The sequence below is a fragment of the Bicyclus anynana genome, chromosome Z (genome assembly GCF_947172395.1).
Source record: "Bicyclus anynana chromosome Z, ilBicAnyn1.1, whole genome shotgun sequence".
In the NCBI taxonomy this organism is placed as follows: Eukaryota; Metazoa; Arthropoda; class Insecta; order Lepidoptera; family Nymphalidae; genus Bicyclus; species Bicyclus anynana.
The window spans coordinates 12896495-13006860 of NC_069110.1; the positions used below are offsets into that span (position 1 = coordinate 12896495).

The 110366-nt window shown below is 36.2% G+C and overlaps 4 protein-coding genes across 4 annotated transcripts; all 4 read left to right on the forward strand.

Annotated features, from left to right (window-relative positions):
- The first annotated feature begins 14124 nt into the window (after positions 1-14124).
- LOC128198026 (uncharacterized) lies at positions 14125-23654 on the forward strand. The gene is made up of 3 exons (XM_052890792.1): positions 14125-14251; positions 23159-23555; positions 23612-23654. Exons 1-3 carry the CDS (start codon positions 14125-14127, stop codon positions 23652-23654), a joined length of 567 nt encoding a protein of 188 aa, XP_052746752.1.
- Positions 23185-25027, forward strand: LOC112046294 (transcriptional repressor scratch 2-like). Its single transcript, XM_024082894.2, has one exon. It carries the CDS (start codon positions 23659-23661, stop codon positions 24394-24396), a length of 738 nt encoding a protein of 245 aa, XP_023938662.2. The 5' UTR covers positions 23185-23658; the 3' UTR covers positions 24397-25027.
- A 20142-nt stretch (positions 25028-45169) lies between these two features.
- LOC112046283 (mortality factor 4-like protein 1) lies at positions 45170-54350 on the forward strand. The gene is made up of 3 exons (XM_024082883.2): positions 45170-45446; positions 47328-47560; positions 54089-54350. Exons 1-3 carry the CDS (start codon positions 45285-45287, stop codon positions 54348-54350), a joined length of 657 nt encoding a protein of 218 aa, XP_023938651.2. The 5' UTR covers positions 45170-45284.
- Positions 54061-94711, forward strand: LOC112046299 (transcriptional repressor scratch 2-like). Its single transcript, XM_024082906.2, has 2 exons — positions 54061-54688; positions 87913-94711. Exons 1-2 carry the CDS (start codon positions 54514-54516, stop codon positions 88983-88985), a joined length of 1248 nt encoding a protein of 415 aa, XP_023938674.1. The 5' UTR covers positions 54061-54513; the 3' UTR covers positions 88986-94711.
- The last annotated feature ends 15655 nt before the right edge of the window (positions 94712-110366 follow it).

Below are 110366 nucleotides of genomic sequence, written 5' to 3' on the forward strand. Positions count from 1 at the left end.
TGAGATTAGCGCGTTTAAACAAACAAACTCTTTAGCTTTATAATATATAGAATAATTTATATTAGTATCATCATTAACGACCCATATTCGGCTCACTGTTGAGCACGAGTCTCCTCTCAGAAACAGAGGGACACCGTTTGAGACGCGTGATATATAATTTATACTTACGAGTATTAAATATATACTCTTGTCTATAGTTCAATAAATTCTGTTGTACTAAGGCGGACGAAGTTTCTGTAAATATCTATAAACTTGTTAGGTACATTACATTATACATACAAGGAGATACTTGCATACATATTACATATGCTGACGTTGCGTCCCACGCGCTTCAGCATATGTATATTTGCCTCGCCCCCGCCTTTCACTGCCTTCGGCTTTATTTTGTTGCGTCATCTTTATATTAATAAGTGAAGCGAAAACTTAGTACACCTTTTTAATAAAATTGTGCCAACGGATGAACGTGAATCAAAGTTTGGAAAAAGTTTGGAAAAAGAGTGCATAAAACATTAATTTATAGTAAATGCATTAGGAATATAAACATTAATTAATATACACGTAAAATATACTTTACTTTATATACGTACTCGTACCTACAAACACGTAACCCTTATATGATCACTCGCGTATCTGTCTGTCTGTCTCGATAAATTTTCTCCGAATCTACTGAAACAATTAAGTTACTGAACGGATTTCGAAGAAACTATACAATTATATACATATCACAAGATTATACAACAGGTTTTATAGTGACACGCTGGTCTATTCACACTATTTTGGTCTTTATTATTAACCTATTTAAATAAACATCAAATCAATCGACAAAATGTTATTTATCTAATGTGTGATATTTACCAGTAAGCACCGGATGACATTATTACATAGAATCTTGCATACGTCAAGTATAGTGAATAAGCACGCGAAGTAGTAGTCGATGAGTAAAAAAGAGTAACAAATATACTTACACACACAGTTCTGTGTGATATAAAAATTGTTTAAAGAAAAATTAAATTATTAAAATCATCGGGTATTTATTGTTTTCACTCCGTTATTCGGAAATCTAGTTGTTATTAGAATGTCGCTTAGGGATTCTAGGAAGCTAATAGGGATGATGACAGTTTTTTAATTTGTATATAAGAGTAGGAATGTTAATAGTAAATCAATTTTCTAAAAGTAGCAAGATATATGCGATCATTACTTTCGGAGTTACAGGGATTTAAAGGGTCGTATTTGCGGCACTGCCACGGATCCTCGAAAAACGCTCCATACAAAATGGCACGAATTAGTGACGTCGTTGGCTCGCTAATCTTTAGATTTGTATGGGCGCTCAAACAAAGTTACAAATATTTTTGTTATTTGTGCGTTTATGTTTATAGTTCATGTATTGAAAAATGTCACGTTTAAGCTAAAAATTTATGAATTTTCATCTAATTACCTACGATAAAAGAATTTTAGTAGATTTTGAAATTTTATAATCTTATTTATTTTGCAAACATCCAGTCAAATTGTTTTTTACATATTAATTAGTTAATATTGGATCTTCTTTACCCGAATGTATCATAAAAATCAACATATTCAAAACGTAGTCAGCATCCCCATTATGAATTATGACTATGTTCTGAATGTATTAATGTGTAATACATTCGGTATAACAAAATAATCATGTAATTAGGAGTACTCGTAAGCTGGCGTCTGGCTATAAGCTTAGCCCAGGGCGACCGACGGACAGCCACCCTAACGCCGGCGTCGCATTTAAATTTCAGCTAAGAACAGTCTGTTATTTATTAATCAATTATTACTTTAATTTATTAGTACATCAATGTTATAAAGAGGAAAGATTTCTATTTTTGTAAGTAACGAATAAACACAAAACATACTGGACTGATGCGAAAAATTATTTTACCAATAGTATCCAATTTTTTGGATACTACACGTTGGGTCCCAAGGTGCTGGAAAGCGCAGTGTTGGTCGCCTCCCACTAGGTGGACGAGGACATCAATCGCGTTGTAGGGAGCCGCTGGCGCTCGAGACCGATTTGTTTGGAAGTCCATGCAAGAGGCCTATGTCCAGCTGTGGACATCCATCGATGATGATGTTGCTAAGCCCGCCAAATTCATAAGTTTCAAATTCCCTACACTATGAGCAGTGACGTAGCGTGCCTTGGAGGTGCCTGTATCAAAATTAGTAGGGCGGCCCTAATGAAGGGTAAAGATTTCTCACAAAAATACTCGCGAAAAAAATAAATATGACAGTGACTTAAATTACCAATGAAAAAAAGCCATGGACGTTTTTCCATATTGTGGATTACCTACATTTTACTAATTTTTACTTTCACACGTAAGGGGCCCCTGTAGACCGGGGGCCCCGTATCTTTTATACGGCTGAGAGGCCTGTCCCTGTACCCTGGTCCAGTTATCTATACTAATATTATAAAGCTGAAGAGTTTGTTTGTTTGATTGAACGCGCTAATCTCAGGAAAAATTACTTTCAGTGATAGATAGCCCATTCATCGAGGAAGGCTATAGGCTATATTATATTTTCAAAAAAATTAGTCTTCCTGAAACTCCAATAATTACTGTTGATGTTAGACTAAAATAATGTACTACAACTTTACAGAAATCATCATTTTCTACAAAAAGTGTCGCGACACTATTTGTAGAATCTATAATATAATCTATAATCTATAATATCCACTAAAATATAGAAGATACAATATATCTATCTTCTATATTTTAGTGGATATAGTTCCTTTCTTACTTTAATAAATTATTTAAATCCCATACTAAGGTTTACGTCATTATTTACTCAACTAAACTTAAATCCTTATCAAAATGAATTATTTAATAATAAAGAGGATATTATAGAAATAAAATTTAAATTTTACAGTATGTTAATTAGTCGTATAGTTTCGGATATAAAACAAAATTTCTAAAAGACGCAAAAATGCCGCTAAAAGATGCCCTGCGGTTTCACCCACATAGTTACTGTTCCCGAAAGAACACGGAGTAAAAAATTGCATATGACACTCGCAAATAACTTAGCTTTCTATCAGTAAAAGATTTTTCAAAATCGGTTCTGAAGGGTGTGAAATAGGGGTTGAAAGTTTACATCGATTTTCACGCGGACGAAGTCGCGGGCGTCCGCTAGCTGAAAATAGAAGGGAACTTCTTGGTGGACAATTACGCGGTCGTCTGCTAGTCAGTTTAAAGATGTTGAATTGCTCTTCGTAAATATATCTGAGGCTGATGTTTCATGTTGATATCAGACATCACATCGTGGAGTTGGAGTATTAAATTTCCGATTGATTTTCTCAGATATGGTTTCTTTTTATCATTGTAAGGTTTCTTTTAAGACATCACTGTTTTCACTTCTAGTTGGAAAACTAATATTATATAATACATTGTCTAAGGTCATTTCAAGATTTTTTAAGTCGTAACTGAACTTTTCATGCTACAATATTTCGTAGAATTTGTGTGGGCAAACCTCCGGCTTCCACGCGAATGGACCAGGGGCCCAACTGACCAGAGTGAGCCGGGCATTCGTAATACGGCGCTACATCGCGAAACGAAAGCCTTCAAAGAATTGGTTAGATAGGCAATGGATACTTACGGTCGAAGTGTCGCGAGTTGACCTGGGTTGGTTGACCTGAGCTGACGGGCGATATGGGTGTGTAATGTGTCTTGTGTATTTCAAAGTTCCAAATTAAGGTACATAAGTGACAAGGTCTTGTATTATATTATTTTGAGCTATCAAACTGCTCATTTGTACATAAAGAACACGTATAATCTTCAAATAAGAGAGCAAAGTAATAAAAAGAAAATAAGGCGTACAAAAAAAGGATGTCACAGAAACCTGAAATTACTGTGTAATGAACGTTGCACATAAAAAACTATTTTGTCCAAACAGTCTGAGATGTAGAAAATATATAGTATTGTTTATTTTTCTCCATATTTTTGAGATTTGATTTTATGGGAAAAATAAAAAAGTCATTTAAAATGTCACGTTGTCCAAATCTTTGATAAAGAGAGTTAAATAAATATACTAGTTTATCATTTCTTATTTATATTTAACCTAAATCATAAGAAAATAAACTAATAATATTTCTGTATTCCTACATAAATGGTAATGAAAAGTAGTGGAAAAATGCCACTGACGTTAGCAGAAAAGACGCGCCCACTCAAGGGTTAATAAAAGCTTATGCAAAAATAGTATTTTCTCGGAATAGTGTGTTTTAACCATGTACATTAACGCGTTTGGACATGTCAATACACGTGTACATACTGCTTGCTTACCACTATACTCGTGTATTTATATACTATTTTACTGAAGATAAACCTGGATAAACCTTTAAGAAGACGAACCTGGCTGAATTTGTTTCGGGCTCATCTCGGACCAAGGCGCCTTTGGAACCCTCTTAAATTTAATTTTAAGTTTCTCGACTAATTATTATAACCATTATTTTATAATATTAACTAACGGACGCCTGCGACTTCGTCCGCGTGAAACTCGATGTAAACTTTCAACTACCCCTACCCTACCTTACCCCATACCCTGCCCTACCATACCCTAACCTAAAAAAATGCTCATCGTGCTCGATGAGCATTTTTTTTAAGTTACTTTAATTTTTCGTTGCTTAAACGTAACGATAGCTTAAAGGTGTCCATTTCGAAAATCTAACGACTTGACCGTAACGTAATGGTACGGGAGGGTTGCAAAGTTACAAAATAAAACCCTTATATCAGAGCCACAAGCGCGGTTAATTTTTTACTTATTTCGAAGGAAATAATCTCAAAAATATTCGCTAACATTTTCTGAAAATTTCAGTAAGCCGAAGTAATCAAAATTGAGTTTTTTTTAACTTAAAAAAACTCTCGAGTGAATGAGGACGTTAAAAAAACTCTGGTGCGAATGAGGGCTTAATCTAATCGGTCCCCATGACGCTTTAGTAACTGCAAATTTAGCATCTCGGGCTCTCTACTATAATGTATACGCTTTCTAACGATGTCGCCTAAACATCGTTTTGTATTTTAATTCCCGTCAACTGGATGCAAGGTGAAGTGCTTCGCTCGACTTGTTTACTTTCCTCTACGCAAAAGCGAAATGTATTGTTTTAATTAATGTTTGTATGTCTATTTATTTAGGAGATTTATTTATTTAACGACTCCAACGACTTCGTCCACGTCAGTGGCGTAGCGTGCCTTTGAGGGGCCCTGTATCAAAATTAGGGATCCCAATATAAAGATTTCTTAAAAAAAAATGTTGAAGAACCTATGAATTTGAGGGAATGGGGATGATGATGATGTTTTAAATCGGCTCTGTCGTTCCAGAGATTAGCCCGGACAAACAGAGAGAGAGAGAGATAATTTTTTTAAAAAGGCTTGGTTGTGTTTTAGTGGTATTGTGTAACTTGATTTTTTTTAATTATTTACAAGTTACCCCTTGACTACAATTTTACCTGATGGTAAGCGATGATGCAATCTAAGATGGAAGTGGGCTAACTTGTTAGAAGATGAAAATCCATACCCCTTTCGATGGGAAGCCTCCCACTAGCCAGACCTGGACCAATTAAGAAAATCTCGGCCCAGCCGGAGATCGAACCCAAGACCCTTGTAAATCCACCGCGCATACTCCACCGTGGGGGCCGATAAAAAATGTATTGGCACTTAATAAAACATTTGATAACAAACATTGTTAGTATGAAATCAGAGACAGACACTTCAATTTTATTTATATGTAGCAGTGGCGAAGGATGGAATTTAGGTGAAGGTAAAGAAATGGAAATTCATATAACGAGCTACAAACTCCGATTTCTCATATTTATATCTATCTAGATGCAGTAAAACAATGAATATGCATGGAACTTTAAAGGTAACCCGACGGGAATCGGCTTACATGAACTCTTCGCCGCTGATATGTAGGTGTTGTTTATCTATTTTGCTCTATTATGCAGGGCGTGCATTTCAAAAACACGAGTACAAAAATGCAATTCCTAACTTGAGGACACATTACGAACTTAGGCCTACTGTAGAAGGAATTTCCCGTTAACAGTTTGAACGTATAACGCCTACCCAAATTGAAAATGTTATGCACACCACTGCTATTAGCTATAGATACGGATGATAGATTTCCTATTGGTACGGATCCTGAGATCAGTGGATCGGATTAATAAATATTTTTCTTTCACGCAAGGCAGTGACGTGAATTTCATTAACTTTATTACTGTAGAAGGAATTTTCTGGGATCTTGGATCCGAGTCGTGAATTATGAAATATTTTTCTTTTATGCAAGTCTAGGAAATAGTAATCTAGGGACGGATATGATGTAGCTCGATATCGTTTTGGCTCGTGCCGACGGTAGTTGGCGCGACTTGTTTCGTAAAAAGTAGGGATTTAGAGAGAGGTAGCAAGCAGTTGGCGGGAACGACTTGCGATATAAGGCGCTAGTCGTCCGGTCGGTTTTAGTATGCTCTGACGTTCGAGCTGTCCACATTTCATTTTGTGTAATTCTTTATGGGTTACTTGTGATAGGCGGGGAGACTTAAGTGGAAAAGGGGAGTGTTTGTTAACTGTCAAAGATGTCTTTAACCCTACACACAACGTTCACAAGTGCGTGACTCTTCCATTTTAGGGTCTTATTTTGGTTACAGTTTGATTTGTTAAATAAGTGGTCCTGACAAATATTGTGAAACCTTTATTCGAAATTGGTTTTCTTATTTTTGTAATCGACTTCCGAGTCTGCTAAAACAAGGTATTCTCAGTAACTGCCCGAAGTTGGGAAATTAATGGTACTACATCCCTATTGACTATTGATTGATATATTGATATTGATACTGATTTTTTTTCTAGAAAAGATATTTCTATTTTCTGTAAGTTCTATATTCCCGTTCTTTTCCAACTAGTTGGTAAAGACTGTGTTAGTTGTTGTTATGAGTTCGGTCTATTTACCATTGAGCTATTGGGGCTTCGATTGATGCTTCTTACAAAATCAAACATTATAACCCTAAAGCTCACCCAGAAAGGTTAGGGTAGGGGTAGGTATAGGGTAAGGTAGGGTAGTGATAAGAATGAAGTGCAAGTGAAGCTTGACGCGGCTAGCGTGTAATATATTCTTAGCTACCTTAGTACTTTACATTACCATTACCTAACGATTTCATCCGTTAAAGTCTACGCGTAAAATAACTTCATTCCATAATGATTCCCAATATTCTCTCAGTGGCTTCTCTCGCGTTATGGTAAACGCGAGAGAAGCCACTGGCAAAAGCATCAATCCGTAGTAAATTGCTTTAATACCTTTTTAATTGCTAAATTAAGCAGCTTAAAGTAACGATTGAATATTGAATTCAATAGTTACATTGCTCCCCATCATAGAACAAATTGTATATTACTTTTGCTAAAATAACACCCCAGTTTTGACGGCCTCCGTGGCGCAGTGATATGCGCAGTGGATTTACAAGACGGAGGTCCTGGGTCCGTTCCCCGGCTGGACCGATTGACATTCTTAATTGGTTCAGGTCTGGCTGGTGGGAGGCTTCGAGCGTGGCTAGTTACCACCTTACCGGCAAAGCGATTTAGCGTTCCGGTATGATGTCGTGTAGAAACCGAAAGGGGTGTGGATTTTCATCCTCCTCCTAACAAGTTAGCCCGCTTCCATCCTAGATTCCATCATCAATTACCATCAGATGAGATTGTAGTCAAGGGCTACAATCTCATCTGATGGTAATAAAAAAACCCCCGTTGCATCAGTAAGTAGGGGCAGATATTTAAATTAATTAATTTTAGCTTTAATATTAGTATTAGTATTTTTTTTTTTAATAATAAATAAATATACTTAAACAATACATCACTATCTAGCCCCAAAGTAAGCATACAGAGTAGCTTGTGTTATGGGTGCTAAGATAGTTGATATTATAATAATATTAATATACAATTATATACTACATATAAATACTTATATAATGTATAAATACACACAGACACTGGAAAACATCCATGCTCATCACACATATATTTTCCAGTTGTGGGAATCGAACCCACGGCCGTGGATGCAGAAAGCAGGGTCACTACCCACTGCGCCACGCGGCCGTCATTTTATATCTCGCACTAACATAGATAATAAGCTAATAATTAATAACACTATAAGGATCAATGGCCAGAAGTAAACAGATTTAATTTTATTTATTTTAAATGTAATTCAGTCAAATTGAAATGAAATCAATATGTCAACAGCGAACATTATACATCATATTACGAGTATCACAAAAGCCCCATTGAATTGTCCGCACGTATTCATTAATCGTCATCACATTAGAGGTTTACTTCCGAAATTGCCGTATTCATTGATATTTCCACTTCGAAACGAAATAGCTGTGGTTTTACTTGGATTTGTAAATTGAATTTCAATTCACTTTTGTTAAATTAAAAGTATCTGTTAGTTATAATCGTATTAAACATTTTTTCATTTTTCAGATGTTAATTAAATAGTTTGCTTTTACAATTATTTACACTAACTAAATATTTAAATTACTCGTAACTAACCTAACCTAAAATATAGCTGTATTTCTTTTGTTATTTCTTTTCCGTCTTCTCTCGATTATTGGTATGTTTTCTTAAAACCTAATCACACTTGGCAACGGTGACTCCTGATGGTAAGTGTGAGTGAGATGAATGCGCTTGTCTAGAAGACGACTATTCACTCTTGTCTTAAAGGTGACACTAAGTATAAGAAATATAAAAATAACACAAATACAACACAGACTATGTGAGGTTACATAGGTATATTTCCCACTTAAGCTGTTCGAATTATAATCGTGGAAGCAGGACATTATGTGTATAGAAGTTTTAATAACAGTGCAATACGTCTAGATGCTTATTATAGATGCTACACGACTTCTCGCAGTTCTGTGGTAGATATTGCTTGCAAGACTAACTGTGCTAATAGAGCAAAGGCAGACACTTGTTGCTAAAACTTGAAGTTATAGCATTGTTTCGAACTCCACTTAGCCTCCTTCTCGAACCGACTTAGGGGATTCGGGGTAGGAATAAAGTTTACTTTCAATCAAACAATCTTTTAGGTTTAGCTTATGATTTTGTACTATAAAATATAATGTCTTTCGAGATTTAATTGTAATGATTATTTGCGATAATTCTGAAAAAAAAAAACAGGTTAAATTGGGATGATCACTGTTTTTTAAATTGTATATAAATTATTAGTATGCTAATAGTAAAGCAGTGTTGTAAAAGTAACAGGGTATCTGCGATCATTACTTTTGGAGCTCAAGGATTTAAATGGCCAGATTTGCGGCGCTGCCGCAGATCCCTGAAAAACGCCCAATACAAAATAGTACGAATCAATGATGTCGTAGATACATAATGATCATTAGATTTGTATGGGCGTTCAAACAAACTTACTAATACCTTTTTTTTTCGTGCGTAATGTTTATAGTTCTGATTTTAAGAAAATGTCACGTTTAATGCAAGGTCAATGTTAGCTAAAACTGTATGAATTTTCATCTAATAACGATAAAATATTTTTAATAGATTTTGAAAATTTATAATCTTATTTATTTTGCAAATATCCAGATAAACTTTGCTTTTTATGCATAAATTAGTTAACATTGATCTTATTTATCCGAATGTGTCATTAAAATCAATATATTCAAACCTGGTCATCGTCCCCATTACCTACACAAATAAACCATGCAGAGGCTACTGTAATAAATCGAAAACTAGCTTTCTAGCTACGAGTAAGAGCCAGTTAATAAGACTGAGAATCGGTCTGGATCGGTAGTCAGCTGTAGGTCAAGATTTATATATATATATATATATTATATTGTGCTCACGGAAAATTAACTTGATATTAATCAATTGTCATAATGCTCCACGGATCCTCCGTGTAATAAGTTTTGTCTAAATGGGGTTGATGATTAGGTTTGAATATATTGATTTTTATGATACATTCGTGTAAATAAGGTCAATGTTAGCTAATTTATACATAAAAATCAAAGATTTTCTGGATATTTGCAATATATATAAGAATATAAAATTTCAAAATCTATTAAAAATCTTTTATCGTAATTAGATGAAAGTTCATACAGTTTTAGCTTCCTTACATAAACATTTTTTAACATATGAACTATAAACATAAACGCACAAATAACAAAGATATTAGTAATTTTGTTTGACCGCCCATACAAATCGAACGATCATTATGTACCTACGATGTTATTAAATCGTACCATTTTGTATGGTGCGTTTTTCAGGTATCCGCGGCATTGCCGCAAATCCCTGTAGCTTCGAAAGTAATGATCGCAGATACCCTGTTACTTTTGCAAAATTATTTTAGTATTAGCTTACTCTTAATTTATAAACAATTTAAAAAAACTGACATCATCCCTATTTTAAAGTCACATTTTCGTGTTATAGAAATGTCGTTACAGAAAAGCACCACTGGTTATATTATACAGTCTTGGCTTCGTCTTATCTCGGTCTCAGCGTTTTCAGAACGGAATTAATTACGATATTCACAGAGCCGCCATAGTGTAAACTTGCAGTAGGTAAGCACTTTCTCTGCATATCACCTCAGCATCTCCTATTCTTTGTCACAAAGTATCAAGAAGTACTGGAATATAAATGTGTTTAGTTCTTAGACGAATTACACAAAAAACTCCCTAGACGTTAACCCCCTGTCGATAAATAGGCTATCTAAGACTGAAAGATTTTTCAAATCAGACCAGACACAGATTAGCGTGTTTAAGCAAACGAACAAACTCTTCAGCTTTATATATTAGTATAGATAACTGCACCACAAAACATTGTCGCACTAAATCACTGCCGCAAATAACAGCTGTTTATCACAGACTCTCGCACTAATATTATAAAGGCGAAAGTTTGTGTGTCTATGTTTGTTACTCCACAGCTGCTAAATCGAGTTGGCTGAAATTTGGATTCTCTCTCTCTAGTCCCTCCCTCATGACTGAGGATCGTGACCACCATGGCGCGCTGGCCATTTGGACGGCACTGTAAAAGGTGCGGGTTTCCTTGAAAAGATCCGACCATCGGTTTGGAGATCTACCTCGTGGTCGTTTGCCTTCCACATTTCCCACGACAATAATTTTTGCCAAGTTTTCGTTACCACGGCGTGTGTGAAATTTGGAATATAAATAAAATGTACCCTGGATTAACACAAAGGCTTATTTACATCCCAAATGGTTACCGCAAGATTTGTAAAAAACAACACTTCACGCAGAACGAAGTCGCGGGCGTCCGCGACTTCGACTACGTCCGCGTGGAATTCAGTTTTTCACAAATCCCGCGGGAATCATAGATTTTTCCGGGATGAAAAGTAGCCTATGTTTTATGGATTAACACATACAACAGTAAAATCTATTTCCATTAAAAATTTCAGTTAAATCGCTTTAGTAGCCACAGCGTAAAAGAGGAACAAACATACTTACACACTTTCACACTTACACACAAACTTTCACCTTTATAATATTAGTGCCATTCCAAATTTCAGCCAAATCGCTTTAGTAGCCGCAGAGTAAAAGAGGAACAAACATACTTACACTCTTAGATATTTTCACACTTACACACAAACTTTCGCCTTTATAATATTAGTGTGATGGATTTGTTTGTACTTTGCGAGTTTTGCGATTGTTGACTTGCGATCTACATACAGGTACTCGATTGTCACTCGAGTTCTTATATTAACGGTAGCTCCCATTCGTGAGATCGTGTCTCTGAAATCTGATAAGTACGCTGCGTAGTTTCGCATTATTGCAGGAACTGTTAGAACAAGCATCCTTTTATTCTATACAAAGGGGAATGCCCAACCCCGGCCCAAGCCTATCCTAACCACTCGACAATTTACTTATATTAAAAAAAAAACATAGTATTTGAACTATTAACGAAAAACTTAAAACTCGTTTCTTTTTCACTATACCTTACTGAAGACAAAAGTCTTCGAACAGTGCGTGTTGCCAGTGATAACCTATGGTTCCGAGACTTGGTCGCTAACTATGGGCCTCATAATAAGACTCAGAGTCACACAGTGGGCGATGGAACGAGCTATGTTAGGAGTATCTCTGCGTGATCGAATCGAAATGAGGAGATCCGTAGAAGAACCAAAGTCACCGACATGGCTCAACGAGCTGCGAAGCTGAAGTGGCAATGGACGGGGCACATAGTTCGAAGAGCCGATGGACGTTGGGGTCCCAAAGTGCTGGAATGGCACTAGTAAGCGCAATGTTGGTCGACCCCTCACCAGGTGGACTGACAACATCAAGCGAGTCGCAGGGATTCGCTGGATGCAGGTGGCTCAGTATCGTGATGTTTGGAAGTCCCTACAAAAGGCCTATGTCCTGCAGTGGACGTCCATCGGCTGATATGATGATACCTTATTTGTGGCTTATATTACCATATTTTTGGCTGGTGGGCTTTATTTTTGGTTTGGCTTCGGTCGTGGCTAGTTACCACCCTACTGGCAAAATCGTAAAGCAATTTATCGTTCCGAAACGATGTTCTGTAGAAACCGAAAGGGGTGTGGATTTTCATTCTAATCCTAACGAGTTAGCCCGCTTCCATCTTATATAGCATCAACATTCTCCACTTACCATCAGGCGAGATTATAGTCATGGGCTAACTTGTAAAGAATAAAAAAATGAAACATTTGTAATTAATAAATAATAATTTAAAATATAAACAAAACTAATTTCCCCCACACTGTTGGTTTAACTTAATAATTTTCAATGAATAGTCGCTAGCGACTCCATTCACGTAAAATTCTGTTCTTTTACAAATCCCTGCGGGAATCGTAGATATTTCCGAGATTAAAAATAGCCTTTGTGGTAATCCAGGTTATATTTTATTTTCATTTCAAAATTCATGTTCTGTTCCATGACCCCATTTAGTAATAAATACTTATCCAAACCAGTTTAGTGGTTAGCCGTGAAAGGATAACAGACAGACAAACTTACTTTCGCATTTATAGTAAGTATTCATACAGTGGATTCAGATATTACAATACTAGAAACTTGGCCCAAAAATGGGCATGCCAGTGATTCCAATAATAATAAATTAATTGACATTAAACACTGCTGTAAACCTATAGGACAAATTTTCTTTGACTGTTAGTCAAAATGACGAAGAATTTTTCTGACATAAAACATATTATAAAAATTTTATTTTGTAATTAACATGTTAGTTTAAAATTAATATTAGGTTTATAATGAATAACGTTTTGTAATTACTTATACAGAGTGCTGGGGAGTATTTCCCATAGATCTAGGGTTATATTCTTTACCGAAAAATTTATTAAAAATATTCAAGTAACATGTGTTCTAAAATTAATATTTTCGGGGTAAATCATATTTTTTTTGAAAACCGATCTTAAAATGTGTCCCACTCATCCTTATAATTATGACGTAGCAAAGTTTTACGTATTTTAAAATGCAAGGATAGATAAAGCCGTCTGTTACATGGATAGTCGGAATTATTCGAATTGCTTTGTATGAAAGGTTTTTATTTATTGGTTATAACAATATTAGTTATTCATTCGTCTCCCATAAGTGGACTCATCAACACCTTGAAGTTATAGGAAATACTCCGAAGCACCCTGTATATTATCCATACTTATAATAAATCTGTAGAGAGGTAAATTCTGTACATGAAATATATTTTCAAAATAACTATCAGGGGGTGATTAGTGATCGATACTGATGCCAACAATGCAATCAGTAAAATTTTTGTCTGTCTGTCTGTCTGTCTGTATGTTCGTTATAGAAACAAAAACTACTCGACGGATTTTAACGAAACTTGGTACAATTAATCTTCATACTCCTGGACAGGTTATAGTATACTTTCATCACGCTACGATCAATAGGACCAGAGCAGTGAAGGGAAATGTTGGGAAAACGGGAGAAATTACTCCATTTTTAAGCTTCCGTCGCGTGTGCAGCCTTAACGGGTAGGGTAAGGCTAGGGTACCGGTAGGGTATGGTAGGGGTAGGGTTGGCTAGGTAGGTAGACTTTTAGGCAGACGAAGTCGCGGGCGTCCGCTTGTTGGAAATAAAGGCTTTATTATTGATAAAGAGTCTGAAAGCATTTTTTAATTCCAGCGTGGGCCGCGATGCCGCGCTGTTACATGGTCAAGAAAAGCAAACAGTGGCACGATGGTCCGCCCCTGTACAGCCCCACCGAGGCCAGCGTGGCTCCTCCATGCTACAATCCGGTGGAGACGACAGCAGTGACAGAAGGTATCATCATTATCAACCCATATTCGGCTCACTGCTGTGCTCGAGTCTCCTCTCAGAATGAAAGTGGTTAGGTCAATAGTCCACCACGCTGGCCCAATGGAAGACTTCACACACGCAGAGAATCAAGAAAATTCTCTGGTATACAGGTTTCCTCACGATGTTTTTCCTTCACCGTTTGAGACACGTGATATTTAATTTCTTAAAATGCACACAACTGAAAAGTTTGGCAGAATATATACAGCTATGTTATAGCTATTATAATGCACTAGTTTCTGTAGCACGGTTTAGAACACAGAAGAGAACTCGGAACGGAATATTATTTTAATACGCTACTGGTAAACATTCAAAAAATTCAAAATTCACTTATTTCGAGTAGACTCAGTTTACAAGCACATCACAATATTACATACATACCAATTAGTGCGCTGTACCTAGTGTTTTTAAATACGCGGACACCGGCTCGGCGGCTGGCAGGGGTCTAGGCGAGCTCGTATTCACTGGCCACCAGATAATTGCGCGCGTGTGTCATATTGTCAAGGGTTAAAAACAATTGACGTCGCCCTTTTATTTTTAATCGAAAATTCATACCGAGGGAGACATATGACAAAAAAGATTTGGTGTACACGAAATTAATAAACAAAGAGAACGATTGACTTCCATTGCATGTGCAATTTGTGCGTGAGCATACACGTAATCGTATTATGCTGTGATATTTTTAAGTTCATTTATTTTAAGTAGTCTCAGTTTACAAACACTTTTTGAAACGTCAGTTGACTATTTGTAAAGATTCTGCCGCCGTTTCGCAAGGCAGGTTCTACTGAGAAGAACCGGCAAGAAACTCAACAGTTGCTCTTTTAAAAAAAAAATCATACAATTTACAATTGATAACAACATAACAATTTCTTATAGTTTTACTTCCTGTGTGAAGGTGGAAGCTGATCCAATGGCCTCCAAGTACCTTTATCATTAAGGAAATCATCAATGGTGTAGTAACCTCGACTAAGTAAATATGTTTTTCAACACATTGCCTAAAGTTATGCATTGGCAGGTCCATCACAATCTTGGCGATCTCGTTATAGAAGAGTACACCCAAACCTACTTAAGATTTTTTTACTCTTTGGAGACTTATGCAGTAATAACTAAGTTATGCCCATGTCTTTACTAGACATGGGCATAAGTTAGTTATAAGACGTGGGTTTAAATCTCCTTTTTTGACTATTAATGCCTTACCTAGTGCAAACCCTGCGTCCAAATTCGGAGAAGAAAAAGTACATAATAACCTAATAGTATAATAAATAATAATAATATACTAGCAGACGCCCGCGACTTCGTCCGCGTGAAACTCGATGTAAACATTCAACTAACCCCTACCCAACTCTAGCCCTACCCTACCCCTACCTTTTCCTGAATTTTCTTTGCTATAAACCTCACGGAGCCCGAGACCTTTCCAACGAATGCAAAACCGTGAAAATCGGTTCGTGCGTTCTGGAGTTATAGCGTCAGGAAGGAAAACCCGACTTATTTTTATATAGTAAAAAAAAAAAAGATGTATACGTGTAATATCTGTGCACCCATTTACATAATACATTTAAACGAAAACCTTGAACCCTCATAAATGAAGCCCAAATCAGAGTCACGCAGAACCAATTTTGTTAAGAGATAAATTATATCAATAGCTATACCTACATAATAAACTACATGCTACCTTTATCGGTCAAGTTTTACATTATTTTATTCATGAACCCTTGTATTAAAGCAACCGTAACATCAAGTGAAAATATTCAAACCGAACTAAAAAAACGGAATAAAATATAACCCATTCACTAGTTCCACCATTCAGTTCAAGGCACTAAAATATCTAACTCAGTGTGGAGGATTTTGGAGAGTCCAAACCACAGGGAATAAAACACGTAATTTCTTGTAATGTAGAGGTGCGATCGCTTCAGGCTTCGGGAGTGAAGTGTGTGATTGATATATGGGGTGCTTTATTATATAGCCTTTGAAGCGTCCGCATTCCCTTGTCTTTATTGCAGTAATAGTGTACAATATAAAGGAGACAGAGTTACATGTATAAAGGAGATAGTTATACAGTGAGAGCGAGATAACAATAGTGTGTGAATAGTACAATAAACATACCTCAGAATGAGACAGTTATTATTAGAGTAGTAAAGCAATATAGAATATGATGGTCAAACAAATTATAATATATAATTTAAGTACACTATCATATAATCTACATCTGCATGCATATTTATATACATTAATCATTGCTCTTATAACTAATTAGCTAAATGGAAATCATTCTTAATCACACAGATATTATACTTAATAAACTATGAACATATAAGGAAATACGATTAACAAACTTAGTAATCTAATACCTACCATTATTATCTATATTCTAAGCGCATAGCTGAACATTTACTAATGTATCGACAACTAGAATTGGTTGCCTAACAATTCTTAACACTCAGGATATGCGCTGATATACAATACACGATAGCATTTCATTTTGAAAGCTCTTTTGAACGTCAAAGGTTTCGAAAAGGCTTGTCACATACAGATAAATGTGTGGATAAAATTGAACTAGTAACCCAGGCAAGATCCGTGAAGCATTTTTACAATTGATTAATATCAAGTTAATTTTGCGTGATACGATTTTTATTTACGAAAATTTTTGATTCTGTTAACTGGGTTAACAGGTAATGAAATTTTCTAAGCGTCGAAACGAGATAATGTACCACGCAATTTGTAGGATACTGTGGCTGTTAATTTGTATTAACTATTAATTAAGAAACAGTAAAAAAAATCTGTCTTGTTTAGTGACAAGTTTTGGTAAGCTCCTAACTTGTATCAATAACGAGGATGTTACTAACCAGCTGTTTTTTTTTTTTACTGTTGCTTAATTTATAGTTATACAACTCAACTGCCACAATGTCCTACAAATTTCGTGGTACATTATCTCGATTCGACGCTCAGAAATTTTTAATACCTGGTTAGCTACCAGAAACCCAGTTAGCTACCAGAAACTAGAATTTTTGTAAATAAAAAAGTTGAGCGTCTCGTAATCGATTATAGAAATGCTCCACGGATCCTGAGCATTAGCGATATTAAATGATTGAAACGTATTCCAATAAATAGAAAAAGTTTTACCGACCTATTTCTTGGTTTATTCAACATAACTACTATTACTATATACAATATACCTACTAATACTATACTATTACATAAAATTACAAATAGATATTTACTGACCAACTGCTCGAAATACAGGTAAAGGAGATGGTCCAAAATTGTATGGAGCCCAGGTCCAGTCATTGTACCCTAGCGGAAATAAAAAAAAAAAAAAATATATTTTTGTTAACTATTTTGGATTATACAAATCTACGAATTTACTTTAATTCTTTCGAAATAATGTTCATTATATCCCAAGAAATGCAACACTATTAAGTGTAATAATGGCGAATTGATGACGTTTTCAATGCAGTAATCGACTTGACGGTTTCTGTCAATTGTCATGTTGCTTTAAGGACGCCATCTTGATATAACTCAAAAACTTGGGTTTTAATTTTATTGATCTCTTTCTGTTTAGTTACATTTATTCACTTTAATAAATTTTAATAAGATCCTTGTATTTTTAAAATTTTAATGGTACAAGAGTGGACCTGAAATGGACCATCTCCTTTTATACATCTGTTTTTGAATAATTAAACTAACGATCATATTTAAAAAAATGTTATGACGATTTATAGTTATTCTTTTAGAAATGAAAACGAAAGAGAATGTCAAACTTCTATATTAACCGAAGAAATATTTTGCCCCGTTTATTCCACCAAAAGAAATAATTACATACGCATGTTTCGACACTAAAGTAACAGAGGAGAGTTAGAAAATTAATTTGACAAAATTATTTAAATTACGCTACGTTTCAAATAGTCCATTTGCAGAGAAATTGTAAAAGAATTGCTCGTTTAAAATATAAATGAGTTTTACATTGGTCAGCCTCCTTGAAGTTTCAGTTTGTTCTATTTATGAAGTTAGACAGTGTTATTGTTAAAAAGTACTTAGTGTTTTTAAGTTAACAAGTTTCAATGTCGCAGTGCACTGTAGACGAAAATGAACGTTGTATAACGGTTTTAATTAAGGGTTTCTCGTGAAAATGAAAGAATTAAACTGTTACAAAAGGGTCTCGCTTTGCATTCGTTGGTGGTCTGACCTGCCTTTATCTCTTTAGTGTTTAGCGACTAAAGAGAAAAAGGAAAAAACGTAGTCATTTCAGGCACCTCGTGCGCTAGGCGGCCATTATTGCGACTAGTGGATGTGGTCGCGAAAGCTATGGCCACAAATTGGGCCGACACGACAGGTCGTTTTGACCATACGAAGTATACTTTTTTTTTAACCCTAGCTCTGTCATGGCAAATGCTGGCTAGTCATCCCCTGTAGCCAAGTAGCACGTCGATTCTCTTTCTACGATCGCAAACGTTTTGAAAACTAGAAAATTGTATAGGAATGACGTTTGCTATAGACAGGTCACGTGATTAAGATCTGCCATTCATTCATTCAGTTTGCGATCGTAGAATAAGAATCGACGTGCCACTTAGCTACAGGGGCTGTGTTCTTCTTATCTTATTGTGTCGACCTCAGCTGCATCACCGGTTTGGGCGAATGCATAAGCATCGCCTGGGTGGTCTCTAAGGGCGTCTCCTACGAGACTCGGACCTCGGCTTAGAAGGCCGTTCTGGAAGGGTTATTGGCCTCAGTGTAACAGTCCGTGCGCCCCCGAAATCTTGATGAACCCCACGACCGGGTGACGTCAGATATCGGGAACCTCGTCTTTGCCGACGACGACGCTGTGTAGCTTGCGTTTGTTTTGTATGGGAAGCATTGTCGGTCACAATGTCATCGGTAGGACGTTTTTTGAGCGTTTAGATTTACAATCGGCGTTGGAATCGGGGGAGTAGTTGCGCAGGCAGTTCGTGAGTGACCAACGGCCCGACTATTGGCCTCTTTACGACCGGACGTGGTCGTGGCCGCAATTCTGGCCACATCCTAACCATCTTTTGCGACTACGGCCAACAAACCGTGGTGGTTTAGATTCCCAGCTCGTGTCTATTTAGGATTTTACTCCAATTCTAAAAATAGAAAAAGTATGATAAATGCGCATGTGAGTTTGTTTGTTATGCTTTTACTCCTGATGGTGTCAAGTAATTTATATTCCCGTATCATAGGAGATCTTAGAAAGTATTTCCTTGATAATATGGAAGTTTTATCAAAACGTATATAATGAACCTTAGACGAACCCGAAGTCTATAAGATAAGTGAAGTTGAGTGCAACTGAATGGATATCTATACTAATATTATTAAAGCGAAAGTAAGTCTGTCTGTTACCTTTTCACGGCTAAACTACTGAACCGATTTGATTGAAATTTGGTATAAAGACAAAGTAAATCTTGTAGCAAAACATAGGCATTCTTTCCCGGAATAAACCACGGAGTTAAAAAACAGACTTTACGCGCACGAAGTAGTCCGCTAGTATAAATATGTCTATATTTTATGAACGTCTACATAAAGGCTTAAAGCAATTTGGAGTTATAGCAAAACACATTCGCGCTCCATTCATTTCAAGGCAAATTGTTTGATGCATTTCATAAGAGCTCTTACTACGGGAAATATTATATCCAATTAGTGCTGAATGATAAAAGTATAAGTATTAAAAGCGAACCAGCGTATTCTTGCAAACTTCGTTCGCTGTGAAGGATTTTCATGCAATTTCCATGCATGTTTTCATCTCGTTTAAGACCCATCTGATATTAAGTATACCATAATCTATACTAATATTATGAAGAAGTAAAGTTTATGAGGTTGAGGGAGTAATCTCAGAAACTGCTGAATAGATTTTGAGATTTTTTTTTAATCCACGTCATGTGTGAGTATCATGCGTCATCATATGACACCGTCTTCTCACAGAATCGAGAATGAATACGTTGGGCGTCTGCTGGTCTAAAATATAACGACACTTCGCAATCAATGCGGATTAGCGGGATTAGGGTTTAACGTTCAACCAGGTTGACTCTGTTACGATCACTATTAGATGTTAACTTTAATGATCGGGTTTAATCACAGAACACAGAAAAAACGCATTATCTTCAGCTTGGGCGTCTGCTGCAATAAAAAAATATGAAAAGTTGTAAAGAATAAACAACTTTCAACTCTAAATAAAGGATATTTATTTCTTTTAACACTGAAGTTTAAAAAATATTTTATTTTCAGTCAACTTCATAATTTCAAAATAAGTAAGTAGTTTGTTAGTGTGCTATATTTTTATAAGTGTGTTCGCTTAAGACACGCCCAAGGCACGGAGTTTTCATTTATTTTTTATTCAGAGGCTTTGTAAGTCTTAACGTGTTCTCGGAGTGACTGGAGTTGAAAAACCATCAACGTCCCAAATCCGGGCTGCTACGGAGATTTTCGTGGAAGAAAGAAATGCTTTTAATAGCCCGAGCCAGGAGTCGATCTCAGGACTGAAGCTACAGAGGCTAACCACTGGATCCATGAGGCAATTAGTAGCATCACATTTTACTAGGGAACAACTTCGAGTGAAATTCTGACAAAACGTACAATTTTTTACAAATCCCGAGCCTATGTTATGCTCTAAGGTCCAATTTAGCTCTATACCAAATTTCATTCAAATCGCTTTAGCCGTGAAAAGGTAACGGTCAAATAGACAGAATTACTTCTGTCTATTTGACTGTTACCGTCTCTTATAATCTATAATATCTCTTCTTCTTATAATCTATAATAATACTAGCTGCGCTCCGCAGTGCTACCCGTGAAAAATAAGTTTAAACTTACACGTAATTTTTAACTACAAACTCCAAAAAATGTTGTAGGTTCTAAATTCAACGCGTGTTTGTACCTAATATTTTTTTCAAATGTTTATCAACTCATTTATTACTTTTATAAAAAGTAACTGTTATTTTTTTTATTTAAAAATGTGATCAATCTTATTTAGAAGAACTTTGCTTCAAATCGGTTCAGTAGCAAAGGGGCAGTAAAGAAACATACATAAAGGAGTCATAATGACATTACTAACAACCACTAAATCATGACATAACTTGAACTTTCAAAAGAGCTTGTAAAATAAGCCTAATTAAAATAAATTAATTTTGAATTTTGATTTTTTTTATTTAAACACACACATATACACAAACTATGGTCTTTATTTATATTAATATGATTAGTGTGATAGTCAGGGATCCCTAGAACATTTTGTACAGCTGACTACTAACAAGCTAATTTTTCGTGAGTAGCTTCATCTTGATGAGACGATCAACTTTTTTATTTAGGAAAATTCTTGATTCTGATAGCTCACTGAGTTACCAGGAAATGAAAATTTCAGAGCGTGGGAACGAGATGATGTACCACGCAATTTGTAGGACTTCGTAGTTGTTCATTAATCAACAGTAAAAAAAAGCATCTTTTTAGTAACAATTTTTGTCACTCTAATATCCTCCCAACTTGTTCAATAACGCGGTTATTAAAAGTTGTTACTAACCAACATATGACATTTTTACGTTTGTAACAATGTAAATTTATTTTTTAGACACAATTCTTCACGCCTTGTCCCACAGAAACTCTATAATTTTTCATGATAGTATTCTAAATGTTATTTGAAATTTTATATAAATACAAATCTCACGGGAACCACGATTATTTCCGGGATAAAAATTAGCCTATGTGTAAATCCAGAGTAAAATATGTTATCATTCCAAATATCAGCAACACACACACACTATCGCCTTTAAAATTAATGTGATGTGATTTGTATAGGTTATTATCATTTGGATGAACCTTATAAACTCAAATGTACGAGTGTATAGTTTTATGGTGTTTGGTTTAGACTTTTAAAAGCCAACCCTCCGGCGGGAAATCGTTTGATAGGCTCTTTGTTGAATGGAAATTCGAAGTATGTTTCGGCAAAGGGAAAGATCAATACAACGCAGTCATACCATGTTATCGTTACTACGCTACTCACTATAACAAAATTTTAAATGAATATTTAAAAAGAGACCCACTATTTTGGTCACAGCACGTAACAGAAAAAAATCAATGGTGAAAAACATTAATTTTATAATAAATCAAAATAACCATAAATTATTATTAGAATTCACAATTGCTAATATTGTTTTAATTGTGTGTTTTTGTTGAAACTGTGCGTTTTTTAATGTAGGTACTTGCTTATCTTGATTATGTAATTGTCAATGAAACTGAAATTAAACCAGTCTGAAACTGATATTATTATTTAATATAGTACATTAATTTGGACATTTCTAATTGTAGTTTTTTTTAACATAATATACTCTTTTGCAATCCTCACAAAAAGTCCTTGAATTTGATACCCAGGTTGATATTTAAAAAAAAAAATCACCTCGAGTCTATAGCGTCTCACAGTCGACTTGTTGGTTTTTTTTTTATTCACCTATCTAAGAACACTTGGGTCATTACGACAAATATAACGATATCTTAATTACGTAAATCCGTCCAGAAATTCGAAGAAGGTAATCAAGAATATTACATACATACATACTTACACACATACATACAAGATACGCGCGAAAAACATAACCCTTCTTGCAGTCGGGTAAAAATTATTACACCAAAGAAAGCTACATTATCAGGGAGTAATACAGGCTATAATATATTCCCCTTATTCCCATTGAATGATATTTATAGGCAGGGTGAAACCGCGAGGTTCCTTTTTTTCTGATGTGTGATGTGACGATGTAATCTAAGACGGAAGCGGGCTAACTTTGAAGAACTACAAGTTTATTCTACCCATATCTCTGACGGTGTTATATGATATTTAATTGTTCTTGATTCTGTCAGTAAAAACATAAATGATTACAGGTCAAAATGCGACTGAGTCAGTCGCATTTTTGGAGAGGACGGCGGCGGACACGCAAGCCGCTCTCGATCTGTTGTCGTTGGCGAATAGCCGGCCGAACCCACCGCTGTCGCCGCCCCCGCCACCGCCGCCACAGGCACCAGACGCGCCGCAGCCGCCGCCACTGCTCGTGGACACCCCACGAGAATACCTCCCTGAGCCTTTTGCTCCCGAGCCTTTTGCTCCAGAGCCGTTTGCTTCAGAGCCTTTGATACAGCAAACCTATGCTCCGGATACTTTTATACCCAAACCGTATGTTCAAGAGCCTTTTGGCACTGACCAATTCTCGCAGGAAGCATTCGCTCCGGAGCAATACACGCCGCTGCTGCAGCCCGATCCACCGCTCGTGCCTGTGTACACGTACACGTTGCAGCCAACTAACATATTCATAGTGACCGATGAGCATACCGAAGCAGTCTACCCGACGAGGCCGAATGTAACACCCGTGCCGCAATATGAATATATGGTGGACCCACAAGTGTACGTTATGGATCCAAATCTCGTATACCAACCGGTCGCTTCAGATGCTCAGATACAGTTCGTGGAGCCGCTGACGATTCCCATCATCGTGGAAACGGTGCCGATGCCAGTGCCTCAAGTGGCGCCTGAAACGCCTCCGCCGCCTCCGCCCGCGCCGCAGCCGGTCGAGATCCCGGTGCCTGCACCTGCGCCAGTGCCGACACCTCAGCCGCCGCCAATCATCAACACCAATACGGCAATTGAGCCGGGAGAGATAAGGCAGCCTGCCCCTAAAGAAAAGTCCTCAAAGTATGACTGCGACGAATGCGGAAAACGCTACGCGACATCTTCAAATCTCTCGCGTCATAAGCAAACGCATCGGAGCCTAGATTCGGGTGCGGCGAAGAAATGCGAAGAGTGTGGGAAGGCATACGTGTCGATGCCGGCGCTGGCGATGCATATTCTGACCCATAAAATGGGATACACGTGCAAAGTGTGCGGCAAAAACTTCTCGCGGCGGTGGCTGCTGCGCGGTCACTCGCGCTCGCACACGGGAGAGCGGCCCTTCGACTGCCCGGTGGCGGGCTGCCGCAAGGCCTTCGGCGACCGCTCCAACCTGCGGGCTCATCTGCAAACTCACTCGCCCGTCAAAGAGTACGAGTGCTGTCGCTGCGAGAAACAGTTCGCTCTCAAGAGCTATCTGTTGAAGCATCAGGAGTCTGCGTGCTACCAGCCCTGCTAGAGGACGCGAAGGTCGACGTAACAAAGCAACGAAACTTCCTCTGTTAACTTCTATACATCTATAAGTATATTCAACAAACCAATTTAAGAATAAGGCGGTGATAAACCGGCGGCAAAAAAATTGATAAGCAATAATAATGTACCTAATATTGATATGGCTCTTTCTATTAACATAATTTATTAAGCAATATATTAATTGATAGAAAATCCAGCTTCGACGGATTTACTTACATATTATGTCAATTTTTGACAACAGCCTGCGATGTTTTAGACGTAACGTAAAATAATTTATACGTAGTATTTATAAGTAATTTTTCGATAAAGTAACCACGCGCCTGGTTTGTGACGATTTAGATAATAGTTTGGTGATACATAGAGACTTAATGTAACCGTCGAGCTGTGGTACAAAGAGAGCAATAAAGTATTGTGAATAGAAGAAAGTGATATGTGCACGAGTAGCGTGCGATGCGTAGTATGTAGCGAGTAGTAGGCGGGCGGCGCCGCGCGTCGCGGATGGACCAAACTGTAGCCGGGCGCGCTCGGACTGCGCTCTCTCGCCTTCACAGCTCACCTCACTCACTCACCTCACTCACCTCACTCGCCTCACTCACTCACCTCACTCACCTCACTCACCTCACTCACTCACCTCACTCACCTCACTTGCCTCACTCACCTCACTCACCTCACTCACCTCACTCACCTCAGTCACCTCACTCACCTCACTCACTCACCTCACTCACCTCACTCACCTCACTCACCTCACTCACCTCACTCACCTCACTCACCTCACTCACCTCACTCACCTCACTCACCTCACTCACCTCACTCACCTCTGTCATCTCACTCACCTCATCACTCTTCACACATCTCACACTCCTCACAATACCATCACGACACTTTTTTATAACTAAACTTACAGTGATAAAAGTAACAGACTATTATTGTTTTAACAACAAAGGATTGAAACAAAAATAAACATCGTAGCTTCTCAAATCAAAAGTTATAACTAACAATTGAGAAAAAAAAAACAGCAAAATTAGCTGAAATTGGCAGTACTTCCATCACCGCGCATTGACTTCGATGTATCATACTCGTAAATCTAATTTAGCTTGGAAAATTCTTCGCTAAATTAGGGTTATGAACCTTCAATAGTATTTCAATGGTGTAGCGTAATTTTTATATTAAAATGATAATTATGTACCTGCAACACCAAACTTTATCCTAATTTGTTACATTGATTTTGGATTGACATCCACTACGGATGAAATTTTAAAGACGAATTCACGTCAAAATATAAGAATAAGGATGAAATAAAAGGCTTTATTATAATTATTATTATTATAAATGGCCTGGTATTGGTTATGCTCCATATATACCTCATATTCGTAAACTTAGGTTTTACATGAAATCTTGAACGAAACCTTCAAGAGTATACATAAACGAAAACAAATACCCAGCTATTGCATACATGGGTGCTATACGCTGATTTGAGCAGGTGTGTTATTTGAAAGAAATAAAGAAAGAAAAATAAACGAAAACGCTCAGTGAGCGAAAAAATTGCTCGCACCGCGTTGTGGTCACAGTAAAATATCCACATAGCGAAATTCGTGTTATGGCTCTAATGAAAACGTGCACGACACTTTGTGGCATTCACAGAAAGACCAAATAGCAAAATTTGTATTGTGGCTGACATGCTATTCGATCTCAACGCGTTGTGGCAATGAAGAAAAGCCATGACGCGTTCTGACCATTCATTGTTTTAATCGCATCCCCACAGTCGCTCCAGGAATATAAAATGCAACTCAAAATGCCACAGTAATAGTTCCTGTAAAAATAAATAGCAATCAAATACTTATTTTCTTTATTGCCATAGCGTCGTGCAGGTTTTCATTAGAGCCATAACACGAATTTCGCCACGTGGATTTTTTACTTTGACCACAACGCGTTGTGAGCTATTTTTCCGCTCACTGAGAATTTTCTATCTTTGAGCGTAACATACATTTATTTTTAATATGTGATTACATATTTAAGGACACAAACTTGTGTTCAACATCGATTCCACTGTATCATCGTCCACATGGTCAGAAGAGTGATTTCAGACTAGCGTAATTTTTTGCGGGTTGCATTACACGCTCTAAAAAACCGGACTCGCATAAACGGGCATATTTCAGCGTGTTCGCTCGAACCAGCTTTGTTATGTCAGTATTACCATAACATATACGAGCTTAAAAGCTCGTCAAGGCCCGTACGGGTTGAGCGCCTACAAAAACGAGCTCATACGCGCGTAATAAACGCTAGTCTGAAACCGCCCTTATTCATTAACCAATCATTCCGACTTCATTGAGCTGGAAGCATTTATTGTAGACTTTTGTGGGTACATTTTGTGGTATTAACCGTACGAATATTATGCAGAAAGTGAGGAAATTACGTGATCAGAGTATATATATATATTATATATATACATTCAATGTTGAAGGTCATGTTATTGGCTGTGACATCGCATCGTAAAAATGCATCTAATGTTAAACTGCCATTTTGTTACGATAATTAACACCAACGTTCTTTGTTTTCTCTACTATATAAACTCCGGGCACCGGATAGTAAAATAAAGTGGGATTGTCCTCAAAAAATCTCAATGCTATCCTAAAATAATAAGCTTCCAGTCCAATTTCCGAATTCTATACTTTAAAAAGTCTTTGTGCCCGCCTCTGATGTTTCTCCAGACAATTACCTCATGAGATCGTTGAACGAAACCAATTCGAAAGCAATAAGTTAGGTATATCGATAGTTTTAGGTATATATAAGTCGCATACAGGTTAAATAGAGTAAAAAGCACTGCGTGATAAGTAGATTTTAATTGGGTAGTTTTGACATAGTACATACGTCGAAAGTTTGTTTAAACAAAGACACATATATGTACATCACTGTGATGATCATCACCACCATCAGACGCGTATATGTCATCATCAACAGTTAGTGTTTAACTGATGATGATGAGGATTTTCTATTTTTTTAGCTCACACATAAGTTAACTATAGAATAGTAATAGAAATATAAAAAAAACATTAAAAATATGAAAAAAAAATGCTAGTGAGCTAGTCTGTTAATAATGAGACAAATGTAAATATTTTGTTATGCAAGACTCAATTGTAATTGATATAAAAAGCATGAATCATTTAATACGCATTAAGGATTCTATACTAGATTCTAGGCCCTTTGCCAGTGTGTAAATATCATTCAAAAGTACGAGGTTTCAACGAAACGTTTTTGTAAAAACTAATAAAAATTTATCGATGTTACATTTCATTATTCGTTTAATTCACGAATAGGGTGCTGGGACGAGTCATATCAAAATATTTCATATACATTATTAACATGTATACTACTATCTAAGTATATACGTAATCTTTCTATACTTGAATTAATTCACTCTAAGCTAAACATGCACCAGCTCTCTATTTGTAACTCTTAGTGTAAGAATGTTCAAATTATATGACGTACATAATTTTCAGTTGTAGCTACTATTTTTTTAGAATCGTATATTTTCTTTTGCTAATAATAACCATACCAAATATTATGTCCGCCTTTAAAGATGCCAAGAGCACCTACTTACATCACAATCATTTATTTCCTATATACTAAAAAGAAAATAGTACGACCATTAGTACATGTCATTTATTTTACACACGACTTAAACAATATCTATCAAAATATTTATAATTAATTAAATATCTTAATTTGGTATAGTAAGTAGAATATAAATATAATATTTTTTGAAATTAGAATGTAACTAGATATTCATATATACTTACCTATATTCAAAAACACGAAATAAGATTTAAACCTCAATTTTCTTTACAGTAAAGTGGGCCTAATCACCACTTTTTAAAGTTCACTTTACTTTGAAGAAATTTGTGGTATAAAAACCATTCCATGTTTATGAATAAGGCCGTAGGTTTAACTCACAATAGATATTTTTGTCGTCAATTTGCATAATAACCTTCGTCAATTTGTTGTTATGATCTATGTAAGACTAATTACTTTATCTCTTGTGAAGACAATATGTTAAGTTTAAAGGCAGGCAAGTTTCCATACACGATAGGGGTAGCGTAACTGTAGAAGTACTTTCGTTACGCTCGTTAAGGAAGGAATTATTTTCAAGTAAACTATCATCTTAACAAAGGAGGTTGGCCACTTTCATACAAACTGTGACCAGACCATAAACTGCCGTGGCCACAAATAACCTAATGTTTCGACAGCTTGTAATGCTGCAAATAATATCTAATTGAACTTTTTACTTTTTTTAATTCGGAGAATATTTATGTTATTCATCTTATGAGAATATAAAATTGACTCGATTATTTAAGTGACACTGTCCTTGTCATTCTTTTATTCAAATTAGCTTTATATATAATTTATATTACTTTTAACAATAAAGTACACAAAAACAATATTTAGTTGTTATGTATATTATATATAACAATATTAAGTTATTTATATCTTATGTAAGTTTAATACGTCATTAGATGAGTAACGTACATCAATGACGTACAATGCACATATTATAAAAAAATTTTGTTGACTGACTTTACAGTGACATGTGACTGTAAAGTCAGTCAACAAAATTTTTTTATATGACTGACTTTACAGTGACATGTGACTGTGTGGTTTAAAACTTAAAAGGGCTAGTACCCCAGGACCCAAACAGTTTAAAGTATAAGAGTAAGGATATTAAACGCATTATTATACTTCATTTATACTGCTTCAAAAATAAATTGTTATATAATATGCATATCACTTATACTCGTATATAACAATAAAATAAATTAGGTCTTTACATATAGTTGTAATTGGATCCTCCAATAAAGAAGTATTTTTTCATGTAGTTTTCAACAATGGACACTTCCAAGTTAAATGTGGCCGACCTCCTATATATTGACATCCTATATAAGAAATAATAGTTTATAATATATATTAAAGATACAGTAAATCGTCATCTGAGCCTCAATTGAAGTAGCCACTATCGTGTACCACTTGCTCTTTACTTTGATAAATTGTTTTGATTGTGATTGAAAAAGTCAATTCCGCTCAAACGGAGTTTAACTAGACAATCGGCACGAATGTTATGGTTTTGAATAGATTTTGATAAGACTGATAGAAGGGACACTGTTACTTTGATGTGTTAATGTAAGTTACGAACTTCCAAACTTCGTACTGCCTTGAATGCGTTGTGTCCACACTTCTTGGCACATTCGCTAAACACTAGTCTCCTTGAGTGCTCTGCCGTCGTTGCAATCTCTGTCACCATTCTAGACTTCGCGCCACGAAAGAAGTCTCGCGGCTAAAACCTGAACTAAAATAGACAGCGTCTTACACAAATGACAATAAGACGGCCATTAACAATGCAATGAGCGCCATTAAGACATTATCGCCGCGTCTACGGGATTTGTTTTGTGGCGCAGAGTCTACACGTTGGCTTGTACCTAATGGCAGGCGTCCACAGATCCGTATCGTATGTATCGGACGCATTGTATCCGGTCATTCGTCCGCCACGAATGATGCGGATCTGTGGACGCCTGCCATTACACGATTATTAGAAACCGCGCCACGAAAGAAGGCCCGAACTTGAACTAAAATTTAAAGCTCCTTACACAAATGACAAAAAGCGACATTGAGACATTAGCGCTGCGTTTGCGGGACTTGTTATGTGGCGCGGAGTGTAGTTACAAACCAACAGAAAATTTTGAAAATATGTATTCGACAGAAAATCCAATAGCAGTAGAATATAAAATATATATTGGCATAATTACGGAATTGCAATCAATGATAATATAGAACACATTTCAATGAAAACTACATACTTGCGGTCAATTAAAATAGTTAAGCAAAATTGAATAATACCAATATACGAGTATGTATTAATCAAATGTGTTTAAACAGCTGGGTGTACTCATTTTGACGGTCTCTCTGGTTGTGCTGTCTTTTTGAACAGAGAAACCCTTCGTTTAGCCCAGCTAAGGTCAGTTTAGGTTCTCACATTTTATAAAATAGCCATAGAAAATGTATAGAATGAACATTTCTGAGGCTCTAGCCAAGTGGCTTTCATCGAATGACAGATCTTGATCACGCTATCTGTCGATAGCAAATGTCATTCCCAAACATTTTTCTAGTTTTCGAAGCGTTTGCGATCGTAGAAAGAGAATCGTCGTGCCACTTGGCTATAGGCCCTGGTCCGTTAAACATCGATCGTAGCTAGACAACGGAAAACGCCGCATGGAGGTCCGTTTATATCTACAGACATTTAGTGTGCCAGACACGTGCCGTGGCAGACAAAATAATATTCTTCTATACAGTATTTATTAACGTATTTATATCTATCATAACGCGGCCGCGTAGACGTTGACAGACACGGGCCGCGCCCGTTCATGTCTGTAGAGTCATTTTCATGAAACCTGAACTAAAATTGACAGTGCCTTACTCAAATATCAATAAGACCGCCATTAAGACATTAGCGCCGCTACTACCTGCTGGTCAGTGTGAACAGACGGTGTCTGTGAGTGTCTGCCACGCTACTTGTCTGTGACGCACTGTGTCTGTAGGTATAAACGGACACGGAAGTGTTGGTAGAATGAATTACCCATAATTCTCACGGTTTCTATGCCTTCCAATTAAGCCTGCTTCCATCTTAGATTAACATCCGGTATAGTCTTAAGATACTTATTATAAACATCCAGCACCCATCTTTTTAGTGGATGAAAAGTGTTTTATATCAAAAGGGAATGCCTATCACCGGCCCTAGCCTTAACCGTATAAAATAGTTGTATAATACCCGTGTAAAATAAAAGCCTTAACCGTATAAAATAGTTGTATAATACCCGTATAAAATAAAAGCCTTAACCGTATGAAATAGTTGTATAATACCCGTATAAAATAAAAGCCTTAACCGTATAAAATAGTTGTATAATACCCGTATAAAATAAAAGCCTTAATCGTATAAAATAGTTGTATAATACCCGGCAATTTACCTATATCTAATAATATCTTGATAATTCTACTTAAATAATGAAATAATTATTTTATCAAAAAAAAAATTCTGCAATGTTTTACGCCATTTTAAATTTAATATTTGATTTGTCCCCAACGGGGATAAGCATAGATCGTTGACCATACAGTCTCAGTTTTACGTAATTTTTGAAGACGTATAATTAGTATGTTTATTCGCTTTCTTGTTTTTAAGCTTGTTGGTAATAGAAAAAGTAATACAAAAAAATAATACAGCTTCATATGTTTCTTCTTTGAGCAAGAAGAGTGATAAAAAATGTTTTTTCCGTATGAAACATACTTTTATTAAGCCAATTATTTAACTTAATTTAATTTATACATGACATAATCATTTCCATATACTTTTATGTGGGGTATACCTGGGCTGACATTATATGGGCCGATGGGCTTTCACCTTTAGTATGTAAAAAATATTTTCCAATTAGGTTGCTTCAAAAACTCCTAGCTAAACTGTTATTAACCATTATTAACTATCATTAATGATAGTTTAGCTAGAAAATTTTTAGGCAACCTACTCGCGGTATATTTTTAACGTAAATACTAAATTTGATATCAAAACACTTTTAATCCAATGAAAAGACGGGTGAAGGTCATTTGAAATATAAATCTTCTACTAATGAGGCTAACTTATCGAGTGTGTTTCACAAACACTCGTTAAACTAAATGCATTTTAGATACAAATGCAATCCACATAGGCTATATATTTGCAGTGAATCGGCTAATTTATAGCCTATAGCCCTTTTGTAAGCCGAGCTTCATGCCCGCAGGCACTAAGTCCTACGCAGCCCACTTGTTAGCCAACTCGAAACAGTCAATAAATTCCACTGAATGAGCGTGGTCGATTATATGATACGTCGTAGCTGGCTATTGTGATGAACCATAATTATGTATCTGATACTATTATACATATGTAAAGTATATGACACATATTACATATAAATATATTTAAAATATAACATCTAATAGAAAATTTTTATTACTAACTAGCTGACGTCGCGCGGTTTCACCCGCGTGGTTCACGTTTTCGTGAGAATATGGGGATAATATATAGCCTATAGCCTTCCTCGATAAATGGGCTATCTAACACTGTAAGAATTTTTGAAATCGGACCCGTAGTTCCTGAGATTATCGCGTTCAATCAAACAAACAAACAAACTCTTCAGCTTTATAATATTAGTACAGATTACTTTTCAATCTGCCTCTTAAATTTTTTTTTGACTACTGGTTCAACTGATTTCAGATTTACGGCAGGCGTCAACTGATCCGCGTCGTCCCTATCGGACGCATTGCATCATTCGGATTTTTAGTTTTACGGTAGATAAAATCTGTTCGAAGCGATCCGTACGATGCGGATCAGTAGACGCCTGCCATCAGATGGTAGATACAGATAACTCTGGGATGGAACTGACAAAATTTATCAAGTGTCATGACTTTATATGAATATAAACGTTGAGTACTTACTCGTAGCTTTAGAGTAAAATTATGTGATATACTCATCCATATTTTACCTCTTCCAATTATACTTGTACAGTGGCACATCCAAACTTTGTATTTATGTGTATATATACAAAGTATATATGTTTTGTGTATACCTGAATACATTTGTTTGACTGATGACTTAAATGAACAACAAACCATTAAAAAATAATAATGAATCTTAATAATTTCGCAAGTCAACGTAGCGAAATAAAATATTGTGTAAAAGTGTTAAACGTCGTCAATTTTTTGTCGCAATTAATAAAATACATGATGATATAATAAACATTACGAAGTAATGGCATGTAAACTACTCGTATGTACATAAAGTTGCACTACTTGTTCAACTAATAGGATATTTAATTTGATTGTATAGGATATTTATTTTTATTGTATTTACTAAGAAAATGGAGTGAATCAATTGAATAATTTTTGTAACACACACATACTGTATCTATATATCTTATAATTAATTAGGAAATAGATTGATTAAAAATTGTTCGCAAGTGAATATCAAATATTCCAATTCCAAATCCAAACACTAGAATAGTTTTTTAGATCATGTCTGACACAGACATGTTTTTGAAGTATAATACAGGCTGTCTTCTTAGATTTATTTTAATTTAGTATAACGATAATTTTTTTTTTAGGCCGTAGTCCATATGGAACCCTTATAATCAGGATTAAAAATATTTATATTTTAAAAAAATATTAAATTATTTTACGGTTTTAACCCAAAGAACTGGCGGTTTCTGAATTTATGAAATTACATAATCGATATCGTTATTGGAGAGCATACGCGCGCACGCATCGAAGTGTGGACACCTACTGAACGTACGTCATCGCGTCGCAAGTTTGCACGGTGCGGCACCGCATTGGAAAATTTGCACGGTGCGTTGTGCGACATCGCAGATTTTTGCGATCCGACGACGTACCGCAGTGTTGTGGTTTCGCCCTTAGTTTCACCCATTGTGTCATAAATATGCATCTACAAGTTATGGAAAAAAAACCTGGCGGGCACAAACTGGTTATTTTATAGAGATGTGGTAATAATTAATTATAATGTAACTATAAACTCGTAGTCATTTAAAAGATAAAAAAGATACTAATTATAAGAAAATGAAAAGCAATACTATCATGTACAATTTTCTGTAGAAAATCATTAGGATCGAATACTTCCAAATATTAAAATTAGTATTTATAAATTTCAAATGTACAAGTCAAGTTAACTTCTACGAGCAATAATGTCGTTAATGTACTGTAAGAATTCGTTTACTTCAGATAATGTCTTAAAGAGTGTATTGTGTAAACTATAAAAATATATGTAAGTCGTAATAATTACATGCTAGCTGCTTATTTACACATTAAGTGAAATAACACCAGAAAACATAACACCAATTAATTAATTAATATAGTCAGAGAGCAGTTTTTGATATCGATCGATTTTTTGGTCTTTATGTAAGATTATTTATTTACACGGTCCGTTCTAAATAGACATTTTAAGTAGCAAAAATTCCGATAGAGCTGAATATTGGTAGAAACCTTTACACAAATAAAAATTACCTAAATTCAGCTCTGTCGTAGTTTTTATTATTCGATCACTATTTTTATGTTTAATTTGACCGGACTAACATGAAATCTCTCAAAAGCTCGCCTTAAATGATGAAATAATAACATTGTCATTGTTCTGGGCATCGTTTAATTATGACTAAATGTTCTCTTATTTGATTAATATTTATGGCTTCACAGATCGATGAAATAAATTAAAAATGTGATTTTATTAAACTGCAAATGAAATATTATATAACATCTAATAAATATACACACGTAGTTATTATATATTACAACGAATATTTGCGAATTCAAAAAAATAAACAATTATTTTTATACATTAAGTAAACCACATATTTTCATGTTATTGTTTGTTGAATATGCGCATATATAATGCAGGTTTACAACGATATGGTATGAGTAACAAAGCAAATTTACCATTGATTAAATCAAAATTTTTATAATAGATAAAACAGTTGGTATATAATATTTATTGTACAAAATAACATACAAGATGTGAATGAATTTGAACAATATGTACCTTCCATAATAACTAGCCATTATTATTCATTACAAAACATGTACACAAATATGAGTATATAACTATATACATTATAATACTATGTTAATAAATAGGAAAGAACGCTAGTTGAAAAATAAATTTAAGCCCAGAGCAAATACGCCCTGTCAATACATCCATAGTTTTAAATGAATAGAAACTTTGGTAGTGTGTGAAAAATAAAACCCTCAAGGCCTGTTTCGCCACTATCTGATAATAATTAATTAGTGTCTGACAGCTTACTCGCAACTTCTGTCTGCGTCATCTATACTTTTAATAAAACAGTCACAATTTATTATATATTAGTAACAGGTCATATATAACACGGCTAAAACTCACGTGATACGTCAGAGTATGCTCGACTAGTTTAGTAGACTAGTAGTAGGCCCTTAGTCATGAGCTAGTTCTTCACGATACAAACGACGTATCACGTGAGTTTTAGCCGTATTTTATAATAAATTAATATGAACACTCACGATTCCGGGCTCCATGAAACATTTTTATAAATGATTACTATCAAGTTAATTTTTCGTGAGTAGCTTCAGCTCGATGAGACGATAAACTTTTTTATTTAAGAAAATTCTTGATTGTGATAGCTAACGGAGTTACCAGGAAATAAAAATTTCTGAGCGTCAGAACGAGATAGTGTACCACGCAATTTGTAAGACATGCATGTGTTAAGTTGCATGACTATTAATTAAGCAACAGTAAAAAAAACAGCTGGTTAGTATCAACTTTTAATAACCTCGTTATTGATAAAAGTTGTTACAAATCAGATGTTTTTTTTACTGTTGAGGTGATGATGATGGTACTGATGAGGTGGTGAAACTGGCCGTTGATATTTTAAGTCTTAGTGTTGCCGCACACGGGCCACACGCGACAGCCACAAACGCCGCCACAAGAAGCAAGAAGGGGCCACAAAAGTAGCTGAAACGCGTGACAGCCACTTGTGGTCGGTGGTCGACACTTGTGGTTGGAAGCTACTACTTTTTTAACGCATACATGCAGTATCATAATCGCGCAACTGGAGTGTGGCGGCGTTTAGTGGCCGGTGCGGGCCACAAGAAGCGAGCAGCGACGATTGTAGCGTGTGCCGACCACCGGCGTCAACCGTGTGCGGCGAGTCCATATAAAATGTATGAAAACTACAGGAAATATGCCGGTAGCGGCGTTTTGTGGTTGTGGCCAGTGGCCCGTGTGTGGGAGCCATTTGGTTTACACAGTAGATACTCGTAGTTTATGAAATTAGTTGTTGTATAAGCAAGTCATTTGTTTTATTCAACAGAACTTACGTTTACATTTTGATGTGATACTTATGTTTTTGATTATTATGTGATATTTTGTTTGTGATTATTTTTGTTGTTGTGAATCAATCAAGCAACATAAAAATTATTTAGGTTAAGTAGCGTAAGACGTCAGAGTACAGGTTAGGGTATGATTATATTTTTGTTACACAATATATTGTTTTTGTATGGTTATGTTTTTGTATGTCTATTCTAAATTTGTTTTTATTATTCTACTAATATAAGTACAAATCTTAAAGTGTTTTTTATTTCTCTCATATATTTATTTTACTTTTTTTAATTTCATTAGAATCTTCCTTATCGCAACACGATTTAAGTTAGCAATTACTATAGACTTACACCAGTTGTCTTTGCCAAGCGATACCAGGGTGTCTTACCCTGCTATCGCTTGGCAATGATTTCCTTGACCACTGATGCCTACTACAACACTAATCATGAGTGCACACCTCATGATTACGCATAGGTTCATGAATCCATTTCAGGAAATTCAGAACTCTCCATTTATGACGAAGGACTGTCACTCACACGCATGAATTAGGGTTGCATGACCTTTATGGATCAAGAATGTGGGCTATAGTTAAAGTCAACCCAATCCGTGAGGATTTTCTGTTACGATGAACCTGTAGACAAATATTGGTGTCAATGAAGAGAATTTTCCATGTCCCAGCCAGAGTAAAAGCTAGTAGGTAATCTGTCGCAAAAAACATGTGTGTTTTTATAAAAAAAAAACTCAGTACTACACTAACTGCGCTTCCATATGAGCAACAATTGCCTTGATTTACAAAAAAAAATAATATTTTTATTTTTTTTGTATGTGTTTTTTACATTTTTTTTTATCTTCTAATATAAGTAAACATTTAAGAAAAAAATATTGGCTTATTTGTGATACTATGCAGCCTTTTTGTTGGAGCAAACAAGCCTGTAGGACTTTAACTGTCTGGCAGTTTAAAATTCATAACATTAGAGGCTACCAACCAAAGTCGAAGTAAGTCGGTACTATCTAGATATCAAATTCGTCTGCATCACAAACAAAAGTCGAAGTAAGTCGGTCGGTAGCGAGCGAATTTGGTATTTAGTTTGTTATATAAAAACGATTAAACTTAATCATGTTCGACATCATGTAAAACTATTTGTATCTAATGTATTTCAACTAAGATTCATAAATAAAAATTTTTAAAAATCTGTTTGAATTTTATTTTTTGTATTTTTTTTTCGAATAACATTTGAAGGACTACGCAGAACACTGAGCACTTGATGGTAAGTGGCAAAACCTTCGCCTATATAGACAACACACTCCGCAGGGCGTGTAAGTATCACGTCATTCCTTCAAGAGGGTTTAATAATGAATAAATCGAAATCATTGAGCATGATTTCAGCACGTCATCACAATACCCATAATGTCAGCCACTGATAATCAAGTAAGCTCACATGCCTGCAGCGCAAACTAGACAGCACTTGATAGCCGATAAAACTGATCGTGTGTTGGTCGCGATGTGTATGATAATGTCGATAGTGTCAGGATCGAAGTTGTTCTGCAATACAACTATTTCAGTTTCAACTCGGTAGGTATAACTTTGACAAGAAGACTGACAAAGAATTCAACTTGGTCGGACAGCATCTTGGAAATTGCGTCGGGCCTTCAAATTGTCAATACCCCAAAGCCTAAAAACAAGTCTTTAATTATTGTTGAATGTGTCTTGTCTGTGATGACGTATGGAGCGAAAACATGGATACTGACAGTAGGTCTTATCCACAAAGTTACAGCCGCTTAGCGAGGTACGGAGAGGGCAATGGAGGAGTTTCTAAAGGATAAAAGCCAGAATGAGGAAATCCGTTAAAGAACGTTTATCGACGGAGCCTTAAGACAAACTGAAGTAGCAGTGTGCGGGCTATATTTGTCGCAGATGTGTTCGTGAGTGAGTGTGACTAAAAAAAAAAAAAAAATGATGATGATGCTTTCACTCTGGGGCGCATGTGATAAGCCTCAAGTGCCTGTAATTGCTTCAAACTGGAACAACAATGCTGTTTGTTTACAAGCACTTTTGAAAGGTCAGGTATATGTCAAAATTTAATTTAATCTAATGGTGGTAATAATAGTCGAAAACTTCAAATTAAAGTTACGAGGGTTCCAAACGCGCCTTGGTCCGAGAAGAGCCCACAACAAACTCAGCCAAAGTTTTTTTTTTTTTTTGTTTACCACCATTTTACAAACTTATTTAAAACTAAGCACACAGTCGTATAATACAGTTTTAACACCAAGCTTTTTTATCATTTATATACTCATTAACACTATAATAAGACTTTACTAAAAACTTGCGTTTAATAAACACTTTGGTAGTACGAACTCTGTCACAATTACGGCTGCGTGGCGCTGTGGGTAGCTGCTTCCAGGGTCGTGGGTTCGAATCTCACAACTCGAAAATATTTCTGTAATAATCATGGGTGTTTTCCAGTGTCTGGGTGTATTTATACATTATATTACTGGGTGTATTTATTATTGTTTTGCAAGGGTAGGTGGAGGGAACTAGGCCACGCGGAAGGTCAATCATGCGATGGACCGACCAGATTAAATCTGATGTAGGCGGTCAAAGAGCAGTGATAGCCTAGTGGATATGACCTCTGCCTCCGATTCCGGAGGGGTGTGGGTTCGAATCCGGTCCCGGGCATGCACCTCCAACTTTTCAGTTGTGTGCATTTTAAGAAATTAAATATCACGTGTCTCAATCGGTGAAGGAAAACATCGTGAGGAAACCTGCATACCAGAGAATTATCTTCATTCTCTGCGTGTGTGAAGTCTGCCAATCCGCATTGGGCCAGCGTGGTGGACTATTGGCCTAACCCCTCTCATTCTGAGAGGAGACTCGAGCTCAGCAGTGAGCCGAATATGGGTTGATGACGACGAGGCGGTCCCTTGCATGAATGTGCTCGCCTCACTACACACTGGGAGAATTCGCGAATGCTCGCCTCCAACACGTCCTAAAGACCAAGATCGCTCTGTCAAGAGCGCAGCGAAAAAGAATACATTATACTCGTATTAAGAAAGAAGAAAAAAAAGAAAAATATTTTTATTTGTAAACCTAAAATTAAGCTTTTATATTATAAAAAAAAGGAAAAACGTACTGACCATATAAAGTATATTAGTATATATCTATATGAAGCTTTTACGTTATAAAATCCACTATCTTAGCACCCATTTATAATACAGGCTTTAAGCTCACTTTTAGGCTAAGTAGTGATATGTGAGATACGTGATAGCCCAGTGGATATGACCTCTGCCTCCGATTCCGGAGGGTGGTGGGTTCGAATCCGGTCCGGGGCATGCATCTCCAACTTTTAAGTTGTGTGCATTTAAAGAAAATTAAATATCACTTGTCTCAAACGGTGATGGAAAACATCATGAGGAAACCTGCATACCAGAGCCGCATTGGGCTAGAGAGGTGGTATCCTCTCTCATCTCAGTAGTGAGCCGAATATGGGTTGATAACGAAGTGATATATGTAGGTATGTATACCTTATTAAAAACCAAAAAGACTCACTATCACTAAATATCATCCATCATTATTATCAGCCTATTTTAACGGTTTATTAAATGCCCAGGCTTCCATTCTTATAGGAGAGGGGATATCGAGCTTAGTCCCACCACGCTTCTCTATTGCGGGTTGGCGAGCTTATGTCTCAGCCACGGACCATGCAATAAGTGAGTGTGCGGCAGGACTTCCGATAAAACTGATCGTGTGTTGGTCGCGATCTGGATGATGTCATGCATATCGCGACCACGATCACGTAAAATACTCACAAATAACGTGGCTTTCTATTGATAAAAGAACAATCAAAATCGGCTTACTACATCCTGAGATTACCCCCTACAACGTTACAAATTTTATGTAATATTAGTGAAACGTGTCTCATACGGTGAAGGAAAAACATTCACACTTCCTTCGCAAGAAACCTTCACACCAGAGAATTTTCTTGATTCTCTGCGTGTGTGAAGTCTGCCAATCCGCATTGGGCCATCGTGGTGGACTATTGGCCTTACCCCACTCATTCTGAGAGGGACTCGAGCTCAGCAGTGAGCCGAATATGGGTTGATAATGATAATGATGATGATATTAGTATAGACTAGCCACCATTTCTTCACGGTTTCACCAGCGTAGTTCTCGTGCCCATGCGAATACAGGGATAAGTTATAGTCATTGACAATCATAATTATCGTAGCTTTCTAGTGTTAAAAGAATTTTCAAACTTGTGTAACAGAAGGTGGGAGAAGTAAAATAATACTTTCACTGTACACAAATTTATTCGATAACAATTTCAGCATAGCTTCCGCTATAATGTTAATATTACACGCTGATGGTAGTATAACAATGAATCTGCTAACCGACCCTCTATTTTATAATATTTGCAAAGTTAGTGTCTACTGTTGGTAGCACGAATATGTTAACAATACAAGTACGTTTTAATAATAGTTCCGGAGTATTATTATACAAACCAAACGTTATAATTCTATCTAAAACACATTAATAATTAAAAGATATTTATAACGATCGTAAAATAATATTAAAATATCGAAACACAAAGTTGAGAAATTAAATACAAACTAAATCATAACGTGACGTCATAGTTGTTAAGAGTAAAATAACCAATGATGAATTTATATCATGTTAAATAAATAATTATATTTATAACAATAATTAATAATAACCTCTCCACTGTTCGGATTGATAATCATTGTTACTTAATTAAATTTAACTATAATAACCGGAAGTCATAAAAGTATGAAATGAAATGACGCTACTATACGCTAGGCGGCGACACTTATCTATACGAAATAGGCGGGAAGCAGGTACTATTTGTAACACTTGGTTCAGTAGATCCAGAGATTACCCCGTACAATACTCGTACCACAACTATAATTTTTGAATGTATAGAAATATAGATTCAGAGTCCAATTCTCCAAAAATCCCCTCTTCGGTTCCTTTGCTATAAAATTGGCGCTAAAATATTGCACTCCTGCGCCAACGTTGACACTGTGTTTAGTCATCTGCCGGCGCTTCCCAATATCGAACGTGCAGTTTTAATCAAGCAAAAACATAATAACATGGCCCAGGAAACAACAATTGATCATTATTTGGGTTAGTTCATTATTATTTATAATTAATGTTCATCGAATAGTAGGATAACAATAGATAATGTTCAACTAGATCAGTTTTGACTAGGATGTAATTTAAATTATGAGGGAAGACGTTTAAATTGTACCTACAACATGTAAATTTAATTCTTCAATCAATCTATACTACAGCATTTCTTGATGAGTACTATTTACCTACAAACAAATCAGATAAATGAATGTAGAAAAATCATGTCATTTCATAACTTATTTGATTTAAATGATGTATTGTTTGTTTATAAAATATGTTAACCATATCTAATTGTTCTAAGCCTAGTAATTAAATTTATTTTCATGAATTTTAGAATAAGTTAATTATAATTATTATTAGGTGTGAAATGACTAATAAATTATAACGTCATTTATTCTTATGTTTGTTGGTAAACAGTACTCATTAAGAATGGCTGTAGTATAGTCCAACATCAGAACCTCATGATCTTTGGATATTTATTTTATTGATACTCTTAGATATATTTCTCTTGTTGCTCACCCACTAGGTCTCATTGCGCACTGTTTCGATGTCTATTTTCTATTTTTTAACCGACTTCCAAAAAGGGGGAGGTTCTACGTTCGACTGTATGTATGTTTTTCAAAAGTTAGGTTACGCTGCTGTATACTATAAAATGTTCTGTATGATATAAGGTCATGCGTCTAAAATTTTCATATTTAGAATTCATCAGGAGTTTTGTGGTGATAATATGTTTTTTTTTTATTCTTAATTCCTTACTAGTTATCGCTTGACTACAATCTGACCTGATGGTAAGTGATTATGCAATCTAAGATAGAAGCGGGCTAACTTGTTAAGATGAAAATCCACATCACTTTCGGTTTCAACACGAAATCGTGCCGGAACGCTAAATCGCTTGGCGGTATATCTTTGCCGGTAGGGTGGTAACTAGCCACGGCCGTACGTACGTAACGTATTTTAATGGGAGTTTTACTGAAAGATAAAAGAAGAAGAGATTATTGAGCAACTTTTTATCTCTCAATAATCCATGGCTGCCGCAGGATTTGTAAAAAAATATTTATATATAACTTTTGTTCGAAAGAAAACAAATATAAATTTATTGAACTTAAATGTTTTATTGAGGTTTTCTTAATTGCTCTGGCTGGTGGGAGACGTCGGCCGTGGCTAGTTACTACCCTACTGGCAAAGACGTACCGCCAAGCGATTTAGCGTTCCGGTATGATGTCGTATAGAAACCGAAAGGAGTGTGGATTATCATCCTCCTTCTAACAAGTTAGCCCGCTTCCATCTAAGATTGCATCATCATCACTTACCATTAGGTGAGATTGTAGTCAAGGGCTAACTTGTAAAAAATTAAAAAAAAACATGTACCCAGATATGTATGCTATGTCTGTATTTCAGGGTCAAGTAGACTGATAATAACGAAGTCTAAGAGCAAAGACAGCCCTGGTGACACTGGCTCCAATCAACCCAAGTAAGACGACTTTTACAGTATGTACATATACCGGGAAATTAATTCATAATACTCGTATGTAGCACGTAGTTCGAAAAGTCGATGGACGTTGGGGTCCCAAGGTGCTGGAATAGCGACCCCGCACTACAAAGCGCAGTGTTGGTCGACCTCCTACCAGGTGGACTGACGACATCAAGCGAGTCGAAGGGATTCGCTGGATGCAGGCGGCTCAGTATCGTGATGTTTGGAAGTCCCTACAAAAGGCCTATGTCCTGCAGTGGACCATCGGCTGATATGATGATGATGACTCGTATGTATATGTTGACCTCCTACTCATATATTATTTTTTTTCCTAAAACTTCATACGGATTGATTCAGTACTTTTTGGGTTGTTGTTGACTAATAGTTGTTACCTCTCGCGTTGCCTGAAACATGATTTAATAAACGCTTTTATTATATTTACACCAACTAAAACAATAATATTTACCTAACTAAATTAACAACCTAATAATATTATAAAAACAAAATAAAAGGAAATATAAAATTGTATCTACAGACTTAGGTGTCGTAGAATTCTTCCGAATCGATGATCATTGGTAAAGTTCCCAGAAGGCTGGCAGTATTGCCATGTTGTATGGCAATACTGATTCTCTGACCTAAATCTCCCGTGGCCAGCCTTCTGGTCACGGGGGGCGTCGATTAATCGTTTTGCAATTTCTTTAAAAGGAAAGCGAGTACTCGGACCCCGGTGGATTTACAAGACGGAGGTCCTGGGTTCGATCCCCGGCTGGGCCGATTGAGATTTTGTTAATTGGTCCAGGTCTGGCTGGTGGGAGGCTTCGGCCGTGGCTAGTTATCACCCTACCGGCAAAGACGTACCGCCAAGCGATTTAGCATTCAACGTCGATGTCGATACGATGTCGTGTAGAAACCGAAAAGGGGTGTGGATTTTTATCCTCCTCCTAACAAATTAGCCCGCTTCCATCTTAGACTGCATCATAACTTACTATCAAGTGAGATTGTAGTCAAGGGCTAACTTGTGAAGAATAAAAAAAATCCGCACAGCCCATCGTGCCAGGTAACTTTAACTAATAGTTAGTTAAAGTTACCCTAAAGGATTAAAATGGGGTTGAAGTTTTTTTATTGTTTGTTTGGAGTTATCCTTTTGTAAATTGGTTAGTAGACCATTTATTATATATAAAATATGCGAAGATATAAACAGAAGGGGTGAAATGGAGGTTGAAAGTAAACATCGATTTTCATCGATTCATCGATCAGAATCACGGGCGTCCGCTAGTGTTGTAAATAAAATTGTTATATATATATTACACCAATAACATATTAATTTTGTTTTACAATAAACTACCACATGAAGCTACTGGCATATCTCCCAAAAAGATCAAAGTGTTTAAATAAACGCAAGCTTCTAGGAAAGTCTTACCATAGTGTTAATGATTATATAAATGATAAAAAAGCTTGGTGTTGAACTACACTATGTGTACTTAGTTCTAGACATGTTTATAAAATGGTGGTTAACAAAAGAAATAAACCTTGGCTGAGTTTGTTATGGGCTCTTCTCGGACCAAGGCGCTTTGGAACCCTCGTAACTTTAATTTTAAGTTTTCTTCTACGATTATAATTACCACCATTAAATTAAGTTATGACATAACTTGACGTTTCAAAAGTGCTTGTAAACTTAAGCTACTGTTACACATGCTCATTTCAATCATGAAAACATGCTACTATTGAGCAGTTGCTACTTATTAGCATGTGTATCGCAACATTGCTAATAATGAGCATGCTTATTTCGAGCTTGATCAAGAATCAACAGTCGTGCGATTTATGAGTATGCTACTTGCTACGCGGGTGGAAGGGGGGGTGCTTTTAGCGCGTCTGAACAGGTTTGCTTATTGAGTATGCTGGTCAATCAGCATTGCTACTCTGTATTCTCTTCACCTTCATCTCTCCCTGTCTAACACAATACTATAGACAGAGAGCGATAGATACAAATTAGCATGTGTAATTGGAATGTTTATTTGAGCATGCTTATTCAGGAGCATACTTAAAAATAGCATGCTTATTGCTGGCAAATGTAAACTGATGATAAGCATGCTCGTATGGAGCATACTTAATAGCTCATTTTTAGCATGCTATGTTAGAGCATGTGTAACAGTACCTTAAGCCAAATTGAAATAAATGTATTTTGGATTTTTTGAATTTTATTATAGAAAAGCATATTGCTCTCTAATCCCCGTGGAGCTGAGGCTCTGGTTGGCTTACGACTGGGAGGCAGTCTACAGACAACGGAAGCTAACTCTCCTGCCCGCCAAGTTCACTGTCTCCCAAATAATGGACAACTACTTGACGTTCAAAGAGTTGAGAGAACCCGTAAACCAGTTGAAATTTAAGGCGCTAGTGAAACAAACAAACAACTTAAAGGCTCACTTTAATATGACGCTTTCAAAACTCCTGTATAAATTTGAAAGGTCCCAGTACAGTGTAATGGTAAAGGTTGGTGTTCGAATACTTTTAATTGACAATTTACTATTGTATTGTTAACTAATTGTAAGCTAAATGGGTAACAAATAGACATAAAATTTCAGTTTTTCTTCCTTTCATATTAAACACCCGGCCAAGTGCGTGTCGGGCCACGCGCAGTGTAGGGTTCCGTAGATTAAGATAATTTAAGATGTAACGCACTAAAATACCGATAGCGATACACAACACCATGGAATAGACGGTAAAACATTTGTCCTCATTTTGCATTTTGAGGTACCCTAAAAATACATTTTTCAAGATTTTATTTTACGACTTAGACATTCTCATGCTAATTAAGAGCTTTCTAGTAGTAATTGTCTCTGCGCTAAACCGCGGACAGGAAGACAGACATGGCGAAACTATAAGGCTATATATAGACCTTAGACCCACTATGTTGTTTTAATGCGGATGGATGCGGATCATTAACGACCACTATCTGATGGTGATAAGGACCAGGACCGAGTCAACGGCTTAACGTGCTTTTTAACCGACCAAAAAAAGGAGAAGGTTTCTCAATTCGACCGAATCATATATTCAGTCGATTTTTGAAGTATATTCGCGCATAATTTCGTCATTTATGATCAAAATCTGATTCCTTTTTTGTTGAAGAAGGGATATTTCGAGGATGGTACGGAATAAGGAAATTAGGATCTGATAATAAGATCCGGGAGAAAACGACGGAATGTTTTTTTGATGGAAAAAAAAATTAAAGTCGTTTTTTTAGACATGGGGGTGACTCCACCAACTTTCCAACTTTGAGCAAAAAATTTAACTGAAAATTTCTTAGAAGACAGAAAAACTCCATTTATCCAGGATCCAGAATTCGAACCCAGTACCTCATGATACGACACCCCATCACCACTGGCCCAACGAGGGTCCAACAAGGGCACATATAAAAGTGAAGTTGCTAGTTGCCTCGACTGGTGACAGGGATCAGCCTGGCTGTCCAGCGCGGAAATGCAGCCAGTATTATTGCAAACATTGCATAACAAGTTATGCTTAAGGTCCTTATTGTATTCTTTCTCGAGTGAATAAATATTATGATTTGAGTAGTTCTTAAATAGAATTTTTAAGAAACAAGGGTATATTTTTCGGGCGTATCTTGTATGTATGTATGTAACTATGTAATATTCTTTATTACCTCGTATCTTCCAAACCGCTGAACAGATTTACACAATTAAGACATCGTTAGATTTTTTTGATAACCCAAGTGTAATTAAAAAAAAAAACTAACACGACGACTGTAAGACGCTATAAACTCGAGGTGAACATTTTTTTTTTAGAATATGCAATATAGGTATCAAATTCAAGGACTCAGGGATTTCAAAATGGTATATCATGGCCATATTAAAGAAACATACAATTAGAAAAACGTTATTTATTATATATACAAAATACATATATATATCGAAGGACTGAATAGGTATGGGTCAGATATGATGGAATCTTGGAAATAATATTGCCAGTAAATAGCAAAGTAATCACTTTAATGTAATTACAAAATTAATTAACAATAACAATTAGTTAATAATAATAAATTAGACGGAAACGCGGTAAGTTTTATGCCATGAGGCCGTTCGTCCCATTTTTCTTATGACAGTTGTACTTTTTCATTCTATATTCCATATTCTTTTTCTTTTAAAAACGTCCACTGACATCTCAACTGGCCATGTTACACATGTACAGGCCTTCATGGCATAAACCTCACCCAAGTGCAGTAGGTACTTGACGTTTCCTACTGCCGCCATAAGATGGCACTATTATTATCGAATCTCCGACATATATATATGAGCCAGGCGGTAGACTAGGTGCGAGCAGGTTAGGCATATTGACTTGTTTAATTTAATTTTTCAGGAGTTCCCAGACACGGCCATGTCAGAAGTATACGGCGGTATACACCTTCTGAGACTGTTCGTCAAGTTGAGCCGCGTGCGACCATTCTCCTGCACCGCACCAAACAAGAAGGCACTGAAGTTACCAGTAGTGCTCGCTTATGTACAGGATTTCTCCAATTACTTGTGTGATAATTGGTCCACATTCTTCAGTATGCAGGACTATGAAGATGCTTCACTAGAATATCTAATGGAGCAATTACGCATTGAATAAAATGTGAAATTAAAAAAATGGTCTTTTTACTAAGCTTCCTCAAAAACACTGTCATACTCCCGTTCAGCCTCTAGGGGCTAATTAGTAGGTTTTTTTTTTTAATTTTTGTCTATTACGACTACTAGCCTACTATAATAACATAATGTACCCTACAACAAAGAAGGTTTTATTACAAAAGAATCATCTTATTTATTTACTTTTATTTAAATATCTATTTGTATAAAAGATACAAAATCTTAGAACTAAGGATAAAATGCAGTGCAAGAGGCGACCTTATCAGTAATTGTGAACTTTTCCAGGCTACTTAACATGAAGGAGCATATAAACTAGAGAGACGGGTAGTCACAATAACATAAAAACTTACACTGTGAAAACTATACAAATACTTATAATAAATAATGTTAATAAAATACAACAAAAAACAATAATACTTAATAAGCATATAAGTATATATATAATAAGTACATTTAAGTAAATATAATACATAATGTAAACATATATACATAAGTATAATCCAGTTCTCCTAATATATAAGTTTCTAGAAGCTTAATGTTCTTCATATGTTTCTGTTTTGCTTGTTTTTTTTAATTATTGTGGTGTACAAATAAAGAGTATTAAATAAAAAATACATAGATAATAGATGGAAATGTGACAAGTACATATAATACAAGAATTACGTACGCAAGTCGAGCAAAACAGAAAAAAGAGACACAGCCGTATTATACTTTTCTCGAAGCAATTCGAGCTATTTTCGACTCCCTGTAACAAGCAGGTATTAATTACACGGTAGGTATATTTAAAATTTTATTGAATTTGAACAAAAAAAGAAAAAAAAATGAACAAGTAGTTTTAAGGACTAAGTCAAAGTTTCCTAATTTTGCTAATTTTGTCACTCACTAACTGACCGATCATCAAAACTCTAAGGCACTTCCAGCAGACGTAGAAACTTCAAATTTAGAATACAATTAGTTGTTACAGTATGAATCTAGGAAAAATTAAAAAAAAAAAATCCCCGTCCAGTTTTCTGGACACAGCAACTGCATAAATAACTTTGTAATACTATATAAATATATAGGATTACAAAGTTACATTTGCAGTGGACGGATTATGTTTCTGTATTTATATGACAAGATAACGGTGTTTATTGGTTTATAATGTTGACACGAGGTGTATATAGCCTATGTATAATTATGTCCATGAAATGAAAAAGTAAGAATGGGCAATAAATAATTTCACCTAATTTATTTAAAATTATGTATAGTTTTTTATGAGTTCTTATTCAAAAGATATATTTAGAATAGGTTTATTTTACAAAAGTACAAGTACTTAAAACTAATTAGCCTAAGTTTAGATTACTCGTAATGAAATTTATCATCTTTAATTAAGAAACAAGGTAATAAAAATATACACTAGCGGACGCCCGCGACATCGTCCGCGTAGAATTCAGTTTATCACAAATCCCGCGTGAGCCATGGATTTTATCAAAATCCTATTGAAGCTAATTTCTTCACCATAGCAGCTCCAAACTTTAATTTCAGTTCAATCAGTCGAAAATCTAAGAATAGGGGATGAAAGTTTGTATATATATATATATATATATATATATATATATATACAAACTTTCATCCCCTATTTTATCCCCTTAGGGGTGGAATGTATCAAAATCCTACGTCATAGTAGCGAATGCATGCAAAGCCCGATCGGTTTAAAATTGACAAAGTTTCGTACAAACTTTCATCACCTATTTTATCCCCTTGGAGGTAAAATTAATCAAAATCCTTTCTTAGCGTATGCCTACGCCATAACATCTACCTGCATGACAAATTTCAGCCCAATCTGTATAGTGGTTTCTGCTGTGCGTTGATAGATCACTATGTCAGTCAGTCAGTTATATATATTTAGATAGAAAAAGACTATTCAACAAAAAGTTACAAGTATTCATACATAAAAAAATATACACTTAGAATTGTTAAACTTCTCTCTGTCTTTCGTCGGTTGAAAAAAAGCAGAAAGTAATTAGTTAGCATCGTAAAATAATTATTTAACCATCAGTAGATAACAATTATGTAAATGTAAATGACTATGTAAATGTTTTTTATTAATAATATTCTCACTTTTTTTTAAATTATAGACAAAATAAATAATAATAAAATAAATGAAATCTTTATTAACCAAAAATAGATACAAAAAACCATAATATTGCCTGTGGTCTCCGCACTAGATTGATCTGTATCGTGGAGGCCAGGTAGGATTTTCTAATATTTTCCGTTGGACTAGGACTAATTACAAAAATTACAATATATAGGACTACTTTACAAAAAGAAATACATTACAAAAAGAAAAGTAAAGTAAAACACTAAGCAGAAACGTTAGATAGGTGTACACAATTATTTTAGCTTATTTCATATTTAATTATCTCATTGGCCACACATGAAAATATAAAACAGCTACGTGATTTACTTTCCATATAAATTACTTAATATAGGAAATAAACCGATAAACGTTAATTGAATATAACACGATAATACCTACTTAAAAGATTAAAGAGCCTATTGATACCAGTAAATTTCCTTTCAATGGAAACGAGAGAACCGATTATAATAATTAATTACTATCCACATCTCTTTGGATGTTGTATTGATACTGATGTAGTCGCGATGGGGATGATGAATGGGTTTGAATATATTGATTTTTATGATACATTTGGATAAATAGGGTCAATGTTAACTAGTTTATACATAAAAAACAAAGATTGTCAGGATATTTGCAAAATAAATAAGATTATAAAATTTAAAAATCTATTAAAAACATTTTATCGTAATTAGATGAATATTCATACAGTTTTAGCTTCCTTACATTAAATGTGACATTTTTTAATATATAAACTATGAACATAAACGCACAAATAACAAAGATATAATTAAATTTGTTTGAACGCACATACAAATCTAACGATCATTACATTACCTACGACGTCATTAGTTCGCCATCTTGTATGGGGCGTTTTTCAGAGATCCGCGGCAGCGCCGCAAATCTGACCCTTTAAATCCCTGTAGCTCCGAAAGTAATGATCGCAGATACCCTGATTCTTTTAAAAAATTGCTTTACTATTAGTATACTCTTAATTTATATACAATTTAAAAAACTGTCATCATCCCTATTGTGTCAACCTTCATTGTATTCTATCGGTTCAAAATGCAAAATGGTGGTTAATCAATCCATCAGCTAATAGCAGTACTCAAAATCATTGAGTAATTGATATTAGCAAATGGTTCGAATTTTGGTTTACAATTTAGTGTTGTGTTAGTTACAACATTACTAAATGGAAATGCCCACTGGCCCATACAACGATCCCCGCCCCGTTGGTCTATTGTCCTACCCACTCAGTATTTCCCGTCCAGCTGGAGGGGAATGATCATATTAAAAAAAAGATATGGCAAATATTCTTAAAAAAAATAACGGTGTCGTTTAAATGTGCTAGGGCCTCAAACTCATCGTAATAGTAATTAAATATTTAGATAACGCTGTAAATGCAGGGGCAAATTAAGGTACCGAATCTGCCTCCCTAAGACACTGTGTGGACTCGAATCGATTATGAGATCTTATGTATTAAGATGCATATACAATACGCATACTCGTAAGTCGATTACCACTTGACATTGTCTCGTGTCTATGCTGTCTAAGATGTGGCATTAGAAGTATATATCCTCATCTGTTATTTATTAGTAATAAGAAATAACTTTAAATAGTAAAAAAAACTAAAAAATACAAATATTAGATTTAAGTCACGTGACATTTTTTTTGTGTTCCTGATAGCAAACAATTTCATTTGTTATTCATATCAGTCCGCCATCTTGGGGGGGGGGGGGGCATATTGGATTTGTAATGACGTTTCTTAACTAGTCATGTATTGTCATCAGAACTCAGAGCGTGTGCAAAATTTTATCCTAATCGAAAACCGGGAAGTGAGTCAAATTAAGATTCCAAGATTTTATTTTCTTACATACATAACTGAAGCTAATATAAGCGTGTTAAAAAATTATAGATAATACTCATAGAGATAAATTGCAAATAAGTTGCCTAGTTAAATTGTGGCCAGTCACATTTTTCATACAAAATCTAGGAAACCACGAAATTAATTATATCTGGCAACCCCAAAGTTGCAGTATCAAAGTAGGCAACCTGTACGTTTTCAATTCTGTGGAGTACATTCTTATTGTTAATGTACGATTTTTGTTTAAAGGAAGGAAGTAGATTAAATAAAAACAAAAAAGTGTGTGTAAGCTCCGACGCACGAATGGAGTTTACTCTTTCAAATCGACTGTCTAAATAGGTGTATGTTGCCCCGCACCATACACTATGTACGTCTCAACACCTACGCCTGAAAAGTGAAAGGTGCGCAGAATAGGTTGCGCACAAAATACGTAACGCTGTCATTCTTTCATCGAATTTTACTGCCCATATTTTTTCATACCTAGGGCTATACAGGGTGTCCCGTTAATATTACGACATATTCTTCAAAGTACAAAGCTGACATCTAGGCCTACTAAAATAACGCAATATATGTTAGCCGAAGTTTTAAACTTGGTAATTATTTCTGAATAGTTGTTTCAATTAATGAAAGTTTAATTTTTTCTAATGCAAAGTAAGTTTTTTTTCCAATAAACGCCCCTGTAGAGTATTATTTACATTTATTTAAAAAAAATATCATTTAATAATGTGATAATGTGAATATTAATTATTTATTCCAAATAAATTACTGATGAGGGTATGTGTTTATTATACCGGATCTCATATTACAACGAATACGTAAATGTAAAACAAAACAGAAAAAACTTCACAGAAATATAACTCGTGCGCATTAACTTGACACTTGGATACGAAAACACAGCAAACAGCATTCGATCCAGTTGTCAAGTTAATCCTCACGAGCTGTAGTTAGGTATAAAATTGTTTTTTAAAAATAGAAATAAGTTTATTTGATTAAATAATTATGTATAACATTATAACTATATAATTATAAATATATTGTAACTCTATAAATATATTTATAATTATATAACATTGTGTTGCAGCTATTACGAGTACGTCCATCAGCCAATGGAGATTCAATGTTACAGGTTAGGAAAGGCTTTTTTTTCTTTTATTTTTATTACAAAGGTTATTCTAATAGAATATATTTCTAAAAGGAATTTTCCAATTTAAGTTTCCCACTACTTGCAGCGTTATATCTCCTCAAAGTATTAATACTCCATAAATTAACTTTCAACGCAAATACAGGAGTTCTTCTAAAGTATTTAAAGTTTAAATTCAGTGCTTAGCTAGTTCGGTGAATAACGTGACTGATTAATAACAAACTAAACTCTAATAAAATATTATAATTTGACATTATACGTAATAGTGTTTGACGACCTTCGGCCGTGTCTAGTTACCACCCTACCGGCAAAGACATGCCGCCAAGTGATTTAGGGTTCCGAAACGATGCCGCGTAGAAGCTAAAGAGGTATGAGTAAAATAAAGTTGTAACTCTTCCAAGTTAATCAGCTTTTTTTGATTGCATCGTCATTAAACATCAGCTGAGTTATTATGTAATTCGGTGTACCATTCAAACAATCAGTCATTATCATTTTTAATCATATTTTTGGTTTTGCAATCATCTAACATTGTGTTTTCATCGAAATTACATAATTATCGTCGTAAAGTAAAATTAGTCTAGTTGTGGTAGTGCCGACAGTAAAGTTATCACTATCAAACCATGTTTGGCTCACTGCTGAGCTCGAGTCTCCTCTCAGAATGAGAGGGGTAAGGCCAATATTCCACCACTCTGGCCCAATGCGGATTGGCAGACTTCATACACGCATAGAATTAAGAAAATTATCTGGTATGCAGGTTTCCTCACGATGTTTTCCTTCACCGTTTGAGACACGTGATATTTAAATGCACACATGAAAAGTTGAAGGTGCTTGCCCCGGACCGGATTCGAACCCACACCCTCCGGAATCGTAGGCAGAGGTCATATCTACTGGGCTCTCACTTTAGTAATGTTATGTTAACGAAAAACTAGTATTTACGTAAATCCATTAAAATAACCATGTTAGGACTGCACCATTTTACATTAAATTATTATGATTGTTAGTTTCCACGATCACTTACGATTTACATACGTTTCGGAGACTTTTAATGTAAAACCAAGCATAACTTTTTACTGAGTGGTCTGGTTTTGATAACTCTTTCCTTATTGAAAAAGGTATATTCCAACCATATAATATAAATTTGAAAATACAGTAATTAGAACAATAAGGGTAGGAAAACAGGGGTGTATAATGGATGAATTGGTCAAAGAAATTTTCAAAAATAACATAAAATAATTATATTATTATAATCATTCGAATTTCATTTATATGTCTATAATTATCTACACTACGCTAACGAAGTAAAAAGAGTAATGTAACTTAATATAAAATTTGACGATTTTCGTTCAAACGTATTCATGCAAATTATTCTCGTAGGTATAAGCACGCTAGCGTAGAGGCGCGTACCGCGTATCGCGTAGTGGCGTTGCTACGGCGTGCGGCGTGCATGGTGTCGCATACAGCGGCGCAGATAGCGTGCGTGCTGACGAAGGTCCACCGGTTGCTCGCGAGGAGGGTCGCTCGGGCCCGCGAGCTCGCTCAGTACCGCTCCAAGTTGGCAGGCAAAGTTTGTGCGGCGTGGATCGCCACCCGCCACCCCATCGATCGAAGTGGCGGCGCGCGCACCTCCCTGTGCTGATATATACCGCGCGCCGCGACTGCGACCCTCACAACGCAAGAGGACGCGCGCGAACGCCTGTCACGCCGCTCGCCCGGGGCTCCGCTCTTCTCTTTTCTCTCTTTTTCTCTGTTCGTCTGTTTCTCGCTGATGCGGTCGCGCTGAGGCCGATGCGGGCACCGCCATGCCGCGCTGCCTCATGGCCAAGAAGTGGAAGGCGGCTCCGACGACCGAGCTCGCCGATGAGTCGGACGAGGAGATCGACGTGGTCGGTGAGGGGCGCGGCCGGAGCCCCGCGCCCGCCGCCACCGCGCCGGGCCCGTCGCCGCGCGACCCCGAGCCCACGCTGCTGTACAACGGTGAGCACTTGTTACTGCATGCACATTGCACTCTCCTACCACTCCGTACTATCGTACTGTGACCGCACTGGACCTGGCATTTGCTGAAGCGACAACAATTCGCTTTTTTCCAAAATTGTAAACACAAAAATATAAGCCATTTCATATTTACTAAAAATATATACTTATCATTATCCTGAAATATATATCTATACGCGAAGTTTGTTCCTTCAGTGAATCCGTACTACGTAAGCGTAAACAATGTCATCTTTTAACATGCAAGTAAAAGGTAGGTTGAATGAATGTAACGTATACTGGCAATAGGTAAGAAGTCGACATTGCTGACGCCAAGACGCAAAAAGATGACGCTGGACGTTCGCAGTTCAAAAAAAGGTTAAGTATTTAGTTTAAACTTTTGTACGCTGTGCCATTTGCGATTGCCTTTTTGCGAATTTTTCATTTTAAGTATCACTCATTACAGCGCATGCGATTTGCGATATATTTCAATAACATGTATGTATTCGTTATTATTTTTTTCATATACATTTAAACGACATCTTATATATAATATTCACGTGTCGCAATGTTTGTTACCAAATTCCTCCGAGACGGCTACACTGATATTTATAAAACTTTGTATGCGTATAAGGTAGTTCTCAGAATCGGCTAACATCCCCCTAAATACCCCTAAATGATAAGGGCGGTCTACCCCAAAGTGTTTATAAGACAGAATAACATTTTCTGGGTAGGCTAGTATTCTATGTATTATAATATTATAAAGAGGAAAGATTTGTTTATTTGTTTGTATGTAATCCGAAAGTATTGAACCGATTTAAAAATTCTTTCACTATTGGGAAGCTACACTATCCCTAAGTGAGCTACAATGTATTTTCAAAAAAATAGGGATCCTTCCTAAAACTCCAATAATGTTGTGATCCAAGGTGTAAAAATTACACCTTCAATATTGTTTACATCGCGTGCACTGCAAAAACTATCGATGTTAGACTAAAATAATGTAGGTTTAACTTTACAGAACACATTATAGTTTACAAAAAGTGTCGCGACAGCATACATAAGCTAATAAAGGAAATGCCGCCGTTAGAAAAGGCTATTTATTAAATTACTTTAAATTCAGTACTGCTTCCATGCCTTTATTTAACTTTTGAATTTATCAATTCGTTACATATTCGATACAATAATGTAAGTATTAGAAAAAAGTCGCCGATTAACTCAAGAATGGCTGAATTGATTTGGCTGAAAAATTAGTGGGGAGGTAGCTTAGAACCAGGAGACGGACATAGGATACTTAGGGCAGGGGTAAGGTTGGGGTTGAGTAGGAGAAGGTAAGGGTAGAGTAGGGAGTATGTTACGATAGGGTAGGGTAGGTGTAGGGAGGGAGTCAAAGCGAAGCTTGACCCGGTATTCTATAGAATTCGAGTAAACAATTTTTTATTATTATTTGTGTAGCTACGTCATCAGCACCTTGTGTGTTTTCTATGAACGCTGGATAGCGAAAAAGTGTTTTACCCCAAAAAAAACTGGTATCAGAACATTTATTATTACATTTTACACAAGATGTAATAATTTTTATTTAATTCGGCTGCGGTAACATTGAAATAAACAATAAAAATGACTACATTTTAGTCGATATAAATATTTCGTTCTGAATTTTTAACACGAAATTCTTCAAGTAATCCCGCGGCGAGTGTTAAATAAAGATACTACCAACTTCTACTCCACTCCGGTCCGAGAATTTTTCTTAAAAAAGAAAGAAATGCTCAGTATTTCACAGCGTTTTTTACTGATTCTGAAAGTGCCGTAGACTCCTTGCACGAACAGGGTTCAGGCTTAACGCGCTCAACACAATATAGTAGTTATATTTATAGAATATTAAAAACTATGAATCTTAGCTGATCTGTTTTCTGAAAGGACTTGATATGAAAATTGTAATTATACAGAGTGTAATAAATGTTTTAATAACAGTTTTTGTGGGGTAAAACACTTCTTCGCTGTCCAGCGTTCATAGAAAACACACAAGGTGTCATACAGTCTGCGAATCTTACTGAGGACGTACCTACATAAATAATAATAATAATTGTTTACTCGAACTATATAGAAAACTAATAAATAAGAGCTGTGATAGCCCAGTGTATATGACCTCTGCCTCCGATTCCGGAGGGTGTGGGTTCGAATCCGGTCCGGGGCATGCACCTCCAACTTTTCAGTTGTGTGCATTTTAAGAAATTAAATATCTCGTGTCTAAATCGGTGAAGGAAAACATCGTGAGGAAACCTGCATACTAGAGAATTATCTTAATTCTCTGCGTGTGTGAAGTCTGCCAATCCGCACTGGGCCAGCGTGGTGGACTATTGGCCTAACCCCTCTCATTCTGAGAGGAGACTCGAGCTCAGCAGTGAGCCGAATATGGGTTGATGACGATATAGAAAACTAGCAGAAAGCTTCGCTTTGACTCATTTCATACCCCTGTCCTATTCTACTCCCTCCCTACACCTACCCTACCCTACCATACCTAACGTTTCGAAAGTGCTTACGTTACCTAAACCTAAATGAAATAAATGAACTATGACTTATATTTATGAATTTATGCCGGTCTAGACCAAATAAATCCTCTATGATCCTAGGTGCATCCTTCAGTAATAAACAAACAAATCAAATCTTGCCTATTAGTAATATTAACCTTTAAAGGCTACAATGGGTGTAGAAACGCGTGTATATATCAAAACCAGAGCTCGCGCAAAAATTATTCTACCACGTATTCTAGACCCACTGTCAACTTATTCTTAGGATAATACACGACATCTCAATGCAAGGCCCTACGTTAAGAATGAAAAAAAAGTCACCTGGGTGTAAAAACAACATTGTAGCTTTTAAGGGTTAATAAATAATCGGTTGCGTGGACACTCAAATACTCGGAAACTGAGTGCTATATTATTTATAAATAACTAGCAGATGCCCGCGACTCTGTTTATCACAAATCCCACAGGAACCATGATTTTTTCCGGGATAAAAAGTGTTAATCTAAAATAAAATCTATTTCAATTCCAAACTTGTATTGTTTCATGGTGCGGAGTATACACAACACAGCTCAGAGCATATTTCGTTTACGCTTCAGGCACAGACTCCCCGCGCCTGAGCGTTGAAATTGTCCCCTTACAAATAACTAGCTCAAGCCTATTCCCAGACCAGTCTCAAGCCAATTACTACTGAATTCCGCCGAGAATAAGGCTTAATTCGCACGAGAGTTAAAAAAGCGATGCGATAAAACCCAGCGTTAGTGGGCGTAGCGTATAGTATGAAATTGAATGAAAGTCTATTTCCAACGCCCAAAATTAAAAATGCAGCACTGCTCGATAAAGAAGCATCGTGTTTTAAAAACGCTGTCGTGTGTACATTACTTGGGAATGCATTTGTTGTATTTGAACGCTTTTTAACTTCCGTTAAAAAAAACTCTCGTGCGAATGAGGGCTAATTCGAATGTCACCTGTTAAATTTTATATTTTAATACCCTTTGTTAAAAATGTCAATGCGATTAGGTTGAGTACAAAGCTTATATTTTTAGTCAATAAAAACATGAAATTAATTAAAAAGAATATTAAATCTCCTTTATTTTGTAGGAGCAAATTTCGTTCGCATTTTATATATCTATACTAATATTATAAAGCTGAAGAGTTTATTTGTTTGTTTGATTGATTGAACGCGCTAATCTCAGGAACTACTGGTCCGATTTGAAAAATTCTTTCAGTGTTAGATAGCCCATTTATCGAGGAAGGCTATAGGCTATATCTTATCCCCGTATTCAAACGGGAACGGGGACCACGCGGGTGAAACCGCGCGGCGTCAGCTAGCCTCTAATAAAATTGTATAGGTATTAATTCCAATTTCCATTTAGAATCGATTTTCTTTTTTCATTCGTATATCCTTGCTCAATCGGGAATCATTTAATTTCCTGTATTCGCATTGGATTCAGTCACAAGATTTAAACGTAGCTTTACTTGAACGCTTGATTTTGAAATTAATTTGATTTGAAATTAAATTGAATATTTGAAATTTGGTTTACAAAAAGTACGTTTGTTTTTTATGTATGTTCAGCGATATTTCCGTCATTTTTGGATCGATTTAAAAAATTATTTTGGTGAAATCAATTTTTATATTCATTATGATTTTTAGATTGATTTGATGAAATAAACACGCAGATAAAAAGGTTTTGTGACTATTAAAATTTCAAAAATGACAAATGGAACAGGAAATAGAAATGTCAGAAGTCTTATTATATGACTAGCTGACGCCGCGCGGTTTTACCCCCGTGGTTCCCGTTCCCGTACGAAAACGGGCATAATATATAGCCTATAACCATCCTCGATTTAACACTGAAAGAATTTTTCAAATCGGACCAGTAGTTCCTGAGATTAGCGCGTTCAATCAAACAAACAAACTCTTCAGCTTTATATATTAGTATAGATACGACGCCTGAGTCTTAGGCGTCATAGGAAATTAAAAAATGCGGATCCATTCGACTCAGTTTTCGATAAGAAATACGTTGATTGGAACGGATATGGAAGAGGATCAACGCTACCGTTTCAGAATCAGCCATCGATCGTAGATCGTTAGATGGGCCTCGAAGCGTCGCGGAAATGTCATTGGTTTCTCAAATACTTTTGTACGAATGAAAAGTAACAGCTTTCTCATTATTCGCATTGCGGCTTGTGTTTTTACACTTCTAAAATAATCACAAAGGCATAAGGGATTAAACAAGAAAAAGACAGTTAAATATTTTTTTAAGTCTCAGCATGTGCTTAATACGTTAAGATGTGCGTGCACGTCTTAGAGTAATGACATAACATTGTGCGTTCTTTAATATAAAGGGGGTCATCTTATGATTTATATCGATGGAATCAGTCATTATTATCCATTTTAAAGTGCGGTGTGGAGGGTTTATAAGAACTTTAGGAGGCATTACATGTCACGTTCATTAAAAACATTCGTCAATAACAACTATACTCGTACAAGGTACGCTCGGGAGTAATTCCCATAACTTCAAGATGTTGAAAGTCCACTTATAGGAGCCGAACTGCATAACTACTTTTTTTAACTAAATTTTTTTTTTATGTTTTCATACAAAGTAATTCAAATAATTCGACGTATCCATGTAACACACGGTTTTGTCTATCCTTGCATTTTAAGATACGTAATCGTAGTGGTAGTACTGTCGATATCGACGAAATATTGCAACTGACACTTCACTAGAAAGCTACTTCAGGATATTTATCAATGAATATGTTTCACTAGGTATATAAGGAGGCGATATAAGGGACACAATTTAACATCTATTTACAAAAGAAATATGTTTTACTCCGAAACTATTTTAGAACACATGTTCCTTAGACATTTTTAATTAATTTTCCTTAATAAATAATATAAAACTAGTGTTATGAAATACTCCTGAGCACACTGTGTAACTTCACTAGTCTAAATTCAAAATTCATTTATTTCAAAGGCTCATTCAATCAAACTCATCAAAATTCATAGGCTCAGAGGGCCTAGTGGTAGTTTGATACTGTTACTGTCACGTAACGTAAACACGAATTTCTAAAGAATTGAAAAAGCGCCATCTAGTGGCACTACTGCACATCTGTTTCAATTCCATATAAATTTTCGTTTACGTCAACGTGATAGTAATAGTATGAAAATATTGGAAACTCCCACTAGGCACACAGTTTACAAGCACTTTTGACATGTCAGTTAACTATTTGTAAGAATTTTACCACCGGTTCGGAAGGCAGGTTCTGCTGAGAAGATACCGGCAAGAAACTCAACAGTTGCTCATATAGGTAACAATTACAATTTCTTATAGTTTTACTTCCTGTGTAAAGGTGGAAGCTGATCCAACATCCATCCTCCAAGTATCAATGGTGTAGTAACCTCGACTTAGTAAATGTTTTAACACATTGCTTAAAGCTATGCATTGGCAGGTCCATCCATTTATTCTATTCTATATAATCTCTGACAACAAGACCAGTGCAAAGATGCATTATTCAGACTACATACGTTACAATCTAACGTGTTGTATCAAATGTTCGCCAAAACTGTTTGTGTTTCGATGCGAATGACGTGTGCTTATACAATTTGTATTAATACGAGTACTCCCCAATCCCTTAATATACTCCGGAACACCGAACAGAACGCTAAAGGAGATGGTCCAAAATTGTAAACGGTAATAATCTATACTAATCACTTCACACTAATTTTAAAGGCGATTGTGTGTGTGTGTGTGTTTTGCTGATATTTGGAATGGTAACAGATTTCACTCTGGATTAACACATAGGGTAATTTTTATTCCGGAAATAATCATGGTTCCCGTGAGATTTGTGATAAATAAAATTTAACGCAGTCGTAGCCTCGGGTGCCTGCCATTTTGAAAAAACAATTAGAATACTATTATCACGAAAAATTATAGAGTTTCTGTGGGACAAGGCGTGAAGAATTGTGTCGGAAAAATAAATGAGATGGTTTAAAATTGTATGAATCACACAGAATCAGTCATTGTACCCTAGTGGAAATAAAAGAAAATATTTTTTGAACTATTTTTGAGTATACAAATTTACGAATTTACTTTAATTCTTTCGAAATAATATTCATTATCTCCATATAAATGCAACACTATTATGGGTAATAATGGCGGATTGATGACGTTTTCAATGCAGTAATCGATTTGACGTTTGCTCGTTTGCTGTCAATTGTCACGTGACAGTTGATTTAAGGACGCCATCTTGATATAACTCAAAAACTTGGGTTTTAATTTTATTTATTTCTTTTTATTTAGTCACATTTATTCAATTTAATATTTTTTTTTATTGAGAAAGAATACAATAAGGAACTTAAGCTAACTTATCCTAATAACTATACAAATTATGCCCACGTGGAATGGTGGCAAGAATACTGGCTGCATTTCCGCGCTGGACAGATCCTTTGCGCAAAAAATAAGCCAACCCTTCTGTCACTAGTCGAGGCAACTAGCCGCGGTGAAAATACGAAATAATATAAATTTTAATAAGATCCTTGTATTTTTAAAATTTTAATGATACGGGGTACCAGAGTGGACCTGAAATGGACCATCTCCTTTATAAATTCCGTGCTTCCGGATATTCGATGTGTCAGATACATCCCCCCCACATACACACACACACACACACACACATCGCATCAGATGCAAATTAATTTGTCCGACGCGAATAGGTCCCCGTTTTGTATTTATCAATACGAGCGCGGATGAATGGAGGGTGGCGTATAGAGGAGACGACGTTTAATCAACATCAATTCAATTAGCGAACCCATGAAATCTATTAAAAAAATAAATTAAACAATATATTATTTTTCTTTATCCACAGGAGGACCATCATTCTTTATTTTTTCTATTTTAACATTATCAACTCATATTCGGCTCACTGCTGAGCTCGAGTCTCCTCTCAGAATGAGAGGGGTTAGGCCAATAGTCCACCACGCTGGCCCAATGCGGATTGGCAGACTTTACACTCGCAGAGAATTAAGAAAAATTCTCTGGTATGCAGGTTTCCTCACGATGTTTTTTCTTCAATCTTCAAGAAAGCACACAACTGAAAAGTTGGAGGTGCATGCCCAGGGCCGGATTCGAACCCATACCCTCCGGAATTGGAGGCAGAGGTCATATCCACTGGGCTATCACAGCTCTCCTTTTCTTTTTATTCTGTACAAATAGCCCGTTACGAATACAATGAAAAGACCTAAACGGATCAAACCATTTGAGTTGTTTAGTGACTAGTGATAGTGTAGTATTAAGTGCTACATGGAAGATCATGTGAACAAAGTGACCTAAAGACGTAATAGTTAGTGAAATACTAAGATTAAGTTATTGGGCATTGTCTTAGTATTATAATCATATATTATAAGTTTAGGTTAAAGTTAAATCAGTAATTAGTCACATAAGTAAGCTAGTGCAAAATTGGTACTTTAGAATAATAAGAAAAAAAAATAATCAAATAGCCCTGACTACTCTCATCTGGTAAGTGATGATGCAATCTAAGATGGAAGCGGGCTAACTCGTTAGAAGTCGGATGAAAATCCACACCCCTTTCAGTTTCTAAACGACATCGTATCGGAACGCTAAATCGCTTGGCGGTACGTCTTTGCCGGTAGGGTGGTAACTAGCCACGGCCGAAGCCCCATACGGCCCAGCTGGGGTTCGAACCCAGGGCTTCCGTCTAGTAAATCACACTGCGGATTCCACTGCGCCACGTAGGCCGTAAATCTACACCTATTCTTAGGTTTACAAACACACAAACTCACTTTACTATATAATAATTAATTGTTAACTTATCTTTTTATTAATATTTCTAATTTTCTTTTCGACAAGGATCAATATCGACCACTTTGGTAATCTATGTTATAGACATAGGCGTATATAGCGGGTGGGCCGGGTGGGCCGGACCCATCCTAGAATGGTCCAGTGCTCACTCTAGAATTCTGGGCTACCGATTTAAAATACTATGATGGACGCCAAAATACAAAATATACAAAGAAAAATCAATAAAATCAGTCGACATTTCTATAATCAGCGTCAACTCTGTTCAGCGGTATGTCTGGGGTTGGCCCCTTAAGGTGGGCCTGGGAAATAACCCTAGATACGCCAATGGTTATAGACTGTTCTAGACATTTGGCAGTATACAGTTTATGTTCAAATACCGCCTGCCGCAACAACTTACGTAATAACAAACTTTTTCCACGTGAATTTTCTACTGCAGTACAAAAGATATGTACAAATTTTATTTATAGTGTTATTATGTTTCATTGTTTGTTTTCCCTTTTTCACCATCTTTTTTAACAGAAAAAGTTTTTATAAATAAACCCTTCGATTTGGAACGAAGTCCTTTTGTGCGTTATAGCAGTGTGTAAAGGCAAAAATCGTCACGTAACGCTTTTGCTTTTGCCAAACAAACTACCAAATTTTTACTACTGCGTTACTCCAAATAGTAACGCAAGGTGATTTATAAACTTTCTTACTTACGTTTAAGAAATATATTTATTGTTTATGAATTAAAGTCACTTTAATGAATCCTGAGAACCAGGATAACAAACTACAAAATTTTTACTACTGCGTTACTCCAAATAGTAACGCAAGGTGATTTATAAACTTTCTTAGTTACGTTTACGAAAAATATTTATTATTGTTTATGAATTAAAGTCACTATAAAGAGCCCGGAGTAATAGGATAATATAAATTGTCAGGAGATTGATTGCGCAATCTTTACACTGGGATTACACTGGATTATATCTAGGAGTTGCACCGTTTTTAACTTTCTCAATTTCTACGAAAAATGTTTTTTATTAATTATAGTCACACCCAGTTATAAGTATTCCAGCATGCATTGTTTTATCTCAAAAGGCAATATTTTTTATGAAAGCTCCTAGATAGCTTGACATTTTTTGACTTTTCCAATAATCGTCCTAATAATATAGCTACACTATCCTCATGAATCACTCTATCTATCGGTGTAAACTTCATGAAAATCCGTACAGTAGCTTTTTAGTTTATTGCGAACAGACAGGCGGACCTTGTTTTATATTATGTAGATATGTATGTAGGATGTAAAGGCGCTGGCTGCTTTGTAGTATGTATTGTTAAATATTCTATACTAATATTATAAAAGCTAAAGTAAGTCTGTCTGTCTATCTGTTACCTTTTCACGGCTAAACGGCTGGACCCTAAAATAAAAAGGGGTTGAAAGTTTCTATAGAAAGTCCTTAGAGCTACAGTTTAAAACTTTGCTTGAAGAAATCGAAATATAATGTAATTCAAGAATTTTTAAAATTCAACCTCTTATAATGGTGGAGGGGTTGAAAACGGTGAAAGAAAGAAAAACATCGTGAGGAAAATTCTCTAGGTGTGTGAAGCCTGCCAATCCGCATTATGCCAGCGTGGTAAACTATTGGCCTAATTCCTTTCATTCTGAGAGGAGACTTGAGCTCAGCAGTAAGCCGAATATGGGTTCATAATGATGATGAATGGTCAAACTGTCCTCCTGTTTTTGTTTATATAATTTCAAACAAAAGTGACTGAATGAGATATAAACAGGACTCCTAACATAATAACAAAAGGATTTAAAAACAAAGGGATGAATATAATAGTCATCTCTTAGCTTTCATTGAAATCAAAAATTAAAGCATTTAATAATTAGTTCTAGTGTTTGTTCAACGCAAAGTACGTATTCTCTCTCGTTCTCGTACTACTCGTTTTACTCACAAAAGCAGAGATTCATAAAGACAATAATAGTCTTGAACAAAATAGTATGAAGCGTAGAATGAGAATTATATCATAAACTTAATAGAAGCCGTTCCATTTGAGTATTTGAGCGAAGTGAATATTGCACGCTTTGTTGAGAAATTTAAATTTAAATATTTGCATTTTATAACTATAAAATGCAAATATTTTGTTTGAAATGAACTCTTAACTAAGAGCAGTAGCGGATTTGTCTTGGCCGCCCTAGACCCCAAAGTACCAGCCGCCCCACTCTCAGCATCTTTATATATACTAATATTATAAAGCTGAAGAGTTTGTTTGTTTGATTGTGCGCGCTAATCTCAGGAACTATTGGTCTGATTTCAAAAATTCTTTCAGTTTTTTTCCTTTTATCAAGAAAGGCTATAGGCTATATATTATCCCCATATTATTACGGGAACGGGAACTGCGCGGGTAAAACCGCGCGGTGTCAGCTAGTAGGTAATATGATGCATTTGCATTGAATGAAATGACAATTTAAAAAAAAATTAATGACTTTTATCAAAATCAATAGGTTTAAATTAATTGAATGGAGTGACAATTAAAAAAATATGTTTTAATGACTTTTATCAAAATCAATAGGTTTTGTAATATTTTACAAAGTGTTAGTGATAATTGCCTATTTAAATAAAACATTTCAAACAGTTTTAAGTTCTAAGAAAAAAGAAAGATAATTAAAAAGTATTGTAATTGGTGAAAATTGGTAATTTTTCATTGCTTATTCCCACATTTTTTGTCACGAATGGATGCCCCTTACATCTGGCCCCCATAGCCCTACCCCTCCCGGGCCCCCTAGGCCCCGGGCCTACTAGGCTTATGGGCAAATCCGCCACTGGTTAGGAAAAACTTATATTCACTGACAGAAAGCTTACGTGCTACAATTAACTGCATAGCAAGAGCTTAAAATACAGAAAGAGCTATCTGTGGTTTGGCGAATATCGAGTTTCGAATTTGAAACCTATTAAAACCGCCGAGCAGAGACCGAAATAATTATAATTAATGTTGGGAAATTTACAAATAAAGCTTTATTTATTCGTTGCTGTTCTAAGGAGTTTTAGATAAAATTAAACCAAATTCCATTTGTTCCGGGCAATAGCCATCAGTAGAAATAGAACCAACGTTGTCAATAATATCGTTTACTGGAATGATCAACGATATTTTATATAATAGATATGTTACGTGAATACAAAATCACCACAAAAAGTGATCCGAATTTAGCTACTCCAGACGTGCGCAATTTTGTTTTTAACACCATTATATGTATGTGGATATACAGTTTTTACAGTTCCTGAACACACAACTCGACATTGTATACAATATTTATTGGTACTATTTATTTAAATAACTTTCGTTGTTTACTATGCGACTCAATGAAATTAAGACAATTAGCTGCTTTTGTTCGCCTCAGTTGTGACTCGCTAGTGACATATCTCTATTAGAAAATTATTAAGAATAATTACAATAGGCGTTCATTATAGCTATACGCATGCATTCTATCTATGACAAAGATTTAGGAAGTTCGTTCGTTATCAACCCATATTCGGCTCACTGCTGAGCTCGAGTCTCCTCTCAGAATGAGAGGGGTTAGGCCAATAATCCACCACGCTGGCTCAAAGCGGATTGGCACTTCACACACGCAGAGAATTAAGAAAATTCTCTGGTATGCAGGTTTCCTCACGATGATTTCCTTCACCATTTTAGACACGTGATATTTAATTTCTTAAAATGCACACAACTTTATTAATTGTAAATAATTAATTTAGGAAGGAATCATTAACAGTTAATTTTAAAAAAGTAATAATTGCAATCAATTTAGGAAGTAATCATTAGCTTTTAGCGTCATTTGTTCTGTGCGTCTAGTTAAGTGTCGAATCAAGGTCGAATCTGTCATCGTAGGAGCAATACGCCTTATTTGAAAGGTTTATTCGATAGCAGTGGCGTAGCGTACCTTGGAGGGGTACTGTATCGAAATTAGTTAGGAGGTCCAAATGATAATAAAGGATAAAGATTTCTCGCAAAAGAAACAAAAATGCTTAAAATAAATATGACTTAACCTAGTGTATTTTAAAAAAAAAAAAAATATTTGCCATATCTATTAAATATGTATGACTAGACCAACAGGGCGGGGATCGAACCACCACCTCTCGGTGATCAGTCCAACCGCTCTTACCGTTGAGCTATTGAGGCTACAGTGTAGCGGCATAAGGCTATGTTGTAACAAGCCTTATTAAGACGCTCAACGCTGCGTAAGCAAGTTTACATTTCCACGTCCACCATCGACTTTTTAACGCCACTCACCCGTGGTCGCTTGACATTGGCACTCAGTTCCTAAATAAGTAGTCCGCCTAATATTATATATTTTCATACTGTAACCTTTTCAATATTATTTCGAACTCAGACCTGTTTCACTATAGTTCCTTGACAGTAGACACGCTCAGTAACCTTCTCAAATCGAATCAATTATAAATCGACACCTAACTAACTAAACTTAACTTTTGGGCGCACGCTTAACCTAGGAAGAAAACGGTTTTTTTTCATACTTTTATCATTTTCATTTTTTTGCTGGTGGGAGGCTTCGGCCGTGGCTAGTTACCACCCTACCGGCAAAGACGTACCGCCAAGCGATTTAGCGTTCCGTTACGATGCCGTGTAGAAACCGAAAGGGTGTGGATTTTCATCCTCCTCCTAACAAGTTAGCCCGCATCCATCTTAGACTGCATCATCACTTACCATCAGGTGAGATTGTAGTCAAGGGCTAACTTGTAAAGAATAAAAAAAAATAAAAAAAAAATCGGAAGTGAAAATTCCTTTTCCTTTTTTCTTTTCCGGGCAGAACCAGATTAAGTGAGAATGGAATTCGTTTTATTTATTTTTGCTTACACATGAGGGGCCTGTAGTCCGAGGACCCCGTATCTTGGATACTACTAGCTACGCCCCTGTTCGATAGTATAGTATACCTAAACATACATCATTATTAATCTCTGCAGATGTACTGCTTACTAGACATCATAACTATAAATACATCGCTTCACTCTTCCAATTTGCTGGTTGCCATAGTTACAAGGGGTAGTAAAAGGGGTGATCCACCGACCGGAGCACGTGTATAGGCGTACAGTACAGGTGATTATGTCGAGATTAATTCAAAACATTCTCGGATACAAGGTTTGATTGATACTCCAATGGGGATGATGACTAGGTTTGAATATATTGATTTTAACGATACATTCGGGTAAATATGGTCAATGTAAACTAATTTATACATAAAAAGCAAAGATTGACTGGATATTTGCAAAATAAATAAGATTATAAAATTTCAAAATCTATTAAAAATATTTTATCGTAATTAGATGAAAATTCATATAGTTTTAGCTTCCTTACATTAAATGTGACATTTTTTTAATATATGAACTATAAACATAAACACAGAAATAACAAAGATATTAGTAATTTTGTTTAAACGCCCATGCGTTCATTAATTGCCTACGACGTCATAAGTTCGTACCATTTTGTATGGGGCGTTTTCCGCGGCAGCGCCACAAATCTGACCCTCTAAATCCCTGTAACTCCGAAAGTAATGATCGCAGATATCCTGTTACTTTTACAAAATTGCTTTACTATTAGCATACTCGTAATTTATATACAATTTAAAAAACTGTCATCATCCCTATTATAAACATCTAGCGGACGCCCGCGACTTTGTCCTCATGGAATTAAATTTGTAGCATCATGATAATCCAGAGTAAATGCGGCTTCATTAGTCGCAACACAAAGGAGAAACAAATATACACACTTACACACAAACTTTCGCTTGTATAATATTAGTGTGATTAGTTTAGATGTATTGTAAAATGATCCTGCTAATTATATGAATGAAAGGGGTTCACTCAACCGTGATTGTCCAGTGGATATGACCTCGGCCTCCAATTCCGGAGGGCGTGTTCGAATTCGGTCCGAAGCATACACCTTCAACTTTTCAGTTGTGTGCCTTTTAAGAAATTAAATACCACGTGTCTCAAACGGTTAAGAAAAAACATCGTTAGGAAACCTGCATACCAGAGAATATTCTTTTAATTATCTGCGTGTGTGAAGTCTGCCAATCCGCATTGGGCCAGCGTGTTGTCTATGGGTTGATAATGATAAAAATATAATTAGTCAACTATATTGTACCATTCAAAAGTTTTGATATCTGTATTATATGAAATATTTAACAACATAATCGAACGAACATTAAGCTTAATCTGTTTTGATTATACCTATTATTCGTGAACACCGTTCACGAATAATAGGTATAATCATCTGTTAAACAGAGTAATAATAATATTAATCGGCATGTCGATGTGAGTGTGGTAGACGAGACGAAACAATGTAACCGACCAATTTGCTAATGAATGTCCGGCTAGGCAGGCATTAGCCACCTCGTCGCATTCAGGGTTGAATATAATGTCAGACGGGGCAACACTGCACCCATTGTCTGTTAACAACTTAGGCTAGATACACACGGCATACCACTCGTCCTACCCATTTCTCCCCTAATTTATATTCTTCTTTTTTTTAATTATTTACAAGTTAGCCCTTGATTACAATCTCACCTGAACTACAATACAATACACTACAATGGTAAATGATGATGCAGTCTAAGATGGAAGCGGGCTAACTTGTCAGGAGGAGGGTTAAAAGTCCACACCTTTTCGGTTTCTACACGACATCGTACCGGAACGATAAATCTTTGCCGATAGGGTGGAACTGCTAAAGCCTCCCACCACCCTAAAATTAAAATTTTATCGGTTTGAGCACAAGTAAATTTACTATAATAAAACCAGCCAAGTGAGCGTCGGGCCACGCGCAGTGTAGGGTTCCGTAGATTAAGCTATCACTTTAATCCCTTAGGTAATGCATAAAAATAACGATAACGAAACCACACACACCATAGGATAGACCATAAGAAATTCTTACTTTCTAGTTTTAACAGACTCTAATAACTGTATAGTTTTAATTAACAACAGAATTAGTATGCAATTTTTGATTTAATACCTTACACGAATTTTAATTTTTATTAATTTTACCCGAATGTCTCATAAAAATGAGTATATTAAAAGAGTACAAGATACATTTACCATTTACATCAACCGACCACCTGTATATGTAGGTACGCATATATCTGCAAATAAATAAATTGATTGATTGATTGATGGAGTATATTGGAACCATAATCCATATCGACATACACGTCGTTCATAGTACCGTTCCTATGACGTCACTGCAAAAAACGTAATGCCATAGATATCTATGTATCTATCGACGTTCACGATAAAACACGCACCGGACAATGCCGTGAGCATCTAGCCTTATATCTACAACATCAGACACCGTCGGCTTTGTAAGCGTAGAATTCTGTTTTCGAAAATGAATAACCATAATACAGGTATAAGGCTGCTACTAACGAACTGCTTTGAATAATATTTCACCTGTAAGGAATAATCGTGATAGCCCAGTGGATATGACCTCTGCCTCCGATTCCAGAGGTGTCTTAAACGGTGAACGATAGACAACGTGAGAAAACCTGCATACCAGCGATTTTTCTTAATTCTCTGCGAGTGTGATGTCTGCCAATACGCATCGGGCCAGCGTGGTGGACTATTGGCTAAGCCCCTCTTATTCTGAGGAGACTCGAGGTCAGCAGTGATCTGAATATGGGTTGATAATGATGAAGGAATAGATTGATTGTGAGTTTTGCATTTTTGTTGTGTTTCTTTCACATTTTTATGTCATTCAACTTATTCAAAAACTAACAATACTTTGTTGCAAAATTAACGTAAAAGTAAGTAAAGTATTTATTGTGTAAGTTCAGACAGGCACTCGTTTTGGGGCGATTTAATTAACAGAAATATATTACAGGTAAATCTGTTTTGAAAAAATAATAACAATTTACTGTATTACCTTTAATTTATATTAAAATCATGCACGTAAAGATAGTTTACGAGCATTTTTTTTTATAACGATAGGAATCCAATCTCTGTAACAGTAAGACAATTACTTGATAAAACTGTCTAGTAAAGAAAAGTAATGGTATAATTTATTTTATTATTTCATTACTTAAGTAGTAGCTAGTAGATAAATTTTGTTATTAAGATGTATTTTTTTACTAGCGGACCCGGTCAAGCTTCGCTTTCACATTTGTGCACTTCTTCCCTACCCCTACCCTAGCGCTACCTTACCCTACCCTATCCCTACTCTACTCCTACCCTACACCTACCCTACCCCTACCCCTAACCTACCCTTACACTACACCTACCCTAAAAAAAATAACTTTTCTTAAGAACCATCCTCGTACTTCAAGGAGTATTCTAAAAAAAGAATTAGCGAAATCAATTCAGCCGTTATCGAGATTGGCGCTTAGGAAGATTAAAGATTCATTTTTACATACTAGTATTGTAAAGATACTTTTTAATACATAACTGATTACCGAGATAGATATAGATATCTATCTGATATAGATATCTATCTGGATCTTTTGTGATAATTTCGTTTAATAAAACTGTATGCACGGATACAAAGTTCATTATAATTAATAGCCGTCAAATAAGCCCTGCTTTCAGAATTAATTCGGCCTACCGTAAATGGTTTCATGCGGCACTGTGGATCAGAAAATCAATAAGTGACCTTCGTTTCACGGTCCGCTACTCCGGCATCCGAGCTTCACTGACTGATTGCATCTACGCAATACACAATCTTATAGAACGTTAGCCTTCATTCGCACGAGAGTTTTGTTGTTTGAAGTGAAATGAAGGGCTATTTCCAACCCCAAAATTTTATATTCAACAATGCTCGAAGAAAAGCGTCGTGTTTTAAAAACGCCGTCGTGTGAACATATACTGGGAATGCATTTTTTGAATTTGAACGCTTTTTTAACGATGAGGGCTTATAGACTTGGAGTACCAAATGAACTTTCGATATTTTATTTATACTTGTATATACTGTACTAGCCGACACCCCGTGGTTTTACCTGCGTGGTTCCCGTTCCCGTAGGAATATGGGGATAAAATATAGCCTATAGCCTTCCTCGATATATGGGCTATCTAACACTGAAAGAATTTTTCAAATCGGACCTGTACTTCCTGAGATTAGCGCGTTCAATCAAACAAACAAACTCTTCAGCTTTATAATATTAGTATAGATAGTGTATAGTGATGTGAAATATTGATATATCAGTTGTGAATGGCAATTGATTTCCAAATCTATAGTTTAATACGAGAGGTAAAGTTAATTTTATACGAGAGGTAATGTTTTTGAGGTCGTAGATAATATCGGGATCACTCGAACCGATTTTAAAATTTATTTCACCAAATATCTATAGCCTTATTTGTGAGTGTCGTAGGCTATATTATATCCCCGTATTTATATTATTTCTAAAGCAATCTCGTCCACCCCTAGGATAAAGGAATCGGATTCATAATATTAATTAACCATCAATATACTAAACTTGCTTTTGGTTGCTTAATCTTATTTATTCTTCTTTGTTCTTTCTTTATCTATTCTTCTTTCTTAATCTTTCTTTGTTTATAAGAAAAAAGCAATCCTTCATAAACAATATTTTATATTTTAATTAGTAGAAGTATTTTATTAATGTTAATATAGGTACATTACGTTTTAATAATTTGCGATTGTAATAAAAACTACGTGGGGTATTTGAAAAGTTCGTAGCCTAACCAGGAAATTGCAAAGCTATAATTTTTTAGTTTATTGATTTTTCAACATAATATATCCTAATTAATTAAATTAAAATATTTACGTTTTTTGTCGGCCTGGAAACGCTTCTATTTTCTTTATTTTTCAATACACATTAATCAATCCCAAACACAACTGTGAACCGTTGAGGAGAACCCATATATATGTAAAGTTCTCATAAATATAAATTCATCAACCCCAAACACATGGTAGCTACTGTGAACCGTTGAGGAGTCCCGTTTACATCCTTCGTCTTCATCATCAGATCCCTACTGACAATGGCTACCCAATCAGATGAAAAGTTCTCAGCAAAAAACATTAATCAAGCCCAAACACAAGATAACTGCTACAAATCATTGAGGAGTTCTCTCGTCCATGTTTCGGCATCATCAGACCTACTCTAGACCTTTATGAAATCGTAGTGCATTAAGATACTTAATGAAAAGAATATTACGATTTTTGAAAGTTCCTCTCGATTTGTCCAGATCCTGACATGATGGAAGTATACCCATTCAAATAAAAAAATAATTTTAAATTCGGTCGACAAATAACGGAAATACATAAAAAACACATACAGGAGAATGTAGAATTTTTGGAATTCGGTTAATAAAATTCTTACATCACTCGTCAACGGTTGGACCAATTAATTATCTGAAGATCTTATGCAAGTAAAATAAAAAGAAATTGCGCAGATCATTAGAAAAGTTACATTTTTCAACTGACAAAAAACACATGTTCCCAAGTTCTTTTTCCTTCACCCCTAGTTCACCTCTCCTCCGTTATGCTGATAGCTTAATTCATAAATGTACACGCAGTTTACTCGTTCTTAAGCAAAAAATATTCGCAATAGTACATACAGATTCCATCTTTATCCATTACTTAGTATGAAGTATGAAATAAATATAAACTTATTATACAGTTATTTTTTTTCGAACGAGCTATGCTCGGAGTATCTCTGAATGATCGAATCAGAAATGAGGAGATCCGCAGAAGAACCAAAGTCACCGACATAGGTCAAAGAGTCGCGAAGCTAAAGTGCTCAGTATCGTGATGTTTGGAAGTCCCTACAAAAGGCCTATGTCCTGCAGTGGACGTCCATCGGCTGATATGATGATGATGATGATGATGATGATGATGATGATACAGATACTATTAAATATTGTATCCCTGAAATAAATCGTGTTTACTGCGTTCAACTAATCTCTCTCCTCTCTGGTTCATCTGGTAGTGATCTGGTTCTCAACACTGAGGTCCTAGATAGTTACCACCTTAAAGGCTGCTTGAGCCGGTACAAGTAGGTATATACTTGTTGTCATTTCATGAAAATATAAAAACGCGCTGTAGAGTTGGATGACACCTATGGCTTATCATGTAAGGTGCAATTTTGCGTGGCTAACAACGGCCACCAATCAAATGATCGATGCTTCAAAATGACCAAATAAGGTCATAAAACGCTTTCGCGCTGTCGACCGAAGCGACGCGTTGACTGACGACGGTCGGACACCGATTTTCGCGCCTCTCGAAGACGGTCGTGCACTTCAAACGCAACGCATTAAAAGTTTAAAGACAGTTGTCATTACACATTACGCAGAACTAAAAACTTAGTGAAATCCTATAGTGGTGCCATTCCGGCGTGGACATCCAGAAGCCATTCACGACGCCCGCAGAAAGCCGAAAAGCAAGGTAAGTCCATAGGCTGTTATCTACTGTTCTATTCGTGTAATGTTTGAATGAAATGACAACTGGTGTACTTTGCTCAAATATACGCCGCCGCTAATTAAAGTTTGTAAAACGCATCAACCCCCACAAGAAAGGTGGGACACTATTTACACGTGTCACACCAAAGGCAACTTATCGTTGAATAAAATCTCTTTATTAACTGTGCTTTCTAGTTACCAATGCGGTTTCCGAGTTTTAATTTTAAGTTACAGGGGTACAGTTACGTGACGGGTAGCAGTACCAGTGATTGTACTATTATTTTGTGGTAGTTCAGCTCGAACAGGTTTCAGGACTTGTGACCTTGGGAGTAGGTTTAAAGGATCCTTTTAGAATGCATTAACACTCACCTTCCCTGCCGACATGTTATCCATGCCCACACTAAACAATTTATGATAAACAATTGTTAGTAAAAATAGTAAATAAATACATCACAAAACGTTATTTCACAAAATCACCAACTTAACTGGCGACGATGTCTCCTTAACAAACAACTGAGTTCAAGTCATTAAATACCCTCTTATTTATACGAACACTGATACCTCCGCTGCACAATAATATATGTAACGCGACTGGCAGCGTGACGATGTCTACGCTGCCTAACAAACAACTGAGCTCAAGTCAGCAAATACCCTCATATTCATATTATACGAACACTGACACCTCCCCTGCACAATAACATAAATAATGAATGTCAATACTATCTGTAATCTGAACTTGTAACACTACATTATATTGTTATAAAATATTTCATTCAAATCCATTCACCTATTTATAAAACAGCAAATATTTACTCCAACTATATCAAGTTCTAGTAAAATTATAGAGGCTCGACTTAACTAGCTTACCAGTGAATTATAAATGCAAACCACGCCTAGTGCATTAGCCAGAATAATAGCGCATTTGACTGAATCAGTAAGTCGACTGTCGAGCTATGAACGAGCCAAGTGACGCCCACTCACTTGTCATATCTATTATTAATCGATTTCCTTCGTTTGTACTGGCAAGCTTCTTGTATTTAAACGATCAATTCTTGCATACAAATATAATTACAAGCGGACTTTAATCCGTGTCTATCGCAAAATTCGTCCTTAGCGGATACCTACTAATTATAAACTAACTTCCTGCCTTCATCTTTATACGTCAAGCGTTTTTCGAGATTTCGTGATGAATGACCTACGAGTACCACTTTTAAATAATAAGTAATATATCTTTGCATATATGATAGGCCAGTGGATCTCTGCCTCCGATTCCGAAGGGCGTGGGTTCGGGGCATGTACCTCCAATTTTTCAGTTATGTGCATTTTAAGGAATTAAATATTACGTGTCTCAAACGGTGAAGGAAAACATCGTAAGAAAACCTGCATACCAGAGAATTTTCTTAATTCTTTGTGGGTGTGAAGTCTGCCAATCCGCATTGGACAACGTGGTGGACTATTGGCCTAACCTCTCTCATTTTGACAGTAGACTCGAGCTCAGCCGTGAGCCTATTATGGGTCTATTATATTTATACCTACCGCTGGATTCTGGCAGCTCGAGATCGTGGAGGCCTATGTCCGCAGTGGACGTCCAATACCATAATATATTGTCCATATATTAATTATTAGCGGACGCCCGCGACTTCATCTGAGTGGAATTCAGTTTTTCACAAAGCCCGCGGGAACTAAGGATTTTCCAGGCTAAAATGTAAAAAATTAAGAATCGCCAAAGAACCTGATTCTCGAACAAATAGAGCGCAGGAACTGGAACTGGATACATGTCTTACGTCGATCTGATGTTGCACAGGAGTCCTTCCAGTGGCATTCCTAGTGGGGGGAGAAGACGTGGTTGGCCAAAGGCAACATGGAAGTACACCGTTGAGGACTTGAAAGACTGCACTATTGAACATGATCCAGGACAGAAGTCGTAGATTATGAGATCATGTTCAATACTGCAGTCCACGATAGATCTGCCTGGAAAAATCTTGTATCGTTCATACCGCCAGATGTTGAAGGACTTGTGGAAGACAATTGCACACTAACGAAGTTGCGTCCGCTAGTTATACATAAAATAGCTGACGCCACGCGGTTTTTAAAAAATTCATATTTTAAAAAATTTAAAAATAAGATGGAGTACCTTTTTTTGCAATAATTGATTGTTATATTAATTGACGTAATTGTTGTTAGTGTTAAATTTTGTAATACAAATTATGCCAACGTCGAGGAGAAGACACGTGACGTTTTTTTTTTATTATTGGTTTCATCGGCTTCACCACGCTGTTTGTAAAGACCTGTTGTCCTTCTGGATCATCGTTATTCTGTGTATGAAGCGTATTAAATTTTAGAGCTTTGTATCAGCAGTTTTTTTCAACGTCGACATTAAGACATAAAAAAATGATAATTTATTAAGCTAAAATCGATACTTACGAGCATGTTAACACAAAGTAGGAGCGACGCCCCGCGGGCTATGCAAGTCAACAGTGACCAGACAATGTTGACAATGTACATATTGCGAATCGGTTCAAAGCAGTGTCTGTAAAATTGTTTGTAATTTAGGGTTGTTATGGCTGGGGTACGTGAAGCCTTTGAGCTGCATTTTTTCATTATTTTATGGTTTTTATTCTTTTTAACCCCCGATGCAAAAAGAGGGGTGCTATAAGTTTGACATGTCTGTCTGTCTATGGCACCATAGATTCCGAACGGATGAAGTAAAATCGACTGACGGGCTGACAGACATATTGCCAATGGGTTGTCTAAAAAATTTCAGTCAAGGATATGACTATGATGATATCTGGCACTAATTTTTCACAGAAAACCCTATAGCACCGTGTTGGTAATTACATTTAACTTGACTTTAATTAACTTTAAACCAGTTAGACCAGTGCTAGTTACTACTACGAGCAGTATCGATTTAACTACCTTTTTATGAGAATAAACAGGAAGTTAAATCAAAAATATTAAGAGTTGTGACGGGAATTAAATAGTCAACCTAACGTTTGCATATTCTATAGGCTTCATACTTTCGCTCGCTCGTTTGGTATGAAATAGTTCTATTAACCATAGAAGCGAAAAGTTAAAAAAAAAATTGTTTTTAATTTATTTAATTATTTATTTATTGGTTAATTAAAAAAAATATCCTACTTAATAGTTTGAAAAATGAGCGGGCAACATTAGACCGCGCGCGCGCTTCGACAGCCATTTTTTTTGTTTTTGTCTATGGCTGACCGCTATAGAAAAACGCGTGGAGCTATGTCGGAGAATTGGTGTTTTTTGGTTTCCGTATAAATCCAAAAAATAACAGACGAGGACGAGACGAGACGATTTTTAATGCCGAAAGGAGAATAAATGAAATGGGTAATCAAAGTGCAATTTCGTTTATATACTCTCTATTCAAATTGGACCACGCTAAATCAATAACCACTAAGCGAAGTCGAATAGTTAAGTTTAATATCCCGAGAGATTAATTCGGGGAATACGAGTAGAGAATTTACTAAGGCAATATTGGCATCCTATCACATCTAGATACTTCCTATTCCGCAGAAAAGTGCAAGATTTGATTTATACAGTTCACTTTAGGCATTGCTTTTGCTATCGGGTTTTGAGAACTATTCCAAGTCTTTTTTTATTCTTTACAAATTAGCCCTTGACCACAATCTCACCTGATGGTAAGTGATGATGCAATCTAAAATGGAAGCTGACTAACTTGGTAGGAGGAGCATGAAACCCCACACTCCTTTCGATTCTTGCACTATACGATTGTGTACTTATTTCTATATAAGTTTGTAAAAAGGTGATAAACAAAAAATAAATAAACCTTGGCTGAGTTTGTTGTGCGCTCTTTTTGGACCAAGGCGCATTTGGGACCCTCGTAACTTTAATTTTAAGATTTCGACTTTACTTACTACCATTAAATAATGACATAACTTGACGTCTCAAACGTGCTTGTAAACTAATTGAAATGAACGGTCTTTGAATTTTTTTTCAAACTTTACCTCTTTATAATATAAGTAAGAGATTATCCCATATAATATCCCACAAACTTTACCTCTTTATAATATTAGTATAGATGACTCAGGTCTGGTCGTAACATATTCTTAATCCTTTAATTACTCAGTAATGTATTAGAGCGATAATGAACTTAAGACCATTAAAAAAATTGTCAACTAACCTATTACTATATATCGTATTCAGCCAAACAGAATGAAATCATTAAGATCCAGAGAGAAATAAAAAGTTTTATTTCGTCTATTTATAGAAACTCTGTTATACTTTGTCAGCGGATAGCTCGGAAACCTCTCGAGCATAAAATTATTTTCATCTATATATACCCCGAGTCAAGCGCTTTTCCCTCCCCATAGTATTATAGAAAGATTTAAGAGTTTCACACGAGACCTAGCTTTTACTATTTTATTAAGGTTACGCTATCCGTCCGTCTGTTAAAATTTTCGTAGATGATGAAATGAAATTAAATGAAATTTTATTTTGAAATGAAATGAAATTTTATTTAATTTCACCATATTATGATATGATGTACTTGTATCTCTGTTGCCGCTTTGACAAGAATAGTTAAAAAGCAATGAAATAGAATAGAATATAAATCATTTATTTTTTAGCACAACACATAACTACATCATAACTTAAAACTAATACAATTATATCTTAGAACTATTTAATTTACTAAAAAAAATATACTGTACTGTAATCTAATAATAATTAATAAAAAATTAAATAAATTGTCATTTATTTATTAATTATGGTATTGCTACACTTACATATTGTCACATTTCGTCGATTCCGCTCCGTTAATTTTTTTTTTATTTATGGATGGCCCTTACAGTCTAAATGAAAAAGATATACGGTTTTACGTGGGAAATTCAAAGTTTTCTTACATCTGTGCTTTTCTGAATTACCTACCCACATATTATGAAGAACTAGGGAAGTGAGGTTGACTGACCTAAATACCGCGTCATTTTCCCCCCACAAATGTATTTTTAAACCCGACGCAATAACAGGTGTGTTATAAGCTTGACGTGTCAGTCTGTTTGTCGGTATTTAATTAAAAAATCAAAATTATTGTAAATATGATATAACCTATATATACTAATATTATAAAGCTGAAGAGTTTGCTTGTTTGTTTGTTTGAAAGCGCTAATCTCAGGAACTGCTGGTCCGATTTGAAAATTCTTTCAGTGTTAGATAGCCCATTTAACGAGGAAGGCTACAGGCTATATATTATCCTCGTAATCCTACGGGAACGGGAACCACGCGATTGAAACCGCGAGGCTTCAGCTACTCTTAGATATTGGAATAATTCTTTGTGATTTTTTTTGTGGCCCTAAAAGAGCCCTTTTTACTAGTTAAAAACAGGGTGTGTGTGCGTGCGTTCAAACTACACCCTTTAGGCTTTATTCTCGGTCTTCTATAAGCAATAGTCACACCGGAGAGGGCTTTGCTTAGCTCCTCGTTCTTGCGGATCCCTGCCCTGCATTCTGTAAAGTTACAGCGATGTGACATCGCTCATTTCCATAGCAACATCGTTGTTAGTGACATTTTATTTGTGGCACCCCATAGAAATAAAGTTCAAATTCTAATAAATCTTGTTATAGGCGAATATTACATCGACGACTATAAAATAGCGGAATCATACCTCTAGAGATGTCTCCGTATAAGTTTATAAGAAGTAAGAATAAGAAATGTTTATTTGAAATACTCAGTATAGAATTACAAAAACGTCCTGCAGACTAATTCACTGACTTTGAAGTATGCTGGTTGACATATACGAAATTGAGAATGACAAAATTCTATATGTAACAAAATGTCATCCAGCGCTACTTGGTGGATATCATATAATAGGTAGATGACATTTTGCAATTAAATAGGTTCATGATAAATACCAAAATAGTGAACAGGCCAGCTTAGACACGGGCTTACCTAGCTTAAGGGCCTTAAACTAGCTAAGCCCGTGTCTTAAGAGCCAGTGACTACCCTTAGGTGCATATACACAGGTACAATAACGTCATTAGCTACCCATTTTTGGCTCACTATTGAGCACGAATCTCCTATCAGAAGTAAGGGGTTAGGCCAATAGTCCACCACGCTGGCCCAATGCAGATTTGCAGCCTTCACACACATAAATTCTCAGGTATGCAGGTTTCCTCACGATGTTATTCCTTCACCGTTTGAGACACGTGATATTTAATTTCTTAAAATGCACATAATTGAAAAGTTGGAGATGCATGCCAAAGCCCGGAACCTACGTCCTCCAAATTGAAGGCAGAGGTCATATCCACTGAACTTATAACGTAAATGATGAAAAATAACATAAGATGTGCAAAACAGATACTATTAGGTAAAGGCCTCAGCTGCGTTCTTTTGACGTTTCCTTCAAACTTAATCTTGTAAGAATCCCAATACCGTATGAACTTGCGTCAACAAGTACGCCGAACCCCTGTCGGGTGTGCCGGTGGAGGGGGGACCCCTTGTTCAGGGGTCGAGATTCAACTGGTGCAATGCGGCGACCCCTTGTCTCATCCCACGCGCCACGTTGTTTTTACCATTGTATTCGTATATCTGCGGGTCGCATTTGGCACGCTAAACGTTGATTTTGTTGTTTGTTTGCTATCAATGCCGTAGCCTGTAATACTCGTAAATCATGGTAGAGGCCGCAAGTGAAGATATTTACGGTCGAGAGATTCGAGAAGTCATTAACTAATGATAGTTCGATTTCATACTTTCTAATATACGTGAAATATGTCTATGTTACATCTAAATATGTATATATAACAAAGTCGGAACAGTTAAACTATTCTATGTAAGGGAATGACAGGTCGATCACGTGACATGTGTAATAACGAAGAAATAAATAAATATACTTACACAACACTACTTAGCCCCAAAGCCTGTGTTATGTGTGTGTTATAGGTACTAAGATAAGAGAGTGGAATTTATCGTATATATTTATATACTATACATATAAATACTTATATCTATACTAATATTATAAAGCTGAAAAGTTTGTTTGTTTGTTTGATTGAACACGCTAATCTCAGGAACTAATTAACTGGTTCGATTTGAAAAATTCTTTCAGTGTTAGATAGCCTTTTTATCGAAGAAGGCTATGGGCTATATTTTATCCCCGTATTCCTACGGGAACGGGAACCACGCGGGTGAAACCGCGCGGCGTCTACTAGTAATGTCTAAACACACAGGACCAGCACCTTGGGACCGAAACGTCCATCCGTTCTTCGAACCAACCCATTGCCACTTCAGCTTCGCGACTTGATGAGATATGTCATCTTTGGTTCGTCGGCGGATCTCCTCATATCTGATTCGATCACGCAGAGTAACTCCAAGCATAATTCGCTCCATCGCCCACTGAGTGACTCGTGACTTTCAATATTTACTCAGATATCATACACAGGAAAAATTTCTTTGCCCTTTAAAAACTTTGAAACCATCTAACCGATGTGTCCCAACCAGCAGGATATCTTTAAATATGCTTGTTGACGTATACGAAATTGAGATTCTATGTAACAAATGTCATCCAGTGTTTATCACACATATATGTGGACTAGCTGACGCCGCGCGGTTTCACCCGCGTGGTGCCCGTTCCCGTAGGAATACGGGATAATATATAGCCTATAACCTTCCTTGATATATGGGCTATCCCTCACTGAAAGAATTTTTCAAATCGGACCAGTAACTACTGAAGTTAGCGCGTTCAATCAAACAAACAAACAAACTCTTCAGCTTTATAATACTAGTATAGAATAGTATAGATACCACACAATAGGTAAATGATATTTGGTGATACAGACCAAAAAATTTAATAGAGACCAACAGGTTTCTTAAACAAAGCAATGATGCAAATATGGTTGTTGACATTTTTTTAGGATTATTTTTTTTTATAAAGTATAATTGTCATATCTTTTAAATATGACCAATATTTCCATTCTCCTTCAACTATTCGGGAAAGACTGTATTAGGAGTGAGTACGACATTAGACCAACGGAACGGGATCGATCGAACCGTTGAGCTATTGGTTTAATAAGCTATGGTGTAAAAAACAGAATCTTATGCCAAAAACCTGGTATTAAACAGAATGAACAAACATTTTAGTAGCATTGCGCCAAATACTTGCACGATTTTGCTGTCTGGTGCATCAGCCACCTAAAAGACTAAAACCTAAGTAGTAGCACCAAGAAATTAATAAAATGTCAAGGTATATTTCACACTCGACATAAAAAAACCCGACTGCCTGCTCGGTATTTTGTATAGCGATTAATAAATGACTTTTTGTTATTGTCAGGCTTTTTAATATGGCCACAATAAACCATTTTGAAGCCTTTTTTTATTCTTTACACATCCACACCCCTTTCGGTTTCTACAAGACATCGTACCGGAACGCTAAATCGCTTGGCGGTACGTCTTTGTCATAGGGTGGTAACTAGCCACGGCCGAAGCCTTTCACCAGCCAGACCTTAACCAATTAAGAAAACCTCAATCGGCCCAGCCGGGGATCGAACCCAGGACCTCCGTCAGGTAAATCCAGCGCGCATACCACTGCGCTACGGAGGCCGTCATAAATCTAATAACATTGGGTTATAAAGACGAATCTAACGATGTTTTAACTACGTAAATCCTTTCAGGAGTTTGGAAGATAATAGAGAATATTACATACACACATACAAACAAGATTCATGCGAAAAACATAACTCTTTTTGCAGTCTTGAAATATATCTTCTGTTATCTATTAGGCAGTAAGAATCCCGTAAAATATAAGGTGTAGTTCAAGTTGATCGACATAGTAAAAGTTATGTGTGAAGATCGATGAAATAGCAGGTGTCGTTATGATAACTTTCACACGATTTACCCAATACAAACACATTTCTCTATAATGAATCTATTAACTATAATTACATAATAGTTTTCTGTTGTTTGATTTTCCACAAATTACGACAGAAACCGTATAACGTGTAACCTGTTGATTTTCATGATGTTCTACAGACTGAACATAGAACATTAAAGCCAACACTTTAGAAATAAAAGGAGAAATAGAATTGAAGGATTTGGCTAGTAGGAGGCTTTGGCCCTGGCTAGTTACCACCCTACCGGCAAAGACGTACCGCCAAGCGATTTAGCGTTCCGGTCGATGCCGTGTAGAAACCGAAAGGGGTGTGGATTTTCATCCTCCTACTAACAAGGTAGCCCCTTCCATCTAAGACTGCATCATCACTTACCAGCAGGTGAGATTATAGTCAAGGGTTTACTTGCAAAGAATAAAAAAATAAAAAGAGAGGTGGATTTATTCTTTTTCGGTAATTTATTTTTTATGTAATTTTTTTCAGCAAAAACTTTTTTAATGATGCTAAAAACTAGTTAATATTTTCTTTTTCTTGATTATAATATTTATTCACTTTTATACTGTGGTCCTTCGATGTTAGTCTTCCACGGCACAGTAAGCTCTACAAGTACTATTCGCTTAGTTTGTTTGGACAAAAAAACTTATTAAACCGAATTTTATGTAATATTTTGAGAAAATAAATATCTTAAACCATTAATATAAACTCATCGCCAAACTGTTATCTCGATTGTTTGCTACGAAACCGATTTTGTAGCTTGTTAGCCTCACAATTCGTTTGAATAATAAACCGAGTGGCACAACTCGATTCCCACTATAATCCGATTAATTAAAACCGAACGTCGCTTCCCCTTTTGGCAGTGAAATCGTGAATGTTAATAATTTAACACTTATTGAGCGCTATCGATGTTGTTCAAATAACGTGTGTGATCGATACATATAAATGAAAAATAGTGTATGTCTGGGAGTGCAAACTAACTGTGTATTCTCACAGTGTCATCATCATCATCATATCAGCCGATGGACGTCCACTGCAGGACATAGGGCTTTTGTAGGGACTTCCAAACATCACGATATTGAGCCACCTGCATCCAGCGAATACTTGCGACTCGCTTGATGACGTCAGTCCACCTGGTGGGAGGTCAACCAACACTGCGCTTTATGGTGTGAGGTTGCCATTCCAACACCTTGGTATCCCAACGTCAATCGGCTCTTCGAAATATGTGGCCTGCCCATTGCCACTTCAGCTCCGCGACTCGTTGAGCTATGTCAGTGACTTTGGTTCGTCTGCGGATCTCCTCATTCCTGATTCGATCACTCAGAGAAACTCCAAGCATAACTCGCTCCATCGCCCGCTGAGTGACTTTGAGTCTTCTAATAAGGCCCATTATTAGCGACTAAGTCTCAAATACGTACGTCATCACTGGCAAAAATGACCTTCGTCTTCAAGCACTGAGGAATTTCGGAAGAAATAGAAGGCACTAAGGAAAATTATATAATTATAAATAATATAATTTTTGCAATGTGCTTAAAACTACCTTATACATTCATTTATAGTTATGGCAAAACAAATAGCACTTGGTCGGCAGTTGTGCTCGGAATACTGCAGTAAGCGGCAATAGATAAGCTTTGCGGATCGCAAGGCTTATCATTGAGAGCTACGAAAATGAAAGTTTGCCACGAAATGGGATTACGTTGTAGCTGAAGTACGTTAAAAGAGAGCGTTATACAGGGTGCTCGGGAGTATATCCCATAGCTCTGGGGTTTATATTTACCGAAAATTAATTAAAACAGTTCAAAGAACATTAATTAAGTGCTCAAAAATAAATATTTTATGAGTAAACAATATTTCTTTTGTAAATAGATCTAAAAATTTGTCCCTTATACGCATCCTTATTATTATGACGTAGCCAAACTTTGATAGATAAAGGTGTGTGTTACATGGACAGTCGGAATTATTTAAATTACTTTGTATGAAAATTTTTGGTTAGAAAATTGTTTTTTATGCAGTTCCTATAAGTGGACTCGTCAACACCCACGCCCTCCGGAAATCGGAGGCAGAGGTCATATCCACTGGCCTATCACGGCTCATCATCGGTCAACTAGCATACGTCAAAGATATTAAATAAGCAATAAATGGTAGCAAGAATTACTGGCTACATTTCCGCATTAGAGAGCCAAGCTAACGGACTGTGATAGCCCAGTGGATATGACCTCTGCCTCCGATTTCGGAGGGTGTGAGTTCGAATCCGGTCCGGGGCATGCACCTCCAACTTTTCAGTTGTGTGCATTTTAAGAAATTAAATATCACGTGTCTCAATCGGTGAAGGAAAACATCGTTAGGAAACCTGCATACCAGAGAATTATCTTAATTCTCTGCGTGTGTGAAGTCTGCCAATCCGCATTGGGCCAGCGTGGTAGACTATTGGCCTAACCCCTCTCATTCTGAGAGGAGACGCGAGCTCAGCAGTGAGCCAAATATGGGTTGATGACGAGCCAAGCTAATACATTGGGCAAAAAAATTAACCAGCACTTCTGTCACTACAAACATTGTTACAAATGTTGCGACTGAAAAACGACTGAAAATATAAATCGAAAGGAACTTGTTTTTTGCGGGACATTTTAGTACAATTGTGTTTGCGACGGCTTTTACATAATTAATTTATTAACATGTCACGATAGCGAGTGGACAGTTTAAGTACGATTGTCAATTATTGAGTTTTTGGAATTAATCCGGTTTCAATGTTCCAGATTCTCAATTTTCCAAGCATATCATTTATCTGACGTGACGTCGCGCGGTTTCACTCGCGTGGTTCCCGTTTCCGTAGGAATACGTGAATATATAGCTTTTAGTCTTCCTCAATAAATGGGCTATCTAACACTGAAAGAATTTTTCAAATCGGACCATTAGTTCCTGAGATTAGCGCGTTCAATCAAACAAACAAACTCTTCAGATTACATTAGTATAGAGTTAGGTATTTCATCATCATCATTATCAGCCGATGGACGTCTACTGCTGGACATAGGCCTCTTGCATGGACATCCAAGCACAACGGTCTTGAGCTGCCAGCATCCAGCGGCACAAAAAGTTCAGTGTTTATTAAACGCAAGCTTATAGGAAAGTCTTATTAAACGAGTAGTGTTAATGATTATATATATGACTATCTGGCGCCGCGTGGTTTCACCCACGTGATTTATATATAGCCTATAGCCATCCTCGATAAATGGGCTAACACAAAGAATTTTTCAAATCAGATCAGTGGTTTCTGAGATTAGCGCATTTGATCAATTAAAACAAACAAACAAACTCTTCAGCTTTATAATATAGTATACATAAAAAAGCTTGGTGTTGAAATGCAATAAACGACTGTGTACTTAGTTCTAAATAAGTTTGTAAAATGGTGGTAAACAAAAAAAATAAACCTTAGCTTAGTTTGCCTATAGCCTTCCTCGATAAATGCTATCTATCACTGAAATAATTTTCCAAATTAGACCAGTCGTTCCTAAGATTTGCGCGTTCAATCAAACAAACAAACGAACTTCAGCTTTATAATATTAGTATAGATAAAAAAGCTTGGTGTTGAACTGCAATAAACTGTGTACTTAGTTCTAGATAAGTTTGTAAAATGGTTTTAAATAAAAAAAACTTGGCTGAGTTTGTTGTGGGCTCTTCTCGGACCAAGGCGCATTTGGAAGCCTCGTAACTTTAATTTTAAGTTTTCGACTTTATTTACATTAAATCGTGACATAACTTATCGTTTCAAAAACTGCTTGCTTGCTGTAAACTAAGCCTAATTGAAATAAATGAATTTTGAAGTTGAATTTGCATTTGAAAAATACATGGACTGTAGACGCATGAAAGAAATTAAGTTCACTTTGTTAAAGCAACACGATAGGGCGCCACAGGTTGTTTGGGCACTCTACAGCGCACAGGCCACAGGTTGCCCCTGGAAGTTATTAACGATCCCAGAATAACTCTTGGAAATTCGTACCGAGACTGTCGGCGTCCCGAATAACGCTGCTAGCCGTTATTCTATTTACGAAGGTATTACGGACTTCGCTTGCGATACGTAAAAGGATTTCTTTTTTTAAAAAATATTTTTACAGATTGTATTTTATTAACACGCGAATTCTTCTGCGAGATTATACGTGTAACCTTCACTCTACGTAACAATTTTCTATAAAATTGACTTGGTTTAGTAAGTTATCCGTAAAAGATATATTTTGTTGATCTATTCCCACAATGCATTGTTTGGTCTCGATGGGATTATGCTGCGTTTTCGATTAAAGCTCTCAGGTACCTTAAGTTTATCGCTACTGCCCCCTAGCCAAGTGGCGCGTCGATTCTCTTTCTACGGTCGCTAACGCTACGAAAACTAGAAGGGAATGACATTTGCTGTCAACAGATCACGTGATCAAGATCTGTCATTCCCATATATTTTTCTAGTTTTCGAAGCGTTAGCGATCGTAGAAAGAGAATGGACATGCCACTTGGCTAGGGGGGCTGATATCTATATGAAACAAAGGCTTCCTTTTACATCTTGAATAAGTATTTAATCGACTTCCAAAAAGGAGGAGGTTCTCCGTTCGGCTGTATGTATGTTTTTTTTTTAAAGTATGCGTTCTTTGTTCACAGGGTACACCGAGGAGCAGCCTTCCACTCAGTTCACGGCCCAGCTGCCGGGCGAGGTGAGCGCGGCCCCGCCCGGCCCCGCGCAACCTCCGCCTGTCTCCTACGCACTTCTGCATCTCTCCTCCGACTCCACCGATACGCCTTTCCTCCAAGTACAGCTCCAATCTTCGCCTGTCTCCCCTCCTCCGCCACCGGCGAGCGGCAAATCCAACTTGTGTTACTCCAGCACGGGAACTCTTCTGTCTCTACCGCCCAAGAAGAAGGACATCTACCGCCCCTACTGCCTGGGCGACCGTGCATTTCTCAACAGGGCCGAGGAGGACCTCAATGCAGCGCACGCTATTCTCGACTTAAGCCAACACGCAGTTTTCCTGAGCACCCCGCCCCGCCCCGAGCCCGCGCCCCCCGAGCAGCCGGCGCCGCCGCCCGAGCCGCCGCAGGAGCCGCCGCAGGAGCCGCCGCAGGAGCCCGAGCGGCCGCGCGAGACGGTCGCGTACACGTACGACGCGTTCATCGTGAGCGACGGGCGCTCCAAGCGGCGCAACTACGCCAGCGCGCCGGTGGAGAGCGCGCAGCAGCCCGACCACAAGGCCAAGTACACGTGCAGCGAGTGCGGCAAGCGCTACGCCACGTCGTCCAACCTGTCGCGCCACAAGCAGACGCACCGCAGCCTGGACTCGGTGTCGGCCAAGCGCTGCAGCGAGTGCGGCAAGGCGTACGTGTCCATGCCGGCGCTGGCCATGCACTTGCTGACGCACCAGCTGGCGCACGTGTGCGGCGTGTGCGGCAAGCTGTTCTCGCGCCCGTGGCTGCTGCAGGGCCACCTGCGCTCGCACACCGGCGAGAAGCCGTACGGCTGCGCGCACTGCGGCAAGGCGTTCGCGGACCGCTCCAACCTGCGCGCGCACATGCAGACGCACTCCGTCGACAAGAACTTCGAGTGTCTGCGCTGCCACAAGACGTTCGCCCTCAAGAGCTACCTCAACAAACACCAAGAGTCGGCTTGCGTGCGCGACGACGACTCGCCGCCGCCAGAGCCGCAGCCGCAGACGCAACCGCCGACCGCGTGCGGCTAGCGGCGCCGCGACGACCGCAACCAGGGACCGTAATCACTGTTGTAACATTTACATATAAACGTAAAGTATTAATGTGAATTTAGTTTACTAGTGTAACTATTATAAATATACAAATTCTAAAATAGGTAGATGAGCGCGACCGGCGGCGGAGTTAACCCGTCGCCGCGTCGTAGCGCAATCGAGCAACGTTTCGCAAACAACGAATCACGTAAGACCCCGTAGAGCCGCGGACGCGGCTGTAGGCCGCGGCGACGATCGTCCTAATAACGTTAAACATTGAATTATGTATATACATGTCGATAAAATATACCCTTATATACATAGAAGTAATAAAATACGAATGAAACTAATATCTTTTGTAGGTGATTTTTACAAACAGCGAAGTAGGTTAGAGTTATTAATAAGTATGCGTGAAGATGCGAGGGGACGAAGGCGCAGCGCCCGGGCGCGCCGTCGTCCGTCTCGGTGGGGACTTGCCAAAACTTTCCGTCCGAAGCTCCGCGCGGCCGCCGCGTCGCCGCCGGCCGCCCGCGACAGTGCCTTAGCGGCAACCGCAAGCCGCACCATGCCGCACCACGCCGTATCACGCCGCATCCTCCAGCACCCACACCGGCAAACCACGCCTCCACACCATGTGACTCAATTCACACACCCTTACCCTTATCATTGTATTCTTAAGAATAATAGCATTTGTACATTGTTATGAGATCCAACAAAAATTTTGCTTAATATTCAAAATTAACCCTCTCATTTTCTGAAAAACTCTTTACATTTTATTGCTCATCAAACATAATACAATATCTCGTACTATATACTCGTATCCAGGGCCGAATTAACTTTGAGGTAGAGTACCCATCTATCAAGGCTGCAGCCACAAAAGTAATTCATAATACTGTGAATTTTTATCTGTCACTGTTTTACATCTTTACAGTCTGGAATAGATCTCCATCTCTCTTTCTTATGATACAATAGACAAAGATAGAGACAGATTCGAAACTCACACTGTCGAATCATCAACCCATCGTTACAGAATAACTACTCTAAATGACAATAGGTATTATGGCTTTCTTCTCATCTCACATACTCTGGCTTTTAATGGTATTATATCTATTACCTATTGAAAAAAAAAACATTTCAATGAGCCTACATAAATCTCCTACAGTGAGTTCCTGAGTAGGTACATAAACATAATTTCAGTGATGCTATTGATGCCATTAGTCAGAGTATCAACTTGCAAAATGGTTGAAAAGGGACCCTACATGGCCTAAGGGCCCCGACTTGGATAATCCGGCCCTGCTCGTATCATTAAAATTCATCAGATGAAATGGTTTGGGCGGGCGGCGGGCGCGCCACGCGACGGCTGCTAGGGACGGGCCTCGCCGCGTCACTCAGCGAGCATGCCTTTAGATTGAGTGGTGTTATTAATGTCAAGTCGAACGTAACTGGCAATAAACTAGTTTAGATTAAGGTATTATTAATTCTAGGTTAGTGAGGTGAGCACGAGGTGCTCGGATGAAATGGGTATTCGAAAAGCAATAATAATGTAGTTTAATGAAGTCGCGCACCGCTGTCAAATAGACGCAGCAGACTTAACTTATATCCCCGTAGCGTTCCGTAGCTCTCGTAGACATCGTCGGCTATGCAACGGCAAAACCTAACAACTAACAACGCTACAACGCTCAAGCGGTTAACCGCAGGGGCGGCTAACAGCTTTTCCAGATTAATATTCAGCCGCTTACATTTGTTTGGCAATTAGGTGCGTAAAATGACAACCGTTTGCACATAAAATTGGAAAAGCGGCTAGCCGCGCGGTTAGCCGCGAGTTTAGCCGCCCCCGCGGTTAATCGCTAGTGCGTTATAACTAACGTGGATCAAAAAGGTGTAACCAATTTTTAGGTGGTGTTCGATTAAATCTATGATTGTTTTTAATTTATTACACGTAAATAAGGCCAACAATTTATGAATATATTTTCGTCAGATCTCCAGAAAAAGTGATTCATATATATACCTTGAATTAATCGAAATTAAACTACGTAGGTATTTTTAAACCTGATATCTCTATCTCGATCTCAATTAATAATAATAAATACCTTAATCATAAAACAACCAGTATCTAGACTTACAACAATCTAGTCAGATTTAATCAATCACCTCAAAATTGGTTGGTCACATATCTATGTGAACAATTGTTAGGATTTGTTTAGAGACGTGCTTCGCCGACGTAAATCTATAGCATTAGTTGAAGCCTCGCGAGTCAATTCTTTATCGGTGAATTTAATTTAACCCTGTCAATTAAAAAATCCTCTATGAAGAAGTTCCTCTATAAATTAAATCACTCACCAAATAGCTGTACACAAGCTTTCTTTGAACTGAACTACAAATTACCAAATAAAAAAAATCATAGAATATTACAACATTAAGAGATGAACGAGATAAAAAAAAATCACCGGGCTGTATATGAATTTATTTTATTCATTTATACTTTATTGCACAAAAAAACAATAACAAAGGAAGTAGCAGAAAATAGTGTTAAAACTTGATTTTATTTATTAACTCTTCTATATTACAGAAAGATATAAAAAAACCTAGGTAACAGTACTATATAGATCAAGCAATATAAACTAAACCTTTATGAATCCATACATTTACAGACTTTCAGAGAACAGGGCAAACTTCTAGTAAAAACGAATAAAAAACACGTGAAAGTTTCAATCGTTTGCGTTTTCATCCAGATAATAAACCATGTTCAGTTTTAGTATACGTTTTTTAAAAGTTTCATAACATAAATAAATCATGTCGCCAAAATTACAGGCTTGTGAAAAGTTAAAGTAGAAAAGTTAAATTAACTAGAGTCCGGCCGCTCAGTGATTATGCTTTCGACAGTTAGTGATCGAATGGACGATGGAACTTTGGACTGGCGACCTTAAAAATTATGCCAACTTACAATAAACGTATTTCCAATTTTGGGATAAAATTATTAACAATTATAGAAACAATACGAATTGACAGGTGATAGGAACGCAATCTCTGAGCAGCCGGACTCAAAATTGATTTTTTGTGCTTTAAGTTTATAATCTGTATTTAAAGAAATGCCCAACTTCGTCCATCTCTTTTATGTTGTCTGCTACTAATATCAGTAAAACGTCATTTCCTTAGTTTTGTCACTTAAGAGTCGTGTATCAATTAAAATTGTAGTGCCATAGATATTTTATATTACTTAACTTATTTGTAAGTAATAATTTATTTACACAAAAGCTTGACCAGACAAAGGTTGCGCGGAGAAAAAGCAATAAATTGTTAATGAATAAGCAATATTACGGTAGAATTTACGTAGTTTATATTCATCGTTTATTGATATTTGGTAGATGTTTTGGTGCTTCGAGGTAATTTATAAATTGAAAAAAAAAAAAATGAAAAAACGAAATTGACATCGAATATTATGTAATTTATATTATATTGTGATATTGTTTGTCGAAATTGAATTATTGTACGTTATACTTTACATAATATTATTAGTTCTATTGGTCTGAGATTCCGAACCATAATTACCTTTCCTCAAAGAAACTTTGTAGAATGACAATTTGATAATATTATAATATAAAACTATCGAAATTTTAGTTAAATTCTTCTTAAAAGGCATGCTAAAATACCAGCAATCCCAGGTCATTTCTTTATTAAAACTATAACATAATAACTGTATTTATATGAATTTCATCTTCGAGAAAGGGTCATTGTGGATCGTGATCTGGTACTATCTTACCTACTCAAATATCTTACTCTCTCGTAAATTTCATGCCAATCGTATAGAACCTAGTGTTTGTCCTCTTAAACGTAATCCTTCAATTTATCCTTGTAATAATATTAATTATCTATTTAGCCACATTTTGTCTTTGTAGTAAATGCTAAAGTATTGGCTTTTGAAAATTAATCGAAGAAATTTAATTCAAATATTTATACTAACGTTATTATAGTTGTAGTGATTATACATTAAGTTAGTTTTAGTGTAACAATATTAATGAAACCAATTTATATACAAAAATATATACCTACTAATATTTTAATGTAAATATATTCCATCGTGTACCAAATTCCCTTCTTTACAATTATAGAAGTAGTATTATAATCTCTATTATAATTAACGGTAGGATATAGTGTTAATGAGACCAATGCGTCGAAACAATTACTTTCATTAAGCAAATAAGAGTAAGTGTCGCCGCACACGGGCTACACGCGACAGCCACAAACGCCGCTACAAGAAGCAAGAAGGGGCCACAAAAGTAGGTGAAGCGCGCGACAGCCACTTGTGGCCGGTCGTCGACACTTGTGGTCGGTGATTGTTACTTTTTTAACCCATACATGCAGTATACAATCGCGCGCGTGTGGCGGCGTTTAGTGGCGGCGAGTCCATATAAAATGTATAAAAACTACAGGAAATATACCGGTGGCGGCGTTTTGTGGTTGTGGCCGGTGGCCCGTGTGCGGGAGCCATTAAGGTCAGTTTAGACATATCGTGGTTAGATATATAAGAGCAGTTTTTGCCCACTATCCCCAACAGTGTATTCCGTAACAATTTCGGAGTTATATGTACAAACTGTAAGTGTATATACAGCCTTTATAAAACCGTATAGTATATGTAGTGTGCTTGCATCCAAAAATGTTCGAATACACTGACCACGACCAGGAACGTATTTGAATGAATTCATACAATGGAATATATATTTACCTCCGTCCTTGATGGAATGAAGTACACTGAACCAACATTAAGTAGACCCAGATATGTCTAAATAGATCTATTTGAACTAGAAACTTTTGTGAAATTCGTTAATTGTTGGATTGAGAAGATATTTTTTATATTCGTTTCGAATGGTAATTAATAGTCGTTATTATTACAATTCTTCCATCTATTTCATCATTTCATCACCATGTAACTCATCTAAGCGAAGTTTCATGATATTTCACAGTTTTTAGGAATGTGGGCAGTCCGATCGAGCTATTTCACATATTTCGTCACTTTCAGTTATTAGCATAGAACATAACTATAGTACGAAATGAAAAGGATTTTTTATAATTATATAGATTAAATAAACTAAAACAGAATTTCAGTGATATGATAAAAGTAAGATTGTCCAAATTAGCAATACATATAAGCAATACTAATTATATGATCTTATGTAATAAATTACCTACTATATATATATATATATACTATATATATATTTAGCATATAGTTTAACATAATTCCTTGAAAGCAATATAAATATAAGTATATAATAAGATAGATCTTAGTAATGTAGGTATAAACTATGTTTTGACTAAAATATAAAACTTTTCGTGGCTAATGAGTAGACTGCAAAACGTGATATACATTTATTTGTTCTTAGAAAATCAATTTAAAGCAGAAACAAAGCGAGTATTAAAGAGAAATATTTTGATTATTAAGTATATTGGAAGGTTATTTTATTAATTTGGTGACAAAAGTCAAAAGGACTGGCATCTTTATCGATAGCAAGGATCAGTTTGACGGTAGAAATTATTTTATTTAATAAATAAACACAGAATAAAGAATGATACAGAATGAGTCTATACAGGCAGCGCGGTGAAACCCAAAAAAAAAAACAAAATTTTCTTGAAATTCGCATATATAAACTTTTTTCATAATTTGTATTTCAAGATTTAACACTAACAACAATTACGTAAATTGATATCTTATAAGACTAAATATCAATAAAAAAAATACTCCATCTTTTTTTTTTGTTTTTGTGAATAGTTTATAAATATTTAATAACATAACCCTTTTTCTTGAATAATATTGAAAATTACTGATGCGATGCTTCGTGTCGTACTGATTCGAGAATGTATTTGTTTTTGGCTTTGTATTTGAAATAGCTGCATCACTGCCGTGTTCCGTACGCTCTATCTGCCTATTATTCTTTAATCTGTGTAAATAAATAATTAATTTTTAACGCGTACGTCTATTTTGATGAAATAGTAATGTTTAAAAATAATCAATTTGACCTGTTTCGTGCAACAATCGAATATATATATTAAATAATAATTTATATTAAGTTTAATATGAGCAGATACTATGGATATCAATTGTATATAGTATATCCTTCATCCATATTTCTTCACTGCCAGATAAATTGAATTGACAATATGTATAAAGGTCCTTGTTTTAAAATTTATTATTAATTATCCACAATTGAGTAATTATCATAAAAAAAAACAGCAATATTTTTTGAATTATGTCAATCCGTATTGTGAGTAATATTGATGTTTGCTATGCTAAGGGCAAAACACATCGTTAGTTCGATATACATACGAGTACGTGTCGATACATTTCGGAGTCCTTAGTTATGAGCTCGTTCGCGCCAAATAGCGCACGTTTGACTGTCGCCACTTGTAAGTGAATCTGGATTATTCCTTTACAGTACAAAATACAAATAACGTATTTCTCATGCTTATTTGTGATAACTCGAAAGTTTTACTGGCCATTTTTGACCACGTTATTACTACAATGATGATATTTAATATTTTTGTATTCTAAACATTATTGTGTTTTAAAATTAACGCCGAAACATGAGAATATTTTGCCAATGCTAGCCACTCACTATCCGATAAACTCACATGTCTGCAGCGTTAACGGCTTGCCATCGTTCGCGATCGGCATGATGAGTTTCATAGGCTATCAAGCCGTTAGCGCTGCAGGCATGTGAGCTTACTTGATCGTCAGTAGCTGACATTATAAATCATTTGTAAATTATATAACGCTTAATGTTTAAGTATAATTGTGAAGTAATGTGAAATTATAGAATTTATTGTATTTAGGTATACAAACAAAATCATAAGCAATAAAAGGCAACGATAGCAATATTATCGAAATTTACAACGAACATAATATTTACTCGGTTTCGTGTTAGGCTTAGGTGTTGAGTGTATTTGTTTTAGGTAAAGTAAACATTTTACTAGTCAGGCAACGAACTATTATAGATTCATTGTTACATAGGACGAGGGACTGCGATAATTAGCCATAGTTCTTTCTATGGAGGCTGAAATCCGGCTACCAACCAAAGCCATAACGATTCAAACACCATAATTGCTTACCTTACTAATAGTCCGTGCGAGTTTTGGTGGCCTCCGTGATGCAGAGGTCCTGGGTTCGATACCCGGCTGGTCTGATTGAGATTTCCGTGGCTAGTTACCAAGCAAAGACGCCAAACGTCGTCGTGTAGAAACCGAAAGGGGTGTAGATTTCCATCCTCGTCCTAACAAGTTAGCCCGCTTCCATTTTATATTGCATCATCACTTACTGAGAGACTGTAGTCAAGGGCTAACTTGTAAAGAATTAAAAAAAATGCACATATGCACTTCCAAAAACAAGTTCATACGCGCGTACAAAACGCTAGTCTAAAACCGCGCTAAAGCTAACGCTTTAGCAAGGAGCATAAGCTGCCAACATTCAGCCTTCATGAAACGACGCTAACTATTACAAGTTCTCGTTCTGTAACATTTATAACGATAATATATAATAGTGACGTATTAAATGACCATTTCAAACAATTTATTAACTTTCCGGGTCTTGAATCAAAGTATTGTGGTGAATTATATTTATGTTTGAAAATGTATAATGTCCAAGTTAGGATGTTTAAAACAAATAAACATGAATTATCCTTTGCTGAGCAAAAAGGCTGCATATAATCATTTAAAATAACTAATGATTAACACACCTTGACACAACTCAATGCATTGTTCTAATTTTTTTACAACCATTACAACAACACAATTAATTTATCTATACATATACGAGTATTATGTGTTCTTATCTTCTTTACGAGATCTTTGTTGTTAGAACTTGACATAACAATCATCTCTGACGTACGAATGTATCTCTAAATTATGTTAATAATAATGCATAAAAGAATACATAAGTCTTGCCCGTTGTGGCTGAATAGTAAGCGTGAATGAATTAACATTCAAAGTATATTGGTAGTGAATAGGATATAAGGAAATATATTTAATCGTATAGAACTTAGCTGCAACATAAACAATTAAATAGACGTAGCAAGGGTGGTAATGTGTGGTGCATAGGACTTATGTAGAATATTGTGAGCGTGACTAAAGATATACCTATTTTAGAAGCGGTATTATATGGGTTAGCAGACATAGTTAGAGAATAAAGGAATATGCCTTATTTATAAGCGTGGGCTTTAAAAGAAAAGAAAAGCAATATAAATTAAACGGACCGGTCGGAAATGTATATTCGACCTGCCATTATTACTTAAAACTTTATAATTACGGCAAATTCGAAGTCAATTCACTAGAATCTTTTAATAGGAGGTTCTCAAACACCTTTTTATTATAAATTTTGATGGTTGCTAGTTGCCACCCAGATAGTAGATAAATTAATTTGTTTTATTCGCTACATTAGAAAAATACTAAAATATAAGCAACCAACTAATCTATATATGAAAGAGATTAAAATGCCGCTGCAAGATATAAAAAATACCTTGAAATTGATTTGACCATACGGTCAATTGATTCTGTATACAAATTGAATTGCTGTCTGAAGAATTCTTCTAAAAACTTTGTAATCTCGTAAATTTTAACTATGTTAACTGGCTGACTGACATATTCCCATTGTACTCATATATGGTTTTAAAAAGAAAAAAAGTTTTTTCTTTTTGCACAAAATTGGCATTTTTCAATCAACATTTGACACAATTACAAAACACATTTATTTTATTATATAAAACTACTGTGCAAAAAAAAATGTCATGTAAGTATTGCCGTACATTTTTATATATCGTGTTATTTGAAAAACTTTTAGTGTTCAAATTATTAAAACAATGTCTGATTAGATGTACGGTGTAAAATATTTGCAAATTGAGTAGTTCTGAAAATATAGATTACGAAACGACACATTTGTGATATAAGTGTTTGTTATTATATAAATAAGATGTAAGTGTCGCCGCACACGGGCCACACGCGACAGCCACAAACGCCGCTACAAGCAGCAAAAAGGGGCCACAAAAGTAGTTGAAGCGCGCGACAGCCACTTGTGGCCGGTGGTCAACACTTGTGGTCGGTGGCTGCTTCCTTTTTAACCCATACAAGCAGTATCATAAGAAAGAAAGAAAGAAAGAAAAATGCGTTTATTTCAAAATTATACCACACATCACAATATCTCCAGTACACCAGGACATCCAGGACAATACCCTGCGATGTGTAGCATAACCCAGAAAATGGCCCCAGGTCAGCATAATGCTACGTGACCATTTGAATTTGGACACGTAGCGCTGATTTTCAGCTGGAACCACAGATTGGGTAACGCCACGAACACAGCCAACACAACCTTATAATCTAAACTAATACCTACAATGACATTAAACTGAAAAATAAACTTAATAATAAATAACCAAAAAGAACTAAAATGAGTTAAACTATAGACCTAATAAAAAATATTATACTATTATTTCAATACATAATTACATATATAATATTATAAAAAAAGTGTATCAGCTCCGACGCACGAATGGAGTTTACTCTTTTCAATAGCAACGCCTGAAAAGTGAAAGGTGCGCAACCGAGGTGCAGCGCTGCGTGCGCGCCCGCCAACAGCGTGCACGTGCGTGCGGACGCGCTAGGCATGTGCACGCTATGGCGGCTACGTACGGTGAAAGGTGCGCAGAATAGGTTGCGCACAAAAAACGTACCGAGGGGTATAAATGAAAAATCGATTGTTAAGGAGTAAACTCCAATAAGTTATGAAATGATATGCGTTACGTTTTTTGTGCGCAACCTATTCTGCGCACCTTTCACCGTGCGCTGTGCCGCCAACAACTTGCACATCGCACCCATGTGCACGCTGTAGGCGGGTGCGCACGCCGCGGCCTGCTGCACCTCGGTTGCGCACCTTTCACTTATAAGGCGCGAGTATTGAGACGTGCTTCGAGCTAACTTTTTGTTTTTTTTAACATACACACTTTTTTTGTTGGTAAACAGTGCACATCGAGTAGGGCTTTAGTAATGTATGGAATTGTAAAATAACTAATAGACTTTATAATATACTTCACATTATATATTTTACTCTTACAATGATATAATCATAAACAAACAAGCCCAATAACATATAGTATATAGGTATAGTCGCCTATACAGCATACCCTATGTACGTCTCAATACACTCACAGCTAAATTAGAAAGTTGCGCACTAAAGGTGCGCACCAAAAACGTGACACTTTTTCGTTAGTTCAGTTGGTTTTACCCCTCGGATTTTTCTCATACCGATTTTTTATATACCTTATATATAAAAAATCGATTCTTAAGGAGTAAACTCCAATAAATACATATGTACATACATTTTTAATGGATATATAGGTATTTAACCGCTCGTGTGGCGTGTGGCGGCGTTTTGTGTCGACGTTTAGTGGCCAGTGCGGGCCACAAGAACCTAGCAGCGACGATTGTATCGTGTGGCGGCCACCGGCGTCAACCCTTTTCTATATAAAATGTATGAAAACTACAGGAAACATGCCGGTTTTGTGGTTGTGGCCGGTGTGTGTGCGGTAGCCCTAAAACGTTTCTTGAAAAATGACGATTTGTGATACACCTTTTTCAAATATCAGTGATACTTATGCCAGAATAATAGATTTTCTAAATAGATCAAGCAGTTGCTATAACATAGATATAAACTAGTGTCTATTAATCTACGATAGTAATTGAGGTACTTTGTTTTTTTTAATTTTTAAATCATTTTGTAAATCATCATATTTATTAATGTATCCCACGTCATCCTGAAGGGAAAATATAGGTATTAACAGCAAATGATGCTCGATAATGATAATACCTATAGTCTGGCAAGTTCTTTGATAACACTCCCATGATATGCGGGCGACGGGGGAAAAACACTGCGTGGATGTAAAATAGTGCGTGCGGGGAAGTGACGCGCATCAGTCGTAGGTTTTTCATTCATCGCTACACGCACCCGCCCCGCGCGCTACATCGGTAATGTTAAGAACGAAGTTGCCAAGATATACCTACTAGTACAATATGACGGAATAGACAAAAAACCCTTAAAATAATGTAATATTTTATTTGAATTATTTAGAAATAACGCTGACTTTATTAAATTATTAAAAATGAAATATTTTTGGTTGATAGTTTAGGAAAAAACGAAATTCATTAACATTTTAGATACCGTAGGAAAATATACCTACTTAAAATTTAACCTTTTATTCGTAGTATGTCAATTTTTCAACTAAATCAATCCTTCCTAAAAAATCAATTATTATATCCTACAAGATAATTAGGTTTATGTATATAATGTATGAAATGCATTATTCATTAAACATAAGTTAAGTTTTACTCAGTCAGCAAGAAATTAGCCAAATTCAAAAATCCAATCTCCTATCGCTAGTCAAAGGTTAAAGAATACATGTAGGACATTTTTACTCAAATATAATTATTATTAATAAAAAGTGGCGTGCACAATATATAGCCAAATTCCAGGAAAGCAAAAAAAATCGCACAAATCATTTGAAATACAATAAACTATTTTCTTATTAAGAGTATTTCGTTCGGATTACTATGTAAGTCCAGCTGGCCTATTCACTAAATTTGCTCTATTAGCCTACTAATATTATTAACATCAATAACAACTGCATTATTGATATCCCTTAAACCCTCAGACCAATTATAGAAAGACCTGTATCACACTCATAGTCACGAACAAAACTGTCTGTCATTTTCTGAGGAAAACGAGCTTAGATTTGGTGTATATCTTATACTAAACTAGAAGTTTTTGCCCGTTTTTTACACAATTTAATTACACAAAAAGGTATTTTTACGGAGCTCTTTAACCGACGAACACGATTACAACTATTTAACATCGATTCTATGTAGACAGTTTCTATAATCGCATTAGATCGTTGATCATATACTTTGACAGAAAAGTAACGTCTAGCGAGGCAGGTCCTATACAATAATTGGTCTGAGCTTAAACCCCATTGGTATGGTTAGTTATTTTGATCAGTTAGTAATAAATCAATATTGAATACGAAGTCATGTGTTTCAAATCACTAACAATAGCTAGTTGGTAATTTTCGAGTATATCCACTACAGTTTCCCAAAGTTAGAGAATAGATTTGCTAAAACTTTATTCTAATATTATCTCAGAAATGAGTAAAATCGCGGGACAGCTCGTTTAGTTTTTTTTTTTATATAAATTGCACGCCACTATATTCTTTTTTAATAAATTACACTAAGTTCATTGACCCTTTATGTAAGTATTTTTTACATTCAACAATGTCTAATTTAAGACCTTGTCTTAGACTATTTATTATATATTTTAAGGTAATACGGTGTTCTTTGCATATGTTTACATACCTGTGAATACGTGTTCTATCGACTTTTTACATTGAGACACATCTATAGTGCAAAATATAAGAGCATGGGCAATTCCTAAACAAGAATGACACATGTCATACTCATTGAAACTGGAAGACAATTAAAAAATATGGAAGTTTACGGAATAACCCCGTTCAGGTGAATACTGTCGTGCTATGACATTACTCTATACATTCAGATACACTGTATTAGTAACATTCATAATTTTTTTTTTTAAGAATATTTGCCATATATTTTGTATATGTCCAATATTCCTCAGGGGTGAACCGTCGAATCCAACTCGGCTGGGCTGCATTCGGGAAGCTTCGCGACATCTTTTCGTCCGAAATTCCTCAGTGCCTGAAGACAAAAGTCTTCGAACAGTGCGTGTTGCCAGTGATGACCTATGGTTCCGAGACTTGGTCGTTAACTATGGGCCTCATAAGAAGGCTCAGAGTCACACAGCGGGCGATGGAACGAGCTATGTTAGGAGTATCTCTGCGTGATCGAATCAGAAATGAGGAGATCCGCAGAAGAACCAAAGTCACCGACATAGCTCAACGAGTTGCGAAGCTGAAGTGACAATGGGCGGGGCACATAGTTCGAAGAGCCGATGGACGTTGGGGTCCCAAAGTGCTGGAATGGCGACCCCGCACTAGTAAGCGCAGTGTTGGCCGACCCCCCACCAGGTGGACTGACCACATCAAGCGAGTCGCAGGGATTCGCTGGATGCAGGCGGCTCAGTATCGTGATGTTTGGAAGTCCCTACAAAAGGCCTATGTCCTGCAGTGGACGTCCATCGGCTGATATGATGATGATGATGATGATGATGTCCAATATTCCTGTTCCCCTCCAAGTAGTAAAAAAGACTTTTTTAGGATTGGGTATGACATTAGACCAATAGGCGAGCATCGAACCACCACCTCTTGATGATGGGTCCGACCTCTTTATCACTGAGCTATTGATGCTTCAGGTTAACATATACATTTCAAATTTTTTTTTAAATTGAAAATAATGAGAAATTAATAGTATACACTGCATCTATGATTCTACGAGTAGCAAATAATAGGGGTTTAGCCCCCAAAGAACTGCAAAGTATATGTCTTTTTACATATAGTGTCATAGTACAGCAGTAAAGCCAGATAACCATTTTGTTATATATAAAGGTACCTATATATGCTATTCATTAAACACAAGTTAATACAAAATGAAATATTATAATCTCTATTTTGAATACTGTTTATAATATCAACTAGAAAAATTGTTTCAAACCTCAACAATGGAAATCAATATTGACTAACATATACCTTTTTTGAATAAGTAAAAAAAACATTCACTCTTGCATAATTTCCCGATGAACTGAAAGCTAACTTTGAGTATGTATTTACAGATTTTTGCACACAAGTATTATTATATTACAAGATCCGGTATAAGAAATATATACCCTGATCTATTATTTATTTGGGATAAGAAAAACATTATAGAAAATATTCATATTGACACATTGGACATATAGGCTGCCTAGTTACATTGCAGCCGTATAGTATTGAATGATTATTACTTTTGAATCTCCTTCCATCAATAGTTAATAAAATAAAATATCATGCACGAGTTAATAGAATATACCCAAAAGAATTGAAAAAGTAAAGGTTGCCTGCTTTCGCACTGCAATTGTGGTGTTGCCAGATGTAAACAGTTGAATAATGTTATTTATATACCCTTATCAGTTATTTAGTTGTTTATTAAGTTAAATGAAAGCTCATTTTATGCTTAATTAGGTTGCCTTTGATCTAGTTTATGGCTTCCTAGATTTTGTATGAAATATGTGTTTGGGTGCAATTTAATTATGGAGCCTAATTGCAATGTGTCACTTATTATCTATTATTTATTTCTCATTACTAATAAATAACAGATGAGGGTATAGATTTCTAGTGCCGGATCTTAGACTAGACCAGTTTTCACAACTTCACTTTACAGGTGCTCTTGACATTCCAGAACATTTTCAGCTTCATGAGTATTTATGTAAGACTATTTGGCTAAGTTGACCGGACTATTTTCTCAGCACATTATTATGTTATATTATAATGTTAATATTAGCATATATATTAATCCTAAGTACCTAGGGTCCACTACGGTGTAGCCTAGATGACGTAGAGCCAATGTATTGTCACGATAATGTTATTATAGTGCTTACCTGACTGTAATTTTAATAACAACTTATGGATTGTGAGCCTGCGATTGTCAGACATACCTCATTTTCATCACCATCAACATCATTAACAACCGATGGATGTCCACTACTAGACTTCCAAACTTTACTTTTACTTTTTCTTACAAGACGGAGGTCCTGGTTCGATCCCCGGCTGGGCCGATTAAGGTTTACTTAATTGGTCCAAATCTGGCTGAAGGCTTCGGCCGTGACTAGTTACCACCCTACCGACAAAGACGTACCCCCAAGCGATTTAGCGTTCCACTACGATATTGTGTAGAAACCGAAAGGAGTGTGGAAGTTAGCCTCCTCCTAGCAAGTTAGCCCGCTTAGATTGCATCATCATTTACCATTAGGTAAGATTGTTGTCAAGGGATAACTTGTAAAGAATATAAAAAAATACAGAACGATCTAGAGCCGCCAGTATCCAGCAGCAAAGAGAACTTTTAGACTGTCTTCAGACATGTTGCCATAAAGCTAAAGTTCTGGTGACTAAAGATACGATTCCTCATGATATCCTATAAAAAAAAAGTTTTTTTGAACTTGGACAATGAGCCATTTTCCTCTAAAGGTGTTGAAAAAGTCCGCTAGGAACAGCACCGGGGAGAGGTACAAATAGACATAATGACCGTGAAATTATAGTAGGCGACACTTTTATCATATTTGTGAACATGTGTCAATTTTAGTACAAGTAGCATTTTCCCCTGAAACCTTTATAAAGCCAATCCAAACTCCATAATTGACTACTATACTCACCTAAAGCATGCAAGAAGAAAGAAGGCTGTAAATAAAACAGCTTATGTGCTACCATATTAACAGTCTTCATAAAATGAGGAATATTTGGCTATTGCAGGCACTTTCTAGTAAGTAATATCTTCTCTATAGAGATGAAGTTAAATTAGCAATAATCGGTGATATAAAGCGGGTTCCATTTAATGTTTTATTTCTTTATCTTCCTTCAGATTCAGTACGATTTCCCGTCAACCTATAACCCCCATATTCATAACCATGGATACGAATTTAAACCTCAAGTAAAATGGACCTAATCACAAGTGTTTAAAGTTCACTTTACTTTAATTTGCGTTTGGAATCCTAATCCATGTTTATAAATAAGGCTATACAAGATTTAATTGCCCATTTACACTACGCCGCTCTCGTAGCTCGCAAACGTGAATCAATTTATGGAATGGGACCAAAGATATTATTGGGATTGGATTGCAAAATACATTTTTGTTTCAATTTGCCCCAAACTACTTCAATTAGTCCCTTACAATACGTATAAGTGACTCGACTATTAAATAAATTAAGGATTCAATCAACAGCATTAAACAGCAAACTTAATGTATGAAAAAATGGTGTTATTGAGTTATATTGAGAGCACTTATAATATAAAAACCGCTTCAGCCGGAATATAGTCCGGAAAAACAGACAGACAGACGGACAGACTGAAAGACAGACACCGACAAAAATTGTAGTGTGTGTGACAAAAAGTGTAAATAACTAAAAGCACTTCAGAAAACATAGTTATTTTGTAGTCACAGACGGATTGCAATTTTATTTATATGTATTGATAAGTTATCGTTTACAAGTCGAACTAAGCAACCTTATATGGCTTAGACGATGAAGCAAAACTTTTAATACAATTCAGATTGTGCGGCGTAATAAATATCGCTGTCATATTTTCTGCAGTTCTACGTAAATACAACACTACCTAGTGCGCGTATGTGGAACCCGCTTAATTATATGCAATATCGTATATTTGCATAAACAATTTGTTTTATATTTGACTCTCATTCAAGCACTTCACTTTTATGTTTGCTTTTGAAAATCTCATGTATTCATTAGTTTTGCTAGAGATTGAATGCTTGTGCAATTTTGACTCAGTTACATTCGTTTTTGTTACATGTAAATTAATTTATACTTAAACGTTTTTACATATAATACATAGACAATCTCTTAAAAGTAATATTATAATTTGAAGTTTAAATATAATTACAATATCTTTGGTTCACTTTATAGATTTCTTATGACATACAAAATTGACATAAAGTATAGTAAATTATGAAAATGCTAAACCATTTTGTTTTGCTTGTTTTATTGAGTATTTAAAAAAAATGGGAAAAGACCCAAAGGAATAATATTGAACTTAGCAATTTTGTATGACAATTCTTTTAACAGTGAAATCCGCTAACAGCTAATAAAAACTACGTACATGATTATTTTGTATGTTTTCACATACAACCAGTAAAATCAAATAAAAAAAATATACTTACCCTCTTTTCCTGTTACTGGAATATATTGCGTTTTCCTATAACAATTATAGGATATTTCAATAATCTAATGTACACTCGAAATTTATAGCAACAAAGAGTTTTCTACAACACGCATTACTTGGTTGAATTTGAATTTATAAATTATAAATTGATGTATAACTCATACAAAAATGACTAACTACTTAACAAAGCTATTATAACGTTAAAGGATAAAAAATACATTATTTATTTTGAAGTATAATTTACTTTGTAAAATAGGCATACTCATTTTAGATGTACATATTTTTTGTTTTTGAAAGGGAAGTGTTTAGGATGATATTATATTTTAAAATAAAGTGTAATGTACTTACTACCTACTATGTGTAGAGAATAAATAAATCGTGCATTTTTTGTTTTATATTATTGATATACATGCATGCTTCAAATTATTTTAAAATAAAGAATACTATAGTAATAAAAGTATTTTATTTATAATTTTCACAATATTCTAAAACAATTATATTGTTATTAGTTAACATCTAGAATTTCCAAATTCATTTGCAGTGAATTTTATAAACCGTCAGAAAGAAGAAAAATATATTCATATCTAAAAGTTACAGACAGTCAGTACCCTATCTTTATGACAGCATGTTTGTCTGTAACCCTTCATCATCATCATTATCAACCCATATTCGGCTCACTGCTGAGTTCGAGTCTCATTTCAGAATGAAAGGGGTTATTATAAGGGGCCATTAGTCCACCACGCTGGCCCAATGCGGGTTGGCAGACTTCACAAACGCAGAGAATTATGAAAATTCTCTGGTATGCAGGTTTCCTCACGATGTTTTCCTTCACCGTTTGAGACACGCACTTAAAATGCACATAACTGAAAAGTTGGAGGTGCACGCCCGGGCCGGATTCGAACCCACACCCTCCGGAATCGGAGGCAGAGGTCATACCCACTGGGCTATCACGGCTGTAACCCTTACATACTTAATATTATATAAACATATAAGCATATTACACGGCGCTGATTTTCATTGAGACCCGTGTGACGTAAAAGCTGATAATGAACTATATCATAAATAGAGACATTAGGCTGACAATCCCGGTTGTCAGACCATCTGACAGTGTCACAGTAGTCGTTAAAGAATTTATCATTATAACTCTCAGCCCGTCAACCCGCAATGCAGCAGCATGATGGGTTTCTGACGGCCTCCGTGGCGCAGTGGTATGCGCGGATTTACAAGTCGGAGGCCCTGGATTCGACTCCCGGCTGAATTTGATTGAGGTTTACTTAATTGTGTGGTGTAGGTGGGAGGTTTCGGCCGTGGCTAGTTACCTACCGTCAAAGACGTACCGCCAAGCGATTTAGAGTTTCGGTACGATGTCGTGTAGAAATCAAGTTGTGTGGATTTTTTAAAAGAATAATAAACAAAGCTCCATTGCCCCTCCCCTAAACGGACGTAGGCCTCCTGTAGGCTCTAGTTGGTCGTTAAAATAGGCTGATAATGATGTCTATTACAAAAGATCCATCTCGTAGCAATCATGGAAACTACGTTTGCTACATAGCACATAAAATCCAGTCAAATGAGACTTTGAAGCAATAATTCCCATAGAGCTAGAAATTGGTATGAATGTTCAGAAACAAACTATGGAAAATCCCATCTCGTAGCAATGATGGGAACTACTTTTGCATTGGCACAGTGCTACGATGCTACGAGATGTTTGTAGCAGTAAAAGCTTCGATAACCAACCGGTAGATGTCGCTGAGTATAATAAATGAATGAAAATTACTCCCGTAATTGTCATCTAATTACTTTGTAGGATTAAACACAGAACAGAGATCGCTAAAAGCTAACGCTTGCTGGTTTCAATACAAACAATTGGCACTTTATAAATCTAGTTACTTCTTATATCTGTGACCTAACCGTAATATTACAATAATAATAGTAGAAGATATTATAACTTAACAAAAAACAACGACTCCCAAAGGGCCCTGAGCGCCCCAGGATTTTTTTTAACAACCTAACGAACAACATAACTGTACGAACACCTATCTTTTCAGACTTTTTTAAACCCAACTGGTACTAGCCTCCCCCAAACTAACTAACAAACTAACGTGGCTTAAAATAAATTTCAAAATCGGTTTAGTAAAGATTACCCCTACAATACGACCAACTTAACCTTTATATGACCTCTGCCTCCGATTCCGGAGGGTGTGGGTTCGAATACGGTCTGGGGCATGTACGTCCAACTTTTCAGTTGTGTGCATTTTAAGAAGTTAAATGTCAGGTGTCTCAAACAGTGAAGGAAAAACATCGTGAGGCCTGAAACCTGCTTATCAGAGATTTTTCTTAACTATTGGCCTAACATTTATATATAACATTTCATCTCTCATTCTGAGAGATGAAATGTATTGGAGATGGGTTGATTAAAACATTTCAGTCCAGGATATGATTATGATGCTGATCTAGATCTAGGACTGATTTTTTGCAATTCCTCCTAGACGTGTTCGTAATGAAATAATGTTTATCAAGCGATGAAAAACAGAGAGTTTTTTTTTTAAATAATATATTGGACATATTTAAAAGAAATGAGATAGCTTCTTTTAAATATGACCATTATTCCCATTCCCCTCCAATTTTGTGATGAGAATTTTAATGCAGCTTTTGGGTTCGGAGATGAATGTCGGGCAATATATCTATGGACAACAAAGCCACATGATCGAAATGAAAATGTATTTCATGGAGGAGGACCTCTATAAGATAAACTCCTTCAAGGATCACGCTAATCTGGTACGGCTCCCCTTTCATAACTGCAACCACCATCATAATAATTTCAAACTAAAAGTAAAGTCGTTTTCCTTTATTTATTTAATCACGTGATGATAAAAATGCATTTATTCATAAAATTTTAATAGCATATTGAGTTATACAGGGTGATCGGGTGTATTTCCCATAACTCTGGGGTTATATTCTTTACCGAATAAATAATAAAAAATGTTCAAGGAACAATGTGTTCTAAAATTAATATTTTCGGGGTTAATAATATTTCTTTTGTAAATAGATCTTAAAATATGTCCCTTAAACGCTTCCTTATAATTATGACATAGTCAGGTTTGACGTATTTTAGAATGTAAGTTTAGATAAAGGCGTGTGTTACAATATTACTTATGCAGTTCGGCTCCTATAAGTGGACTCGTCAACACCTTGAAGTTACGGCAAATACTCCCGAGCACCCTGTACCTATATAAAATGTACCTGTATGCCACAATAAACATGAAATATCGTAACAGTTTATTGTTCTTTAACACAGAACAATCAAATTAAACAATAGACCGTGTCCTTCAGAATGACTTTGATTTTATTAACCGACTTCCAAAAAGGAGGAGGTTCTACGTTCGGCTGTATGTATGTTTTTTTTTTTTTTTTTTTTTTTTTTTTTTTTTTTTTTTTTTTTTTTCTTATGTATGTCCAGCGATAATTCCGTCAATTATGGACCGATTTTGAAAATTCTTTTTTTGTTTTGTAGGGTTTACTCCCAGGGTGGTCCCATTTTTTTCATGTCAGGATCTGATGATGGCATCCTGGAGAAATTGAGGGGAACTTTCGAAAGTTGTAGAGACGGCTAGTACGTTTGTTAGTGTTTCCATAAGGTATTTTAAACCACTACAACTTTATGAAGGTTTGGAGTTGGTCTGATGATGGAGCCGAAATACAGACGATGGAACTCGTCAAGGATTTACAGCAGTCACCTTTTGTTTGGGCTTGATTAATTTGTATTGATGAGTACTTTCCACCTATATGGGTTGTGACTGTATTAAGGGTCTGGTGATGAAGACGAGGGACAGTGAAGAGAACTCCTCGACGGTTCACAGTAGCTACCTTGTGTTTGGACTTGATAAATTTGTATTGATGAGAACTTACCACCTAGATGGATTGTGACTGTATTAAGGGTCTGATGATGAAGACGAGGGACAGTGAAGAGAACTCCTCGACTGTTCACAGTAGCTACCTTGTGTTTGGACTTGATAAATTTGTATTGATGAGAACTTTCCACCTAGAAGGATTGTGACTGTGTTAAGGGTCTGGTGATGAACACGAGGGACAGTGAAGAGAACTCCTCGACGGTTCACAGTAGCTACCTTGTGTTTGGACTTGATAAATTTGTATTGATGAGAACTTTCCACCTAGATGGATTGTGACTGTATTAAGGGTCTGATGTTGAAGACGAGGGACAGTGAAGAGAACTCCTCGACGGTTCATAGTAGCTACCTTGTGTTTGGACTTGATAAATTTGTATTGATGAGAACTTTCCACCTAGATGGATTGCGACTGCATTAAGGGTCTGGTGATGAAGACGAGGGACAGTGAAGAGAAATCCTCGACGGCTCACAGTAGCTACATTGTGTTTGGACTTGATAATTTTGTATTGATAATAACTTTCCACTTAGATAGGTTGTGACTGTACACACGCAGTGGGTATGCTAACACTAAAAATAAAAAAATAAAAATTTTAATAAAAAAAATTCAA

What these genes read in the sequence shown, in the direction of transcription:
- LOC128198026 (XM_052890792.1), top strand. Translation starts at nt 14,125, where the DNA reads ATGCCGCGCTGTTACATGGTCAAGAAAAGCAAACAGTGGCACGATGGT. An exon ending in GACGACAGCAGTGACAGAAG is followed by an intron (nt 14,252 to 23,158) that starts GTATCATCATTA and finishes AAATGATTACAG; the next exon opens with GTCAAAATGCGACTGAGTCA. An exon ending in CCGCTCGTGCCTGTGTACAC is followed by an intron (nt 23,556 to 23,611) that starts GTACACGTTGCA and finishes ATACCGAAGCAG; the next exon opens with TCTACCCGACGAGGCCGAAT.
- LOC112046294 (XM_024082894.2), top strand. Translation starts at nt 23,659, where the DNA reads ATGGTGGACCCACAAGTGTACGTTATGGATCCAAATCTCGTATACCAA.
- LOC112046283 (XM_024082883.2), top strand. Translation starts at nt 45,285, where the DNA reads ATGGACAACTACTTGACGTTCAAAGAGTTGAGAGAACCCGTAAACCAG. An exon ending in AGTACAGTGTAATGGTAAAG is followed by an intron (nt 45,447 to 47,327) that starts GTTGGTGTTCGA and finishes TTAATTTTTCAG; the next exon opens with GAGTTCCCAGACACGGCCAT. An exon ending in TCACTAGAATATCTAATGGA is followed by an intron (nt 47,561 to 54,088) that starts GCAATTACGCAT and finishes TTATTCTCGTAG; the next exon opens with GTATAAGCACGCTAGCGTAG.
- LOC112046299 (XM_024082906.2), top strand. Translation starts at nt 54,514, where the DNA reads ATGCCGCGCTGCCTCATGGCCAAGAAGTGGAAGGCGGCTCCGACGACC. An exon ending in GCCCACGCTGCTGTACAACG is followed by an intron (nt 54,689 to 87,912) that starts GTGAGCACTTGT and finishes CTTTGTTCACAG; the next exon opens with GGTACACCGAGGAGCAGCCT.